Source organism: Drosophila mojavensis, unplaced genomic scaffold (assembly GCF_018153725.1).
Source record: "Drosophila mojavensis isolate 15081-1352.22 unplaced genomic scaffold, ASM1815372v1 contig_108, whole genome shotgun sequence".
In the NCBI taxonomy this organism is placed as follows: Eukaryota; Metazoa; Arthropoda; class Insecta; order Diptera; family Drosophilidae; genus Drosophila; species Drosophila mojavensis.
This window is the reverse complement of record NW_025318636.1, coordinates 1,758,859-1,903,037: the sequence shown is the minus strand read 5'-3', so window position 1 is coordinate 1,903,037 and position 144,179 is coordinate 1,758,859. Positions and strand designations below refer to the sequence as shown.

General features: G+C 37.6%; 4 protein-coding genes and 2 long non-coding RNA genes across 9 annotated transcripts; 4 read left to right on the top strand and 2 right to left on the bottom strand.

Annotated features, from left to right (window-relative positions):
- The first annotated feature begins 11,491 nt into the window (after positions 1-11,491).
- On the top strand, positions 11,492-20,941 carry LOC6578227 (mitochondrial chaperone BCS1). The gene is made up of 2 exons (XM_002004106.4): positions 11,492-11,624; positions 19,582-20,941. The coding sequence occupies exon 2, from the start codon at positions 19,582-19,584 to the stop codon at positions 20,848-20,850; it is 1,269 nt and encodes a 422-aa protein (XP_002004142.1). The 5' UTR covers positions 11,492-11,624; the 3' UTR covers positions 20,851-20,941.
- Positions 15,347-24,982, bottom strand: LOC116803878. 2 transcript variants are annotated; one of them, XR_004363891.2, is made up of 3 exons: positions 24,879-24,982; positions 21,321-21,566; positions 15,347-15,534 (listed from the first exon to the last, which is right to left on the bottom strand). It is a non-coding gene; the product is annotated as an uncharacterized LOC116803878 (long non-coding RNA). The 2 variants fall into 2 exon arrangements; XR_004363890.2 differs by lacking the exon at positions 21,321-21,566.
- Positions 24,983-69,462: 44,480 nt separating this feature from the next.
- On the bottom strand, positions 69,463-119,603 carry LOC6578224 (CCR4-NOT transcription complex subunit 4). Of its 2 annotated transcripts, XM_002004103.4 has the most exons (17): positions 119,413-119,602; positions 107,632-107,799; positions 107,461-107,574; positions 106,724-106,873; positions 106,576-106,662; positions 106,307-106,525; positions 106,131-106,251; positions 105,176-106,066; positions 101,892-102,050; positions 101,767-101,802; positions 99,720-99,923; positions 97,668-97,949; positions 97,548-97,609; positions 75,078-75,156; positions 70,166-70,567; positions 69,782-69,934; positions 69,463-69,724 (listed from the first exon to the last, which is right to left on the bottom strand). In XM_002004103.4, exons 2-17 carry the CDS (start codon positions 107,737-107,739, stop codon positions 69,579-69,581), a joined length of 3,213 nt encoding a protein of 1,070 aa, XP_002004139.2. In that variant the 5' UTR covers positions 107,740-107,799; positions 119,413-119,602; the 3' UTR covers positions 69,463-69,578. The 2 variants fall into 2 exon arrangements, with proteins under 2 accessions (XP_002004139.2, XP_015021594.1); XM_015166108.3 differs by lacking the exons at positions 69,463-69,724; positions 69,782-69,934; positions 75,078-75,156 and having other exon boundaries at positions 70,451-70,567; positions 119,413-119,603.
- Positions 80,060-85,698, top strand: LOC122757501. Its single transcript, XM_044009799.1, has 2 exons — positions 80,060-83,728; positions 83,807-85,698. The coding sequence occupies exons 1-2, from the start codon at positions 80,111-80,113 to the stop codon at positions 85,307-85,309; spliced, it is 5,121 nt and encodes a 1,706-aa protein (XP_043865734.1). The 5' UTR covers positions 80,060-80,110; the 3' UTR covers positions 85,310-85,698.
- Positions 90,394-96,885, top strand: LOC116803990. Its single transcript, XR_004364039.2, has 2 exons — positions 90,394-91,181; positions 95,735-96,885. It is a non-coding gene; the product is annotated as an uncharacterized LOC116803990 (long non-coding RNA).
- A 17,116-nt stretch (positions 119,604-136,719) lies between the features above and the next one.
- On the top strand, positions 136,720-143,769 carry LOC122757191. Of its 2 annotated transcripts, none has more exons than XM_044008705.1 (2): positions 136,720-137,064; positions 142,131-143,769. In XM_044008705.1, exon 2 carries the CDS (start codon positions 142,338-142,340, stop codon positions 143,373-143,375), a length of 1,038 nt encoding a protein of 345 aa, XP_043864640.1. In that variant the 5' UTR covers positions 136,720-137,064; positions 142,131-142,337; the 3' UTR covers positions 143,376-143,769. The 2 variants fall into 2 exon arrangements, with proteins under 2 accessions (XP_043864640.1, XP_043864620.1); XM_044008685.1 differs by having other exon boundaries at positions 141,997-143,769.
- Positions 143,770-144,179: the final 410 nt, after the last annotated feature.

Below are 144,179 nucleotides of genomic sequence, written 5' to 3'. Positions count from 1 at the left end.
GCGCGCCGACAGAGGCCCCACTGTGCGCCGTGGCAATGCTGCGCTTACCTTAAATCAAACACAAATATTGCAAAATACATTCTAATAATATGTTATGGGCATTACCTTCTTGGAGGAAGCGATCCATTTTGTTTAAAAATGTAATATAATAATAGTGTTAGATTAACTAAACTTTCTGCGGTCAAGATGAATAAAGCGCCAACATTGATTGCAGTGATGTAAGAAAAAATATCGACGACACTATCGATAAGCATCGCATTATTTGACCATCGATATTTCGATAGCTCGATTGTGCCCTAAATTCGATAGTTTCGATAGTGACATCGATTGTTCTCCACCTCTAATGTGTACGCATAACTTTTAGAAGTACTTGTATGCCTGTGTGCCTTTACATGTGCGTGTGTGTATGTGTTTGTATGTATGCATGGGAGATGAACATTGGCGTGTGCCTCCCTCAACTCAGAATGGTGTGAACGATTTTGGGTTTACCTGATTAATCCCAGTGGGCAAAATGGGATGTGTTTTTTTAACCCTTGCACTTGTGCATACATATGCCGGTCAATTTGACACCTTTTTAAAAAGATGAATACGTAAATAGGTCAAATTGATCATTTTTACAAAAATTTGGATTAATCAGGTACCACATTTTTAAACAAGTAAGAAAGCTCTAGTCGAGACTACTCGACTACGAGATCCCTGAACTCTTGGAGTAATAGCTATTATAATAATTTTTCGCGTCTTTCAGCTTACACAAGAAACACGCACACACACACACACACACACACACACACACACACGCACGCACGCACGCACACACAGGCATACATACACAGACATACATACACAGACATACATACACACACACAAACACACACACACATACACAAACATTTACATACATATACACACACAAGCATAAACACGCATGGGCGGCAGTGAGCGCTTACTATGAGAACTTAATTGCTTAATAACTTTTTGTGGACGTACGATCTTCATGAAACTTTCAGATTATGATTATAACATGGATATGCATGTAATTGCTAAAGCAAAAGTCTCTAGTATTTGAAATACGCTTTTTACAAAAGTGATGGTGATGGGGTGAATTTAAGGGTGGGGGTAAATTTTAACAAAAACCGAAATTGTATAAACTGCATATAAGCATACATTAAAAATTTGGAGACTCTAGCAATAAAGGTTTAGAAGATATAATTTTATAACTGGTTTTCGATAAGGTTTTTTATCGATAAAAAAAGATCGGGATGAGTTATCGATTTTTAATGATAAACTTGATATGCGCGCTGTAATTACGGACATTTTAAAAAAAATTTGAAGTCTCTAGCTCTTATATCTTCGGAAATCGACGCGTTCATACATACGGACAGACGGACGGACGGACAGACGGACAGACGGACAGGGCCAAATCAACTCAGCTCGTCGCCCTGATCAAGAATATATATGTACTTTGTGGGGTCTGCCACGCCTCCTTCTGCCTGTTACATACATTTCAACAAAACCATTATACCCTGATTTCCCATTGAAAATGGGTTCAGGGTATAAAAACATTCAGGTACCACATTTTTAAAAAACATTCATTCTGATAGGTAAACCCACGATCATTGAATCAAAACAGGTACTTAAACATAAGCGCGCCTCTTCAATCAAAGCCCAAAATCGTTCACACCATTCTAAGTGGTAGGCACACGCCACACACGCACATGTAAAGGCACAGAGGCATACAAATGCTTCTACAAGTGATATCCTATAATTTGTTAGCATTACGTCGCCTGCGTACACCCAATCGAACATAGATATGTATGTAAGTGTGAGCACTCCACAAGAACAAATGCAAATGCTGGGCTTTAAATTTGTTACAGGCAGCAAGACCCTCACACACAGGCATACAAATAGTCATAGTACATGTAGCAAGGAAGAGTGTGTGCGTGCACGCTCGTCGCGAAAACATTTTCATTATGAGCACCAACTCTATCATACCCTTCCCACAAATAATCATGAAAACGCAAATATTTTGTAGGAGCTTGGCAAACGGTTCGAAAAGTTAGGTATACTCTTTACACAGAAGGGAAGGCATGGGTTCTCGCTGCGAAGAAATTTCAATTTTTGTGAGCTGCTGCTTGTGCTCACATGCATACATACATATACACATTTAAAAGAGAGCAGAGAGAGAGAGAGAGAGAGAGAGAGAGAGAGCAAGAAGAAATTAAGCATAGTGACTTTTTATACCCTGAACCCATTGAAAATGGGAAATCAGGTTATAATGGTTTTGTGAAAAAGTATGTAACGGGCAGAAGGAGGCGTGGCAGACCCCACAAAGTATGTATATTCTTGATCAGGGCGACGAGCTGAGTCGATTTGGCCCTGTCCGTCTGTCTGTCCGTCCGTCCGTCCGTCCGTATGTATGAACGCGTCCATCTCAGAAGATATAAGAGCTAGAGACTTGAAATTTTTTTCCTAGGTCCGTGTATATCACGCGCATATCAAGTTTTTCTTTTTATATCGATAACTACTCCCGATATTTTATTATCGATTAAAAACCTTATCGAAAGCTAGTTATTTAATTATATCTCCTACACCTTTAGAGCTAGAGCTTGCAAATTTTAAATGTAGACTTATATGTATTTTATATAATTTCGATTTTTATTGTTATTTACCCCCCACCCTTATATCCACCCCCTCACCCTCACCTTTGTACAAGGCGTATTTCAAGTACTAGAGACTTGTGCTTTGGAATGTACATACATTTTCACCATATAATTACGCCCTGAAAGTTTCATTAAGATTGTACGTCTAAAAATTAAATTATTCAACAAATAAATTCTTATAATGTTGCCCACACTACCGCGCAGCCCAAGCGCAGTCGCTGATTACTGCGCAAGTATCCCTATCCAAAAACACTCAAAGATTTGAGATCTTTCCTCGGACTCTCTAGCTACTATAGAAGGTTCATAAGAGATTTCGCTAAGTTGTTTAAGAGGGGAGGATGGACGAGTGTCCAAAAGTTCAAAAAAACTAATTAATCTCAATCAATAAGCCATTGATTCCTTTGATAAAATCAAAAACGCTCTAGTATCCAATGAAGTAATTTTACAATACCCAGACTTTAATAAGGAATTTCAATTAACAACAGACGCATCCAATTATGCAATTGGAGCAGTCTTATCTCAGAATAAACGACCCATATGCTTCCTTTCAAGAACATTGTCAAAATCTGAAGAAAATTATGCCACTAATGAAAAAGAAATGTTGGCGATTATTTGGGCACTAAAAGCCCTCAAAAATTACCTTTACGGTAAGGCAAAAATAAAAATATACACAGACCATCAACCACTTACACATTCGCTTAGCAGTTGGAATGGCAACGCTCGAATCAAACGATGGAAAACGTATCTAGAAGAGTTTGATTATGAACTCCTTTATAAACCAGGCAGGGATAACACAGTAGCAGACGCATTGTCAAGAATACCCATAGTAAACCAAATCAATTCAGTAACATCCACTCAGCATAGCGCAGAAAGTTCAAGTCATAACCTAATACCTAGTATGGAGGTCCCGATAAACGTATTCAAGAATCAAATATTCTTAAACAAAGCAAACACAGACGACTATGAATTCCGAATTCCTTTCCCAACTTTCCATAGACACCTAATAACTAGACAAGAGCTCACGGAAAATAACCTAGTTCAGATATTAAACAAGTAAGAGGACTCTAGTCGAGACTGCTCGACTAGGAGATACCCTAAACCCTCTAATCTGATATTCACTCTGCACTTCTTTTCGGCACACATACATACACACGCACGTATTAGAACGCGCTCTGCTAACTGCGCAGTAAGCAGCGACTGCGCTTGGGCTGCGCTGTAGTGTGGGCAACATTATAAGAATTTCTTTGTTGAATAATTTAATTTCTAGACGTACAATCTTAATGAAACTTTCAGAACATAATCATAATGTTCAAATGTATGTACATTCCAAGCACAAGTCTCTAGTACTTAAAATACGTCTTTTACAAAGGTGAGGGTGAGGGGGTGGATATAAGGGAGGGGGGAAAATTACAACAAAAATCGAAATTATATAAAATATATATAAGTCTACATTTAAAATTTGGAAGCTCTAGCTCTAAAGGTGTAGGAGATATAAGTAAATAACTAGCATTCGATAAGGTTTTTGATCGATAATAAAATATCGGGAGTAGTTATCGATATTTAAAGAAAAACTTGATATGCGCGTGATATACACGGACCTAGGAAAAAAAATTTCAAGTCTCTAGCTCTTATATCTTCTGAAATCGACGCGTTCATACATACGGACGGACGGACGGACGGACGGACAGACAGACGGACAGGGCCAAATCGACTTAGCTCGTCGCCCTGATCATATACTTTGCGGGGTCTGCCACGCCTCCTTCTGCCTGTTACATACTTTTAACAAAACCATTATACCCTGATTTCCCATTTTCAATGGGTTTAGGGTATAACAAGTAATAATAAACTCACAGTTAGAACAAAGATTAAATAAGTTGACCACAGTTACCAATACCCTTACAAACAATATACGGAAAGACGATAGATTCACACATGATATAGCGGAAAGTTTACAGAACCAAGTTAGATTGATCAAAGAGGAGGTTATTAATATAAAATATGCCATACAATGGGCAAAAGTTAACGTAATAAACTCATTTTTACTAAAAAAGGCAGAAATAGATGAAATACAGAGAATCTTCAAAGCTGGTAGAATGCCTTCATTGTCTGTAGAAGAAATGCTAGAATATTCAGACGTGGCCATATTTCACAATACTACTACTTTGTTTTATGTAATAAAAATACCTAACGTAGAAGAAACTGATTATGAAAACCTAATTGTGAAACCAGTCGTAAGAAATAACGTTATCATAAATATAGAGTATAAACAAATATTGTCTCGCAAAAATGTAATGTTTGGAATTATAAAAAATTGTAAAAAATATAATAACATTAAGATTTGTTCAAAAAATAACATTGTCAACATTAGCAATAGTACATGTTTGCCTAGGCTCCTCAATGGAGAAAAGTCGCTGTGTGAGTTCAGTAACGCCGAACATGTGGAACCCATCGAAGAAGTGGCCAACGGTCTTCTGATCCTCAATAACTTTGATGGAATGGTGACATCGGCGACAACAAGTACATGGTTAAATGGCACCTATGTCATTCGCTTACCAACGAGTCCATTTCAATTGGCAACCGGACTTTCAACAACCTAGAGAGCAGCACACTGAGAGTCGGCTCCTCGATAATCCAGATGACACCAGAAGAATCGAGACGACTCCAAATTCTATCACTAAAGGCTTTGCAGGCATTACACATCAACAATACCCAAAGACTAGAAGACCTAAAACTTACGACACATGCAATATCATCCATAATATTGGTTTGCATAGTCGTGATAATCATTGTCATTGCCTTCCTCTACACAAAGAGGGCGAAAAAAATTACGTTACTATTGGACAATAGCCAAGTAAAGAAAGTAACAGAGGCACCAAGACGAACCATAGAAAACATACAGTTCAACGACATTCCCTTCTTTTAATGATCGCTTGAGGACAAGCTCAAATCAAAGGGGGAAGAGTTAACAACAAAAATATTCTTCAAGTTAAAAACAAAAATATTCTACATTGCAACAAAACCCAATGGGAATTGTTGCAACGCAAATAAAACGTAACAAGCTGATCAGACCAATAAGCCAAAACTGCTGACACAACGTCTAGCGGACTTCCTGCACACGCCAACCAGAGCTCCAGCAATTCTAAGAAGAATTGCACAACGGTTCAACAACACCACGAGTGACGCCGCTGCCAACGTCGTTGACTGAACCACAGCTCAGCTAGGGATAGAATTGATTTAAGTAATTTAGTTGCAAATTTGTTCTTGAATAAAACGGACTGCATTTAAGCAGTAAAATAACAAAACATCTTTTTTTACCGTTTAAATAAAGAAAGAACTCAACTTATATAAGTAAATATAATTAAATGATCTTAAGAGAATGCATATTGTTCTAGTTTTATGTTGGACTGAAACATTATTAATTTTTTTAAATGAAATAAACAACAAACATTTTTTGCAATGGGAAAACCCTTATTTATTCTATATATAATAAGTCAGTTATTATTTTATTATAATTTGAATTTCCAGACGATTTATTTGTTATGGTATTTATAGTGGTATTTTGTAAAATATGAAATAGTATTTTATAGTATATTTTTGAGTCCAAATTGGTATTTTTCGTTTGGTCCGGCGCGGTCACCCTGCCCAAATTGAAAAAACCCTGAACCAAAATATAAAAATTGCTAATTTTGTAATAAAATTGGTAAATTGCTAAAAAAAAATATTTAAAATTGCTAGATTTGTGGCCAATAGCATTAAAAAAAAAGTTGCAAATTTTTTAAAAAGTTGCTAGATCTAGCGACTAAATTGCTAAACTGGCAGCCCTGCATCTCGGTAGAGCGCATGAAGCGAAATGAATAGCCGAGCAAATACGAAGTGGTCTGGGAGATAACTCCCGAAAAAAAGTGTGCAAAACGCTTTACACTTCTTTTTCGGTCTATATGTTCTCTGATTAATGAGGGAAAACATGGGTTCTTGTCAGTGATGTCATTTTTTTCTGAGCAAAAAAAGCTGGATCAAGGAAAAAAAAAGCTGAAAAAAGCTCGCTTCAAGAGAAAAAGGTTGACAAAAAAGCTGATTTTAATTACATATGTATATGAATACCAAACTATAGGTATTTTAATTAAACATAAATCATATCCTTGACAAATAGACAAAGCGCTGCCTCCTGCTCAATTGTCTTTGTGGGCAATTGAACAAAAGATAATTTGTTTTTTTGCACATAGTCCTCCATTCAGCCTGCGTGCTTTTTTGTAGCCGCATGCGCTTGCAAATCACTTAATTTGGCAGTTATTGTGCATTTGCAATAACTGCAATACGCCCTTGTTGCGTCTGTGGGGTCCTTCCTTAGCCAATCCTTGAATTCTGTGGCCCGTAGCCACACATCTCGCACTTTTTGCTTATAAACTTCCTTCGGTATGATTTACTACGCAAACGAATTTCACAATGTTAGAGAAGATAACGCGCCAATATCGGTATGAATTTTTAAGAGAAGGTTAGTCGATTAAAGTAAATATCTTTACTTTATGTAAAACTAGCTGGCCCGGCAAACGTTGCATTGCCCTATCCATTATTTCTAGGTAAAAAATTGTTGAAAGCTATGTTGTTCAGGTTGGGATACACTCTGATTAATTTATTAATCGGATTTTCATTCAAGCACCTTGTGGTAAACGACATTCTTCGTTTTTTGGTCAGGTGCAAGAACAAATAATGCGGATGGTTTGCCAACACGTGAGCAAGCCACGTACAATTGACCATGAGAAAAACACGCATTTTCTAGATTGAGGCCACAAATAGTCAAAGATTGGCCCTGTGATTTGTTGATCGTAAAAATTGTATTTTAGAACCCCTAATAGGTTTACGACTTTTACAGCCACTCTCTACTAAATTAAGAGTGATAACTTTTTTGTGTACCAAAAGCAAACAGAATGAAATGTATATAAAGTTAAAATGAAAACAATGATTTTACCATTCAATGGATTAATCATTTTGATATTAAAGTGATATCCATCGTCTCCTTGCCAAAACATCAGCGGGTATTGTAAAGCGTCATAAGAACGGTGCGTTTCAGATATTCTTTGTAGTTGCCCAGTACTGCGTCGTGTAAGCACAATATCGCATGCTTCCAAGCTTTCACAAACAACCTGGATTGCCACTTCATCGATTGTTGGAGCATTAAATCTGCGTTCATGTCTTCCAGCTGGTCTTTTATCTGCTCTGATTACTGCTTTATAGTCATCTCTTGGCATGCACTCTAAAGCAGTCTTGAACAGATTGACCAATGCATGATGTTCGTGAAGCATTTGCTGCAAATCTTGGAGAATTGCTCTTTTCATAGCTGTGTTGATTTCTTGACGCCGGTCAAGTTGTTCTTCCATATTGCCCATGAAGTATATTTGCAAGAATTAGTGCTGTGCATCTTCAATAGGTTGCAATGATCCAATGCGATGGCAAATCTGGCCTTGAATCTTTAAATTCAAAGCCATAGTTATAGTTAGATTTACAAACATCTATACAGAAATCTAACAAACTACATCATTCCAAATTTTTTTTTTTTTTTTACAATCCTAGAAAATAAAATTTTTAACGTATTACCTTAAATGTCGGATTATATCCGTCTCCAATAATTTCCACCCCAAATGTCATTTGGAAACAGGCATTGTATTTTTAAGGGTTCGCTAGAAAATGTCGTGATTCTAGTGTTTCGCCATAAAGCAGGGAACGCAATAGCTCTAGTGGCGGGACCACTAATAGCAATAATTTACAATCATAGAAAATAAAATTTTTAACGTAAATTACCTTAAATGTCGGATTATATCCGTCTCCAATAATTTCCACCCCAAATGTCATTTGGAAACAGGCATTGTATTTTTGAGTGTTCGCTAGAAAATGTCGTGATTCTAGTGTATCGCCATAAAGCAGGGAACGCAATGGCTCTGGTGGCGGGACCACTAACAGCAATGTCACTTTACCACTAAGGCAGCACAAACCGGGCGTTTCACCAGCAAACTTCAATGGGCCACAATGCTGGTAAACAACGTCCATTGGACCAATGCAAACTAACTTTTTTTATGGACGTACGATCTTCATGAAACTTTCAGATTATGATTATGACATGGATATGCATGTAATTGCCAAAGCACAAGTCTCTAGTATTTGAAATACGCTTTTTACAGAAGTGATGGTGAGGGGGTGAATTTAAGGGTGGGGGGTAAATTTTAACAAAAACTGAAATTGTATAAATTGCATATAGGCATACATTAAAAATTTGGAGCAATAATCTAGCAATAAAGGTGTAGAAGATATAATTTTATAACTGGTTTTCGATAATGTTTTTTATCGATAAAAAAAGATCGGGATGAGTTATCGATTTTTAATGATAAACTTGATATGCGCGCTGTAATTACGAACATTTTAAAAAAAATTTGAAGTCTCTAGCTCTTATATCTTCGGAAATCGACGCGTTCAAACATACGGACAGACGGACAGACAGACGGACAGGGCCAAATCAACTCAGCTCGTCGCCCTGATCAAGAATATATATACTTTGTGGGGTCTGCCACGCCTCCTTCTGCCTGTTACATACAACATACAAAACCATTATACCCTGATTTCCCATTGAAAATGGGTTCAGGGTATAAAAAGCCAAATCTGACGGCAAAAAAGCGGAAATGACATTACTTGTTACGTATTTGAGAGACCAGAGAGCATTGAGAGAGAGAGAGGGAGCAAGGGAAACATTCAGCGTAGAGGGATCTTTTTAATTTTAAAGAATTGACCTTCAAAATTCACAAAAAATTTTTCCCATCTAATTGGAGTATTAGCAACTAAGGAATAAACTAATCTTCTTAATATTTCACCATAAATTTTTGGACTTTATGCCGCTTATCACGGAAAATCGCCCATTGCGCAGTGGCGTAATTTAATAAATGTGCTCTTATACGGTCAAAAACAACGCCAAGAGCATTGCTGTCATAATTTTTCGAGCAAATAGAGCCAGATTGGCAAAAAAAAAGAAGCTAAAAGAAGCTAAATTCAAGAAAGAATAAGCCAAAATAAAAGCTGGGTTTAAAAAACACTATTCTTTATTAAATTCATTTATGATCATTCATTTGTTTTTAATTGTTTGATTCCTTTAACTATAGACAAGGAATCTCCACTTTCAAGAGAAATATTAAAATCAGGAATGTCGAAATCATCACTCCACTCTCAACAGAGATATTTAATAACGACACCTAAACACCATTAACGTTGAAATTATAGATATACATGCAAATACATATGTATAAGTTAAGCGCTCCCACATTAGAGTACTAGTGATTAGGGACGCTGTGTTGGGTTCTTGTGAATATATAACAACTTTGTGTTCAATGAAATAATATATTTCATATAATTTGGAACAATAGGTCTGAACTCTCTCTAGTCCGAATATAAACTGAACTAAATCTGTTCAACTGGTTAGGTTCTCCCCTTGAATGTTTGACTGGACTCTCCAGCCTCCTTAGATTGTCGAAAGTCTTAACTTATATATTATAAAACTCAATCTTTTAAAGAGAGGTCAGGTGCTTAATAAATAATTGTTATTTACTAGAGCTTGCAAATGAGAGTTGATCGTTTTTTCGTTTATTCTCTTCCTCGCATCATAACCAAAAAAATTGTGCAAACACGTCTCGCTCTGAGCGTCACTCTCTGTTTTCTTTAGCATCTGTTTCGCTCAGATGCAATGCAATAACTCATTCGTGTGACGCTCTCCCATGAGTGTCGCGTAAAACTAACACGATTTTCCCTCACACAAAGCCTCTCAGCAAAAAACACTTTGACTAAAAAACTCAGCAGAAAATGTTTTTGCCTTCGTGTGCATGTAAATACACGCATACATACATACAAAAAGAACGCAGCAATCGCGCGTGATTACCCATACAAACGCAACTTACCGTTGCTTCATTTAACTCAAGCAAACGATCAGTGTTTAACTTGAGGAAACGAAAACAGAAACAACTGTCTCCCTCAGAGCGCGAGAGAGCTAAGCCAGACGCGACAAAAACAGTTTCTGTCTGAGTTTTTTTGACTGTGTCAGTGAAAGACACTTTTTTGCAGACAACGAAAAAGTGTTAACAGTTATTTGCGAGCTATGTTATTTACCGACCCGCTTTGTCACTTTTTTTGTCCAAAGCCAAAATAAATTTAACGTTTCCAATCTTATTTCTAAGAACCTCAAGAAAATGAGGAGCCAACGCATGTTTAATTATGTTGTACATTTAGTACGGCGTAGACTAAATCGCTAAACGCTCATGCTGTCGCATAATTTTGTTTGGCAGAGAATACCTAGGTTGTTGATGGGAGCAATTAATGTGTGATTTGCCACATAGAGGTATCTCTTGCACAAAGTGCTATCTCTTGCTCTGTGGTTTTTGTTGGAGTTTGCCCAAAATCAATTTTTACTTTCTGTATCCATCCAATTCGTGCACATTTGTTTTCTTTGTTAACAAACAAGACCTGTAGCTCATACCACGAAATGATTTCGATAGATTGTATGATATAAAATCATGTATCGATAGTTGTATTCATGATTTTTAGTGTTGACAGAGATAAAAACAAAATAAATCAAAATAAATAAATGAAAATTAAATAAAGCTAAAATAGAGCTAAATTAATTTTTTAAAGCCAGAATTCCCGCAGGCCGCCGTTTTCGAATTTTTCCCGCAATGGAACTTCAAATAAAGCCAGATCTGACGGGAAAAAAGCTTAAATGCCAGGGCTGTCATTAACCATTTTGTCGATATATCGATACTGAGAAACCATATCGATGTTTTTTCAAAATTCGAAAATATCGTCTATAACGATACTGATCCGATCATTTTGAAGCACTATTACTTAATCGTGGACATGCGTACATTTGAAGATAAATAATAAATTTAATGAATAATATTACATAGTATCTGCCAGATACTATCTGGCCCTAACAAGGTAATTAAATATTAGTTAAATGTGAAATATGATATGTGCATATCCATACGTACATACATATGACTTTATGAACTGCAAAGGAAAGGAACATCCTGGTTTATTATACACTGGGCAGAAATAAATTTATATATCATAAAGTATTTTGTTTTAAAATTTCAACTTTTTAGTTAACTAGACTAAAGGGAAAAAAATTACATGCAGTCGGCTATTAATTATTTATTTGTCGTGCTAAGTCACTAAGTAACATACATACATAAGTGAAAATTTGTACGACCTCTTGCTATGTTGGTAAAAATAAAACAAAACTAATGTCGCTGACACAGTGATTATGTTCATATGTAATCTTCAAATAGGTACCGTTCGCTCAAAATCGTACAGCCCGTGTTTTTGGAAAAATTTTTTAAACTAATAGTAGTAAAGTGTGTTTTAGTAATTCGTTGGGCCCCCTTTGCTTTTTTGAGTGCCTCAATCCTTTTTGGCATCGAATCAACCAACTTTTTGCAGGTTTCGGCACTGATTTTATTTCGAATTTTTTGCTCAAGGATATGCCAAAGATGTTCGATAAAGCGCCCATGTCTTGGCATTCAAGGAGGTATGGGATCGTTGTCTGCATAGAGCTTAAAAGTAGACCGAATCCCGAATTTTTCGGCACGTGGTATTAAATTCGACTTAAGGATGTTTTTATATCCATATTGGTTCAAAGTTCCATCGATAAAAGCCAAATTACCGACTCCACTTGGCGACATACACCTCATACCATTACTGACCCACCGCTATGTTTCACAGTTGGACGCAAATTGGCTACATTCATCTCTTTATTTGGCTTTCTTCACACAGTGTGCTTGCCATCAGATGCAAAGATGTTGGATTTCGACTCATCTGAAAAAATAACGTCATATCAAAACTCCCTCGACTTAGATTGGTACTCCTTCGCAAAGTGTACGTGCTTCTGCCGGTTTCTCTTATTTATGTATGGCTTGTTGCGAGCAATTCGGCCATGATAACCGTTGCTACGAAGTACCCGTCTAACTGTTGAATCACTGATGTCCTTTTGTAAATATATTTTTAGCTCGTTCTTTATTTTTGAGGCGGGTTTGAAAGGATTGTTTTTTATTTGTCGTATTATCCACCTTTCATCATTTGCTGTCAGCTGCCTATTCGATTGAGCTCGGACTTTATTCAAAACTGCATTACCTTTTTTGTTCCCTTTAATGATGTACTGTATAGTGCTTCGAGGTCTGTTAAGTATATCTGATATTTCAGCATAGCTTTATCCATTATTATGATGAAAAATCGCGAGTTTCCACTCCTCACGGGATGTTTGGTTCATTTAAAAAAAAATTTACTCCAAATCTATGTAAAACATCAGCAAATCACGCATACATACATGTATAAATTTCTTAGCTACCCGCTTCAAATGCCTATTCGCCACACCCCAAGGCGTGGATTGTCGTGGCTCGAACACCGCTGAAAACTTTTAATGGTTATACTCATTCACGAAAGTGAATCAGTATATTGGTTTTGTGCAATGTCCGTCTTGCTGTCCGTCCGTCTGTCCGTATGAACGCAATCTATTTCGGCGCTATTGAAGCTAGAGACTTGAAATTTGGAACACATACTCCTGTATATCTCCGATTTATAAAGTGTTAAAATTTTCCCGATCCGCCCACTAGGGGCGTGGCAAATCGGAAAATGCATTTTCCGATATACCAGAAATCATGTTTGTTGAAGAGCTAGAAAGCTGAAATTTGGTATGTAGGTCCGCGTTGACCACCCAAGATCACGAGCTATGGCGGATATATCTGCGCCCATTGGGGGCGTGGCAAATCGGATAAAACTGTATCTCCTAAAGTTGTAAACCTAGAATGCTGAAATTTTGCACGTCAGCTAATGGTATGATTCTATAAAGTCTGAAGATAAAATTATAAGTTTATGCCCAGTGGGGACGTGGCAAATCGGAGCTGAAGATATAGTGATTTTTTAAATTCTCCTATATTTTGGACACTATTGATGGCAGAGACCTCAAATTTTGTATATATACTCGGACTGATCACCCAAGACCAAAAAGTTTTGTCGGATATATGTCCGCCCACAGGGGGCGTGGCAAACCACAAAAGTTTATATCTCCTAAAGTATAATAGCTAGAAGCTTTAAATTTAGATAGTTGAGTTACTGGTAGCCTCCTCAATCGATTCCCCAAAAATAATTTTTACGCCTCTTTAGGGGCGTGGCATATCGAAAAATACCCTGTAATTTTCACATTTTTTGAGGTTAAGCATTCAAACTTTGCAGTTAGGGTACCGTTATCTCTTTCTAAAAACTGACCAAAAATGAGGTGTCTACGCCCAGTAGGGGCGTGGCAAATCGGAAAAACCTGTATATTCTACAGTATTAGAGCGAAACTTAACTACTAAATTGTTGATGGGATGTGAATGAGTATTCCGCAGTCGGTAACGCCCGACTGCAACGTTCTTACTTGTTTTAAATGTGAAAATGACATGCCACGCCCCTAAAGAGGCGCAAAAGGGTTACCAGTAACTCACGCCCCCTGCAGGCGGAGATATATTCATCATAGCTCTTTGGACTTGGGTAGTCAACCCGCGTGTATACAGGTATCGTTCGTACGTTCCAGAAGAATTGCGCGTTATATAATTCCGCGTTATTTAAAAATAGTCTTCATATAAATTTGGGGATTATGTTCCAATAGGTTTTTTTTTATACCCTGAACCCATTTTCAATGGGAAATCAGGATATAATGGTTTTGTTGAAATGTATGTAACAGGCAGAAGGCGTGGCAGACCCCACAAAGTATATATATTCTTGATCAGGGCGACGAGCTCAGTTGATTTGGCCCTGTCCGTCTGTCTGTCCGCCTGTCCGTATGTATGAACGCGTCGATTTCAGAAGATATAAGAGCTAGAGACTTCAATTTTTTTTTTAATGTCCGTAATTACAGCGCGGATATCAAGTTTATCATTAAAAATCGATAACTCATCCCGATTTTTATCGATAAAAAACCTTATCGAAAACCAGTTATAAAATTATATCTTCTACACCTTTATTGCTAGAGTCTCCAAATTTTTAATGTATGCTTACATGCAATTTATACAATTTCGGTTTTTGTTAAAATTAACCCCCCACCTCTAAATTCACCCCCTCACCCTCACTTTTGTAAAAAGCGTATTTCAAACACTAGAAACTTGTGCTTTGGCAATTACATGCATATTCATGTTATAATCATAATCTGAAAGTTTCATAAAGATCGTACGTCCATAAAAAAAGTTATTAAACAATTAAGTTCTCATAGTAAGCGCACACTGCGGCCCATGCGTGTTTATGCGTGGGTGCTTGTGTGTGTATGTGTTTGTGTATGTGTGTGTATCTGTTTGTGTATGTGTGTGCGTGTTTCTTGTGAAAGCTGAAAGACGCGAAAAATTATTAAAATATTTATTGTTCCAAGGGTTCAGGGGATCTCGTAGTCGAGCAGTCTCGACTAGAGCTTTCTTACTTGTTTTTTTTTTTTAATAAAATACATACATACAAAATAACAGATGCACATATATTTCAACTCAATACTAAAGTTCAGACTTTCTTATACAGTTAAAAACACAATATATGAATAATAATAAGACATATGTATGTAAATACATATTTAAAAATTCAAAAAACAAAATTTAAATAGTTATGACCACACTAAAAAATTTAAAACAAACTAAAACAAATTAAAGGTTTATTAAAAACTTTATTGTTATTCTTCAAACTGCATTTGGTAAATAATCTGTTTCACTGTCTTCAAATATCTTTGCACGTGGGCGTTTTGGGGGACCAATAGCATCATCAGAAGGTATTTCTTCAACATAGTTTTCGCTATTGGATAATGGTTCTTCTACTGGTTTTATAATTACAAAATCTGCAAATAAAATGCAAATTAGGGTTACCAGATTTTATAATTATGAATTTTCCCCTTTGCGTTATATAAGCCTAAATTTCGCGTTGTACTGAAACCTAATTTTTCCAAATCGCGTTATATCGAAACCGCGTTGTATAAGACCGCGTTATACAAGGGATGCCTGTATACCAAATTTTAGGTCGCTAGCATCGATAGTGCCTAAAATATTGCAGAATTTAAAAAATCCCTATATCTTTTGGTCCGATTTTCCACGCCCCTGTGGGCGGAGACATATAATTTTTCATCAATCTTTATAGAATCGTAACATTAGTTTACAGTTTTATCTGATTTGCCACACCCCCAATGGGCGTAGGTATATCCACCATAGCTTGGTCTTGGGTGGTCAACACGAATTTATATACCAAATTTCAGCTTTCTAGCTTTCTTCAACTAATATGAATTCCTAGTGGGAGGATCTGGAAAACTAACATTAAATCGGAGATATACACGAGTCTCTAGTTTCAATAGGGGCGAAATAAATTACGTTCATACGGACAGACGGACAGACAGACTGACGGACGGACAAGACGGACTTTGTACAGACCAATATACTCATTTCACTTTCGTGATATGTTAACGAAAACATTCGCTATGCGTACCAACGCTTTCATACCCTTTCTACAAATGGCGAAAAAACGAAGGGCAATGTAATTTTGTTATACAATATCTGTATATGTATAATTAATATTAGAAACATTATTTTATTTATATTGTCAGGTTTAGTTAGAAAGTTAATGTCATAAAACCGCTAACGTTCAGAATGAGAATGGCAAACCCTTTCAAGAGTTCGGTAAACTCTCTAAAGGGAGAGGGAGAGTAATACGTTCTTTTCGCTTGAGCGCTCGTAGCGCACTGATCTTGGCGTGAGACTTTTTTCTCTTCTCGAGCCTCAAGCAACGGAGCCGAGCAAATACGAAGGGTTGACACGAAGATAAATACATGCAACAACTCGAATGACTCGACGCCTGTATGCTTTGCTTAACTTTTGTATTCCCCTTTAGGTCTTATTCATTCTCACTCATTCTACTGAAGGCAGTGAGAACTCCTATGCGAAATTTTGCATGTCCCATGTTTTATGACAAATGTTTTATGTCCCTCACTCAGTCTCAATTCGAGTGAACTCTATTTTGCTATGTTATGAGTGTGGCCTTGCAGGCCTCTAATATGTAGTCCACAACGCTCGTACCTTAGAAGGCTTGGTTGGAGATGAAACAGTGTATACTTCGGTTTGTGATTTATTTAATTTTGGAGTATCGGCCATCGTTACATACTCTGTCGATTGCTCGTTATGATTCTTGAAAACATTTGAATTCAATTATATATGATTGGCTGAATAACTATTCAGATGCTTTATATGTACACTGCGCGTCATCAGGTTAGCGCCCCTTTACACTCAATCTCAAAGCTGAATAAAAGCTAAACCATCAGAGCTTCATCTTTAAATTTGTTTGTATTATACTTCATATATTTCTCTTTAAAATAAAAAAAAAAACAATGGCTACTGTAATTTAACGAAAATTTGGTCATCAGATTAGCGCCCCCTGCGTTAAATTCAATTTACTTAAGTTAATGACCAAAAATAACACTTGTATTTTAAGCTATTATTATTTTTAAGTAATATTAGTAGTGCGTAGTGCCGTTTTTTGTTTGAACTTACTTCAAAAATTCGATTAGTAATGGAATTATAAAGTTGTTCAATATTATTCAAGGACATGGCTGACCAAGCGTGTTCAGTACCTTCGATTAACTCTGTCTTTGTACTATAATGCTTTCCGGACTCATATACTTTTCTGACCAACCATCCCCAGACGTTTCCAATGATATTAAGGTCGACTGAGTATAGTGGCCACTCCATGAGATCAATTTTTTGCCCCTGAATCCAGGACTTCACAGATCGGGCGGTCTGAATTGGAGCATTATCATGCTGGAAAATCTAATGCCAGTTTTCAGACAGGTTATAGAAATGCGGAACAGCAGTTTTAAACACGGTGTTATAGTCCTGTGCGTTCATGCGCGATGTCAAAAATTGAAGCTTGCATATATAATAATTATAGCCATCAGTTCCTTCCAAATTCAATTTTTCTCATAAGAAAAGACAACATGCTGCCATTGATTAGACCACGTCATGCTCGGCCGGGCAAAATTAATGCGTATTTCTTTTCTCAACATATCGACTGGTGTATTTTTTTTTTATTTCTGTATCTTTAAGTATTAACTTTCTTAATTACTCTTTGGACCGTTGATAAGCTCGTCCTAACACCGATTTTACCCCTAATCTTGGTGGTCGATTCGTGGGAATTCGAAGCTTCCCGAACTAATTCTCTTCTATTTCCTTGTGAAATCACTTGATTATTACCGCTTATATAGTTTTTTCCATAGTTTTCCCTATTTGTAAGCAAATTGGCAATTAGTTTTCTGTTTTTTCCTGTTTTTTCAGCAATTTTATGGTAGCATAGTCCACATTTAAATAAGCCTCAATCTTTGATTTTCAACCAAAGATAAAGCTGTTTCTTTACCCATACTATAAATATATTGAATACTTTGAGCTTCACAAAAAATTTGGTGAGTCTAATTGCCAAAATCAGCTAGATAATTACAATTGCGCTTGGGGGCGCTAATCTGATGACGTAAAATAAGTGCACGCATTCTTTGCGAAAATAAAGAAGAATAGAAAATAAAACATAGCGGGTTTTCACTCGCGTTTTTTTTTTTGGTATGAGAGACATCTCATATGATGATAATGCAATCAAAACAAAAACAAGTACGAACGTTGCACTCGGGCGTTACCGACTGCGGAATACTCATTCACATCCCATCAACAATTTAGTAGTTAAGTTTCTCTCTAATACTGTAGAATATACAGGTTTTTCTGATTTTCCACGCCCCTACTGGGCGCAGAAACTTCATTTTTGGTCAGTTCTTAGAACGTGATAACGGTACCCTAACTGCAAAGTTTGAATGCTTACGTTAAAAAATGTGAAAATTACAGGGTATTTTTCGATATGCCACGCCCCTAAAGAGGCGTAAAAATTATTTTTGGGTCATCGATAGAGGAGGTTACTGGTAACTTAATTATCTAAATTTAAATAGCTTCTAGCTATTGTACTTTAGGTGATATAAACTTTAGCGGTTCGTCACGCCCCCTATGAGCGGACATATATCCGAAAAAGCTTTTTGGTCTTGGGTGATCAGCCCGAGTATAAATACAAAACTTGAGGTCTCTGGCATCAATAGTGTAAAAAATAGAGCAGAATTTAAAATATCACTATATCTTCAGGTCCGACTTGCCACGCCCCTGATGGGCGTAGACTTATAATTTATAGAATCATAACATTAGCTGACGTGCAAAATTTCAGCATTCTAGGTTTACAACTTTAGGAGATACAGTTTTATCCGATTTGCCACGCCCCCAATGGGCGGAGATAGCCATAGCTCATGATGTTGGGTGGTCGACGCGGACCTAGCTCTAGCTAGCTCTTCAACTAACATGATTTCTGGTATATCGGAAAATGCATTTTCCGATTTTCCACGCCCCTAGTGGGCGGAAAATTTTAACACTTTATGAATCGGAGATATACACGAGTATGTGTTCCGAATTTCAAGTCTCTAGCTTCAATAGCGCCGAAATAGATTGCGTTCATACGGACAGACGGACAGCAAGACGTATATTGCACAAAACCAATATACTGATTCACTTTCGTGAATGAGTATAACTAAGAAGTTGTGTGCAATAAGCACAGAGAAAAACGTTAAGGAAATTAGTGTAAGGGGGGCGCTAACCTGATGACGCGTAGTGTATGTATGTATTTTAGCCTTAATTCAGTATATTAGGTATGATTGATGTGTATGCTAGGTTATCCGTTAGGGTGTCGATAGGGGATCAATGTCACCAACAACCGCCTCATCTACATTTTATAATCTGTTCTATCTTACTAAACTAATATTAAAAAAAAATAAATATCCAAATAATAATAATATATATACAAATAATATATTTTTTCGTTTAAGATGACCTTGACGGAATTAATTTCTAATCTTTCGACAAACCCATATTTCGGCGCCGGATTTGGTTTATTTGGAGTTGGTGCAAGCGCAGCAATACTTAGAAAAGGTTTACAAGGAGCCGTAGTGTTATTTCGCCGACACTTAATGATTACGTTAGAAGTACCATGTAGAGATAAATCTTACCAATGGCTACTAAAATGGATAACCATCAGAGGTGCTAAAAAAACACAGCATTTAAGTGTAGAAACATCTTTTTTACAAAATGATAATGGTCAGGTCAAAACAAGTTACGAGTTCATACCTAGTATAGGCAAACATTTATTTCAATATAAAAATAATTGGATTCAAGTTGAGAGGACACGAGAACAACAAACGTTAGATTTACACATGGGCGTGCCTTGGGAAACGGTAACGTTGACAGCGTTTGGTAATAATAAAAAAATATATTTTGATATCTTAGAAGAAGCTCGTGAACTAGCTTTACAGGCTACTGAGGGAAAAACACTGATGTACACAGCAATAGGTTCTGAGTGGAGACCCTTTGGACAACCAAGAAGACGTAGACCTACATCTTCAGTGGTATTGGATTTTGGGATATCTGAAAAAATTATTGCTGATTGCAATGATTTTATTCGAAATTCATTATGGTATACACATAGAGGAATCCCTTACCGTAGAGGTTATCTTTTATATGGACCTCCAGGTTGTGGTAAATCAAGCTTTATTACTGCGTTAGCGGGGGAGTTAGAATATGGAATATGTTTACTTAATTTATCAGAAAGGGGACTTACTGATGATCGATTAAATCATCTTTTAAATGTTGCTCCTGAGCAAACAATAATTTTACTTGAAGACATTGATGCTGCATTTGTTTCTCGGGAATCTACACTGCAACAAAAATCTGCGTATGATGGTTTGAACAGAATAACGTTTAGTGGATTGCTGAATTGCTTAGATGGTGTAGCATCAACTGAAGCTCGGATTGTTTTTATGACAACAAATTATCTAGATCGCTTAGACCCCGCGTTGATTCGTCCTGGTCGAATTGATATAAAGGAGTACATAGGATATTGCAGTCAATATCAGCTTGAAGAAATGTTTAAAAAATTTTTTGGGGATACTGAAGTTTTAAATTCTGTGATTTTTGCAAAAAAAGTTATCGCCTCATCTCGATCAGTTAGTCCAGCTCAAATCCAAGGTTTTTTCATGAAACATAAATCTTCACCACCCCAACACGTAATAGATTGTTGTCATGACATTTGGGAAGATTAGATTATAAGTTATAGTAGTAAAAGGAAATGTAATTGTATTTAAATTGATTGTCAAGCGGACAACATAATAATAAACAATAATATATATTAAAGCTAAAAATATAAATTAATGTATGGTCCATGAATATTGGGTCTAGCCACCAGCGAGCCAATTTTTCGACGAAAATTCAATTTTTTCATGGAAAGTAAACCTTTTTTAATTAAAAGACTTGAATATTATATACTTTGACTAAGACGAATCAAAAAAATTTAATTGTTTTGATGCATCCGTGAAATTTTGCCAGCCCGCGGGAAAATTTTTGTTTACTTGCGAGCGTGACAAAATTTTTGTGGTTTAACCAATTTTCACTAAAATTATGGAAAAGATACACCATGGTATGAATATGTGTATTAAAAAGATTTTGCTCATGTTTGTTAATGTGTTTTTTGTGTGCGTTCATTTGTGCTGTCCAAAAGTAGAAAAAAGCTAACCTGCTAGTCCGTCTGTAATTTTGTGCCAAGTTGTGCCAAAAGTAATTTTGTGTTATTATAGTGGAAGGTGTATATAAACTAATCCATAAAAGCTCTTTTGCTCCTTTTTGCTCCGTTGTGTAAAATCCCTAATATTGTAGCTGTAGTTGAGTTCACTTATGAGCAGTTGCTTGAGATCTACATGCAAAACAATCGTAGTGCATCTGCCGTTTCGAGTTGGATCTATGATGAGCTGAAAGAATTTGACTTAAATATGGAGAAAAGGATGAAATTAACACTAAAGTGAGAAGCTTTCACATTTACATACAAAACAAGTAAGAAAACTCTAGTCGAGAGTGCTCGACTAGATACTACCCTGAACCCAACAAATAAAAATGGCCATTTAGTATGGCTGAAATTTGAATTTCGATGTATTTAAAAATATAAATAAAATACCAAACTCATTTAATAAAATATAAAAATATTTTGAAACAATTAAAAAAAAGTTAACATCAGTTGCACCGATCGGGATTCGAACCACGACTTCTCGATCGAGCGTCATGCAGCTAACACACTAGGCCACCTCACTCCTGCTAGTGGCGTTGGCAAAACTCAAATAGATTCACTGCTGCAGCGCCATCTACCAAAACTAAACGAAACTAACTGCTGATGTGATTCTAAGAATCTGCTAGAATAACCAAACTATTAAAAACGCACATAAAGTATAGTTAAAATTTCAATTTCGGTGTATTTAGAAATATAAATTAAATAGAAAACTCATGTATGAAAATATAAAAATATTTTGAAACAATTAAAAAAAATTAACATCAGTTGCATCGATCGGGATTCGAACCGCGACTTCTCGATCAATAAAATATAAATTAAATAGAAAACTCATGTATGAAAATATAAAAATATTTTGAAACAATTAAAAAAAATTAACATCAGTTGCATCGATCGGGATTCGAACCGCGACTTCTCGATCAAGCGTCATGCAGCTAACACACTAGGCCACCCGACTCCTGCTAGTGGCGCAGGCAAAACTCAAATAGGTTCACTGCTGCTGCGCCATCAACCAAAACTAAACGAAACTAACAGCTGATGTGATTCAACGAATATTTCTAGAAGAAGTTTGAATGTATGTGTGCACACGCATACGATGCTGTTGTAGCTGCTGCACGTGCGATTGTTAATTGGCCAAATATTTGATTATTATACTCATTCACGAAAGTGAATCAGTATATTGGTTTTGTGCAATGTCCGTCTTGCTGTCCGTCCGTCTGTCCGTCCGTCCGTCTGTCCGTATGAACGCAATCTATTTCGGCGCTATTGAAGCTAGAGACTTGAAATTTGGAACACATACTCGTGTATATCTCCGATTTATAAAGTGTTAAAATTTTCCCGATCCGCCCACTAGGGGCGTGGCAAATCGGAAAATGCATTTTCCGATATACCAGAAATTATGTTAGTTAAAGAGCTAGAAAGCTGAAATTTGGTATGTAGGTCCGCGTTGACCACCCAAGATCACGAGCTATGGCGGATATATCTACGCCCAGTTGGGGCGTGGCAAATCGGAAAAACCTGTATATTCTACAGTATTAGAGCGAAACTTAGCTACTAAATTGTTGATGGGATGTGAATGAGTATTCCGCAGTCGGTAACGCCCGACTGCAACGTTCTTACTTGTTTTTTATTAATTTTTGACTGAACGGAATTTAATGAAACTTTCAGCATATGATCTACATATTATATTGAATATTTGAGAAATTAAAAAAAAAAAAAATCATTCACAATTAACTATAGTGGCACCTGATTTGAACTTGAATGTTTTTACTCGATAAAAACATAACGGGATGATTTATCGAATTATAAAAGCAAACTCGACGTCCACGCTGTATATACGGTCATTTTAAAAAAAAATTCAAATCTCTAGCTCTTATATCTTCGGAAATCGACGCGTTCAAACATACGGACAGACGGACAGACAGACAGACGGACAGGGCCAAATCGACTCAGCTCGTCGCCCTGATCAAGAATATATATACTTTGTGGAGTCTGCCACGCCTCCTTCTGCCTGTTACATACATTTCAACAAAACCATTATACCCTGATTTCCCATTTTCAATGGGTTCAGGGTATAAAAACTTGGTAAAATGCAATAGAAATATGCCCAGATTTAAAGCAAAGCATACCAAATGGCTACTGTCCAAAATGGCTATAACAGTAAGCTCATTGATGTCTTCAAATTCAAAGCCGCCAACATCAAGACCGGTTGGACGCCCACCCGTTGAATATGTTAACGCCGGGCCTCGTCAGAGTGACCCCAATAAGGCTAGAAAAACTCTGTTTACTCAGAAAAATGACTCGGTTTCACTAACGGAGGATGAAGCTTTAGCATATTTGCTTGAAAATTCATTGACTAAAAGTCAATACAACAGCTTTCGTGAGCTTAGCATTTCCCGATCTTGCGAACTTTTTCCTGCTTACAACAAAGTGAGAGAAGCTAAGTCAAGATGTAGACATTTTGATATTAATGTAACCCAGTCAGTAGGTGAATTCCCGCTGCAAAGTCTTCTAGACCACACTAGTTTCCGTATAATTCAAATGCAAAAAGATTTATTTGAGCAGCTTGGCAATACTTTAAGTCTGACCCTTATTGCAAGCTATGAGCAACACTCTCTTAGATGTGATTCATTGCTTTCCGACGACTCGTTTTTTGCAACAACTAAAAATGGCAAGTGAGAGATGAAAATGGAAAAAACGAAATGGCGAAACAAAAAAAGACGATTCAGATGCAGATGTGGAAAGCTATGGGTCTACATGTGGATAAACCTAAGCAGAATGGCAATCAAAATACTAACGACGGCAATACAACAAGGAGGGCGTTTGCACAACCTAAGCTACTGCTGAAATCTTAGGTCTTGATGAATTTCTCATTGCATGTTTTAAGAATATTTTAATTTCTATTTCTTGCCACCTACCAATTGATCCAACAAAATTTAAAAAATATTGTCAGAAAACCATAACACTATATATGTCCTTATATCCATGTTTTCCAATGTTGGCAACAGTCCATAAAGTGTTAATTCATGGATACCAAATAATAGAAGCATCAATCCTTCCATTAGGTGTTCTTGGCGAGAACGCCTCAGAGGCTCGCAACAAATATTATAAGAGTGACAGTTGGTTACATGCTCGAAAGAGTACACGGCAGAACAATATGACAGCAATGGATTCCTCAGATCCTCTTGTGTCGAGCATCTATCTGACAAAAAGATTGGGTCAGCAAAACAAACCACCCCTACCAGCAGACGTAATCCACCTTTTGGAATCACCAAACTCGCCATATTTTTTGTAGCATGGGCAATAATAATAATGTTCCCGTTCTTGATGCTGAAAATCCGTTTTCAATAGAAATTGATATAGAAGACGACTTTTAGGAACATTTTTATATGTAAAATACTTATGGTATACTTATATTTTACTATTTATACTTTGCTTATTAATATTAAGTTTAATTGTTAAAAAATGAATTAAAAACATTTGTTGAATTTAACGAGTGCTAGCATTATTAATTACCGTACAAGTATCAATAAGAGGAAACCAATCTCATATGGGCGGCTAGGGAAGGCGTGGTCAGATTAGTCTGAAACGTAGATATATTTTTATGTGTATCGACACTATCATATTTTCGTCGAAAAATCGGCTCGCTGGCCCACAGTGCAGTGCCTGAATCCATATACAATTTTGCAAATTTAGGGCTAGTATTTAAACTATTACAAAAATTAATTAAATAATTAAATCGCAGCGCTCTGACTTTGTCGTGCCATATTTTGACTGTCCGAACTTGTAGATTCGGAGCCAAGCAAATACGAAGTTACCAATCCCTTTTGGTTATCTTTCCTGCGTAGAAAAAATTTACTCTGCTCGGGGCTGCCAACTTAGCCTTTTACTGGCCAGATCTGGCCTTTTTAAACTGCCAATTGCAGGAAAAATTGTAATCTAGCTGCTGCACAGTTGGCGAAATGGCTGATTTAGCTCCGATTAATTCAAATTTAAAGCAAATCTACGTGCCAATTTCGTTTTTGATAGACTAAAAACATTAATCGCTTCGATTTTCTCTTAATATTCGCACAGCTGTGAAGCTTAGAAGACAACATATGTTTCATTGGCTTTTGCTATCAGCTTTCCCGCGAATTCAGGTTGAATCTACAATCTACATTTAGATGACTAACTAAAGTAACAAGTGCACTTCCCATTACTTTTATAGGTATTTTTATACCCTGAACCCATTGAAAATGGGAAATCAGGGTATAATGGTTTTGTTAAAAGTATGTAACAGGCAAAAGGAGGCGTGGCAGACTCCACAAAGTATATATATTCTTGATCAGGGCGACGAGCTGAGTCGATTTGGCCCTGTCCGTCTGTCTGTCTGTCCGTCTGTCCGTATGTTTGAACGCGTCGATTTCAGAAGATATAAGAGCTAGAGACTTGAAATTTTTTTTCCTAGGTCCGTGTATATCACGCGCATATCAAGTTTTTTTTTTATATATCGATAACTACTCCCGATATTTTATTATCGATCAAAAACCTAATCGAAAGCTAGTTATTTAATTATATCTCCTACACCTTTAGAGCTAGAGCTTGCAAATTTTAAATGTAGACTTATATGTATTTTATATAATTTCGATTTTTGTTGTAATTTACCCCCACCCCTATATCCACCCCCTCACCCACACCTTTGTAAAAGGCGTATTTCAAGTACTAGAGACGTGTGCTTTGGAATGTACATACATGATTACGCCCTGAAAGTTTCATTAAGATTGTACGTCTAGAAATGAAATTATTCAACAAATAAATTCGTATAATGTTGCCCACACTACAGCGCAGCCCAAGCGCAGTCGCTGCTAACTGCGCAGTTAGCAGAGCGCGTTCTAATACGTGCGTGTGTATGTATGTGTGTCGAAAAGAAGTGCAGACTAATTAGAATATCAGTTTAGAGGGTTCAGGGTATCTCCTAGTCGAGCAGTCTCGACTAGAGTCTTCTTACTTGTTTTAATTGCATTAGTTTTATGACATCTAAAAGATGCACCCTTTAAAATGAGTCTATTTGGCCCGTATATGTATGTATGTATGTACTTATGCTTCTTATTAAAAAGGTAAATTTCACCTGTATATGTGCAGGTGCAAGGGATCGAAAATCGCTGGCTTTAAAATTGCTACAGGCAGCAAGAGCCTCGCACACAGGCATACAAATGCTCATAGTACATGTAGCAAGGGATACTGCGTGCGTACGCGTTCGTCGCGAAAGCATTTTCATTATGAGCACCAACGCTTTCATACCCTTCCCTCAAATAATAACGAAAACGCAAATATTTTGTAGGAGCATGGCAAACGGTTTGAAAAGTTCGGTATACTCTTCACACAGAAGGGAAGGCATGGGTTCTTGCTGCGACGAAATTTCAATTTTCGTGAGCTGCTGCTTGTGCTCACATGCATACATACATATACACATTCGAGAGAGCAGAGAGCATCGAGAGAGAGAGAGAGCAAGGGAAACATTGAGCATAGAGGGATCTTTTGTTCAAAATTTGACCATCTCGGTCGAGCGCATGAAGCGAAATGATTGTGCGTTCGTATTTTTTCGTAGCTCGAACCTAAAAGTAAGGAGCCGAGCGAGTCCAAAGCTGTCTGGGGTGTTAAAGCCTCAAAAAAAAGCATGCAAAAAGCTTTCCACTAGTTGTCTAGTCTATGTGTTCTCTGGTTAGTGGTCATAGGCAAGACGCGTCGGCTTTGGTGGTGACATCTCGAGGGGAGTAGAGATGGTAACTCTTCCAAGAATCCAAGAATATTTGTAGCAAATAAATAATAGCTAACATTTAATATCGGTATACAATTTAGTATATTTTATGCTAAAGCTCTGTTTAACTGTTTGGCAACGTTAATTAATATAAATCTGTTGCATCCACAACCGATCAACTGGAAAAACAACCAACCAACTGGGTAAATATGAACACGATTCGCATTCACAAAAAAAGGACAGATTTCCGGATAGAGGATGTTTGATATTTTTTCCGGACGAAGCCCTTAAAAACAGTACAGATCTGTCCGGAAAAAAGAAAAATTGGCATCGCTGATTCTGATAGGCAAACTCACGACCATTGAAATAATATCAGCTACTTAAATATAAGCGCGCCTCTTCAATTAAAACGATTTTGGGTTTTAATTGAAGAGGCGCGCTTATATTCACACCATTCTAAGTTGTGGTAGGCACACGCCACACACGCACATGTAAAGGCACAGAGGCATACAAATGCTTCTACAAGTGATATCCTATAATTTGTTAGCATTACGTCACCTGCGTACACCCAATCGAACATAGATATGTATGTAAGTGTGAGCACTCCACAAGACCAAATGCAAATGCTGGGCTTTAAAATTGCTACAGGCAGCAAGAGCCTCGCACACAGGCATACAAATGGTCATAGTACATGTAGCAAGGAAGAGTGTGTGCGTGCACGCTCGTCGCGAAAGCAACTCTATCATACCCTTCCCACAAATAATCATGAAAACGTAAATATTTTGTAGGAGCTTGGCAAACGGTTCGAAAAGTTAGGTATACTCTTTACACAGAAGGGAAGGCATGGGTTCTCGCTGCGAAGAAATTTCAATTTTTGTGAGCTGCTGCTTGTGCTCACATGCCTACATACATATACACATTTGAGAGAGCAGAGAGAGAGAGAGAGAGCAAGAAGAAATTAAGCATAGTGACTTTTTTTGTTCAATATTTGACCATCTTGGTGGAGCGCATGAAGCGAAATGAGTGCTTTCGTATATTTTCGTAGTCCGAACCTAAAAGTGAAGAGCCGAGCAAATACGAAGTGGTATGGGAAATAGCTCCCGAAAAAAAGTGTTCAAACACTACTTGTCTAGTCTATGTGTTCCCTGGTTAATATGTTATGAAAAAATTTGATAATAACTATAATTAGCATTGGGTATGTATCCTTTAAACTTTAATAATTGCTGATAATAGGTTTGGCATCGAAAAAAATTATTATTATTATATGAGTGACGTCTTCACTTTTTTGCCATTCTTCAATAAGAGCTTTTTTTAGGTCGTTTTTTTTATTACCCGTTTTGAGATGCGCCTATCCAATTATTTGCACAAGCGTTCAATTCTATTTAGGTCTGGAGATAGTGGTGGGTGCGGTAACACATGGGCGGTATTATACGCCAGCCATATTTTGACGAAATGGGCAGAATGCTTGGGGTCATTGTCAATGTTAAATGTGAACTGAAATGTGAAAAGGTTATCACTCAAAATATTTAGATATAAATGTTTGTCCACTATACCGTCTACAAATACCAATTCGCGCACACCTGCAGCAGATATGCAACCCCAGACCATCACCCCACAAACAACCATGCTTAACGCTCGGCGTAATATTGTTTTTGTGAAACGAGGTATTCGGCATTCTCTAAGCAGTTTAACGCCCATCCGATCGCTTGGAGCGCTGCACGTTGATTTGAATAGAAAATCGGTCTTTCCATTATCTCTCCAGATTATGCATAAAATTTGCCTTGATCATGCAAATGCAGGATAATTTTCCTCTAAGCTATCGATGTCTCTTTTAGCTTAGGTGCCATTATTAAGAAAAGTACAAAAGTATGCTCAATTCTTACAAAATTTTCTATATCAAAATTCAAATTTGCGAAACTTTAAATAAAGAAACATAACATACACTCCCCGAAATTCAATAAAAGGCACCATGTTTTTCTGGATTTTTTTGAGTATTATTCATGGTGGTATATATATTCTTTTTAAATCGCATATTTTTATTTGTTATATGTTATACACAACAATCTTTTTATATATTTTGTAAACAAGAAACTTATAATCTAAGAAAAACGAAAATTTAAAAAAATAAAGCGCGAAATTCAATTAAAGGCACTTTGACTTAACATATAAAAAAATCGAAAACAAACTTAATTAAAACCCGTAAATATAAATTAATAATGTGTCCATCCCCCAGATTTGTGAATTACTTCAAAAATTCGATCTGGCATCGAATTAATAGTTTTTATACCCTGAGCCCATTTCAAATGTATGTAACAGGCAGAGGGAGGCGTGGCAGACCCCATAAAGTATATATATTCTTGATCAGGGCGACGAGCTGAGTCGATTTAGCTCTGTCCGTCTGTCCGTCCGTCCGTCTGTCCGCCTGTCCGTATGAACGCAATCTATTCCGGCGCTATTGAAGCTAGAGACTTGAAATTTGGAACACATACTCGTGTATATCTCCGATTTATAAAGTGTTTTCCCGATCCGCCCACTAGGGGCGTGGCAAATCGGAAAATGCATTTTCCGATATACCAGAAATCATGTTAGTTGAAGAGCTAGAAAGCTGAAATTTGGTACGTATGTCCGCGTCGACCACCCAAGCTATGGCGGATATATCTCCGCCCATTGGGGGCGTGGCAAATCGGATAAAACTGTATCTCCTAAAGTTATAAACCTAGAATGCTGAAATGCATGTAAGCTGATGTTTTAATTCTATGAAGTTGGGTGAAAAAATTATATATTTACGCCCACTAGGGGCGTGGCAAATTGCACCTGAAGATACAGTAATTTTTCGAATTCTGCTCTATTTTGGACACTATTGATGCCAGACTTCAAATTTTGTATATATACTCGGGCTGATCACCCAAGAATAAAAAGCTTTGTCGGATATATGTCCGCCCACAGGGGGCGTGGCAAACCGCAAAAGTTGATATCTCCTAAAGTATAATACCTAGAAGCTTCAAATTTAGAGAGTTAAGTTACCAGTAACCTCTTCTATCGATGACCCAAAAATAATTTTTACGCCTCTTTAGGGGCGTGCCATATCGAAAAATACCCTGTAATTTTCACATTTTTTGAGGGTAAGCATTCAAACTTTGCAGTTAGTGTACCGTTGTCACGTTCTAAGAAGTGACCAAAAATGAGGTGTCTGCGCCCAGTAGGGGCGTGGAAAATCAGAAAAACCTGTATATTCTACAGTATTAGAGAGAAACTTAACTACTAAATTGTTAATGGGATGTGAATGAGTATTCTGCAGTCGGTAACGCCCGAGTGCAACGTTCGTACTTGTTTATGTATACTTATATGCATTATACAATTTCGGTTTTTGTCACCCTTATTCTAATTCATCCCCTCACCATCACATTTGTAAAAAGCGTATTTCAAATACTTGTGCTTTGACAAATACTCGTATATCCATGTTATAATCATAATCTGAAAGTTTCATGAAGAAAGTACATCCACAAGAAAAGTTATTGAACAATTAGGTTCCTATAGTAAACCACCACTGCAGCCAATGCGTGCGTGCGTATCTATGTGTGTGTGTGTGTGTGTGTGTATGATGTGTGTGTATATGTGTGTGTATGCCTGTGTGTGTATGCTTGTGTGTGTATGCTTGTGTGTGTATGCTTGTGTGTGTATGCTTGTGTGTGTATGCGTGTGTGTGTGTGTGTGTGTGCGTGTGTGTGTCTTGTGTAAGCAAAAAGACACGAAAAATGATTGAAACAGCTATTGCTCGAAGGGTTCAGGGGAACTCGTAGTTGGGCAATCTCGACTACAGCTTGCTTACTTGTTATACCCTGAACCCATTTTCAATGGGAAATCAGGGTATAATGGTTTTGTTGAAATGTATGTAACAGGCAGAAGGAGGCGTGGCAGACCCCACAAAGTATATATATTCTTGATCAGGGCGATGAGCTCAGTTGATTTGGCCCTGTCCGTCTGTCTGTCCGTCCGTCTGATCGTCTGTCCGTCCGTCCGTCCGTCCGTCTGTCCGTCTGTCCGTATGTATGAACGCGTCGATTTCAGAAGATATAAGAGCTAGAGACTTCAACTTTTTTTTTAAATGTCCGTATTTACAGCGCGGATATCGAGTTTATCATTAAAAATCGATAACTCATCCCGATCTTACCAGTTATAAAATTATATCTTCTAATTTTTAATGTATGCTTATATGCAATTTATGCAATTTCGGTTTTTATTAAAATTTATCCCCCACCTCTATGTCCACCCCCTCACCATCACTTTTGTAAAAAGCGTATTTCAAATACTAGAGACTTGTGCTTTGGCAAATACATGCATATCCATGTTGTGATCATAGTCTGAAAGTTTTATGAAGATCGTATGTCCACAAAAAATATTATTAAACAATTAAGTTCTCATAGTAAGCGCACACTGCAGCCCATGCGTGGTTATGCGTGGGTGATTGCGTGTGTATGTGTTTGTGTGTGTGTGTATGTGTGTATGCGTTTGTGTGTGTATGCGTGTGGCTTGTGTAAGCTGAAAAAGCGAAAAATTATTGAAATAGCTATTAGTCCAAAGGTTCAGGGGATCTCGTAGTCAAGCAGTCTCGACTAGAGCTTTCTTACTTGTTTTTAGCCTGTTCTTTAAACGAACAACCGGTAACCTAAATGCAAAATTTGAATTCTTACGCTCAAAAAATGTGAAAATTACAGGGTATTTTTCGATACGCCCCTAAAGAGGCTTAAAAATTATTTTTGGTGCATCGGTAGAGGAGGCTACCAGTAACTTAACTATCCAAATTTGAAGCTTCTAGGTCTTAAACTGTAGGAGATATAAACTTTTGCGGCCCCCTATAGGCGGACATATATCTACCATAGCTCGTTGGACGTGGGTGGTCAACCCGCGTATATATACCAAATTTCAGGTCTCTAGCATCAATAGTTCCTAAAATATAGCAGAATTCGAAAAATTACTATATCTTCAGGTGCAATTTGCCACGCCCCTAGTGGGCGTAAATATATAATTTCACCCAACTTCATAGAATTAAAACATCAGCTTACATACAAAATTTCAGCATTCTAGGTTTATAACTTTAGGAGATACAGTTTTATCCGATTTGCCACGCCCCTAATGGGCGGAGATATATCCGCCACAGCTTGTGATCTTGGGTGGTCGGCGCGGACCTACATACCAAATTTCAGCTTTCTAGCTCTTCAACTAACATGATTTCTGGTATATCGGAAAATGCATTTTCCGATTTGCCACGCCCCTAGTGGGCGGATTGGAATAATTTTAACACTTTATAAATCGGAGATATACACGAGTATGTGTTCCAAATTTCAAATCTCTAGCTTCAATAGCGCCGAAATAGATTGCGTTCATACGGACAGACGGACAGCAAGACGGACATTGCATAAAACCAATATACTCATTTCACTTTCGTAAATGAGTCTAACAAGTAAGAACGTTGCAGGCGGGCGTTATCGACTGCGGAATACTCATTCACATCCCATCAACAATTTAGTAGTTAAGTTTCGCCCAAATACTGTAGAATATACAGGTTTTTTCGATTTGCCACGCCCGAACTGGGCGTAGACAACTCATTTCTGGTCAGTTTTTAGAACGAGATAACGGTACCCTAACAGCAAAGTTTGAATGCTTACGTTAAAAATAAGTGAAAATTACAGGGTATTTTTCGATATGCCACGCCCCTAAAGAGGCGTAAAAATAATTTTTGGGTCATCGATAGAAGAGGTTACGGGTAACTTAACTCTCTAAATTTGAAGCTTCTAGGTATTATACTTTAGGAGATATCAACTTTTGCGGTTTGCCACGCCCCCTGTGGGCGGACATATATCCGACAAAGCTTTTTGGTCTTGGGTGAGCTCTCTGGCATCAATAGTGTCCAAAATATAGCAAAATATAAAAAATCACTATATCTTCAGGTCCGATTTGGCACGCCCCTAATGGGCGTAGACTTATAATTTTAGACTTTAGACTTTATAGAATCATAACATTAGCTGACGTGCACAATTTCAGCATTCTAGGCTTACAACTTTTGGAGATACAGTTTTATCCGATTTGCCACGCCCCCAATGGGCGTAGATATATTTAATTATATCTCCTACACCTTTAGAGCTAGAGCTTCCAAATTTTAAATGTAGACTTATATGTATTTTATATAATTTCGATTTTTGTTGTAATTTACCCCCCACCCCTATATCCACCCCCTCACCTACACCTTTGTAAAAGGCGTATTTCAAGTACTAGAGACGTGTGCTTTGGAATGTACATACATGATTACGCCCTGAAAGTTTCATTAAGATTGTACGTCTAGAAATTAAATTATTCAACAAATAAATTCGTATAATGTTGCCCACACTACAGCGCAGCCCAAGCGCAGTCGCTGCTAACTGCGCAGTTAGCAGAGCGCGTTCTAATACGTGCGTGTGTATGTATGTGTGTCGAAAAGAAGTGCAGACTGATTAGAATATTAGATTAGAGGGTTCAGGGTATCTCGTAGTCGAGCAGTCTCGACTAGAGTCTTCTTACTTGTTTTTTTTTTTTTTTTAATCATAGAAAATACAATTTTTAACGTAAATTACCTTAAATGTCTGATTATATCCGTCTCCAATAATTTCTGCCCCAAATGAAGTCAGGCTTGTATTTTTGAGTGATCGCTAGAAAATGTCGTGATTCTAGTGTTTCGCCATAAAGCAGGGAACGCAATGGCTCTGGTGGCGGGACCAATGTCACTTTACCACTAAGGCAGCACAAACCGGGCGTTTCACCAGCAAACTTCAATGCGCCGCAATGCTGGCAAACAACGTCCATTGGACCAATGCAAACTAAACGATTCAAGCTGTAGTCAATGGTGCAATCATATCGAAAGGCTGCTTGATTCAAATCAATCCTTGAACCATTTCTTATTGCCGTTTCACGGGCTGCCTCTCTTTGAGCAGCACCGCAAGCGGCGCCTTTCTCGGGCGATTTCTCGTTCTTCGTCAGATAATTGACTCGCGATATTCCATTGCCTAATTGCATCATGGTTCCGCCGGGAAATATTTGATCTTCTAGGACGCGGCATTTTTATTAATAGTAATACTGAATATGCCTTCGCACAAAACCACATAAAATAATCGAGAAATATAAATATAAATAATTTACACAAATTTATATTTGAGACAAACAAATACCTGAACTTTCGAGATATTTAGCTTCTGTACGTACGCGTATTATTTTTATCAAATGTGCTTTTCTTCATGAATAGTCAGGTTCGCCTGAGGCTGTGCCGTAGACTGACTGACTACATTTGTTTATTTACTTCTATACTATTGTATAATATGAGAGCAGGATCGAAAACTGTCACTGTTATCAAGCCTACTGAGTATCAATGGAAATTTGAATCTTTAGGGAAAAAATCGCGTTTTTCAAGTATTCGTCAAATTTTTTCAGTATTCTTAAGATCTACTATCCTACTCGTAGCCGAGACAAATCCATCAAATCAAAAACCATGAAAATTGGTCCTGCAGATCTCGAGTTATAAGTGGAGGAGCACTTTTACACAACTCTCTTTTATATATATAGATATTGACAAAACTAGAGTCAACTAAAATTAAAATAGCCTATAAAAAGTACAACACATTATAACAATAGTATCGCTAACCCGATGGGGGTATTTTATTTGCCAGTCCGGCCAGCTATGCGCACTTCACAGCCAAATGTGGTCAGTGATACTATTGAAACTATGAAAAGACAGTGTTAAATTGAAAAACTTAAAATTAGATATTAAGAGAACTTAACTATTTATTTACTTAAAGATATTGACATAACGATAGTCAACTAAAAATTAAAAAGCCTAAATTAATTACAGAATCAATGACAATAGTATCACCAACCCGAAGGGGTTATTTTATTTGCCAGTCCGGCCGGCTATGCCCACGTCTCACAGCCAAATGTGGTCAGTGATACTATTGAGACTATGAAAAGAAAGTGTTAGAGTGAAACTTAAAATATTAAGTACTTTTTAATTCAGTGCTTATGCCTGGGCACTGCGGGTGATATCCCTAAGATAAGCTAATAGTAAAGATTTTAATTTAGGAAGAGAGAGCTCTAAGGAAAATACGTGATAATATTTATTATATATTATATAAATTTTGACAAAGAACATGAAACGCACTATGCAAAGAATAATCCATTAATCCATTGGTTAAAGATGGAAGGTTAATGACCACATGATAAGACGGTAATCGTACATTCCTGTCCCTTCTAAGATCTCTTAAGGCAATAAGAAGAAATTGTTTTTGGACCGATTCGATACGATCCAGATACAGTTTATGCTGCGGAGACCATACAACTGAGCAATACTCTAAGATAGGACGCACAAGCGAAATAAATCATTGCTTGGTGATAAAAGGATCATTAAATTCTTTAGACCAACGTTTAATAAAGCCAAGCACACTTTTGGATTCATTGATGATGGTAGAAATATGAAGATTAACATTTAATTTACAGCATAGGTCGCAAATAACTGTTAACACTTTTTCGATGTCTGCAAAAAAGTGTCTTTCACTGACACAGTCAAAAAAAACTCAGACAGAAACTGTTTTTGTCGCGTCTGGCTTAGCTCTCTCGCGCTCTGAGGGAGACAGTTGTTTCTGTTTTCGTTTCCTCAAGTCAAACACTGATCGTTTGCTTGAGTTAAATGAAGTAACGGTAAGTTGCGTTTGTATGGGTAATCGCGACACTCATGTGAGAGCGTCACACGAATGAGTCATCGCATTGCGTCTGAGCGAAACAGGTGCTAAAGAAAACAGAGAGTGACGCTCAGAGTGAGACGTGTCTGCACAATTTTTTTTGGATATGATGCGAGGAAGAGAATAAACGAAAAAACGCTCAACTCTCATTTGCAAGCTCTGGTTTACAGTCAAAGAACACACCAAGATCTTTGACTGTAAAGATGCGTTGTAAGGAGATGTCACTAATTTTATAATCAACAATTAGAGGAACGGTAAGTCGTTAAGGTCATTGTCATACACTTTGAGCAATTAAGATCTAACTGGTTCAGCACACACCAAAGTTGAAATGCATTAAGGTCATTTTGAAGGTGAAGATGTCCATTTGCACTGGAGTACGAAAGCAAAGTTTTACATCATCGGCATACATAAATATAGTAGAACAAGAGATACAGCTAGGAAGGTCATTTATAACAAGTAAGAAAGCTATAGTCGAGACTGCTCGCTTCTTTCAGCTTACACAAGACACACGCATACACACACAAACGCATACACACATACACACACATACATACACACGCAATCACCCACGCATAACCACGCATGGGCTGCAGTGTGCGCTTTAATAACTTTTTTTGTGGATATACGATCTTCAACTTTCAACTTTCAGACTATGATTACAACATGGATATGCATGTATTTGCCAAAGCACAAGTCTCTAGTATTTGAAATACGCTTTTTACAAAAGTGATGGTGAGGGGGTGGACATAGAGGTGGGGGGTAAATTTTAATAAAAACCGAAATTGCATAAATTGCATATAAGCATACATTAAAAATTTGGAGACTAGCAATAAAGGTGTAGAAGATATAATTTTATAACTGCTTTTCGATAAGGTTTTTTATCGATAAAAAAAGATCGGGATGAGCTATCGATTTTTAATGATAAACTCGATATCCGCGCTGTAAATACGGACATTTAAAAAAAAAGTTGAAGTCTCCAGCTCTTATATCTTTTGAAATCGACGCGTTCATACATACGGACAGACGGACAGACGGACGGACAGACAGACGGACAGGGCCAAATCGACTCAGCTCGTCACCCTGATCAAAAATATATATACTTTGTGGGATCTGCCACGCCTCCTTCTGCCTGTTACATACATTTCAACAAAACCATTATACCCTGATTTCCCATTGAAAATGGGTTCAGGGTATAAAAAGGGAAAAGAACAATGGACCCAAATGGCTACCCTGAGGTACACCAGACGAAACAAAGATAAGTTTAGAAGTAGCTGATCTCAGCAAGACTCTTTGGGTTCTACCCTTTAAATAGGACGAAATCCAAGACACAAGTCTAGGTGAAAATCCTAGCGTTCAAGCTTTAGAATTAGTATCTGATGATGTACTGAGTCAAATGCTTTACTGAAGTCAGTATAAATAACATCAGCTTGCATTTTTTTAGAAAAACTGTCATTAACAAGCGATTTTGAACAAAACCGTGTTGAGATGGTTGAATAATCGATTTGCAAAAATGCTGCAAGGCTGATGTTATAATTTTCTCAAATAATTTCGGAATAGCAGATAATTTCGCAATGCCTCTATAGTTGGAAATATCAGATCTTCCACCTTTTTATACCCTGAACCCATTTTCAATGGGAAATCAGGGTATAATGGTTTTGTTGAAATGTATGTAACAGGCAGAAGGAGGCGTGGCAGACCCCACAAAGTATATATATTCTTGATCAGGGCGACGAGCTGAGTTGATTTGGCCCTGTCCGTCTGTCTGTCCGTCTGTCCGTCCGTCCGTCTGTCCGTCTGTCCGTATGTATGAACGCGTCGATTTCAGAAGTTATAAGAGCTAGAGACTTCAAATTTTGTTTAAAATGTTCGTAATTACAGCGCGCATATCAAGTTTATCATTAAATATCGATAACTCATCCCGATCTTTTTTTATCGATAAAAAACCTTATCGAAAACCAGTTATAAAATTATATCTTCTACACCTTTATTGCTAGAGTCTCCAAATTTTTAATGTATGCCTATATGCAATTTATACAATTTCGATTTTTGTTAAAATTTACCCCCCACCCTTAAATTCACCCCCTCACCATCACTTCTGTAAAAAGCGTATTTCAAATACTAGAGACTTGTGCTTTGGCAATTACATGCATATCCATGTCATAATCATAATCTGAAAGTTTCATGAACATCGTACGTCCACAAAAATGTTATTAAGCAATTAAGTTCTCATAGTAAGCGCTCACTGCCGCCCATGCGTGTTTATGCTTGTGTGTGTATATGTATGTAATTGTTTGTGTATGTGTGTGTGTGTGTATGTGTGTGTGTGTATGTGTGTATGTATGTGTGTTTATGTATGCCTGTGTGTGCGTGCGTGCGTATGTGTGTGTGTGCGTGTTTCTTGTGTAAGCTGAAAGACGCGAACAATTATTGAAATAGCTATTACTCCAAGGGTTCAGGGGATCTCGTAGTCGAGTAGTCTCGACTAGAGCTTTCTTACTTGTTTATATAGGGGAATGATGAAAGATTCTTTTCAAATTTTAGGGAATACGGAAGTATCTAAAGACAAGTTAAACAATTTTAGTAATTGTGACTGAAGAGAAACACTGCACTCTTAAATCACACAACTAGGAATGTTATCGGCACCAGGAGAGAAAGATGATTTCAACGTCCTTATGGCTGCAGCCAGAGAGGCTGCAGTAACTTTAGGAGTATTAATACACCCATATTCAGGAAGTGAATATGGATATGAGTTGCTGTAAAGATCAGCAGAAGAATAAGTGGATTGAAAAAATCTGCAAATAAATCAGAGGAGTCCTGGTCATTGCAAGTTTTACACCACCAAGGACAAATGAGGACAGCAAACCAGTAGATTTACGCTTCATGTTTACAAATGATTAAAACTGTTTAGGATCTCGTGCAAACTGATGTTTGCAACGTATAAGAGGATTCTCATAACAACTAGAATTTAAAAGAATGAAATTAGACTTGGCTATGGAATATTTAAACCAATCAACAGCTAAGCCAGACTTTTTATAATTTTTAAAACATTTAGTTTTAATGTTTCTTAAGTTCGAAAGTGTCTTAGTTAACCACGGAGGATTATTTGAAATAGCCGAAATATGATTGAGAGGGACACAAAGATCAACAAGTAAGAACGTTGCAGTCGGGCGATACCGATTGCAGAAGACTCATTCACAGCCCAAACGCTGTCAACCAGAGTATATAGTGCAATTTTCAAGTCTAGTGCGCTGCAAAAAACACGGCATGATGCCATTAAAATTGGAAAATCATCGATAGCTATTGCATTCAAATTACATACATATATAATTTATACAATTTTGATTTTTATTATATATTTATATCCATACATTGGATACCAGCTTCAAGCTAACAGCAGATCAGCGCGATTTTCCTATCCTTGTGCACACACTCATCGTCTATTCTATGCGTACAGACAGAAGCGCGCCTTTTCTCACATTCTTAGAATTTCGATTGATTTCTGGACTTTCTAGCCGTTACTGTAGTTTTGTCTGATGACGTTCTCTTATTAAGCTATTCTATTTTAGCAACTGATTGCTCGAGCAAAGCAGTGGCGCGGGTGCTAAGGGCGACGCAAGTAATGTTAGAGTTGGGGAGGTTCGAACCTCTAATATGTTATTATTTTTTTTTTTTTTTCATACATATTTCGTTTTTTATAAGATAGATATTTTATTGGGAAGGTGCGAGCTTGACTGAATGGCACTTAATACTTTTCTTTTTCTTAGTCGAATAATTTTATAAGTTTAAATTTGTTTCTTCTTAAATAGCCCTCAAATACATATACGCAAATACATACATATGTATATATAATTATATATGTAAGCCTGCACGCATAGCATCAAGCATTCCAGCCTTATACTCGCGCTCATTTGTATGTGTGTATGTATGTACACATAAATGCGTGCTCTAGCATATTCTAAGAATCCCGTTGCGTTTGATTTGTCTTTGCATTGTTTTTGAATTTCCAGCCGCTACACTGGCTTTTCTTTGCTATGTGGCGTCATAACAATAATGTGATTTCGTTTTAACTACTGTTGATCGAAACGACGCGGTGGTGCTGTAGGCTGAAGCGCCGACGATCTTTATTTTAGCTAATAGCTATTTTTACAAACATGCTGTTTGGGTTGGGTGCGAGTTCAAATCTCGCTGAAAACACTTTTTTGTAAATTGCAAATTTTTGTTATTTTAGCTTTTTTATATTTTATTAATTTTATAAAAATGTTTCCTTTCGTGCTATCCATGCCTATTAAGCCTACTTATGTGTACATATACATAAATAGATGGCTGACGCATATAAATGTCGCAATTCGGGCACTGTAAATGCCGATTGCCACGCCCCTAGTGGCCGTAGACTCCTCAATTTTAGCCAGTTCTTAGAACGAGCAACCGGTTACCTAAATGCAAAATTTGAATTCTTACGCTCAAAAAATGTGAAAATTACAGGGCATTTTTCGATATGCCACGCCCCTAAAGAGGCTTAAAAATTATTTTTGAGGCATCGATAGAAGAGGCCACCAGTAACTTAACTATCCAAATTTGTAGCTTCTAGCTCTTAAACTGTAGGAGATATAAACTTTTGCGGTTTGCCACGCCCCCTATAGGCGGACATATATCTACCATAGCTCGTTGGACGTGGGTGGTCAACCCGCGTATATATACAAAATTTCAGGTCACTAGCATCAATAGTGCCTAAAATATAGCAGAATTCGAAAAATCACTATATCTTCAGGTCCGATTTGCCACGCCCCTAGTGGGCGTAGATATATAATTTTTTCACCTATCTTCATAGAATTAAAACATCAGCTTACATACAAAATTTCAGCATTCTAGGTTTATAACTTTAGGAGATACAGTTTTATCCGATTTGCCACGCCCCTAATGGGCGGAGATATATCCGTCATAGTTTGTGTTCTTGGGTGGTCGGCGCGGACCTACATACCAAATTTCAGCTTTCTAGCTCTTCAACAAACATGATTTCTGGTATATCGGAAAATGCATTTTCCGATTTGCCACGCCCCTAGTGGGCGGATCGGGAAAATTTGAACACTTTATAAATCGGAGATATACACGAGTATGTGTTCCGAATTTCAAGTCTCTAGCTTCAATAGCGCCGAAATAGATTGCGTTCATACGGACAGACGGACAGACGGACGGACAGCAAGACGGACATTGCACAAAACCAATATACTCATTTCACTTTCGTGAATGAGTCTAAAAAGCCTATACAAAGTACACGATATAATTTCAATAGTACCACCAACCCGATGGGGGTATTTTATTTGCCAGTCCGGCCGGCTATGCCCACGTCTCACAGCCAAATATGGTCAGTGATACTATTGAAGCTATGAAAAGAAAGTGTTAGTAAGAAAGCTTAAAAAAATAAAATATTAAAATGTAGGTTATAAACAATAACTAGCATAATTAAAATAATTCTTAAAATAATAATAAAAAATAAAATAATAATAATAATAATAAAAAAATAAAATAAATAAATAAATAAAATGAAAGGAGTTAAAAAAACAATAATAAAAAAAAAAGAATAAAATAAGAAGATAAAGTATAGAAAAAGAAAAAGGACGGTAATAAAAGAAGTTGCAAGAAAAGTTAATAAAAAGAATAAGAAATAATAACAAGTAAGAAGGCTCCAGTCGAGACGGCTCGACTAGGAGATACCCTGAACCCTCTAAGCTGATACTCTAGTTATTCTGCACTTCTTTTATGCACACATACATACACATGCATCCACACGCACGCATAAGCCTGCACTCTGCTAACTGCGCAGTAAGCAGCGACTGCGCTTGGGCTGCGCTGCAGTGTGGGCAATATTATGAGAATTTATTTGTTGAATAATTTCTTTTGTAGACATATGATCTTAATGAAACTTTCTGAGCGTAATCATATGGTAAATATGTGTATACATTCCAAAGCACAAGTCTCTAGTACTTGAAATGCGTTTTTTACAAATTGGGGGTGAAGGGGGCATGGTATCCAAAATGTGAAAATAACAAAATCTTTGTATCGATTAACTTTATATACAACACGAATTTGAAGACTCCAGGTCTAAAAGTGTTCAAATTAGGCTGAAAAAACAATGTCGATTTTTCGATTATTCTCGATAAAAAAGTTATCGGATGAGTTATCGAAAAAAAAAGCAAACTTGTACTGCCTATGGTATACACGAGTATGCATGCCAAATTTCAGCTCTCTAGCTCTAATATCTTCTGAGATCCTTTTGCTCATACGGACGGACGGACGGACGGACGGACGGACGGACGGACGGACGGACGGACGGACGGACGGACGGACGGACGGACGGACAGACGGACAGGGCTATATCGACTCAGCTCGTCGTCCTGATCAAGAATATATATACTTTATGGGGTCTGCGATGATTCCTTCTGCCTGTTACATACTTTTCACAAAACCATTATACCCTGATTTCCCATTTTCAATGGGTTCAGGGTATAAAAAGAAAAGAATAAGGGAAGAGCCAAAAATAGAGTATAAGAATAGAATTGAGAAATCACTAACACAACATTAGCAGCAAAAACGTATGCCAATGCTTATGCCTGGGCATTGTGAGTGATTTCCTTAAGATAAGCTGATAGTAAACTTTTTATTTTAGGAGGAGAGAGCTCTAAGGAAAAAACGTGATAATATTTATTAAAATTAACACAAAGAACATGAAACGCACTGTGCAAAGAATAATCCCTAGTGCACACAGGTAAATGAAGCGGACGATAGTGTCTAGTTGCTCGGGACGGAACCGAAAAATTTAGACGACCCAACAAAGAGGACGAATCAATATCACCACTAATCAATTTATGCAGAAAAACAATTCCTAAAATTGTTCTGCGATTGGTTAGCGATGGAAGATCAATTAGCTGGAGCCTACTATGATAAGACGGTAATCGTAAATTACTGTCCCATCTAAGGTCTCTTAAGGCAAAGAGGAGAAACTGTTTTTGGACCGATTCGATACGATCCTGATACAGTTTATGTTGCGGAGACCATACGACAGAGCAATACTCTAGGATAGGACGCACAAGCGAAGTGAATAAGCGCTTGGTAGTAAAAGGATCTTTAAATTCCTTAGACCAACGTTTAATAAAGCCAAGCACACTTTTGGCTTCATTAATGATGGTAGAAATATGCCGCACACCAAAGTTGAAATGCATTTAGGTCATCTTGAAGGTGAAGATGTCCATTTGCCCTGGAGTATGGAAGGCAAAGTTTTACATCATCAGCATACATAAATATAGTGGAATACGAGATACAACTAGGAAGGTCATTTATAAAAAGGGAAAAGAGCAATGGGCCCAAATGGCTACCCTGAGGTACATCAGACGAAACAAAGATAAGTTTAGACATAGCTGTTCTCAGCAAGACTCTTTGGGTTCTACCCGTTAAATAGGATGAAATCCAAGAGACAAGACTGGGTGAAAATCCTAAACGTTCAAGCTTAAGAATTAGTATGTGATGAACTGAGTCAAATGCTTTACTGAAGTCCGTATAAATAACATCGGTTTGCATTTTTTTGGAAAAGCTGTCATTAACAAGCCAAGTGAACTCAAGTAAATTAGAGGACGTGGATCGATTTTGAACAAACCCATGTTGAGATGGTTGAATAATCGATTTGCAAAAGTGCTGCAAGGCCGATGTTATGATTTTCTCAAATAACTTCGGAATAGCAGATAATTTCGCGATGCCTCTATAATTGGAAATATCAGATCTTCCACCTTTTTTATATAAGGGAATGATGAAAGATTCTTTCCAAATTGAAGGGAACACAGAAGTATCCAAGGACAAGTTAAACAATTTTAGTAATTGTGATGAAGAGAAACACTGAACTCTTTAATCACACAATTAGGAATATTATCAGCACCAGGAGAGAAAGATGATTTCAATGTCCTAATGGCTGCAGCCAGAGAGACTGCAGAAACTTTAGGAGTATTTATAGACCCATATTCAGGAAGTGAATTTGGATATGAGTTGCTGTAGAGATCAGCAGAAGAATAAGTGGATTGGAAAAAATCAGCAAATAGATCAGAGGAATCCTGATCATTGCATGTTTTTTCACCTCCAAGGACAAATGAGGACGGCAAACCAGAGGATTTTCGCTTCGAGTTGACAAATGAGAAAAATTGTTTGGGATCTCGAGTAAACTGACGTTTGCAACGTGTAAGATAATTCTCATAACAGCTAGAATTTAAAAGATTGAAGTTTGACTTGGCAATGGAATATTTGGACCAGTCAACACTAGAACCAGACTTTTTTGTAATTTTTAAAACATTTGGTTTTAATGTTTCTCAAGTTCGAAAGAGTTTTGGTGAGCCAAGGTGGCTTATTTGAAACTGGCGAAATACGGCGGAGAGGGACACAAACATCCAGAATAGAGTTTAAGGTAGAATAAAAAAACGATGATGCTAAATTAATATCAACCGACTCATATAAAATAGACCAGTCTGTTGAATTAATTAGTTCGTTAAGCAAAACGAAATTGCATTTACGATAACAGCGACTAAGTTTAGAAGGCATTGGAGTAGTAGAGGGAGGATTATCGATAGTTAATAAAACCTCTAAAGTGGGGTGATATATATCCTCAGGTAAGGAGAAAGGAGTTGATCTCGCGACATTAATGAGCGAATCATGATTAACAAACACAAGATCAAGAGTGCGATTAAGATGGTTTGAAATAGAGTTCATCTGAAACATAGACAGGTTAAACAATTCATCAAAAAGATAGTGATCAATTGTCGGAATAAAGTAATTTGCATTACAAGTTGAAGACCAAGAAGTGTTCGGAATATTAAAATCACCCAACACAAGAAGACAATCTCTATCATATACATGTTCATGAACTTGTTTAATACAATTTATGTGGTGAGCATAAACTTGTACATCAGAAGAGGGAGGGATATAAGAACATGTGATGTATAATGAGCACGATGGGAGAGTTAATTTAACCGCTATAATCTCCACAACATGAAGGGACAAAAAGGTAAGCAATTCAGAGTGTATAATGGACTTAACCGCAATTAACACCCCACCACCTCTGCGCGACGAACGGTCGAGTCTATAAATAGTGAAATTACTTGAAAGAATTTCACTATTATGAATATTATTACTTAGCCATGTTTCAGTGAAAGCGATAATATCATATTGTACACTGAAACTATGCAAGAAAAGACTTTTAAGTTTTGAGTTTAAGCCACGTACATTTTGATAAATCAGGGACAGCTGAGAAGAGGTTTGTAAGTAATTTAGTTTTTTGGTACAACGTTTGATGAAGATTGCACCGAAGGTAAATTTACTGAAATAGGCATCGATCTGTTACGATTTTTGGGTTTAAATTCATGAACAACTACATGAGGTGGCCAGAAATTAGGGTCACAAAGGGTTTTAAAGTATTCTACAGGCACATTGATTTTGAACGAAGCAATTTCACGCGGTGTCGAGTCTATAAATAGTGAAATTACTTGAAAGAATTTCACTATTATGAATATTATTACTTAGCCATGTTTCAGTGAAAGCGATAATATCATATTGTACACTGAAACTATGCAAGAAAAGACTTTTAAGTTTTGAGTTTAAGCCACGTACATTTTGATAAATCAGGGACAGCTGAGAAGAGGTTTGTAAGTAATTTAGTTTTTTGGTACAACGTTTGATGAAGATTGCACCGAAGGTAAATTTACTGAAATAGGCATCGATCTGTTACGATTTTTGGGTTTAAATTCATGAACAACTACATGAGGTGGCCAGAAATTAGGGTCACAAAGGGTTTTAAAGTATTCTACAGGCACATTGATTTTGAACAAAGCAATTTCACGCGGTGTCGCGAAACTAAACTTCGGTATAAAAACATTAGCCGGAATCTTATTTGAGATAAAAGCCGATACTGCCTCAATGGTAGTGTCAGATGAAAGCCTAGATAAGAAAACTTGCTTTCTAGGAGAGACAACAGATAAGGTAATGCTAGGAGAGGCTGACTTATTGTCACTCTTTGTTTGAGCAACAATAGAAGTAGCATCCAAATTTGGGACAGGGGCTTGAGATTCAATAGAAGCCTCAATAGGAGAAACAGATATGGGACAAGGTGAAGGAGGATCTAGAGAATTGGGAGCCGATGACAAAACAGAAGCGCAAGGTGAGGGAGGAGCAAGCGAATTAGGTGACGGTACTATTACAGAAGGAGTTACCGACAACAATGGAGTCTCCAATTGAGAGAGAGGAGTTTCAAAGCTGTACTGATTTAAGATTTCCTTAGCAGCAGCCATGTCACTGGTCAACTGCATAGAAATCTTCTTCAGTTTTAAAAATTGAGCCCTCACAGCACTATACATTTTAGAAAAGTTTATTTGTTTTTCCAAGCAAATCGGACAAGACCAGCGTATGCCTCCACAACCAGCTTTAGTAGTAGACATAATCTTGTCATATTCACGCCCAGTAAGACCTGCACACTTAGTATGCATCATGTTATCACACAGCCAGCAACTTATAAATTGCGCTTGTGCAGAATCAACTGTTTGCCTGAAAGTGCAAGCTTTTTTGCAGCAACTCATATTGGCAATTGGGATAGATCACAAAATTACTGAAATGTAAACAGAAATGTAAAAAACCAAGAGAGGTATAAATGTGTTGAGAGCGAGTCCAACAACAAACAGCCGTTACAGAGCGCAACGAAAATATATGTTGAGAGAACGAGTCAACAACAAAAACAGCCGTTACAGAGCAGATCAAAAGTCCTCAACGAGAGAGTATACTTGCACACCACAAAAATCAAAGATTCAAGAGAGGCAAATACAACAACCGTAGATACCCAGTGGCGGAAATGCCCATTATTTTGTCCATTACTCATGGATTACTTGTCGCCTGTGTGCATGAAAAGATCGATTACAAGCTGCCTTACTTTTTTAAGGAATGGCCGCTTTTTCTCCCGGGTGCATGAAATTATTGAATTCGGCTCTCCATTACCCATGCGTATACTTTTTAAATATTGTAATGTAGAAATTCCGCAACCTGAAGAAAACGCCTTATACATTTTCAAAATCGCTTATGGGTTAGTAATGTGCGTACATTACAACACAATATACCTGCAACCCATTTTCCCACTATATAAAATGGCTTACTTCTTAATGCAATGTAATAGGAGAAATAATTGATTACTAATTGAAAGATAGAAATGCTTGAGTAATGCAGTATTTTTTGTTTTAATTTTTAAAAATTATTATTTATTATTTCTTAATATCTATAAATAAATGTATAGTCTTAAACTATGTATGTATTATTACTATTTTATTATATCTATCTACATATAAATCTAAAGCTATGTCTTATTATCTAGTTTGTCCTTATTATCGAACTTCTGCTTTGCCAGTCGACCTTTCTGGACCCGAAAGCAGTTTCTTATTGTACTTATATAGGTCTTCTTAGTGGACCCTTCGGTTTTTATAGCATCTGTAAATTAAACAATATTATTTTTTTTGTCATTAAAAATACATGTAAGATGATGTATACATACCAGATACTTCCCTTTAAATTTACGTCCGCGCAGCTCAACAATAGCAGAAAAGTGACGCGCCGCGGCGGGTAAAACGAAAACAGAAATCATCACACATATGCATTTTTGAACTTGTATTTACACTCATTAACACTATACACACAAAAGGAATAGGCATAGACAAAAAACCAAACGAAAGAAGGCACGCATTCCATGCAAAAAACGGTAAAGTCCAAAACGAAATTCGGCGATTTCGTCGCGACGCAACGAAAGACGAAAATCGTTTGTTGGTTAGCGGGGAAGGGGCATACAGAAACGAAGTTGACAAGAGCTCGATTCTGTCGTATGAGTAGCACTTTTTATTTTGTACATTACAAATGCGCTGAAAAAAATGTTCATAGGTAATGCATTACTTTTTTTGTCGTATGTAATGCATTATTTCAACAGACCTCATTCAGGTCGTCGCCACTGGGAGTAAACACGTCTGTTAACTCTCACTGAGAACTCTCTTATGAGAGTTGATGTCAATTAACAGCGTTCTGTTAATAGTACAATCGTTGGCTCTCGTCACTTGCCTATCCTGGTATTGACACTTCTGTTCATATATACATACATATTCTCTACACACTTTATATACGAGCGGCACAGCTCTCATCCACCAATAAAGATTAGGAAATATACAATCTGATCTTTTGTACTTATTGAAGACGCCACCACTACAACAGTTTTAAATATCGATAACTTGCCCCGTTATTTTGTTATCGATTAAAACTATTATCGAAAACCAGTAATAAATTTATATCTCCTACATCTTTAAAGCTAGAGTCTCCTATTTTTTCATTTTAAATGGGAAATCAGGGTATAATGGTTTTGTTAAATGTATGTAACAGGCAGAAGGAGGCGTGGCAGACCCCATAAAGTATATATATTCTTGATCAGGGTGACGAGCTGAGTTGATTTAGCCCTGTCCGTCTGTCCATCTCTCCGTCTGTCCGTATGTTTGAACGCGTCGATCTCAGAAGAGCTAAGAGCTAGAGACTTTAAATATCGAGTTTGGCTTTAATTATCGATAAACTGCCCCGTTATTTTGTTATCGATTTAAAACCTTATCGAAAACCAGTAAGAAATTTATATCTCCTACATCTTTTAAGCTAAAGTCTCCAAATTTTTTATGTATACTTATATGCATTTTATACAATTTCGATTTGTGTCAAAATTTACCCCTCACCCCCTCACCCTCACATTTGTAAAAGGCGTATTTCAAATACTGCTTTGGCATATACATACATATCTATGATATAATCATAATCTAAAAGTTTCATGAAGAAACTACATCCACAAGAAAAGTTATTGAACAATTAAGTTCCCTTAGTAAGCCACTGCAGCCAATGCGTGTTTATGCGTGCGTCCGTATCTGTGTGTGTGTGTGTGTGTGTGTGTGTGTGTGTGTGTGTGTGTGTGTGTGTGTGTATGATGTGTGTGTATATGCCTGTGTGTGTAAGCGTGTGTTTGTGTGTGTGTGCGTGTGTGTGTCTTGTGTAAGCAGAAAGACGCGAAAAATGATTGAAACAGCTATTGCTCGAAGGGTTCAGGGGATCTCGTAGTCGGCACTCTCGACTAGAGCTTTCTTACTTGTTATGTATACTTATATGGATATTATACATTTTCGGTTTTTGTCAAAATTTACCCCCCACCTCTAATTCATCCCCTTACCATCACATTTGTAAAAGGCTTATTTCAATAATTAGGGACTTCGGCAAATACATGCATATCTATGTTATTTATATTCATAATATGAAAGTTTCATGAAGATACTCCATGCAGAAGAAAAGTTGTTAAACAATGAAGTTCCCATAGTAAGCTCACACTGCTGCCAATGCGTGTTTAAGCGTGCGTACGTATGTCTGTGGGTGTGCGTGTATGTGTGCATATGCATATGCATTGTTAATATATACTTCTTCATCATCCTTCAATCTCAATCTTTGTTTGTAAAAATTATTTGTGGGCATCGGTTCGGTTTCTAGTCCGAATATATCGCCGTATTGTTTACACAAGGTTGTTAATTGCGTATGGAATTGTGGCGGAAAGTTTTTTGAAAGTTGTTCTAAGACGGATTTTTCTCTATTTTCTAAATTTGTTTTAAATGAAAATGATTCGTACTCTAAATTATTTATATTGATTAACTGATCTTTATTTGTTGTATTAAGTATTCTTATGAATGAATACTCTAAATTATTTATATTGATTAACTGATCTTTATTTGTTGTATTAAGTATTCTTATGAATGCATTTTGCGTTTTGCTATGTAGATACCATGCTGAATTTCTTAGTTTGGAATAAATACACTGTCTTCTACTGAGGTTATTTGGATCTTTTGGATAACTTGTGATCTTGCTGGGAGAAATCGGGAATTATTGCCAGACCCCACAAAGTATATATATTTTTTATCAGGGCGACGAGCGGAGTCGATTTTTCCCTGTCCGTCTGTCTGTCCGTCTGAATGCGTCGATTTCAGAAGATATAAGCGCTAAAAACTTCAATTTTTTTTAAATGTCCGTATTCACAGCGCGGATATCGAGTTTATCACTAAAAATCGATAACTCATCCCGTTTTTTATCGATAAAAACCCTTATCGAAAACCAATTATAAAACAAGTAAGAAAACTCTAGTCGAGAGTGCTCGACTAGATACTACCCTGAACCCAACAAATAAAAATGCCCATTTAGTATGTCTGAAATTTCAATTTCGATGTATTTAAAAATATAAATAAAATACCAAACTCATTTAATAAAATATAAAAATATTTTGAAGCAATTAAAAAGTTAACATCAGTTGCACCGATCGGGATTTGAACCTCGACTTCTCGATCGATCGTCATGCAACTAACACACTACGCCACCTCACTTCTGCAAGTGGCGTTGGCAAAACTCAAATAGATTCACTGCTGCAGCGCCATCTACCAAAACTAAACGAAACTAACTGCTGATGTGATTCTAAGAATCTGCTAGAATAACCAAACTATTAAAAACGCACATTAAGTATGGTTAAAATTTCAATTTCGGTGTATTTAAAAATATAAATTAAATAGAAAACTCATTTATGAAAATATAAAAATATTTTGAAACAATTAAAAAAAATTAACATCAGCTGTACCGATCGGGATTCGAACCGCGACTTCTCGATCAAGCGTCATGCAGCTAACACACTACGCCACCTCACTTCTGCAAGTGGCGTTGGCAAAACTCAAATAGATTCACTGCTGCAGCGCCATCTACCAAAACTAAACGAAACTAACAGCTGATGTGATTCAAAGAATGTTTCTAGAAGAAGTTTGAATGTATGTGTGCACACGCATACTATGCTGTTGTAGCTGCTGCACGTGCGTTTGTTAATTGGCCAAATATTTGATTATTTTTTATTAATTTTTGACTGAACGGAATTTAATGAAACTTTCAGCATATGATCTACATATTATATTGAATATTTGAGAAATTTAAAAAAATGAAAAATCGTTCACAATTAGCTATAGTGGCATCCGACTTGAACTTGAATGTTTTTACTCGATAAAAACATAACGGGATGATTTATCGAATTTTAAAAGCAAACTCGACGTCCGCGCTGTATATACGGTCATTTTAAAAATTGGAAAAAAATTGAAGTCTCTAGCTCTTATATCTTCGGAAATCGACGCGTTCAAACATACGGACAGACGGACAGACGGACAGACAGACAGACGGACAGGGCCAAATCAACTGAGCTCATCGCCCTGATAAAGAATATATATACTTTGTGGGGTCTGTCACGCCTCCTTCTGCCTGTTACATACATTTCAACAAAACCATTATACCCTGATTTCCCATTGAAAATGGGTTCAGGGTATAATTATATCTACTACACCTTTATTGCTAGAGTCTCCAAATTTTTAATGTATGCTTATATGCTTACCCACCCACCCTTACGTGTTTAAAATACCAGAGACCTGTGCTTTGGCAAGTGCACGCATATTATTGTTATAATCACGATCTGAAAGTTTCTTGATGATCGTATGTCCACAAAAAAGTTATTAAACAATTAAGTTCTCATAGCACGCGCACACTGCAGGCCATGCGTGGTTATGCGTGGGTGCTTGTGTATGTGTGTGCGTGTGTGTGTGTGTGTATGTGTCTGTGTGTGTGTATGTGTTTGTGTATGTGTGTGTATGTGTGTGTGTGTGTGTGATGCGTGTGTGTGTGTGTATGCGTGTGCTTGCATGTATGTGTTTTTTTTATACTCATTCACGAAAGTGAATCAGTATATTGATTAAAGCTGAAATTTGGTTTGTAGGTCCGCGTTGACTACCCAAGATCACGAGCTATGACGGATATATCTCCGCCCATTGGGGGCGTGGCAAATCGGATAAAACTGTATCTCTTAAAGTTGTAAACCTAGAATGCTGAAATTTTGCACGTCATTTGATACTGATATTTCAATAATTATTTTCGCATGCACACACCCAGACATACGCCGCGACCGGCTCGTTAACCGTGACACCCTCGGTCCAGACGCGGAAGCGTGTCGTCCTCCGCGGTAGTCGCCGTCCTTTCTAGCTCCCGCTGTACTGCCTGGTCCACCTGTTCGTAAAGTGAAGTGCCAACCGGCTGGGATTGCCGGTGCCGACTCAAATGAAGGGGTGTTCGCTTCTTTCTCTGGCTCGTGTGGGCCCTGAGATATCGGCCAACAATTGGGCCTCATCTTCCGGTGGTCCTGGCGCGTTGTCCGGTTCCATCCGCGGCTCGTGTAGGCCTTTCGGGACCGCGGGCTCGCCATCCCACTCCGAGCTGGCTCCGATCTTGCCCGGGGGGGAGGCCTGATCGTGCTCATCGGGGTTGCGGTCGTGCTCGCCGAGGCTCTGATTGCCCTTGCGGGACAAATTGGACTCCCCTCCGTCCAAGGCAGCGGCCGCACCGTCCAGCGATTGGGCCTCACTTTCCCGTGGTTCTGGTATAATGCCCGTTCCCATCTGCGGCTCGTGCGGGCCGCTTTCGGAGCCGCGGGCTTGCAACGCTTCCCCGGGGGCCCCGATCGTGCCTTCGGGGGGTGCTCTGTGTCTGCCGAACGCAGGTGACGGCGGACACTCGCCGGCGTTCAGCCGTTTCCCGTTGTTCCTCTCTGCCGGGACGGTCGGTCAGCCTCCGCAACCTCTCCGCCACGCCCGCCAAGTCGACTTTCGGAACCTTGTTGTCGGGGCTCCCTGACGGAGGCTCCGCCTAACGCGGCGTCGGATTGAGGGACCCGTTCCGTCCTCCTCGTCGCTGGTCGCCGCCTCAAACCGTGTGACTCTCGCTCTCTGCTCCTCACCCTCACCCACGCAGCGTTCTCTGGGGCGGGCGGCACGATGGAGGGATTGCCACCCCGCCCCTACGACGGGGACTGCTCCTCTGTTGGCTCCGCCTATTTCGCGTTTCTCCCTCTTTCGACCACGGTGTCGGACTCGTCCCTCCTTCCTCGTCTTCGCCTCCGCTCTGGGGTGCTGGCGGCGGTGGGGGAGAGGGTGGTTCCTACACATATGGCGGGACTGGGGTATTCGGACATAGATGGTGGTGAAGTCCACTTTCATCACACAGGCCATCTCCTCTTCCTCCATCTCCTCTTCGCTGCTAATAACGATGATTTCGTTTTCTATTGTTGATAATCTGCAAACCCAAGCATTAAGTAATACGCTTCTTATGACAATGGTCTTCAAGCTACTAGTTAGTATCGCAACTTGTCACAAGGTACTACGGGTGAGTGAACAATGGGTTTGAGATTAGGAAAGGATGTTATTATCACTGAGGTGTGTCGCCGTCAGTGGAATTGCTAGCTAGCGTTATTTCGGGCAAAAACTCATCTCATGAGCTTTGGTGACCCCTGACGTATTGCGATATCATCGTTTTGACCCTGCAATTCGTCCTTTCTGTATGGTTTTCTTGTGGTGAGTATGGCGCCGCATATTGGAGTTCCACTCTTAAGGCTGTCATGAAGGTATTCCGAATTTGCTCAATATGCGCTCCCGGAAAGCCCCTTGCAGCAGAGTGGCGGCAGCCCTCTTGAGTGGCACCAACTCCACCCATGAAGTCCACACACAACACTGCCATAGGCTCCGCCTCTTGCCCCGTGAGCCGGCTGGCCATCGTTGCTCACCCTTGAATTTTTGACATATTTCGCAGCGCTTAATGTACTTGGCGTCATCTCGGAACATGCCTGCCCAATAGTACCTCTGCGCCAGTCTACTCGCCGTCTTTCTCACTCCTTGGTGTCCCGCAGTGGGCGCATCGTGGCATTCCTGAAGTACCGTGCTCCTTGATGAGGTAAGAGCGCCGCCACCTGCGCCGAGGACCCCTCTACGCGACCCCATGCCCTCGTTACCACCGGAGAGACAGCCACCTTGGTTCGTGGCCGAACAGGTGAGAAAGTGGGGCATGAGGTATGGACGGACCCTCTAGGATTTGTAGAGGTAGTGAAAGAGCGGTCCATAACGTACGCACAGAGCTCGATCGACTGCCAAAACAAGGCGGCGAAGTGGCTCCAAACCAGTAGCTTGAGAGACATACCCTAGGCCGAGTTCAAAAGAGAATTTTTAGACTTTTTCCTGTCGCTACAATATTTCGAGCGCCTGGAAAACCAAATACGGACTCGTTATCAGCGACAAGAAGAAAGGTTTAAGGATTACTTGATCGAGCTCAAGCTGTTGATGCGAGGTACAGCGCGGCGCAAGAGCTACACAGGATATATGCATCGCCGCCCCCGAATGTAGATTGTACGTTAGGTAGCACGAGTTCACGACGTTAGCACAACTGACTCCAAGGCCAAAAAAGGAGCTGGAAGAAGAAATCTGTGGCGAGCCATTCGAGGGACGGGTCCAGCTGATAGTCGGCCTGGAAACTCGTTCCGTGTGCAAGCGCCGGAGCCGCGAGTTGAGTCCGACGCACAGTTGGACCTTTGCTCATTTTGCGTTACAAAAATCATATCTTTTGAACCAAGCAAGGTATTTCGAAAATTTAAAAAGCATTCAACAGAGAATTCTTCAAGCTTGGGCTGAGTTAATACACAAGGTGATGTGTTAAAAGGTGGCTTCACATTTCTACCTCAAATATGAAAAATGTGATATTGGACAAAAATTACACATTTTTGTATGAAAAAGTGAACTTTTTGATTGAAAATCATTTTATTAAATCTTTTCTTAACTCCTTGACCTCGTCATATACTCTTTCGCAATAACAAGTGTTTGTTGACAATATTACACATTAAGTAGAAACAAAAAGGGACAGCAACGGAAACTTTAACAATTACAAAAAACCCAAGCCCTTTCAGCAATGGTTTTGCCGTCGGCATTTCTACCTACTGCATGCAAATTTGACCTATTTTAGTGCATTTTGTGCGTTTTTATGCCAATTTTGGGATAGTTTTTTTGCGATTATAAACACATGTAGCAGATTATAGCAGCCAATTTTTATGAATCTTGTAGAGGATACATTTCTTAACACGTGTATTTAAACCTGAGTTTGAATATTGCAGAATATGGAATAAATTCAATCCACTTGAGGTAAAAACAAGTAAGAACGTTGCAGTCGGGCGTTACCGACTGCGGAATACTCATTCATATCCCATCAACAATATAGTAGTTTAGTTTCGCTCTAATAGTGTAGAATATACACGTTTTTCCGATTTGCCACGCCCCTACTGAGCGCAGACACCTCATTTTTGTTCAGTCCTCAAAACGTGATAACGGTACACTAACTGCAAAGTTTGAATAATTACCCTCAAAAAATGTGAAAATTACAGGGTATTTTTCGATATGCCACGCCCCTAAAGAGACGTAAAAATTATTTTTGGGTCATCGATAGAGGAGGTTACTGTTAACTTAACTATCTAAATTTGAAGCTTCTAGGTATTATAATTTAGGAGATATCAACTTTTGCGGTTTGCCACGCGCCCTGTGGGCGGACATATATCCGACAAAACTTTTTGGTCTTGGGTGACTAGCCCGAGTATATATACAAAATTTAAGGTCTCTGGCATCAATAGTGTCTAAAATATAGCAGAATTTAAGAAATCCCTATATCTTCAGGTCCGATTTGCCACGCCCCTAATGAGAGTAGACCTATAATTTTGTCTTTAGACTTTATAGAATTACAACATTAGCTGACAAGCAAAATTTCAGCATTCTAGGCTTACAACTTTAGGAGATACAGTTTTATCCGATTTGCCACGCCCCCAATGGGCGGAGATATATCCGCCATAGCTCGTGATCTTGGGTAGTCAACGCGGACCTACATAACAAATTTCAGCTTTCTAGCTCTTCAACTAACATGATTTCTGGTATATCGGAAAATGCATTTTCCGATTTGCCACGCCCCTAGTGGGCGGATTGGGAAAATTTTAAAACTTTATGAATCGGAGATATACACGAGTATGTGTTCCAAATTTCAAGTCTCTAGCTTCAATAGTGCTGAAATAGATTGCGTTCATACGGACAGACGGACAGCAAGACGGATATTGCACAAAACCAATATACTGATTCACTTTCGTGAATGAGTATAAAAAGACAAAATTTGGACGTTACCTAGAATGAATCCATCTCCTAAACTAATAAACAGAATGACATAATTCTTCCTTTATTTTGTCGGGATTAAACCAATCTTTCCAACGATACCAAGAAATCAACAATCCGTACATTATATTTGCATATGGTCACAAAGTGCAACTTTTTTTTACAAGATTTCGATATTTTGGTTCCGTTTGCAAATTTATTCAACTTTGATGGGCCATAACTACCCTTAAACTCACATATTTTCAAAAATCTTTTGGAATCCGTCCTATAGTTAATTTCCAATCGAGTGACATCCAAAAGCGGTGATTATGAATTTACTTATTTTGGCCACGCTCTTTCGGGATGCCGGATTTGGTTTCGATCCGCGCCGGATGTGAGCAGGTTGGACATTTCGCGAGGGAATGTCGACGATGATGCATAAAAGGGAGGATCACACAAGAGTGTTGCCTCTAGACGGATGCGGGAAACGGACAAAGGCGCCCTCACATGGAGCGGAGTGGCGCCAATTTACACCAGAAGAGGGAAGCGGATACTCGTTAAGGGTAAAATAAGGGAAGATCGTCGCGGCGGTGAGGATTGGATGCCGCCACAATCGACACCGGGGTCACGCGCAGCTTCATGGGTGAAGACTGTGTGCGCCGAAAGGCGGTTCAAGGAGAGTCACAGGAGGTACGGTCACGAATAAGGTCGTGAGGTGGTCGTGAGTCTCGCGGAGAAGGTAGTGCAGATGACGGTGCTCATTATGCCGATTATGTTGGATCACGTCATATTGGGAATGGATTTTCTGTGCGCTGTGCGGGCGACGCTACGTTGTGGCGACACGGAGCTAACGATGAGGACAGAAGAAACGTCGAAAGAGAGCAGCCACTCTGGGGACGAGCAACCGCTCGCTCGGCGGGCCGAGCCCCGAGGCCCGGAGAAGCGAAAAGCTCGGGCAGACGCAGGATCGCAAAGGGCACCGGACATCTGCGCGAGGGCTAACAGGAAGGGAGACGAGCGGCTCGAAGGAAAACCGGAAGAGCATCCCCGATACAGGAGACAGTGGGTCCGGAAGAAGAAGATGACGAGGGGCCTTCCCCCAGCTGTCCGCAGGACTTGGAACCCAACTTGAAGGGGTTTCTGGAGACCGAGCTGGCACTCTTCGAGAAGATCGAGGGGGGGGGTACTACCCGAAGGACCCGGCCATGCAGAAGGTAATCAACGAGCAGGTCGACGAATTACTCAGAGTCAGAGCCATTGAGCCATCGAGGAACCCGCACAGTGCGCCCATAGCTTGGTCAAGAAGAAGACTGGAGAATTTCGCATGCGTGTGGATTACCGGCAGCTCAACGCCCACTCTATACCGGACGCCTACCCTGTTCCTAGGATTAAGCACATCCTAAAAAGGTTGCTGCAAGACCGTTTCATATACACGCTTGACCACAAAAGTGGTTATTGGCAGTTCCCGATGACGGCGGACAGCAGAGAGTGTACGGCATTCACCGTTCCGGGAAGAGGTTTGTTCCAGTGGCGGGTAATGCCCTTTGGTGAGCGCTGGATACGATTAACGAACACGAGATGGAACCCCACGCGTTCGCCTACTTAGACGACATAGTAGTATCCGGAGCTACAAAGGAAGAGCATTCGGACAATTTGAGGCAGGATTTCCAGTGACTAAGAGCGGCTAACCGTGAAGTTTCTTCCGGGAAAAATTAGCTTATCTAGGTCACGTCATAAGTGGAGAGGGGATCTGCACCGACCCCGCGAAGGTCGAGGCAATACGAGACTTGCCGGCTCCAAAGGTACATATGAATCTACATAAAAATTTGGTGACTCCAGCTTCAAGGATGTAGGAGATATAAATTTATAACTGGTTTTCGATAACGTTTTTAATCGATAAACAAATAACGGGATGAGTTATCGATACTTGAAGCAAAACTCGATATGCGCGTGCTATACATGGACCAAGGAAAAAATTTTCAAGTCTCTAGCTCTTATATCTTCTGAGATCGACGCGTTCAAACATACGGACGGACGGGCAGACGGACAGGGCTAAATCGACTCGGCTCATCGATGCCTGTTACATACATTTAACAAAACCATTATACCCTGATTTCCCATTTTCAATGGGTTCAGGGTATAATAAAAAAAATAAATAAAAGTTAAAGTGGACGGTGGCCCAAGTATTTAATAAAATAAAATAGAATAAAATAGAATAAAATAAAATATTATCGCCAAATTGAATGTAGTGGCCGACGCACTTTCCCGGCAACCTCGCTTTCAAAAGTGAATCGAGGATGCGGAGGAAGATCAAGGAAGATCCAGAGAAATTTATGGATTAGGTCGAGGAGAATGGCCAGCTATATTGAAATCTGAGCCACCGAACGGATGAGAAGGATCGTATCCCCTGGAAGTTGTGAGTCACTGTTAGTCAGAGGAGTAGGGTACTGCAAGAGTACCTTGATGCTCACACAGCAGGGCATCAATGAGTGAGGAAGATGACACCGAGAATGACGCAGAGATACTACTGCTATGTTCCGAGATGCAACCAGATATATGAGGTGTAGCGAAGTGTGTCAGAAGCTTAAGAACGAATAATAAAAGCCGGCAGGGCAGATGCTGGCCAGACAGGTAGCAGAGCTAATTGAGGTTTCGTGCCTCGGTCTAAGAGTGAGAACACTTTGTTACTAGTGTGGGTGGAGCTAGTGCCGCTGAGGAGAGCCACCGCCGCTCTACTGCAGATGACGCATCTTGAGCCGATTCGGGGTACCCAGTTGTATGCAGGAGTTTCAGGTCGGTTATGGAGTCCCTGGGGGTGAAGCTGCAGTTTACAGCTCCATATTCCACCATAAAGACCATGATGGCGCAATACATCGAGGACTACCAAAGTTAGTGGGATGAACTGCTGCCCGAGATATCGCTAGCGGTCAATTCCAGCGTGGCGGATTCCAAGAGGTTCACGCTCTACGACGAGGTCGCGCCTGGCTCAGCAACAAGACGAATCGACCCATCAGCGAGGGATGAAAGGATGAAAGAGATCTTCGAAGTGGTCCGCAACAATCTAAAAAGGCCTTGAAGGATCAGAGCAGCTACTACAACCTGCGTCGTTGTGAGTGGAAGCCGATTCATTTCCCCCAATGTGGTCCGCCACGCCCGGACAGCCGAGCGGAAAAGGACGGTGGCTAATCTCTCGCAACTGCCGGCCGATTACCTGCGTCGTACCTGCGAGGTTACTCAGCCTCAACAACTTTGAGCCATGTCCCCCTACCCTTCTGAGTCCCCCACTAATAACGATACTAACGAATTAATTTGAGAACTACCATAGCCACAAGAAAGCGCACGAGGAACGGTCACTAATATTCTAATTTACAGAAGCACGAAATGGAAGAGGTGATCATCATAAGCAGAGACGACGAGCTCGAAGACACGGAGGAGTCGCTGGCTGGTTCAACGCGCGTGGACGATGCGAGCAGCGACGACATGGAGTCATTCCCCCACGGACGATCGCGAGAGCGGCACGAAGACCCGAGGATGATTTTGGAGTACTACCGCACACAGGAGGATCAGCAGCGGACCAACTCCCTCCACACAGTGCACCAGTCCACCGTGAATGTCGTCGAGAGATTGGAAGCAGCTGTTATGATGATGCGACTAGAGTATATGATGGTGTACGTAGAAGTGGCCGGGGGCAGAAAACGCCGCCGTACGTGGAGAGGGGTGCGGCGATGGCAAAGAGCACTGCCCCTCTGTCCCTAACCCTACCCCCAGAAACCGTGGCACGGACGGAGGTTGGTGGGCGAACGGCGAACGGAGGTCTGTGAACGAGGAGAGACGACAACAGGGCGACGCGCTAGGAGGCAGCGCCTAGTCGCAGATAACGGGAGACAGAGCCGACGCCGCTGCGTCACGCAGATGCCAGCCCCGGAGAAGGTCATCGGGACATTTCCCTGCGGGTGACGATGTAGTATACACCAGGGGCGGTGGAGAATCGGCGGCGGATGGCTGACCCTATCCCCAGGTCAGAGCATCCAGGCGAACGGGAAAAGATGATGGGACGCATACGCTGCCGCCCGAACATTATGAAAGGACCAGTTCCCGGCGAACTCGCCAACCGGAGGATGAGAATGAACTGCACGGGACCGCCGCCAGCTAGCCACATCAACGAACAACGGACGTTTCCGAGCGGGCGTCCAGGAACCCATCCGAGTTGGCCGAGAAACTGACGATGCGGGGGTCAATTTATTCTTTGTGGAAACGCCTTAAAGTCAGCTGATCTGCTGCTATATTAATAGCGTGTGAGTTGTCAATCAACCCAGAAAAGTATCAAAGTTTTTGTAAAGACTTTTTTCTCTATAAATTAAGGAACTTAAAAAAAAAAATCTGAAATTATATACTCTTAAAAAGGGGGCGAAAAAAATGACGTGGCTTAATTGAAAAGAAAAAAATCCAAAATTCAAGTAAAATATTAGAAATGTAATGAAAACAAGTAAGAACGTTGCAGTCGGGCGATACCGATTGCAGAATACTCATTCACATCCCAAACGCTGTGAGCCAGAGTGCAATTTTCAAGTCTAGAGCGCAAAAAACAAAAAAGGGCATGATCCCATTAAAATTGCAAAATCATCGATAGCTATTGCTATCATCATTGCATCATTGCATTCAAATTACATACATATATAATTTATACAATTTTGATTTTTATTAAATACTAGTTGTCCCGGCGAACTTCGTACCGCCTAACAGTCTCTATATATATAAAACAAAGTAGAGTTTGTTACAAAACTTATAATTCGAGATCTGCTGCACCAATTTTCATGGTTTTTGATTTGTTGGATTTTTCTCTGCCCCGAATTGGAAACAGGTATTGTATTTTTGAGTGCTCGCTAGAAAAGTAAGGAACGCAATGGCTCTGGTGGCGGGACCACTAATGGCAATGTCACTTTACCACTAAGGCAGCACAAACCGGGCGTTTCACCAGCAAACTTCAATGCGCCACAATGCTGGCAAGCAACGTCCATTGGACCAATGCAAACTAAACGATTCAAGCTATAGTCAATGGTGCAATCATATCGAAACGCTTCTCGATTCAAATCAATCCTTGAACCATTTCTTATTGTCATTTCACGGGCTGCCTCTCTTTGAGAAGCACGAATTAAGGCCCTTCTTTGCTGGGTACTAACGCGGAGCCTTTCTCGGGCGATTTCTCGCTCTTCGTCAGATAATTGACTCGCGATATTCCGTTGCCTAATTGCATTATGGGTCCGCCGGAAAAGATTAGATCTTCTAGGACGCGGCATTTTTATTAATAGTAATACTGCCCTCACACAAAACCATATAAAACAATCGAGAAATATAAATATAAATAATTTACACAAATTTATGTTTGAGACAAACAAATACCTGAACATTCGAGATATTTAGCTTTTGTACGCACGCGCACAATTATTATTTATAAAGTTTAAAAGTCCGAAAATATAAAAAGCCAAAAATACACTTTTTAATAATTAACTTTTTTTTTTTTAAATTTCGAATTTTGAATTTTTTATTTATATATATATATATATATATATATAGATTCATAGCCATATATTTGATACCGGCTTCAAGCTAACAGCAGATCAGCGCGATTTCCCTATACATGTGCACACACTCATCGTCTATTCTATGCGTACAGACAGAAACGCACCTTTTCTCACATTCTTAGAATTTCGATAGATTTCTGGATTTTCTAGCCGTTACTGTAGTTTTGTCTGATGACGCTCTCTAATTAAGCTATTCTATTTTAGAAACTGGCTGATCAAGCTATGCAGTAGCGCTTGTGGTAAAGGCGACGCAAGTAATGTTAAAGTAGGGGAGGTTCGAAACCCCTTCGATGTTATTTTATTTTTTCATACATATTTCGTTTTTTTTAAATAGATATTTTATTGGGAAGGTGCGAACTTGAATGAATGGCACTTAATACTTTTCTTTTTCTTAGTCGAATAATTTAAAGTTTAAATTTGTTTCTTCTTAAATAGCCCTCAAATGCATATACGCATATACATACATATGTATTAAGAGGAGCAATATTGTTATGCACGTATCAATGTATATGAACGTACGTAGTTGCCGTACGCTTATATGCATATACGTGCATATACATGTTGCTCCACACAGCGACGCGGGTACTGTTGGAGCGACCCTCGCGACTGGAAAGGGGTCAAGACTATAGTCGGCCTCTTTCGCTCCTACAGATTCGGCAATGGGCGAGCGTCGCACGCACGTCGATCATCGAGGACCGTTAGCCGAGGTGCCGTTCGAGCCGGGTGATAGTAGTGGACACTTTCACTCGAGGGGCACCAACCGTACTTCGGCCAATGGGAGGCTGCTACGCAATTTTTCACCCAGATCACGCCACTTTACCGTTTTTATGGCAGAAAGGCCCCGCTCCAGAGCCGAACAGGCCCCGTTACCACCCGAAGTAGGGCCTGTGGCTGGGCTATAAAAAGTGATTATAAAGAGTGAAAGTCAGAGTGACAAGAGTGCCGAAGTGAAATAGTAAAGTGAAAGTCAACGCGAGTGGCAGATCAGGACTCCCAGGACATCATAGGAACAGCAAAGACATCGTGGGAACAGCAAAGACATCCAGTGAGAATCCTTGCGACGACTAAAGAGCTTAAGCGAGGCCTGCATATCTGAGTAAGTTCACGTAGCCGTGCGTAAGAGAAGTGTTGTGAGTGAAACGAAGCTAGTGTTGTGCTGTGAGCAAGTGGAATAGTAGGAGAGATCTGTATAGCCGAGCGAACCGCCGGAGTTTACAGACCCAAATCCTGGCGTTTCCGAATCGTTCCAGTGAAACTAGCATGTTTTAGCACATCACTCTCCCAGCCGGAGTGCGTTGAACCAGCACTCAGTCGGTGTCCCTTGCTAAGCCGAACCAGCATAGAATCATAAAATAAGTGACGTGTAAATTTACCAGCTTATATTCAAGAAAATATACTTTACGCTATAAACTATAAATCACAAGTGACTAATTAATATCGCAAGGGCTTCAACAAATAAATTTGTTGGCACGAATCCACAGCCAGCTGAAACTAGCCCAGCTTAGACTCGGGATAAACCGAAGATTCGTTACAGTATGTATGTAAATATGTATATATAAGTCTGCATGTATAGCATCAACCATTCCAGCCTTATACACGCGCTCATTTGTATGTGTGTACATATTCTCGTTGCGATTGATTTGTCTTTGCATTGTTTTTTGAATTTCCAGCCGCTTTACTGGCTTCTCATTGCTATATGGCTTCATAACAATAATGTAATTTCGTTTTAACTAAGGTTGTTCGAAACGACGCGGGGGTGCTGTAGGCAGAAGCGCCGGCGTTCTTTATTTTAGTTTTTTTGACAAACATGCTATTTGGCTTGGGTGCGAGTTCAAATCCCTCGGAAAACTCTTTTTTGTAAATTGCAAATTCTGGGTTTTTTAGCTTTTTATATATTTTTTACATTTTATAAAAATGTTTCTTTACGTATTTTTAATATCTATTAAGCTTATTTATACTATGTTTTTGAATGGAAAATAAAAAAAAAGGATTAAAAATTAAGACAAAAAATTGTTATCGTTGAGAAAATGAATAACAATATGAACGAAAGTGTGGAAAATATTATTTCTCTTGTGGTAAGTGGTCAAATTTGTTGATTTTATTAAAAAATTTTGCCAAAAACTAGCCGGAATCTATAAAAATTCCAAATAGGTCATTCACGGGCAGAATATTGAGAAACTTAAAAGAGCCGAGGTCCCCGCGAAATAAAATTCTCCATAAGGAAGCTAATTATGAAGAAGCTGGCAGTCAAGAACAGATAAAATTTGCTTCGGATCTTGCAAGATAAGAGCAACACACTATTTGCTATCTTTTCTGAGCCTTATATAAATGCTCTGCTTCGTATCATAACTGAAAAGCTTGTGCATTCGCGATCTCGCTCTGAGCGACACTCTTTATTTTCTTTAGAAAATCTGTTTCGGTCAGACGCATTGCAATGACTCATTCGTGTGACGCTCTCAAATGAGTGTCGCGTAAAGACTAATACGATTTTCCCTCACACAAAGACTCTCAGCAAAAGACAGTTTGACTAAAAAACTCAACAGAAATTATCTTTGTCTTCGTGTGCATGTAAATACATGCATACATACATACAAAAAGAACGCAACAATCACTCGTGATTACCCATACAAACGAAACTGACAGTTTGCTTCATTTAACTCAAGCAAACGATCAGTGTTTGACGCATCAGAAGCTCGGAACAAAATTTAAACAAATATAAAAAGTTTTCATGTCCGAAAGAGCAGCAGATTAAACAACATTACGGATGTTTTTCAGAGGGTATTAGACTAATCTGATCAACTCTTGTTGTCTTTGTCTTCAAAAAAGGCAAAACTTTTCAAAATAATAAAATTTGCAAGTGTAGTGATTGGTTGCTGTGATTAAGCGTCCGTCAATCGCGCCTCAGTAAAGATAGGACGACAGACTGGTCTATTTTATATGAGTCGGTTGATATTAATTTGGCAGCATCGTTTTTTTATTCTACCTTAAACTCTATTCTGGATGTTTGTGTCCCTCTCTGCTGTAATTCGCTAGTTTCAAATAAGCCACCATGGTTTTTACCAAGACTCTTTCGAACTTGAGAAACATTAAAACTAAATGTTTTAAAAATTATAAAAAGTCTGGTTCTAGTGTTGACTGGTCCAAATATTCCATTGCCTAGTCAAACTTCAATCTTTTAAATTCTAGCTGTTATGAGAATTATCTCATACGTTGCAAACGTCAGTTTGTTCGTGATCCCAAACAATTTTACTCTTTTGTAAACTTGAAGCGTAAATCTTCAGGTTCGCCGTCCTCATTTGTCCTTGGTGCTGAAAAAACTTGCAATGACCAGGATTCCTCTGATCTATTTGCTGATTTTTTCCAATCCACTTATTCTTCTGCTGATCTCTACAGCAACTCATATCCAAATTCACTTCCTGAATATGGGTCTATAAATACTCCTAAAGTTTCTGCAGTCTCTCTGGCTGCAGCCATTAGGACATTGAAATCATCTTTCTCTCCCGGTGCCGATAATATTCCTAGTTGTGTGATTAAAGAGTGCAGTGTTTCTCTTCAGTCTCAATTACTAAAATTGTTTAAGTATCCAAGGACAAGTACTTCTGTGTTCCCTTCAATCTGGAAAGAATCTTTCATTATTCCCTTATATAAAAAAGGTGGAAGATCTGATATTTCCAATTATAGAGGCATTGCGAAATTATCTGCTATTCCGAAGATATTTGAGAAAATCATAACATCGGCCTTGCAGCATTTTTGCAAATCGATTATTCAACCATCTCAACATGGTTTTGTTCAAAATCGATCAACGTCCTCTAATTTACTTTAGTTTACTTCGCTTGTTAATGACAGTTTTTCTAAAAAAAATGCAAACTGATGTTATTTATACTGACTTCAGTAAAGCATTTGACTCAGTACATCATCACATACTAATTCTTAAGCTTGAACGCTTAGGATTTTCACCGAGACTTGTGTCTTGGATTTCATCCTATTTAATGGGTAGAACCCAAAGAGTCTTGCTGAGAACAGCTATGTCTAAACTTATCTTTGTTTCGTCTGATGTACCTCAGGGTAGCCATTTGGGTCCATAGCTTTTTTCCCTTCCTAGTTGTATCTCGTATTCTACTATATTTATGTATGCTGATGATGTAAAACTTTGCCTTCCATACTCCAGTGCAAATGGACATCATCACCTTCAAGATGACCTAAATGCATTTCAACTTTGGTGTGTGGCAAACCAGCTGGACTCAAAGTGTATGACAATGACCTTAAGTCGTACCGTTCCTCTAAATGTTGATTATAAAATTAGTGCTTTTTGACTGTAAACTTAACTTTAATCTTCATATTTCTACCATCATTAATGAAGCCAAAAGTGTGCTTGGCTTTATTAAACGTTGGTCTAAGGAATTTAAAGATCCTTTTACTACCAAGCGCTTATTCACTTCGCTTGTGCGTCCTATCTTAGAGTATTGCTCTGTTGTATGCTGTCTCCGCAGCATAAACTGTATCAGGATCGTATCGAATCGGTCCAAAAACAGTTTCTTCTCTTTGCCTTAAGAGACCTTAGATGGGACAGTAATTTACGATTACCGTCTTATCATAGTAGGCGGCTCCAGCTTGTTGATCTTCCATCGCTAACCAATCGCAGAACAATTTTTCTGCATAAATTGATTAGTGGTGATATTGATTCGTCCTCTTTGTTGGGTCGTCTAAATTTTTCGGTTCCGTCCCGAGCAACTAGACACTATCGTCCGCTTCATTTACCTGTGTGCACTAGGGATTATTCTTTACACAGTGCGTTTCATGTTCTTTGTGTTAATTTTAATAAATATTATCACGTTTTTTCCTTAGAGCTCTCTCTTTCTAAAATAAAAAGTTTACTTCTAGCTTATCTTAGGGAAATCACTCACAATGCCCAGGCATTATCATTGGTATACATTTTCGTTGCCAATGGTGTGTAGTGATTTCTCAATTCTATCCTATATTCTATTTTGGCTCTTCCCTTACTCTTTTCTTTTGATTATTTCTTATTCTTTGTATTAACTTTTCTTGCAACTTCTTTTAATACCTTCCTTTTTCTTTTTCTATACTAAATTCTTTTTATTTTATTTTTTCCTTTTTTTTTATTAATTTTTTTTGTTAAGAATTATTTTAATTATTATGTTAGATATAGTTAATAAATCTACATTTAATATTTTTTTAAAGTTTTCTTACTAACACATTCTTTTTATAGCTTCATTAGTATCACTGACCATATTTGGGTGTGAGACGTGGGCATAGCTGGCCAGACTGGCAAATAAAATACCCCCATCGGGTCGGAGTACTATTGAAATTATATCCTGTACTTTGTTTAGGCTTTTTTTAATTTAAATTGACTCTCGTTTTTGTCAATAGCTTTAAGAAAATAAATAAATAAATAAATAAGCGAAACCGGAAATTCAAAAGGAAGACGAATATAAACATGATCTAGACAATTTGAATATCGAATTAGGTGAAAAATATTAAGATTATTGATGTTAATTTTCTAAAAATGGTTTAAGTGAAAAAGAAAAATATTTTTTTTTTTTGGCATTTTTTTACAAATAATTTTACAGGGTATAACAGAATTGTCATACACTTTTACATTTTTGTATTATACTATGACTTATTTTAATAATTTTTATCTAACAAGTAAGAAAACTCTAGTCGAGACTGCTCGACTAGGATATACCCTGAACCCTCTGATCTGATATTCTAATCATTCTGCTCTTCTTTACGGCACACATACTTACACACGCACGTATTAGAACGCGCTCTGCTAACTGTGCAGTAAGCAGTGACTGCGCTTGGCAGCGCTGCAGTGTGGGCAACATTATAAGAATTTATTTGTTGAATAATTTAGTTCCTAGACGTACAATCTTAATGAAACTTTCAAAACGTAATCATATGGGGAAAATGTATGTACTTTCTAAAGCACAAGTCTCTAGTACTTGAAATACGCCTTTTACGAAGGTGATGGTGAGGGGGTAGAAATAGGAGTGGGGGGTAAATTTTAACAAAAATCGAAATTATATAAAAAACATTTAAATAACTAGCTTTCGATAAGAGTTTTGATCGATAATAAAATATCGGGAGTAGTTATCGATATTTAGAGAACTCGATATGCGCGTGATTTACACGGACCTAGGAAAAAAAGTTTCAAGTCTCTAGCTCTTATATCTTCTGAGATCGACGCGTTCATACATACGGACGGACGGACAGACAGAGACGGACAGGGCCAAATCGACTCATCTCGTCGCCCTGATCAAGAATATATATACTTTGTGGGGTCTGCCACGCCTCCTTCTGCCTGTTACATACTTTTAACAAAACCATTATACCCTGATTTCCCATTTTCAATGGGTTCAGGGTATAAAAATATGTGCTGTAAGCTTTATGTTGAATATTAGTAAAAATTATGTCTAAAGAACTCATGATTGAATTATTAAGTAACAAGGTGGCGGGGAGAAGGCGTGGTCTAATCGTAGAGAAAAAAATTCGAAATTCTAAATTAATCTTTCTTAGGTGTATGTAAAATTTCAACCTCCTAGCTCTATTTTTAGAATTAATGCCAAAATTTCGGGCTTTTTATACCCTGAACCCATTGAAAATGGAAAATCAGGGTATAATGGTTTTGTGAAAAAGTATGTAACGGGCAGAAGGAGTCATCGCACTTGATCAGCACGACGAGCTGAGTCGATATAGCCCTGTCCGTCTGTCCGTCCATCCGTCCGTCCATATGAGTGCGTCGATCTCAGAACTTATAAGAACTAGAGACCTGAAATTTGGCATGCATACGCGTGTATACCATACGCAGTACGAGTTTGCTTTTTTTTCGATAACTCATCCGATAACTTTTTTATCGAGAATAATCGAAAATTTGATTTTGTTTTTTCAGCTTAATTTGAACACTTTTAGACCTGGAGTCTTCAAATTTGCGTTGTATATAATGTTAATAGATACAAAGATTTTGTAATTTACAGATTTTGGATACCACGCCCCCAATTTGTAAAAAAACGCATTTCAAGTACTAGAGACTTGTGCTCTGGAATGTACACACATTTTTACCATATGATTACGCTCTGAAAGTTTAATTTAGATCGTATGTCTACAAAAGAAAATATTTAACAAATAAATTCTCATAATATTGCTCACACTGCAGCGCAGCCCAAGCGCAGTCGCTGCTTACTGCGCAGTTAACAGAGCGTGTTGTTATACGCGCGTCTGGATGCATGTGTATGTATGTGTGCATAGAAGAAGTGCAGAATGATTAGAATATCAGCTTGGAGGGTTCAGGGTATCTCCTAGTCGAGCAGTCTCGACCGGAGCCTTCTTACTTGTTTCCTATAGTGCAGTGTAGGCTTACTAAGGGAACTTAATTGTTTGAAAACTGGATAGACTATCTTCATCAAACTTTTATATCGTGATTATAACATTGAAATGAATACATTTGCCAAAGCTCAAGTCTCTATTTGACATACTCCTTTAAACAATTTATGGGAGAGGGGATCGACATAAGGGTGGGGGAGGGTTTTTTGGTGTTTTGAATTATAACAAAAATCGAACTTCTGTTAAGTACATATGAATCTACATTTAAAATGTTTCGATTCTAAATCTTTATTGATAATTTTCGATGTTTTTAGTCGATCAGAAAATAAGGGGACAAGTTATCAATTTTGGAGAAAAACTTGAAAAAATTTCAAGTCTCTAGTTTTTATATCTTTTTAGATCGACTCATTCAAACATACGGAAAGACGGACGGACGGATAGAGCTAAATAGACTCAGCTGATTAAGAATACATATATATACTGAATAAATATACTGCCACGCCCCTTACATATATTTAACATAACCATTATACCTTGATTTTCCATTCTACCTTGATTTTCAATGGGTTCAGGGTATAAAAAGCATAAATATTGAAATAAAAAGTCCGATGTGCTTTAATTTGTATATTCGATTTTTTACAATGTATGAATTACAATAGTGTATTAAAAGTAGTACAGGTAAACCAATCAATAATTAGAAGAAAGATTTAAACAAATTGTCGGTTTTTCAAGAACTCCAGCATACCCTGAACATTTGCATTCACCTGTGTTTGAGATGTGGACTGCCCATTGATAATATTGCTGGTCATGCTCATACCAGGAATCACTTGTTGGGATTGATTGCTGAACACTCCTATACAACAAATAATTATAATAAAAGCTAAAAAATAATTACGCATCCTTATTTTACCTTGTCCATTTTGCTGTTGATTTTGAGCCAAATGTTGCAGAAATATATCTTGCTGTGGATGGTGAGGCATTTGAGCTTGATGGGGAAAGGATGAGTACTGTCTAAATGACAAAATAGCAGGGTCCATTGCAGTCCAGTCACTGCTACTATATCCTAGATGGAAAAGATGTTAGGATATTTTAAATATTATTTTAATTTTTTTCATATTTTAATATCTGTATATGGGGAAAACGTTAATTTTCAATATAGTAGGCCAACTATATAATAAGTAATATTTATATTTAAAATATTTATTTATTCAAATTGTTAAAGTGGCTCTTATGATGTTAAACACAAAATTTTCAAATTGCTTTCTATTCATTTAATAAATTTCTGTTTATTTACCCTTATTATGGATGTTAGCTTGGGCAATTTGGTGCTGTAAATGGGAGTCATTTATCGGCGCTGCTTGGGGTTGTTGTAATGTTGCCAAATGCGAGCTCCAGTTGGTTGCCAGTGGATGTTGTTCGACTTGCGCAGTGCTATTTCCAACCGAGCTGCTTGGCATATTAATAAAGGGAAAAATTTTACTCGAGTGTACTTTGTTTGCACCGTCAAATCCTAATGAATTCATATGATTAAATCCAGGTGGCGGCATTCGGGTGCGTTGCATGTTATCAAGAATTTGATGAGGAAGTTGTGTTTGCTGTTGTAACTTTGGTCCAATTCCATTAATATTCTGTTGAACTACTTCATTTTCCATAAGTTCAGCAAATCCCTTTTGTGTTTCAATAAACGGATCGAAACCTATAATAATAACACAATAAATTATAAAAAATAAGAAAACTTCAGAGATATTTGTCGACGACATCGAATTCATACGTAGTCACATTTGTATATTTATGCACGTATAGAAAAACTTTTGACGCTTTAATGTTTTGTTTAGCTTATTTGTAACTTAATTATTTGAATTAGATATTCTACTACTGCTCTCTTATTTGTCAGTTTGTTAACTCAATTCCATACGAGCCATACTTGTAACAGACCTTAAATAAAAAAAATTCGGTAAAATTTGGAGCTACTATTAAAAAAATATTAAAATAAAACATCTATTAAACACAAACAAAACTAAATGCACTATTCGGCGACTGTACTACTAAGGATATTTATAAAAAAGATTTAATAAGCTTACACACTTACCCTACTATGGGAATATTTCTAAAACAAACTCGCATGGTCGAGTCATACATGACGTACCAAAAATAAATCTATAGATCTTGTAGGTTCTGGAGATCGACATGGCTATATCGACTGAGCTCAGCGCCCCGAACAAAAATATGTATATTTTATGCCTTCTGCCTTCAACTTATTACTTATACTTATTAAGAACAACTAAAAAGTTTAAGTCATAAAGAAGTGAAGAAAGTGAAAAAGTCTAATCACATTTAATACATACACTGTGCGTCATCAGGTTAGCGCCCCCCCCTTACATTCATTTTCTTTTAGGTTTTTTTTGTTTGCCTATTGCACGAAACTTCTTAGTTTTTGTTTTGATTTCATTATCATCATATAAGATGTCTCTCATACAAAAAAAAATAAAACGCAAGTGAAAACCCGTTATGTTTTATTTTCTATTCTTCTTCACTTTCGCAAAGAATGCGTGCACTTGTTTTGCGTCATCAGATTAGCGCCCCCAAATGCAATTGTAATTATCTTGCTTATTTTGGAAATTACACTCACCACATTTCTTGTTAAGCTCAAAGTACTCAATATATTTATAGTATGGGTAAAGAAAAAATTTTATCTCTGGTTAAAATATTTAAAGATTGAGGCAAACTTTGAATCTGGACTATGCTACCATAGAATTGGTGAAAAGACACTAAAAAACAGAAAACCAAAAGGCAATTTTCTTCAAAATAAGAAAACTATATAGGCGGTAATAATCAAGTGATTTCACGGCACTTACAAGCTTAAATTTTGGACATCGCGCATGAATGCATAGGACTATAACACCGTGTTTAAAATTGCTGTTCTGCATTTCTATAACCTGTCTGAAAAGCGGCATTAGATTTTCCAGCATGACAATGCTCCAATTCAGGCCACCCGATCCCTGAAGTCCTGGATTCAGAGCCAAAAAATTTATCTCATGGAGTCGTCATCATACTCACTCGACCTTAATATCATTGAAAACGTCTGGGGATGGTCGTTCAGGAAAGTGTATGAGTCCGGAAAACGTTATAGTACAAAGACATAGTTAATCGAAGGTATTGAACACGCATGGTCAACCATATCCTTGAATTATAGTGAACAACTTTATAATTCCATTCCTAATCGAATTCTTGAAGTAATTTTAAAGAAAGGCGGCACTACGCACTACTAATATTACTTAAGAGTAATAATAGCTTAAAATACAGGTGTTATTTTTGGTCGTTAATTTAAATAAATTGAATTTACCGCAGTGAACGCTAATCTGATGACCAAATTTTTGTTACATTTTCTTTGTACATTTAAAAAAAAAAATTTTTTTAAATGATTCCCTATTGTTACAGTAGCCATTTTTTAAATTTTTATTTTAAAGAGAAATAGATGTAGTAGTAACAAGTAAGAACGTTGCAGTCGGGCGTTACCGACTGCGGAATACTCATTCATATCCCATCAACAATTTAGTAGTTAAGTTTCGCTCTAATACTGTAGAAAATACAGTTTTTTCAGTGTTTAAAAAACTACGAACAGTTTTCGCAGTTCTGTTATTGCTTGAACTGTTGCTGCGAGCATTTTCGACACTCGCAGTCGCAGAAAGAGCAAAAACATTTTTTGATCAGCAGTGCAGCGCTTCGGGAATTAACAGCTTCGACAGTTTTGAGAATGCTAGAACTGTTGCTGCAAGCATTTTCGACAGTCGCAGTCGCAGCTAGAGAAAAACTGTCGACTGCCGAACAGCAAAAACTGTGGAAGCTGTCTGTGCTGTGCTGTGCTGTTCGGCAGTCGACAGTTTTTCTCTAGCTGCGACTGCGACTGTCGCCAGTGAACGCAGTTCGAAGCCCTGCGCTGCTGATCTATAATTGTTTTTTGCTTTTGCTGCGACTGCGACTGTCGAAAATGCTCGCAGCAACAGTTCAAGCAATAACGGAACTGCGAAAACTGTTAGCTGCAGAAGCACAGCACAGACAAAATTTTACGACTGTTGCTGCTGTGACTGTCAGCTTTTCAAACACTGGTTTTTTTCCGATTTGCCACGCCACGTAGACACCTCATTTTTGGTCAGTTTTTAGTACGAGGTTGCAAGTTTGAATGCTTACGTTAAAAAAATGCGAAAATTACAGGGTATTTTCGATATGCCACGCCCCTAAAGAGGCGTAAAAATTATTTTTGGGTCATCGATAGAGGAGGTTACTGTTAACTTAATTATCTAAATTTAAATAGCTTCTAGCTATTATACTTTGGGAGATATAAACTTAAGCGGTTTGTCACGCCCCCTATGGGCGGACATATATCCGACAAAGCTTTTTGGTCTTGGGTGATCAGCTCGAGTATATATACAAAATTTGCGGTCTCTGGCATCAATATACGTGACGAGCAAAACTGTAACACGAATTCAATGTTGCAACTTCAACGGTCTGTAATTTCGCTTCTACTCGATGGATGTTTGAGATCTTAATTTTATTTTGTTAGTATGATATTTGGCTGTCTTACCTAAAAATTTGAAATCATTTAGTTGGCTAGAATAATTATAAAAAATAAAAATGTAAAGAGAGTCAAATGCTGCACCCTGGTCATTTTTCAGCAAATATATTTATTAATAATTATTTAATAATAAATGCATAGCTATTTTGACTTTTTTTTGGTCATTAATGTCATCTGCTCACTTTTGGTTTAAGGGAGAATAAACAAAGATTGTGCTAGAACTCTTGGTTTTAATCGATGGAATAACATTTCGGCATAGTACCTGATCACTTTACAACAAATTTGGGAGAATTAGGTGAACATATGGGTTTTACTACTGAAAAATGCAGAACAATGACTCAAAGAACACGTCTAATTTGGTCATCAAGTGGACAATATGGCAAGGATTCAAGTCCCTGAAGTGTCCTCAATACTCGTCAGACATGAATATCATTGAAATTATATGGAGTCATTTGAAATTGCAGCCTGCAAATTATGGGTGGCTCCAAGTGGAATGAAAGAGCCGTGGGAGAGGAACAAGGACATTTGGCGCGCGATCCTTCCTAAAATGGTGCGAGGGTATACAACATTGATAGCAAATGGCATTAATGAACTAAAAAAATGACAAGGGCCATGTATTCATTATTAAAAAATTATTAATAAATATATTTGTTGAAAAATGACCAGGGTGCAAAACTGTAACATTTGACTTTCATTACATTTATACTTCTTATAATTATTCCAGCCAACCGAATGATTTCAAATTTTCAGGCAATACAGCTAAATATCATATTAACAAAATAAAATTAAGATCTCAAACATCCATAGAGTAGAAGCAAAAATACAGACCCTTGAAGTTGCAACATTGAATTCGTGTTACAGTTTTGCTCATCACTGTATATCAACAAAATATAGCAGAATTTAAAAAATCACTATATCTTCAGGTCCGATTTGCTACGTCCCTTATTGGCGTAGACATATAATTTTGTCTTTAGACTTTATAGAATCATAACATTAGCTGACGTGCAAAATCTAGGCATTCTAGTTTTACAACTTTAGGAGATACAGTTTTATCCGATTTGTCACGCCCCCAATGGGCGGAGATATATCCGTCATAGCTCGTGATCTTGGGTGGTCGATGCGGATCTACATTCCAAATTTCAGCTTTTTAGCTCTTCAATTAATATGAGTTCTGGCATATCGGAAAATGCATTTCACTTTCATGAATGAGTATACAAATTGACATTAAAGATGAAGCTCTGATGGTTTAGCTTTTATTTAGCTTTTAGGTTGAGTGTAAAGGGGGGCGATAACCTGATGACGCGCAGTGTGTGTATCTACCTACATCTAATATTTATTCCGATAATTTTATAAACTGAAAATTATTTTTCGACAAATTATTGAGCATTAATAAAATTTGTTGAAGTATTTTTGGAATAAATTATTGAATATATCTCCGACTTTGTTGGTGACCATTCCTCGTAATATTTCGCAAACATATTAAAAACTATTCCTTTAAATTTCATATATATTAAAAAATAAATAAATAAAATAAAAAAATAATAAAAAATCGTTTCGCAACCTTATTATATTCTGTATGTACAATATCGTTTTATGTGCATGAAATGTAAAGGAAATATAGTTAAAATGTTACCTAGGTCATCATCCACTAATGAGTTTTGTGAGAAACGATTTTGGGGTGAGTGCACGTTTTGTGGTTGGTTTGTCGTAGACTGGAAATAAAATATTATACTATTATTATTATTATATTTTAATATATTTTAAAATAATTACTATCAAAACAAAACAAAAATTTATAAAACCTTAGTCGAGACTTCTCGACTACGAGATTTCCCGAACCCTTCGAGATACTTATATTTCTTCGCTTCTTTTCTGGACACATCAAACAGCATATGCATATATGGGGGTGCATTTTAATTATAACCAGTAAGAGTGCTATAGTCGAGACTGCTCCGCTCGGAGATCCCTTAAATCCTGCATAGAACTGATATCATTCTGAAGTCCATTTTAAGCACACATACGAACTCAGCAATAGACACACTAAATATAAGGTTTGAAGATATGCACGAGTCTAAGAATAAAGAAACTAAACATCATCATAGTAAAGTTTATTCGTTCAATTATTGTTGATATAACAGAAATGGTCTTTAGCTTCAGTCAATATTCTAAGAGTTTAAGAATTCTTTCAAAACGGAGCTGACACTGCACGTGTACATCATTTTATATGGTCACCGTGACAGGATCTTCCTTTATTGAAGACCTTACGTCAATCTTATTACCATAAGTTTGTGGAACCAATATGTTAACAACGAAAGTTAACCTGAACAGGCAGCAACCATTGTTGAGACAGGAGGACCACTGCGTTAGTCAAGTACGGATAATAAGAAATATATGGGCAGCAAAAATTATCAAAAATTCATTATATTTACCAACGAGATGTGTTTAGTTTCTAGTAAATCGTCTTAAGCAATATATAAAACAATGAAATTATAAAAGGTAATATAATAAACAAGTAAGAAAGCTCTAGTCGAGACTGCTCGACTACGACATCCCCTGAACGCTTCAAGCAATAGATATTTCAATCATTTTTCGTGTCTTTCTGCTTACACTAGACACACGCACACACACAAACACACACATGCATACATACACACATACACACATACATATGCGCGTGCTATACACGGACCTAGGAAAAAAAATTCAAGTCTCTAGCTCTTATATCTTCTGAGATCCACGCGTTCAAACATATGGACGGACGGACAGACGGACAGAGCTAAATCGACTTAGCTCGTCACCCTGATCAAGAATATATACACTTTGTGGGGTCTGCCACGCCTCCTTCTGTAACATAAATTTCAACAAAACCATTATACCCTGATTTCCCATTGAAAAGGGGTTCTTCTGCTCATTTTTACCATATGATTACGCTCTAAAAGTTTCATTAAGATTGTATGTCTACAAAAGAAATTATTCAACAAATAAATTCTCATAATATTGCTCACACTGCAGCGCAGTCCAAGCGCAGTCGCTGCTTACTGCGCAGTTAGCAGAGCGCGTTGTTATACGCGCGTCTGGATGCATGTGTATGTCACAAGTCAGGAGAGACTATTTCGAGTATTTTTCGAATTTTGAAAAAAAGTCAAAGTGTAATTAAAATTTTTTTGGATAACCCCGAAGAATAAGAATCAAGAAGACGTACTGGGTGAAAACCGTTACTAATTGCGCACACTAAACGCAAAATTATTAAGAAAGCCAGCAATAGCTCGACCGCTTGTACAGCTTTGGCCGCACATGTGGCCGAATCTATGTCAGCGATGAGTGTTTGGCGAGTACTTAAGAGCTCAGGAATCATAAAGAGATCTAAACTGACCAAACCACCCAAGTTGCTAAGTCGCCACAAGGTTGCTCGACTTGGTTTTGCCGAAGGACATACTGCGACCGATCTGACATACGCCCGTTTGTATAATCGTCTTTCGGCTTACAGTATATTTATAAATTGTTACCCTAACAGGTCATATTTTCTGATGGGAAGAAGTTTAACCTGGATGGTCCTGATGGGTTTGATACTTTTTAGCATGATTTGAGGAAGGATACTATGTTTTTTTCAAGGACAGACTTTGGAGGTGGCTCAGTCATGATTTGGGGTACATTTTTTTCATTTGGTACCTGGGAATTAAAGTTTGTAACGAACCGAATGAACAGTGAAGAGTATATTCAGGCTATGGATAGTAGTCTCATTCCATATTCAAGGGAATTACGTGAGAAACCAATGGTTTTCTAACAGGATAATGCCAGAATCCATGTGAGCAGACGTACAAAAGAGTGTTTGGAGGAATGTCATGTTGATGTCCTTGACTGGCCAGCATGTTTTTCGGATCTCAACCCGATAAAAATGTCTGGGGTAATCTTGCAAGACGTGTGTATGCCAAAAATCGCCAGTTGGAGACAGTTGGATACCTTAAAACGCAAATTCTAAATGAATGACAAAGTTTCGAAAAGGACCTTTTATTAAATTTAGTGGTTTCAATGAGGAAGAGAGTTTTCGAGTTAACTAAGGCAAATGGAGGCCGGACTAAGTATTAACATTAGTTTTTCCATCAATCAACGAATTCTGATTTTTTTTACCAAAATATGAATATGGGCTATAATTTTGATACAGCAAATGGTGCTGTTTTTCTTTGTTTTTTTACATCTTTTTAAGAAATCATTATTAAATCGTAAATTTTAAGTGAAAAAGTTTTTTGCCATTCATAATTGAAGTATTGAACTTCTCATTTTTGAGGATTTTGAGGAAATATGCCATTTGGGAAAAATTTTCAGCAGATTCGTTTCAGTGGATTAAAAGTGGGCTATAATTATGATAAGCACTGTATATAGTAAAAATATTGAGAAAAACTTCAACGTACTTTTTTTTTTAAATTCAATAATCAAAAATAAACCTCGATTTTGCTAAACAAAATTATTGGCACACAAAAAAATTAAAATTAAAAACATAAAAATGTTATGAAAAAATTTGATAATAACTATAAATAGCATTGGGTATGTATCCTTTAAACTTTAATAATGGCTATAATAGGTTTGACATCAAAAAAAATTATTTTTGAGTGACGTCTTCACTAATTTTTTGCCATTCTTCAATAAAAGCTTGTTTTAGGTCAGCTTGTTTTGTTATTACCCGTTTTGAGATGCGCCTATCCAATTCTTCCCACAAGCGTTCAATTCTATTTAGGTCTGGAGATAGTGATGGGTGCGGTAACACATGGGCGGTATTATACGCCAGCCATATTTTGACGATGTGGGCAGAAATGCTTGGGGTCATTGTCATGTTAAAATGTGAACGAGCTTGGCAGTTGTAGCTTTTCAGAATTTTTTTAATGGTTATCACTCAAAATATTTAGATACAAATGTTTGTCCACTATACCGTATACAAATACCGTCTACACCTACAGCAGATATACAACTCCAGACCATCACCCCAAAACCACCATACTTAACGCTTGACGTAATATTGTTATTGTGAAACGAAGTATTCGGCATTCTCTAAGCAGTTTAACGCCCATCCGATCGAAATATATTGAATTTCCACTCATCACTGAAGAAGACTTGACTTCAATAAGGTGGCTTGCTAAAATAGTCCTTAGCGTAGTCCAAACGCTTCTTTTTTTGTTTTGTTTGTTTTTTTTTTGTTATTTAATTTTTTTAAAATATACGATGAAGTTTTTCGGAATATTTTTTTTGTATAATTTAAAAAATTCCCTATTCTATTTGGTTAATTTTTTGTTTCATTAAAAAAAAGTTTCAAAATACTTGAAAAATTGCTATAAAGTTTAAAAACCTTACTGTGCCAATAATTTAGTTCTTCACTGTATATACATATTTACATATATACATATTGTTGAGAAACCATTTGTCATTTTTTTGCACATTTATCATTTTTTAGCATATTTGTCATTTTTTAGCATAATTTGTAGCTTTCATTATTATCGGCGAATGAAGAGCCGCATCGAGATCAGTTATCGGTTAAGTCGATTAACTTATGTTAGTATTCAGTAAGCAAACGAACGGACAAGTTGAGCGTACCAGCAATTGGCTGTTATAGTTCATATAAAATAAAGAAATGTTTAATTATTCATCATAAATTTGGTCCTTCGAGCCGGAGCCGTTGGGCATTGCTATTGAATGCTCACTTGGAGTTGTTGGAAACAGCACGCACTATTGGAAAAGTGACGTGTTTTGTCTTGTATTGTATTTGCTGCTGGAGACGCAGCATTTGCAAATTCTTGAAATTACGTATCGATATTTGGCATCATACGTAATAAACAGCACGCACTATTGGAAAAGTGACGTGTTTTGTCTTGTATTGTATTTGCTGCTGGAGACGCAGCATTTGCAAATTCTTGAAATTACGTATCGATATTTGGCATCATACGTAATAAACAGCACGCACTATTGGAAAAGTGACGTGTTTTGTCTTGTCGTGTTTTTGCTGCTGGAGACGCAGCAATTGCAAATTCTTGGAATTACGTATCGATATTTGGCATCATACGTAATACGCAATACGCACTATTGGAAAAGTGACGTGTTTTGTCTTGTCGTGTTTTTGCTGCTGGAGACGCAGCAATTGCAAATTCTTGGAATTACGTATCGATATTTGGCATCATACGTAATAAACAGCACGCACTATTGGAAAAGTGACGTGTTTTGTCTTGTATTGTATTTGCTGCTGGAGACGCAGCATTTGCAAATTCTTGAAATTACGTATCGATATTTGGCATCATACGTAATAGACAGCACGCACTATTGGAAAAGTGACGTGTTTTGTCTTGTCGTGTTTTTGCTGCTGGAGACGCAGCAATTGCAAATTCTTGGAATTACGTATCGATATTTGGCATCATACGTAATACGCAATACGCACTATTGGAAAAGTGACGTGTTTTGTCTTGTCGTGTTTTTGCTGCTGGAGACGCAGCAATTGCAAATTCTTGGAATTACGTATCGATATTTGGCATCATACGTAATACGCAGTACGCACTATTGGAAAGCGCGGTGATTTGTCGTAATGGTTTGTTCGGCTGCTAGAGACGCAGCAATTTCATCACATTAATTTAATACCTGGCTATTCTGGACAACTTGGATTGACTGCTGGCAACGCAGCAAGCTACAATGGAAAATCTACGGACTTTACTGGGAGCCAGAGGTAGATTGAAGGCAACAATTACTCGTATTTCTGGATATGCGGAGCATCCACCTGAGGGCTGCACCTTCTACGATATTGATACAAAATTGGACACGCTGGTTCAAGTTTGGAAGCAGTTTGTCAACCTTGGTGACGAACTTTATAAATATGAAGATGTGCAGGGATATGTCGATCCAGCAAGTGACAACAATGTATATGAGGAGCGCTTTGAACGAGCTTGTGCTCTTCTTAAGACACTGCACGCTGAGTACAAACCCCACAAACTGGAAGAAGCCAATACCACATCTAATGTACATGGGGAAGTAGATAATTCGCCCATCCAAGGCATTTTACAACAAATACAGCAACAGTCTCATATACAAATACAACAATTACAGCAACAGTCTCAGATGCAAATGCAACAAATGCAGCAGATGCAAATGGAGACTATGGAGGCCTTAATGCAACGACTGCTACCACGGCAGGTGGATAACGAGTCACCGTCAGGCTCACAGCAAGGCGCAGGACCATCAGTGAAGGATTGGGAACTGCCACGGATTCATATCACACCATTTGATGGAGATTATAAAGAATGGCACGCATTTAAGGGTCTATTCGACAGTGCCGTTCACAGCAAGACAACGTTGACGAATATCCAGAAGTATCATCACTTAAAATCTTGTTTAAAAGGAGAAGCTGCGAAACTTATTCAGCATCTGCCCTTAGCCGATGCCAACTATGAAGTAGCTTGGAATTCATTAGTTGACCGGTACGAGAAGCCTCGCTATTTGGTAAACGTGTTGTTGCATACATTTACTGGACTGCCCAAGGTTGCGGATCAAAACCCAGCATCGCTTCGATCGCTAACAAACGAAGCTGGTACCGTAATTCGGGCATTAGACGCCTCTGGACTAACGGATCGGGATTGTTGGCTGATTTACTTGCTCATGGCAAAGGTTGATGACACCACACGTCGTGAATGGTACGAAAAGAGTCAAGATATAGCAAATCCTACGATAACGCAGTTGCTCAAGTTCCTGGATGCACGTTGTGATCGGCTGGAGCTCAGTCAATCTGCAACTACGACAAGCAGCAAGCCTAGACAGGACAGAGGTACCAGGAACGCACATGCGCTACTCGCCACTTCAGAGCGCTGTGCAAAGTGCAACAAGGAACACGCATTGATGGCATGTACACAATTTTTGGATTTATCTATTCAGCAGCGATATGCCTTTGCAAAGTCCAAACACATGTGCTTTAATTGTTTGAGACTTGGCCATGGAGTGAGCGCTTGCACATCGAAGTCATCTTGTAAGCATTGCAAGCGCCGACATCACTCACTCTTGCACTTCGACCAACGTAACACTAAGGACAAAGATGACCCACAGCAACATCAGCAGGATGATTCAAATGAGGCACCAGGTGCTAGCACAGTAGTAGCACTGACGAACGCCGTTAATACTTCAAAAGGTGGCAAGGGTGCAAATATGAGAAGTACACTGCCAACGGCTCAGGTGTATGTGCGCAATTCTCGAGGACAAGACGTTGTTTGCCGCATATTGTTGGACTGCGGCTCGGAGTTGTCCTACGTTTCGGAACGGTGTATCCAGACATTGGGTCTGGCCCGTTCACACTCTCGCATCTCTATATCTGGAATATCATCAATCAAGGCAGAAACAACAAGAGGGCTCTGTTCACTACACATCAAGTCGCGAGTGTCAGATGCATCTCTTGTGGTCAAGGCACACGTGCTTGGAAACATTACTTCGACACTGATGAGAGAAACTATAAATGCAGCAGACCTCTCTATGTTTAGCGGCCACACCCTGGCAGACGCCGCATTTAATACCAACGCTTCAATCGACATTTTGCTTGGCAACGATCACATTTGGACGGTTCTTACTGGAGATAAGTTGTGTAATCTTCAGGGGAACACAATTGCTATTGATTCAATATTTGGATGGATCATCACATCAGTGGCAGGAGCGTGTACAACTACAACTACGTCACTCCTAGCTACCATGGACATCAACACATTGTTGCAACGGTTTTGGGAACTGGAAGAACTTCCATCGTTCACGTCTGCCAATAAAGAAGATGAGTTATTGGAGACTCATTTCGTCCAAACACACTCCCGTAATGCCGAAGGGAGATACATCGTCGAGCTACCATTTAAGCAAGGAAACCCAGAGTTTGCAGACACCTATCATGGAGCCAAGTCTCGCTTCTTGGCAGTTGAACGTCGTTTAATGAGGGATGCAGTTTTACGATCGAAGTATGTGCAATTTATGAGGGAGTACATACAACTGGATCACATGAAAGAGGTGGATGCAGAAGAAGACGCCACTTCGAAAAAGGTTTTCTACATGCCGCACCATCCAGTGCTAGGTGCAAAGCTGCGTGTGGTATTTGATGGCTCATTTCAAGACCAAGATGGTCGGTCTCTAAACGATGCGCTTCATATTGGTCCATGTATACAACGCAATCTCTTCAACGTATGCATGAGGTTTCGAATGCACAAGTTTGTATTTTCGGCTGATATTGTGAAGATGTTTAGACAAATTTTGGTTGCATCTAAACATCAGGACTTTCAACGAATATTATGGAGAGAACATCCATCAGCACCATTGAAACACTTCAAACTCTGCACAGTTACATACGGGACTGCGTCTGCGCCATTCCTCGCAGTCCGGGTGTTAGAACAACTTGCCAAGGACCACGAGCATGAGTTTCCTAGAGCAGCTAAGATATTACTTGAGGATTTCTACGTGGACGATGTATTAACAGGAGCCATGACAGAGGAAGAACTTATAAACATTCAAACTGAGCTGGTTGCACTCATGTCACGTGCGCAATTGGAATTGGGAAAATGGATCTCAAATAGCACACGTCTATGCACCGCGCAAGGTGATAGAGGCAACATGTCAACAGCAACATCTAAGGTATTAGGACTACATTGGGATCCTGGAGAAGACAACCTTGCATACAACATTGTATTATCGGAGACTGCAAGCTGTACAAAGCGACAAGTGCTATCCGATGTAGCACACATTTTTGATCCTCTGGGCATTTTGGCACCAGTGGTAGTCCAATTCAAGATTCTACTGCAAGAACTTTGGTTGCTTGATTTGGATTGGGACTCTGAACTTCCGATGAAACAGGCGCACTCTTGGCAGATATATCGCAAGGACATTTCGTCGCTACAACAGCTCAAGATACCTCGCTTCATAGACAGTCACATGGATCACATCGAGTTACATGCATTCTCAGACGCTTCGCTTAAGGCATACTCTGCGGTCGTCTACAGCAGAGTTGAGTATAGTGACGGCTCTATAGGAGTATATCTTGTTGCTGCTAAGACTCGCGTCGCACCTTTAAAACTAGCAACGCTGCCACGCCTCGAGCTGTGTGGAACTCTACTGCTGACTAGACTTGTTAAGGCAATTCAAGCTAGTTTGGGCAAGAAGGAAGTGAAGGTATATGCATGGTGCGATTCTACAATCGTATTGTCCTGGCTGTCAAATCAACCCTGTAAATTGAAGATGTTCGTAGCCAATCGTACGGCAGAAATACTTGAGACAATCCCACGGGACGCTTGGAGGCATGTGAGTACCAAGGAAAATCCTGCAGATTGTGCATCCCGAGGAATGCTCGCCGGTGACCTTCTTAAATTTGACTTATGGTGGAAGGGACCGTCCTGGCTACATGATTCCCAGGAGTGTTTGGAGATGCTTCGACGATCAAAATTCTGCTGTTCTATCGTGCCGCCAGCAGCAGAAGCGGAATTCAAGGCCAATATTCTGACGGTAACGGAGGACATGGCATCGTCCCCCTTTGATGCTTTACTTACTAGAGTATCATCATGGCTGCGACTGATTCGAATCATCGCATACGTCCGGCGCTTTGTACATCGCGTCCGATCAAGAAACTCACTTCATTCAGCAGCCTTGACATTCCACGAAATTGACGCAGCACGAAAGTTTTGTCTAGGGCAAGCACAAAACGCATTTGTTGTTGATCGGCAGCGCTTGTTGAAGAAGCAACCGCTGCAGCACCGTTCCAAGTTGAGCAAGCTAGCTCCATTTGTTGACCAGGATGGCCTTATTCGAGTTGGAGGACGCTTAGAAAACTCTTACCTATCTAGAGATGCCAAACACCCAATTGTACTACCTAACCATCATCGACTAGTTGAGCTGTTACTGAAGCATGAGCATCAGTTCAACCTTCATCCTGGAGTTTCGGCAATGTTTGCTATAATTCGTCAGAAGTACTGGATACTTGGATCCAGAAACCTCATCCGACGAATCACGCATGAATGTCTAAACTGTTTCAAGCAGCGTCATCATACTACACAACAGCTTATGGCTAACTTACCTGCCACTCGCGTGCGGCAGGCCTTTACATTCGAGCACATTGGAGTCGATTATGCTGGACCTATCTTGCTAAAGGTACACAAGGGACGCAACCCGCGTAAAGAGAAGGGCTACATTTGTCTCTTTGTATGCATGGTGACATCAGCACTTCATCTAGAATTGGCAACTGACCTAAGCACAGACACCTTTCTGGCAGCCCTCAGACGTTTTATGGCCCGCCGTGGGAAGCCTGCCGAAATGTATAGCGACAATGGACGTAACTTCGTCGGTGCTAAGCGCACATTAAATGAGATGTCACAACTTCATACTTCACGCGAGCATAATGAAGTGGTAGCGAGGAAATTGGCGGAGCAAAGCATCAAGTGGAATTTCATCCCACCATATACTCCACATTGGGGTGGAAAATGGGAGTCTGCTGTACGTTCCGTGAAGCTACACTTGCGACGAGTGATCGGAAATACAGTGATTACATTTGAACAGATGCGCACTCTGCTTACACAAATAGAAGCAGTCGTGAACTCCCGTCCATTATGCGCAACTTCGGACACAGAAATTGGATTCTTGTCACCAGCACATTTTCTGATCGGACGGACGTACACTGCAGTTCCAGATGGGAGCTACGCAGAGGTACCAACCAATCGCTTGGGATATTGGCAACATACTCAGGCAATGCTTCAAGGATTTTGGAAGCGTTGGCAGCAGGAATACTTAACGGCATTGCAGCAACGACCCAAATGGTCTACCAAGATGCCTAACATATCCCTTGGAGACATTGTACTCATCAAGGATTCGCATACGCTTCCAGCAACATAGAACTTAGGACGCGTAATCGAAGTGTACCCAGGAGAGGATGGATTAGTACGGGCAGTTAAACTCAAGGTCGTTTCTGGAGAGATTATACGACCAATCACGAAGATAGCAGCTCTACCACATTCTGAAACGGAGTTTCAGGGGGGGCCGGGATGTTGAGAAACCATTTGTCATTTTTTTGCACATTTATCATTTTTTAGCATATTTGTCATTTTTTAGCATAATTTGTAGCTTTCATTATTATCGGCGAATGAAGAGCCGCATCGAGATCAATTATCGGTTAAGTCGATTAACTTATGTTAGTATTCAGTAAGCAAACGAACGGACAAGTTGAGCGTACCAGCAATTGGCTGTTATAGTTCATATAAAATAAAGAAATGTTTAATTATTCATCACATATGTATATGCGTATATGTACATATTTGAGGGCTATTTAAGAAGAGACAAATTATAAAATATCTATTTAATAAAAAATGAACCTCACCTACTCTAACATATCTTGCGTCGCGTTTAGCTAAAATACAATAGCTTAAGAGAGCGTCATCAGACGAAACCACAGTAACGGCTAGAAATTTCAGAAATCAATCGAAAATCTAAGAATGTGCGAAAAAGCACGCTTCTGTCTTTACGCAGAGAATAGACGATGTGTGTGTGTGCACATGTATAGGAAAGTCGCGCTGATCTGCTGCTAGCTTGAAGCCGGTATCCAATATATGTATATAAATAAATAATAAAAATTAAAATTGTATAAATGATATATGTAATTTGAAGATCCTAGTAGCAATGATGCAATGATGATAGCAATAGCTATCGATGATTTTCCAATTTTAATGAGACTTACAAATTGCACTATATACTCTGGTTGACAGCGTTTGGGCTGTGAATGAGTACTCTGCAATCGGTATCGCCCGACTGCAACGTTCTTGTTATTACTTCTTTTGTTTTTTGTTATTTCCATTTGTTAATGGAAACATATTGTTATTTTTTTTTACTTACTAATATAGTTTATAGTCTAATTTACCTATTTTCGTTAAAAAAAAAAAATTGAATATGCATATTCTTATAGTTTGTATTTCGCTTCAAAGTACAAAATTAAAATTTTTTCCCTGTGTGTAAACACTTTCTTGCCAATCTGTATATATAAATTGATAAAGATGACTTTTAGAAACATATTTATGCAAAATGCTTATCGTAATTTTGAATGCTTTGTTATTATACCCTGAACCCATTGAAAATGTTAAAAGTAACAAGAAGAAGGAATCATCGAAGACCCCATAAAGTATATATATTCTTGATCAGGGCGACGAGCTGAGTCGTTATAGCCCTGTCCGTCTGTATGAGCAAGCCGATCTTAGAAGATATAATGTATACCATAGGCAGTACAAGTTTATCTTAATTTTTCGATAACTCATCCGATAACTTTTTTATCGAGAATATTCGAAAAATTTACTTTGCTCAGCCTATTTTGAACACTTTTAGACCTTTTAGCCCAAGCGCTGTCGCTGCTAACTGCGTAAAAAAGCCTAGCTTTAAAATAAAAAAAAAAAATTGTCGAAAAATCGGCTCGTTGCCCAATTTGCCTTGTGCGACGGTTATCGGGAAAGAAAGTCGAATCGCCATTTACGACCACGAAATTAGTGGAATGCTTTCAATATACTGGTCATATATTTGTTAGCACAAGCAACATTGCAACAGTTTGAGGCTATGCGTGAAGGCGTGATCAATTATTTAATCCAGATACAAGGAGAATCCTTCTATCAAGGGCAACGGCCCTTGCCCCAAGAAAGTTAATTGTATCTCGTGTGGAGTAAAAAAGCGTTCATTAACTATGCAAAAGAGCGCACGAGGGAATATTGATCGTTGTATGAATATTTTTGGTACAAATATTTTACTATACAATGGAGGACAAAAGTATTTTGACAACGCATTTTCAATGGGAAATCGGGGTATAATGGTTTTGTTGAAATGTATGTAACAGGCAGAAGGAGGCGTGGGTTACCCCACAAAGTATATATATTCTTGATCAGGGCGACGAGCTGAGTTGATTTGGCTCTATCCGTCTGTCTGTCCGTCCGTCTGTCCGTATGTATGAACGCGTCGATTTCAGAAGATATAAGAGATAGAGACTTCAAATTTTTTTTTAAAATGTCCGTAATTACAGCGCGCATATCAAGTTTATCATTAAAAATCGATATCATCCCGATCTTTTCTTATCGATAAAAAACCTTATCGAAAACCAGTTATAAAATTAAATCTTCTAAACCTTTATTGCTAGAGTCTCCAAATTTTTAATGTATGCTTATATGCAATTTATACAATTTCGGTTTTTGTTAAAATTTCCCCCCCACCCTTAAATTCACCCCCTCACCATCACTTTTGAAAAAGCGTATTTCAAATACTAGCCCATGCGTATTTATGCTTGTGTGTGTATGTGTATGTAAATGTTTGTGTATGTGTATGTGTGTGTGTATGTGTGTGTGTGTATGTGTGTGTATGTATGTGTGTGTATGTATGCCTGTGCGTGTGTGCGTGCGTGCGTGCGTGAGTGCGTGCGTGCGTGTGGGTGTGTGTGCGTGTTTCTTGTGTAAGCTGAAAGACGCGAAAAATTATTGAAATAGCTATTACTCCAAGGGTTCAGGAGATCTAGTAGTCGAGTAGTCTCGACTAGAGCTTTCTTACTTGTTACAATATATTTTTCAGAGCGAGCAAACATAACAAGTAAGAACGTTGCAGTCGGGCGTTACCGACTGCGGAATACTCATTCACATCCCATCAACAATTTAGTAGTTAAGTTTCGCTCTAATACTGTAGAAGATACAGGTTTTTCCGATTTGCCACGCCCCTACTGGGCGTAGACACCTCATTTTTGGTCAGTTTCTAGAACGAGATAACAGTACCCTAACTGCAAAGTTTGAATGCTTACTCTAAAAAAAGTGAAAATTACAGGGTATTTTTCGATATGCCACGCCCCTAAAGAGGCGTAAAAATTATTTTTTGGGGAATCGATAAACGAGGCTACCAGTAACTCAGCTATCCAAATTTGAAGCTTCTAGCTATTATACTTTAGGAGACATAAATTTTTGCCACGCCCCCTGTGGGCGGACATATATCCTACAAAGTTTTTTGGTCTTGGGTGATCAGCCCGACTATATATAAAAAATTTGAGATCTCTGGCATCAATAGTGTTCGAAAAATCACTATATCTTCAGGTCCGATTTGCCACGCCCCTAATGGGCGTAGACTTATAATTTTTTAGACTATATAGAATCATAACATTAGCTGACATGCAAAATTTCAGCATTCTAGGTTTACAACTTTAGGAGATACAGTTTTATCCGATTTGCCACGCCCCCAATGGGCGGAGATATATCCGCCATAGCTCGTGATCTTGGGTGGTCGACGCGGACCTACATACCAAATTTCAGCTTTCTAGCTCTTTAACTAACATGATTTCTGGTATATCGGAAAATGCATTTTCCGATTTGCCACGCCCCTAGTGGGCGGATTGGGAAAATTTTAACACTTTCGGAGATATACACGAGTAAGTGCTCCAAATTTCAAGTCTCTAGTTTCAATAGCGCCGAAATAGATTGCGTTCATACGGACAGACGGACGGACGGACAGACGGACATTGCACAAAACCAATATACTGACATAAATTTTTCACTTTCGTGAATGAGTATAAAAAGCTATAAGTGCCTAAAATATTGCAGTGATAATTTAACTCATTATTTTTTTATAATTATTTGCATGGCAGATTGTCATTCTTTGGCTGGACAAAAGTATTTTGACATTCCTTTTCAAATTCATTTTCGGTAATTTGTTTGGATTAAAAAATAAATATTTTTTATTTATTAAGTTATGTTTGGTGTCCTCTTTAATAATAGCCATTATTTGATCATAGCTTTCGGTAAATTATGGGCAAATCATTAAAAAACTAGTCGCGAACGAAGAATAATGGAGGTATTGGAAAACCTTACAACCTTATAAAATGCACCTCTATGAGCAATTTACAACTAAATTAACAAAAAATAAAAAACTGATTCACTCAAACAACAAGGCCAGATCGGAAAGATCATTCAAAAAAACCTGAAGAAGGCCGCATCATATTGACAAATCTTAAAGAAAATGTGCGGATTTTCCTAAAAGTCAAACTCAAAAATAATCATAAATTATCAATAAGCAGAAAAACTATCACAAGTCGGCGAAAGAAGGCCATTTTTTCTACGTTATAGATCTTCCAATACCCTTAATATCACTATAAAATAAACTAAAAAGGTATCGATTTCCTAAAACTTCATAGGCAAGCCGCAATTCTTCTGGGGAAAAGTATTATGGATGGACGATAGTTCCTTTGAGTATCCTGGATAAAAAAAAACAACTATTTTTAGCAGGTTGCCAAAGAATATTCGCAAAAAAAGAGGCCTATGTACCAACGTGGTGAAGAATCGGTAATGCTCTGGGGGTTCGCATGTGTCAATAACCTCTCCAATTTGATATTAGTTAATGAAAAAATGAAGAAGAAGAAAATCATGTATACTGCAGAAGGACAGTGCTCCATGCCACAAGGTCCATATTATAACTGAATTTTCTGGGAATATTGAAGTCAATACATATGATTGGCCACCTCAGCGCTCTGATCTCCATATTATAGAGAATGTGTAGGCTTACGCAAAAGTAAAACGTAGATTAGACTTATCAAGAACGCCCAGGGAGACGGATTGCTGAGGTTTGAGGACTTTAGCAGGGTTTTTCAATAAAAACAGTACAAAACTTGGTTAGATCGCTCCCTAGACGCTTGCAGATGCTAAAGGAGGGTTTAATTCTTATTAATATTTTAGTTACTTAATGGTAATAAGTTTTTGTCTCACTTTATTAAATAACTATTAATGTCAAAATATTTTTGTCCACCCAAATAATGATAATCCGCCATGCAAATAATTATAGAAAAATATAGAAATAAGCTGTTAGAGTTTTTGCAATGCGTTGTCAAAATATTTTTGTGCTCCATAGTATAAGTTAACGACAGACCCTACAAAAGGGCATTGCACCGGCCCAATTATACCACAGCTCCAGTGCATGCACTTTTGACACGTGCGCTTTGTCAGCAAAATACAACAGAAACGCAACCGCAACCGTGGGAGCCTATCGTCAGCAATAATAATAAGATCAATGCACTTGGCCAAAACACATTCTGGTCAACGTGTGCATTTCCGCCACGAGCGCCGAGTCAGCGCACCGATCAGCACCACCGTGAGAGCCATCGTGTCACAAGACACCTATCAGCAACAACAGCAGTGACCACGGCGGCAGCGACGCCAATAGCAGCAGCGGCAGCTTTCATATAAATAGTACTTGTATAATTATTCTTAAGTTTAGTTCTAATCCAACTCCGAAAGTGAATAAATGTTTTTTTAATCCAAAAACCGCTTTCGAATATTTAATTGGCGCCCGAGCAGGGACCCGCGATCGTTATCTTAGAAAGTTACGCGTCGAAAAACATAGTACCAACTATTGTTCGCGAGAGTACCTATAACGAAATATAGCTACTAGTGAACGCGACGAACATCCTTAGTGCCTAATCCGCAGCTATCGAAACGTTAGTATCTAATCCGTAGCTAACGGGAGCATTCGAACGATCCGTAATAGTGCTTAATCCGCAGCTACGCCGTGTTCATGAAAGAGTGACTCTACGTAAACGAGGTACGGTCGTGGGTCAAAAACATTGTTGCCACCCTATAAGTGTCCGCCCGTAGGGTACCGCGTAAACAGTGTGCGTCGCAGGATCTTTAATAACAGACACACCACTAATACTGGACGAAAGCGAGCAATCCGGACCATCATCGCGGGAGTCAACGATGCTAAAAATTATATTGTAAGCATAGTGAATAAGATTTATAAACAAGAAATATTGAACTTTAACACTTAGTATTTAAGAAAACTCTAAAGTAGTAGAGCGACGTCTAGTTGCCCGGTATAGCGTATGGCCCGTGAAGCCATACAATGATAGTCAGGAAGATCACTGCGTTGATCGCGTAGGAATTTACTAACATCAATCAAGATTACAAGAACTTTTTCTGAAAACAAACCACCATCATTTTCCGATTCGATAAAAATTCTTTAAATCTGTCCGTGACCATTGACGAACTAACGACCGCATTCTCTAAAATAAACATGCCACCACCAGAAAATACACTCCCATCCACCAGTACAGGTGCCACAAAACCAACTTACTTGACCGAACCAATTGAGAGTACGATAGAGAGATACCTTAGGAAGATATTGTCTGAGAAAGGTGACGAGTTACTTAATCCAGGTACAAGATCAGACGATTCTCCCAGAACATATGGGACGAATCAACGAGTTAGACAAGTTACCAGACGTTGTAAGAGTTTTAAAAGACTTTTCTGGGAATAGAGCAGAATTCACTTCATGGCGAAAAAGTGTAGACAGGATATTTGAGGCCTACTCTACTGTACAGAGAACACCAAAGCACTATGGTATCTTAATGGTAGTAAGAAGTAAAGTAGTTGGCCAAGCCGATGCTGTATTAGAAGCGTATAATACCCCCCTAAATTGGAAAGCCATATCCCAATGTCTCACTGATCATTTTGCAGATCGCAGAGATCTTAAGACACTGGAATACCAACTCTATACTCTTAGGCAGAATGGGCGATCAATAGACGAATTTTTCCAAGCCGTTTATTATCATCTGTCTCTAATATTGAATCAGATGAACAACCATGATTCATCTGCAGAAACCGTAAGAGCTATTACCAAGATTTATAGGGACAAAGCGTTAGATACGTTTATCAGAGGTCTCAACGCAGACATACCAAGGTTATTAGCCATCAAAGAGCCAACCGACCTTAAACATGCCCTTCACTTGTGCCGACTGATTGAGAACCAGTCGATTAGAAATAAAAAAATCCAACCAACTTCAATCCGGACCTGTACTATCCACCAAAGCCTAAGTTTAACCCCCAGAATTCAGGTTTCATTCCAAGACCCATACACCAACAACCACTACAGTTCTTTAACGCACCACCAAGACCAATAGCTCCAAAGCCACAACCGGCTCCACAACCAATGGAAGTCGACTCGTCTACCAGAACCAGGAATGTGAATTATATGAATAGGCTAAATTATAACCAATTTGCTGGGAAAAGACCCTTATCTTCTAGGGCAGAAAACCCATCCAAACAACAGCGACAATTTCACATCAATACTGGGGAAACCCAAGTGCAGAACGTAGATGATGAGGCTAACGCTTACGCAAATGCATATGCAAACACATACGCCGCCAAAGCTTATGCCGAGGCATACGAGCAGTGTATGAGTGAACAGGCTTACTATGCTGCTGCAGAGGAGCAAGGTATCGTCGAAACACCATACGAGAATGAAGCACCACAGACAACCAGATTTAAGTAGAAATTTCTGACATGTCTGACGTTAATTTTTTAGCTTAAATCGTTCCTCGTTACCTTACTTCCAATGCAAAACGAGGGACGGACAGGTACTGAACTTCCTCATTGATACTGGTTCCAACCAGAATTACATACAGTCTTCCCTAATAACCAACGCAAAAAAGAAGAAAGAAGCTTTTTTCGCTAATTCTATAGGCGGAAAAATAGCCATAACCCATCACATATTTCTGAATCTTTTTAACCTCAACACAACAATTAGATTTTTCGTATTGCCCACTCTAAAAACTTTTCATGGTATTCTAGGTAATGATACAATGAAATAACTCAATGTTGTTATTGATGTCAGGAATGATATCCTAATAGTAAATGGCAGTAATAAATTTCGTATTAAGCACAAGCAGTTAACAATATAAAGGTCCGAACAAATCATATGTCCGATAGCCAGAAAAAGATAATAGATCGACTAATTCAAGAAACTAAACCGGAGCAAAAATTAACTTACACGACTTAAGTAGTAGGAGAGATCCGAACCAATACCGATACTCCGGTTTACAGCAGGCATTACCCATATCCTATTGCTCTAAAGCAAGAAGTCGAAAAGCAGATATCAGAAATGCTTGACGACGGAGTCATTAGACCCTCTAGATCACCGTATAACGCTCCAGTATGGATCGTACCAAAGAAATCTGATGCCTCAGGAAAAAAGAAATACCGACTAGTAATTGATTATCGCAAGCTAAATTTGGTCACAATCTCCGACCGATACCCTATGCCAGAAATACGGGACATCATAGCCCACTTAGGGGACAATAAATTCTTCACGGTCCTCGACCTCAAAAGTGGTTTCCACCAAATTCCTTTGAAGGAGACAGACATAGAAAAGACAGCATTTTCTGTTAACGGAGGGAAGTACGAATTTACAAGAGTACCTTTTGGTCTCAAGAATTCCCCTTCAATATTCCAAAGATGATATTCTAAGGGATCATGTTGGAAAAATCTGCTATGTCTACATTGATGACATCATTGTTTTCAGCAAAACTGAAAACGAACATGCTCATCACCTAATACAAGTCTTCACGACTTTACTTAACGCTAATATGAAAATCCATATGGACAAGTGTGAATTTTTAAAAAAATAAGTGAATTTCCTAGGATTCACCATTTCAGACAGTGGCGTTAAGACAAATCCAGAAAAGGTTGAAGCGATTTCCAGATTCCCCATACCCAAAACTCTTAAAGAACTACGATCGTTCTTAGGCCTCTCTGGCTACTACCGCAGATTCATAAAAGATTATGCAAAACTAGCTAAACCCCTTACCACTCACCTCAGAGGTGAAGATGGTCGTATATCAGCAAAAGCATCAAATAAAGTACAGATAAAGTTAGATCACAAGGCAATAGAAGCATTCAACAAAATAAAGCAAACTCTTTGTTCTAATGACGTAATTTTAAAATAATCAAACTTCTCTAAAGAATTCCACCTAACAACCGATGCTTCGAATTACGCAATCGGTGCAGTCCTTGAACAGGAAGGTAGACCCATTACTTTTATATCACGAACATTGTCAAAAACAGAGGAGAACTATGCAACAAACGAAAAGGAAATGCTAGCCATAGTTTGGGCATTGCAAACCCTTCGAATTTACTTGTATGGAACCGCCAAAGTTATTATATTCACAGACCACCAACCAATAACCTTTGCTCTTAGTAATAAGAATCACAACGGAAAATTAAAACGTTGGAAGAGTTACTTAGAAGAGTTCAATTACGAGTTAAAGTATAAGCCAGGTACCACTAACGTAGTAGCAGACGCTTTATCAAGGAACCCAATAAACGAAGTCAATAGTACAGAAACCACAGTTATGAGTGATGAAAGTTCGTCACACAATCTCATCCCCACAATAGAAACACCTATTAACGTTTTCAAGAATCAGCTATTCATAGTAATCGGCGAAAAGCACGATTATAAATTCGAAATTCCCTTCCCTACATACCATAGGCATACAGTAACACAGCCCCACTTCACCGAAGACGAATTAATTGACATTTTTAAGAAACGACTTGACCCAAGACTTATTAACGGCCTTTTTACTCCAGAACATATAATGGACAAAATACAGGCATTCTACCCACTTCACTTTTCCAATTATAAAATACGATACACCTAAGAAAGGTAGAAGACATTACGAGCGTCGATGAACAGTATAAAATTATAACACAAGAGCATAGATGAGCACACAGAAATGCATCAGAAAATAAAGCCCAAATTCTCGAAAAATTTTTTTTCCTACAACTACACAAAAAAGTGCAGAGAGTCAAAATATGATAGACACCCTCCACATCCAGCAATTCAAGCAACACCAATTCCCAAATTTCCAGGCGAAATCATTCATATAGATATTTATATAACAGAAAATAAGACTATTTTAACTAATTCTCAAAATACGTTCAAGTTAAGATTTTAAATTCAAGAGCTGCAGAGGATATAAAAATCCCATTAAGAGAAATCCTAATTGCATTCGGTATGCCCAGAACTGTAGTAATCGACAACGAGCGAGCTTTAAATTCAGCCTCTATAAAGTTTTTGCTGCAAGACCAACTAGGTATCGAAGTTTATACTACCCCTCCCTAGTTTATACTACCCTAGCAGTACAAGAATATGACGCCTCTTACCATTCAGTTACTAAAAGAAAACCAATAGAGATATTTTTTGGCCCTACAGCTCAGGATAACCCAGAAAAAACAGAAGAGAATAGGAAAATAATATCCAACAAACTACTAGACAAAGAAAAATATGACTTAAATTACCACAATAAAGAGAGACAGGAAACCAAAACTTACGAACAAGGGGAGATAGTCTATGTAAAAATAAACAAGCGCCTAGGTTCAAAACTCACACCCAAATACAAAAAAGAAACTGTAGCAGAAAACAGAAATTCAACCATTAGAACAGCTTCAGGGAAAATTATACACAAAAATAACATTCGAACGTAACTTACAGGATATTCGCACCGCTATGTCTGGGTATAACCACAATCCTCGACTACTCACACTCTCAGTTAATTCCGATAAAGACAGGAACTTCGGCAATGCAGAACGGAACTTTCAAAATTATTCACGTATTTGACATTTCAGAATATGAAAAAATCTTCGGAACTTTCGAAGAAACCCTTAACAATATAAGACGATTTAACTAATTTAATTCATGCCATAGACTGGGCAAAAACAAATACAATAAACTCAATAATATTGTCAGAATCCGAAGTCAAAATAATAGAGCAGATACTAGAAAGAGAAAAAATCATTTTCTTAAATGCAGAAGAATTGTTAGAATTTAGCCAAATAAAAATCGCAAGTAATGGAAAAAATATACTCTATATAATCAACATACCTTTAATCTTAAATGAAGTTTGTACAACCATGTTAATTAAGCCAATTAAAAGAAAAAATTATATCAATGAAATAAAATTCGAAAATATTGTAAAATGCGAAAATGCAATCTATGCTATAAGAGACTCATGCGAGTCGCATAATGAAAAAACAATTTGTAATAAAAATAAGTTAGTCGATTTAAGAAATTATACTTGTACTATGCCACTATTAAAAAGCCAACCTCCAAACTGCCGTGCTATCAACAATCAACACGTACCCAATCACGAACAGCTGTTTGTCGGAACAATATTGCTCAACGATGCTCAAGTTTTCTATATTGCGACCGAAGACGTCCGCATCTAAGAGGGGAAGAGTTAACGACAGACCCTATAAAAGGGCATTGCACCGGTCCAATTATATCACGGCTCCAGTGCATGCACTTTTGACACGTGCGCTTTGTCAGCAAAATACAACAGCAACGCAACCGCAACCGTGGGACCTATCGTCAGCAATAATAATAAGATCAATACACTTGGCCAAAACACATTCTGGTCAACGTGTGCATTTCCGCCACGAGCGCCGAGTCAGCGCACCGATCAGCACCACCGTGAGAGCCATCGTGTCACAAGACACCTATCAGCAGCAACAGCAGTGACCACGGCGGCAGCGACGCCAATAGCAGCAGCGACAGCTTTCATATAAATAGTACTTGTATAATTATTCTTAAGTTTAGTTCTAATCCAACTCCGAAGGTGAATAAATGTTTTTTTAATCCAAAAACCGCTTTCGAATATTTAATTTATATATTAACATGATAATATTGAAATTTAACTGATTTTAATGTAGTTTTTTATTAATTTGGTTCAGTGTAGTATATAGTTCAGTCTTGACTAGAGTTTTCTTTTTCTCTCCTCTTTATTCTAAGAAATGAAGTTTCAATTATTATGAAACGATTGAGCGCTTGGTGTGCCATGGATGCTATGGAAAAGGAAATCTTTGCGGATATTGGAAATCGTATGCGAATATTATGAGATTTTCGCATAAGATTTCTAGCATCTACACAGATTTCCATTTCCATAGCGTTCATGGCACAGCAAGCACACAATTGATTTCATAGTAATTGAAAGAAGAGAGAATGCAGAGAAAATTGTGGAAAAAAGATCTAACCGTTCTTGCGGATTTTGTCATCGCACGCAGCACAATTAAATTGTACGATCTCTTTTTAGGAAATAAACTAAATACATTGATATACAATTGAATGAATTATATTTTAAAGATAAGATACAATGTCATAAGTGAATTATAGCAAATGCTAGAGCCAACTGAACACAAAATATAAAATGTGTTTCCTGGTGTACAAAGATTTTTTCTGGCAAGTGTTATTCTTCAATTTATGTCATTCAATATTTTCTGATTTCTTACGCATGATATTTAGTACTCACTGTTTTTTCAAAATTTGCCATGAACCTCTGTTTCTGTAATTGCGCTTGTTGGCTTAAAATACCTTCAATTAAAAATTTAATTATTTACATTATCATACGTCAATACAAAATAATATTTACCATTGTCAAAAACTGAAGTGTTCGGTCGGTTGTTTTCCAAAAATAAAGCTAATCGATGAGAATCCACATTACTTATTTGAGATTGTCCATTAATGTACTGTTGGTGAATCTGTTGCTGACTTTTGTGAAAGTCGAAAAACTTTGACATATTTCCACCAAAAATGTTATTTACATTCAAGGAATTTTCATCGGGCTGCTGTGTGATATGCTGTGGATGTATGGGTACAAGTGTTTGCGTTCTATTTGCTTCAACATCATTAGCATAGTATTGTCTTGGGAAATCTTAGAAAAAGAAAAAATTATATTTTGTGATGTTATGAAATGTGAGTCATATTACCATTCACTTTATAATGCTTTACTTATGTATGTAAGTGGTTCAATTCATATCCAGTAACATACAAAATATTTTTGGTATACAATAAAAGTGAGTGATAAACTCTCAATTTAATACTGCTCGACTACGAGAGCCCCTGAGCTAAAAGAGCTGATACTACAATAATTCTACGCTTCTTGAATGCATTATTTTATACAGACATCTACACGCACACATAAAGACGTGCTCAGCTAATTCCGCACTTAACAGCGACTGTCTTTGGACTGCAGTTTGGTGCTACATATATTATTAGAGCTTACTTTTGGAATAAATTCTCTTGTAGGAAGACTATCATCATCTTCATAAGAAAAACGTGGTAATAACGTTGAAGGGTGTCAATCTGCTAGAGCACAAGTCTCCCGTATTTGAAATTAATTTTTTATACATTTAGAGAGAAGTGATTTATGGATCGGATGTGATATATAAAAAATGATATTTAACAAGAAGACTAGTCGAGACTGCTCGACTAGGATATACCCTGAACCCTCTAATCTGATATTCTAATCACTCTGCTCTTCTTTTCGGCACACATACTTACACACGCACGTATTAAAACGCGCTCTGCTAACTACGCAGTAAGCAGTGACTGCGCTTGGCAGCGCTGCAGTGTGGGCAACATTATAAGAATTTATTTGTTGAATAATTTAGTTTCTAGACGTAAAATCTTAATGAAACTTTCAAAACGTAATCATATGGGGAAAATGTATGTACATTCAAAAGCACAAGTCTTTAGTACTTGAAATACGCCTTTTACAGAGGTGAGGGTGAGGTGGTTAATATAGGGGTGGGGGTAAATTACAACAAAAATCGAAATTATATAAAATACATATAATTCTACATATACAATTTGGAAGCTTTAGCTCTAAAGGTGTAAGAGATATAATTAAATAACTAGCTTTCGATAAGGTTTTTGATCGATAATAAAATATCGGAAGTAGTTATCGATATATAGAGAAAAGCTCGATATGCGCGTGATATACACGGACCTAGGGAAAAAATTTCATTTCTCTAGCTTTTATATCTTCTGAGATCGACGCGTTCATACATACAGACGTACGGACGGACGGACGGACAGACAGATGGACAGGGGCAAATCGACTTAGCTCGTCGCCCTGATCAAGAATATATATACTTTGTGGGGTCTGCCACGCCTCCTTCTGCCTGTTACATACTTTTAACAAAACCATTATACCCTGATTTCCCATTTTCAATGGGTTCAGGGTATAAAAAGAAAGCTCAAGTCGAGACTAATCAACTATGAGATGCCCTAATAAAACAGATATATAGAAACAGATATTTCAATAATTCTTCGCGTCTTACTGCTTACATAACAAATAGCACATATATACATATACGCATATACACTTATGGACTAAGGCCACAGTGGCTTATTACTTGTTTAATCTTCTCTTATGGATTAACTTGCAGATCTTGATAATATTTGATTAAGGGCACTGGCACAAGTCTCTAGTATTCGAAATATGCCTTTTACAAACTTATTTGTGAGGGTAAGTTATAACAAAAATCGGAATTTTATAAAATAAATATGAATCTTCAATTAAAATTTGGATAGTTTAACTTTAAAGATGGGTTTTAGCCGATAAAGTGGCTTTCGATTTTCAGGTCTCTGATATAATATATCTACTGAGATAGACGCGATTATAGATAGTCACACCTACCAGTTTGTGTAGTTTGTGGAATTCCATTATTTAATAAATTACATCGCTTTTGCAACTCGTGAATACGTAGAAATTCTTCTTGCTGTTTTAGTACTTGTTGGTGATGATGTTGCTGTTGCATTTGAAGTTGTTGTTGCTGGAGGACTTGTTCTTCTACTTGTCGGTTGTTCCGCAACATTAAGTTTTTAAAAGCTTCTTCCCATTCTGAAAACAGATATTTTATCCATAAACAATATTATATTTTTCAGAATCTTGAATAAAATCTAAAACGTAAGCAACGATAAAACTTTTCAAAAATAATCCTTCGACACTTTATAGCCTTTATGTAGAGAGAGCATTTAAAAAACGAAAAATATTTAAATCGGCAGACAATAAAACATATTAATTGTTTCTACCTAGACTCCATAAGATGTTTAAAAATACTTAAGTCAATATATCGTTCGTCTGCTTATGCTTCGCCAAATAAACTGGCCAAGTAGAACATAACGAAACGCAGAAATCCGAATTGGGAAGTCCAAAAGTTAAAAGTTGTTCGATTTTGTAAAACATAGATATACATATGTACGGGTATTGGATGCAGTCATTTTGCAATAAAAAGCATAGTTTGACGCATCCTTGCATTTGTAAATAGTACTTGCTGCTCATAGGCTCCTACTCGATGTATTCCAAAAACGAAACAAGTAAGAACGTTTCAGTCGGGCGTTACCGACTGCGGAATTCTTATTCACATCCCATCAACAATTTAGTAGTTAAGTTTCGCTCTAATACTGTAGAATATACAGGTTTTTTTCGATTTGCCACGCCCCTACTGGGCGTAGACTCCTCATTTTTGGCCAGTTCTTAGAACGAGCAACCAGTAACCTAAATGGAAAATTTGAATTCTTACGCTCAAAAAATGTGAAAATTACAGGGTATTTTTCGATTAATTCGATTAATTTTATTAATTTATTAACTCAGCTATCCAAATTTGATCTAGCTCAAACTGTAGGAGATATCAACTTTTGCGGTTTGCCACGCCCCCTATGGGCGGACATATACCTACCATAGCTCATTGGACTTGGGAGGTCAACCCGCGTATATATACCAAATTTCAGGTCTCTAGCATCAATAGTGCCCAAAATATAGCAGAATTCGAAAAATCACCTTATCTTCAGGTCCGATTTCACACGCCCGAATAAGGCATAGATATAATATTTCCACCCATCTTTATTAAATCGAAACATCAGCTCACGTGCAAAATTTCAGCATTCTAGAGTTACAACTTTAGGAGATACAGTTTTATCCGATTTGCCACGCCCCCAATGGGCGGAGATATATCCGCCATAGCTCGTTATCTTGGGTGGTCGACACGGACCTACATACCAAATTTCAGCCTTCTAGCTCTTCAACTAACTTGGGTGGTCGACGCGGATCTACATACCAAACTTCAGCTTTCTAGCTCTTCAACTAACATGATTTCTGGTATATCGGAAATGCGGTTTCCGATTTACCACGCCTCTAGTGGGCGGATCGGGAAAATTTTAACACTATAAATCGGAGATATACACGAGTATGTGTTCCAAATTTCAAGTCTCTAGCTTCAATAGCGCCGAAATAGACTGCGTTCATACGGACAGACGGACAGCAAGACCGACATTGCACAAAACCAATATACTCATTTCACTTTCGTGAATGAGTATAAAAATCTCTGAAGCCTTCGAGCAAATGCAATTTCACACACACAGGCTTTCGCTTAAGCACGTATGAGCTGCAAATTCGAAATTCTATAAAGTACATATGAATCTACATATAAAATTTAGCTAGCTCTAATGTTATTGTCGATATAAAAATAACGGGATGAGTAACCGATTTTTAGAGATAAACTCGATATCCGCGCTATATATACGGACGGACAGCCAGACGGACAGGGATAAATTGACTGATCAAGAATATATATACTTTATGAGCTCTTCCACGCCTCCTTCTGACTGTTACATACATTTCAACCAAACCATTATATCCTGATTTCCCGTTTTCAATGGGTTCAAGGTATACAAATTATAATTACCATTTGTGTTGACAGCATTTTGGTATCCATCAATACCTTATTGATTTAATACGCCAAGTGGAACATAGAAGAAAATGAAATCATAACATAAAAATTTTTTTAAAAATATATTATTACTATTTTACCATTGAGCAAATCTGGCAAATGGGAATTTGTTACGCTGTTTTGCGACTGTCTTACATCCCCATCCTCTTTATTCCTCAACAGCACCGATTGTTGCAATGTAGGAGACGACGAGAAAAAGCTGTTGCTATCATCAAACATGTTAAGCTTAAACATGGCATCTGAAATAAAAAATAAAATTATGGAGTTAGACAGTTACAACCCATTATTCAATTGAAAATTGATTGTCAACAGTTGCGTTTTAAATTCTTGTTGATTTTTGTTTTTTCTTTTTCATTACGTTTTATTTGTAATCAGAAAAGAAACATTACATGCCCACATATGAAGCAAGCGCGCATAGATTGCAAGGGAGCTTACTATAGATGAACTATCTTCATAAACCTGTCATAATTCAAATGTATTTGCCAAAGCACCAGTCCCAATTATGTGCAAATATCACATATAATTATAATTCTTAAGAGCGACGACAAGTAAAGAGAAGAACGGATAAACAAACAGACAGATAGGGCTATATCTATTCAGCTCGTCGTTCTGATAAAATTATATAAATATATGTTATTTATAGGGTTTGCCATCGGTTTCTGCATGTTACATACATTTAACAAAACCGTTATACATCACGTAGGGTGTAAACGCAAGCCATATGGCCTGTGTCGAGTCTACAGACACATAGACAGCATGACGGTCTGGCTTTAAAGCTTAAATCTAAAAGTGCGGAACGGTTCATCTTCGCTTTCCAGGTCTCTTATCCATAATTAAGAAAACATTTTCACGAATCTTTTGATTATGACTCGGCATATAGAAAACTTTACTCGTTCTAAGCATTGTATTAAATTTATATGTCTACGCTCAAGGGCATTGTGGCTAAAAGGGAAAATAAACAAGTAGGAAAGCTCTAGATCCCCTGAACCCTACGAGCAATAGCTATTTCAATAATTTTTCGCGTCTTTCTGTTTACACAAGAAAGACGCACACACACACACACACACGCACACAGACACATACAACCACACATACACACATAAGCACCCACGGATAAACACGCATGGGCTGCAGTGTGCGCTTATCATGAGATAATTGTTTAATAACTTTTTTTGTGGACATACGATCTTCATGAAACTTGAGAATCGTAATTATAACTATAATATGCGTGCACTTGCCACAGAACAAGTCTCTAGTATTTGAAATACGCTTTTTACAAATATGTGGGTGAGGGGGTATATATAGGCGTGGGGAGTACATTTTAACAAAAACCGAAATTGTATAAAATGCATATCACTATACATATACAATTTGGAGACTGTAGCTCTAAAGATGTAGGAGATATAATTTTATAACTGATTTTCGATAAGTTTTTTTATCGATAAAAAAAGATCGGGATGAGTTATCGAATTTTAATGAAAAACTCGATATCCGTGCTGTAAATACGGACATTTAAAAAAAAATCAAGTCTCTAGCTCTTATATCTTCTGAAATCGACGCGTTCATACATAGGGACAGACGGACGAACAGACAGACGGACAGGGCCAAATCGACTCAGCTCGTCACCCTGATCAAGAATATATATACTTTATGGGGTCTACCACGCCTCCTTCTGCCTGTTACATACATTTCAACAAAACCATTATACCCTGATTTCCCATTGAAAATGGGTTCATGATATAAAAACTAAAAAATTATTTATATCTACATTTCTGATTAAAACGAGTTTTGTTGATATTGATATTGCATTGTCCATCACATAATCAAAGACAATAAAAAGTAAGAAGTCGAGACTGCTCGAGACTAGTCGAGACTCTCGACTAGCAGATACCCTGAACCCTCCAAGCTAATTTCGAAACATTATGCACTTCTTTTATGCACACATAAATACACTTGCATCCACACGCACGTATAATCACGCGCTTTGCTGACTGCGTAGTTAGCAGCGACTGCGCCTAGGCTGCGCTGCAGTGTGGGCAATATTATGAGAATTATTAGTTGAATAATTTCTCTTGTAGTAGAATTATCTTTATGAAGAAGGGGCAAAGGGGGCGTGGTATCCAAAATATGTAAATTACAAAATCTTTGTATTCATCAAATATATATACACAGTAAATCTGAAGTATCCAGGTCTAAAAGTGTTCAAATTAGGCTGAAAAAACAAAATCAATTTTTTGATTACTCTCGATAAAAAACTTTTAAAAAACAAGTAAGCAGACTCTAGTCGAGACTGCTCGACTAGGAGATACCCTGAACCCTCTAATCTGATATTCTAATCAGTCTGCACTTCTTTTCGACACACATACATACACACACACGTATTAGAATGCGCTCTGCTAACTGCGCTTGGGCTGCGCTGTAGTGTAGGTAACATTATAAGAATTTATTTGTTGAATAATTTTATTTCTATACGTACAATCTTAATGAAAGTTTCAGGGCGTAATTATATGGTGAAAATGTATGTACATTCCAAAGCACATGTCTCTAGTACTTGAAATACGCCTTTTACAAAGGTGAGGGTGAGGGGGTGGATATAGGGGTGGGGCGTAAATTACAACAAAAATCGAAATTATATAAAATACATATAAGTCTACATTTAAAATTTGCAAGCTCTAGCTCTAAAAGTGTAGGAGATATAATTAAAAAACTAGCTTTCGATAAGGTTTTTGATCGATAATAAAATATCGGGAGTAGTTATCGATATATAAAGAAAAACTTGATATGCGCGTGATATACACGGACCTAGGAAAAAAATTTCAAGTCTCTAGCTCTTATATCTTCTGAAATCGACGCGTTCATACATACGGACGGACGGACGGACAGACAGACGGACAGGGCCAAATCAACTCAGCTCGTCGCCCTGATCAAGAATATATATACTTTGTGGGGTCTGCCACTCCTCCTTTTGCCTGTTACATACTTTTAACAAAACCATTATACCCTGATTTCCCATTTTCAATGGGTTCAGGGTATAAAAAGTTATTTGAAGAGTTATGGCAAAAATATAATAAATTGGACTGTGTATGGTATACACGAGTATGCATACAAAATTTCAGCTCTCTAGCTCGTTTAACTTCCGATATCTAGGCGTTCATACGGACGGACGTACGGGGCTATATCGACTCAGGTCGTCGCCCAGATCAAGAATTTATATACTTTATGGAGTCCTAGAGTTTCTTCTGTCTGTTACATACTTTTCACAAAAACAGTATACCCTGATTTCCCAATTTCAATGGGTTCAGGGTATAAAAAAACATTCCACCTTACAAAAGTATAACAAATTTAGTTAATAAAAATAACATACCCGATTCTTCCTTTGTGGAGTCGATTCTTCCGATATTTAATGTTCCTATATCATCTTGGATTTCTGATTGAGTTATTTCATCTCTTTTTTTAGTATTTGGTTCGCACGCTTTATGTACGTTTGCTGTGTTTGTTGTTGACAAAATATCAGAGTTTGCCAATTCTATATTGCTATTGATCATATCAGTATGGGTTGCGTTACTATTACATCGTACATTCTTTACATTGCCAGGCGAACTTTGTTCACTTGTACTGCTTTCAGACAAGTGATCATCACTATTTTCACTGCTAGAACTAAGCGACCGATGTACATTAGATGCTGGCCGACTTGAGAGTGAGAATATATTGCTTTCATTGCGATTGGTTACTTCTTTGCTGGAATTCGGCCCTTCGTCAGAATGATCCAACTGTTGATTTACTTCAGCCGAAGTCTTTTGGATTTCTTCTTTCATTTCTTTTTGGTCTCTTGAAAGTGAGGCACGATTTAATGATACTTTTTCTTTGTTACGTTCAGATTTTGGTCGATTCCTAACAGAATCTAATTCTATTTTTGTAGAAGTACTGACTAATTCCTCAGCTGGAGCTGTTATAGTTATAGAGCTGGAATCACCCCTGGTATCAGGTATAAAGTTCTCTTTGTTAGATGTATTAGCATTAGGGAACACATGATTTTTGTTTTTAGTTTTATTTTTATCATGACGACCTTTGTCGTTCCGTGACTTTTCCTTTCTACTTTTTCCGTTCATATTAGAGGCTGTTCCTAAGGTTTCTTTGTTATTAATTGGAGAAACTGATAAACTTGGCCAAGCTTCTTTCTGCTGTGCATTTCCTAAAGTTGAACTATTTGCAACAGACGATGTCGAAGATGATAATGATGACATCGTACCCGAAGCTGTATAGAAACATTGTTACTCTTTTTTTGAGGTGCTCTATATTTTTATAAAAAAAAGTTTTACCGTTTACTTTTGAGGCACCGCTACCAACTACACTTGCACCATTACCGGTCACCCCAGAAGTGGCAATTAAGGCATCATGCAGTCGTTTTTCATACTCTTGATGTTTTCCTTGATGCATTTCCTTAAAATTTGAATAATGATGTAATATATAATACATTTTAAATACGATATTTTACCTCCTTAGTAAAACTAGCTTCTGAGTCACCCAACTCATGTAAATACATACAATCGCATTTGGGACATTGTTGGTTCTTCATAAAATGGCTGCAATATTTTGTTGTTCCGAGACTGGTTTTTATTAGACGCCCATCTATCATTATATTGTTTACACTTTGTATAGCTCGCAATGCATCTGCATTGTGTACATATGTGACATAAGCCGACGCTGACGGACCCTTTAAATATTACGATTAGCTAAACATTTTTAAAATAGCGAAATATTTACCTGTACTCCAGCGTAAGTTGTACTTGGGTTTATAACAACTTTATGAATTTTTCCATATTTTCCAAAATATTCGTGCTTTTTCAAAATCTGTTACATAAAATCGTAAATTGAAAGAAAATGTATATAAATCGTTTACTTATACACTTACGTCAGCGTCAGCTAGTCGAGGCGGCAACCCAACAACAAATACCAAATTTTTTTGAACCACACGAACATTAGCTAGGTGTTTCCGGTTTTCAGTTATTTTTTGTTTTCGTTGTTGATCTCTTTGACGCTTTTGAGATTTGAATGCAATCATCTAACATTATTAAGGAAAATTGTATTAATATATTATGAAAATAATTTATTTCATTTCCTTTGAATGTACGAAATAAACCAACTGAATTCATCAGCAGCACATTGGTATTTTACAGCATACAATACGGTAGTATCCATATAAATACTAATTAATAAATGACACTGAGTAGTAAAACGTATACAACCTAATAAAATCAGCAAATACAAGAATGTGACAAAACAAAAACACTATTATTTATGGTGTTAGCTATAGACTTTAAATTTAACAAATATTCTCGTATAAACTATTAATTATTAAATACATATATCTATGCTTATCGGACATGAAGTTCTGTCAAGTATACGAAAAAAATCGGCATATTCTTTTCTAAAAATGATGTACTAGCGACTTAAATTGGATATATGTATATATTCATGAAGATACGTATACAAAAATTTAAAATATTTATAAAAAAAAATTTAAAAAAAAAGACGAAAAAAGAGAAAATTATGTTACTCTTCTTGTAATAAATTCTACAAACGTGTTGAGGCCGTAAAGTAAAAAATATACAGTCGATAGTAATATCGATGTTGTTATAATATACTTACTTCCTCTTGAGTAAGCGGTTTAAAATCAGCAGGATTTTCTGGGTATTCTTTTCGACATGCTGGACACAGTTTGTTTTCGTCTGTACGAATTCTGTGCCAACAGAATCTACAAATCTGTAAATTATATAAGACATATACTTGCAATAAAATTTCTATCTCCATTAAACTTACTTGGTATCCACACGTGCATGGGAAAAAAGTCAAATCATCAACCTCTAGCGGTTCCATACACAATGGGCACTCAATAGTGTCGTCATTACTGTTTGCTAAGCCGTTCATTATTTTATCAAATATGTTCTACAAATTTTACTGGTGTCGCAACAAAATGATATCCTATTCCTGTATGGAAATATTCATGTTTCGTTAAGTATATTTGATTCAGTCAAGGAAAAAATTCAACATACACCAATTTTTCGGGCTTTGTAGCATTAAAGCGAGTAAGAACGTTGCAGTCGGGCGTCACCGACTGCGGAATACTCAATTTAGTAAGTTTAAGTTTCGCTCTAATACTGTAGATTTTCCCGATTTTCCACGCTCCCACAGGGCGTAAACACATCATTTTTGTCGGTTGTTAGAATGAGCTAACGGTACCCTAACTGTAAAATTTGAATGCTTACGCTTAAAAAGTGTGAAAATTACAGGCCCTTTTTCGATATGTCACGCCCCTAAAAAGGCGTAAAAATTATTTTTGAGTCATCGATAGAGTTTTATCCGATTTGCCACGCCCCCAATGGGCGGAGATATATCCGACATAGCTCGTGATCTTGGGTGGTCGACGCGGATCTACGTTCCAAATTTCAGGTTTCTAGCTCTTCAACTAATATGATTTCTGGCATATCGGAAAATGCATTTTCCGATTGCCATGCCCTAGGTGGGCGGATCGGGAAAATTTTAACACTATAAAGCGGAGATATACACGATTATGTGTTCATAATTTCAAGTATCTAGCTTCAATAGTGCTGAAATAAACTGCGTTCATACGGACAGACGGACGGACAGCAAGACGGACATTGCACAAAACCAATATACTAATTCACTTTCGTGAATGAGTATAAAAAGTGAATATGCCATTATTTAAGGTCTTAATGGATAAGTTTATTCGCAGAAAAAAAATGAATTAATTATTCCTTCAGAATCACACCCTCAATTGCTATATACACTTGCCAGAACTATGCGTACAGGCCTAATGTGCGAATTAGAGAGAGAATAAATATGATAAACAATAGTATTATTATCAATATTATATTTTTTAATGAAAAACAGAAAATAACACACATTTATCAACAATTTTTTTAAAATATAATATTGAACCGTTTTTTTTTTATTTAAAATAAGAAAAAAACATCAAATCAATTTCCATATTATAAAAATATAATTATATTTAAGTAGAAAAGGATAATGTGTCCTGTACTCTTAAATTTAAAAAATGTTAAACACAACACTTTTGTATGCAGTAAATTGATTCAAAATAAAGTGCCCCATATAAGTGGCTCACAGCTTATTTGACCCAACGTAAAATAAAAATTTCATCAGCTCATTACTTTTTACCCAATACAAATTTTTGAAAAATTCAAACGTGGAATTGTTATTTCAATATTAAATTAATGGAAAGCATAACCTTTTTATTGATATTTAAAAAAACACAGTAAGAAAATAACGAAAACTAAAAGAAGTCATAAATTCAATGTCACAGCTTATTTGACCCACTTTTTTTTAAGAACAGGTATATTCGCGTAAAATGGAAATTTAAGGTACTATTTCAGTTTTTGTTTTGATTATTGAATTCGCAATGTGAAGCTGAAGTATTTTTACCATTCAAAGTGAGATTTTTTGAAGGAAACACGTGTTTGCAAAAATGGGAAAGCGCACAACAATACAGCAGCGGGAATTGGAGCTACACCACTTTTAAAATGGAATTTTGCGGCGAAAAATTGCAGAGTTCGTTAATTTACCCGAATCTACAGTAATCAACATAATTATTTATTTATTTATTGTTATCAAGAAATTAATTCTAAATAACAATTTGTTAAGCTAGAGCGACAAAGGCTTTCAGGCATTATTTACATTATATAAATTATTTACTTTATATACATTGCTTACATTCTATATTTATTTACATATATATATATGTATATATATATATATATATTGAGTGATATTCATTACGTGTTGGCATTGGAGTTGTGGGTGTTTTGTTGTCAAGGTGTCGCTATTGAAAAATGGGCAGGTAGGAGCAGGTGTTTTATTGAATATGTATTCGTGAGTCAGTTTTGTGTGTCCTAGTCTGAATCTTGTATATTTTTTTACGTGTTTCCTATCTGTTTTCGTTGGAAAATGTGAAATCATTTTATTGATGAAACAACATAATAAACCTATTTGTTTTTGAAAACAGAGTGGTTAATAAGGGCTGCCAACAAAATTTTCAATGAGACCGATGAGTGATACATTGTGCGCCAAATGAAGGAAATCCCCAAGCTATCCGCTCCAAAACTGGCTAGTCAGATGGAGCAACAGCTGGGGAAGTCGTGTGGTGCAGAAGCGATTCGTTGTATACTCCGAGACCATGATTTACATGGTAGAATTGCTCGCAAGAAGCCTTTCATTAGTAAGAAAAATAAGGAAAGCCGGCTCTGACTCGCTAAAGAGTACATTAACAAGGACACCAGCTACTGGAACAGTCATTTTCGCTGACGAGTCCAAGTTTAACATATTTGGTTTGGATGGGAGGCCCTACGTCTTGCGAGAAGCGAATACCGAGCTGCATGAGAAGCACCTGAAACCCACAGTAAAGCATGATGGAAGGTCTGTGAGGTTTTGGGCCTGTGTGTCTGTCTCTGGAGTTGGAAAACTAGCTTTTATTGAAAGCACCATGGATAAAATTATGTTTTTAAGCATTTTAACACAAAATCTTATCCAAAGTGCTGAATATCTTGCCCTGAAAGAGGACTTTACATTTTATCAGGAGAACGACCCAAAGCACACATCGGGTGTTGTTCAGTCTTGGCTGGTATGGAACTGGCCGCATAACCTCAAACCTCCCCGGATCTTAATGTAAATGTAATGTAATCAAAATTTGTGGGTTATTTTAGATACTAGTATCAGGTCTCGAAATGTTTCTAACAAAAAATATTTAAAAACAACATTAGTCGAGGAAAATCCTGTCCGGGGGAAAATCCTGTCCGAAACAACAAAAAAATTGGTGGCTTCAATGCCGGGAAGACTTAAGGCTGTATTAGATCAATAAGGGGGTTATGCAAAATAGTAAGTGTAAAAAAACTAGCCATAATTTTGAAATTACTGTTAAAATTAACTACTGGGTCAAATAAGCTGTGACATTGAGTTTATGACTTCTTTTAGTTAGTGTTATTTTCATACTGTGTTTTTTTAAAATATCAATAAAAAAGTTATGCTTTCCATTAATTTAATATTGAAATAACAATTCTACGTTTGAATTTTTCAAAAATTTGTATTGGGTAAAAAGTAATGAGCTGATGAAATTTTTATTTTACGTTGGGTCAAATAAGCTGTGAGCCACTGTAAATAAATAAATAAATATTAAAGAGACTTGAAATTTTGTTTTCGAGGTCCGTGTATATCACGCCCATATCGAGCCTTTCTCTAAATATCGATAGCTACTCCCGATATTTTATTATCGATTAGAAACCTTATCGAAAGCTAGTTATTTAATTATATCTCCTACACCTTTAGAGCTAGAGCTTCCAAATTTTAAGTGTAGATTAAATGTGTAGTATAAATGTATTTATTAAGCAATTAAGTTACCATAGTAAGCCAACACTGCAACTAATGCGTGTTTATGCGTGCGTGCGGATGTCTGTGTGTGTACATGTATGACGCTACAAGAGGCGTGGAAAACTGCAAAATTTATATCCCCTACAGTTCAACAGCTAGAAGCTTCGAATTAGTATAGTTGAGTTACTGGTGTTATCGATGCTCCAAAAATAAATATTACACCTCTTTAGGGGAGTGGAATATAGAACAAGTAAGAAACCTCAGAGGTGTAATGGAAGCTAATGCTGGGCATACCAATATATTAGCCAATTCCACACCGATCTTAGAGAGATACATATCTCATAATATTAATGTTTGCATTTTGCAAAGAATTTATAGACAGCTAATATTAGCTGATTGTCTTTTGTTTTGAATTATTTTGTATAATTTGGTTACTATTCTTAATATTTTTGTTATTTATTTTCATTAAGAATATATGAAACAAAAATAATGTAAAAAAAAATCTGAGAAAAAGTGCATTTCCTAATAAAATATGATGTTAAAGTTGAATTTGTACGACTTTTTTTTTGTGTTGCAAACAATACTGTACTCTACTGGACATACTGTATGTATATACATGTACATGTACATGTATGTATGTTGAGTGACATAGAAGCCAAACCAAAAAAGAGTACGTTGCTCCAGGCTCCAGGTAGAATATTCAGCCGATTAAAAAAGAATTGATGGAGTGGGAGTGTATGTGTGTGTGACTAAATAAGTTGTTAAAATCGCATACAGACTCAAAAATTGTCATACACGTAGACGTTTTTCGCCTATGACGCACTCACTTTTCGTTTTTTCATTTTTGTACCCTGAACCCATTGAACTGAACCCCAAAATTTGAAATCAAGGTATAATGGTTTTGTTGTATATAAAGTATATATATTCTTGATCAGGGCGACGAGATTAGTCGACTTGGCCCTGTCCGTCCGTCCGTATGTATGAACGCGTCAATCTTGCTTCAAAAATCGATAACTTTCCCCGTTATTTTGTTATCGATTATAAACATGATCGGAAACCAGTAGTCAATTTATATCTGCTACAACTTTCAGGGCGTGATCATATGGTTAAAATGTGTGTACATTCCAAAGCACAAGTCTCTAGTACTTGAAATGCGATCAAAAAGTTATTGGAAGAGTTATCAAAAAAATATGATAAACTTGTACTGCGTATGGTACACACTAGTATGCATGCCAAATTTAAGTTCTCTAGCTCTTATAACTCTATTCGAGACTGCTCGACTACGAGATCCCCTGAACCCTTGGAGTAATAGCTATTTCAATAATTTTTCGCGTCTTTCAGCTTGCACAAGAAACACGCACACACACACACATATACACACACGCAGGCATACATACACACACACACATACACAAACATTTACACCCACATACACACACAAGCATAAACACGCATGGGCGCAGTGTGCGCTTACTATGAGAACTTAATTGTTTAATAACTTTTTTTATGGACATACGATATTCATGAAAATTTCAGATTATGATTATAACATGGATATGCATGTATTTGCTAAAGCGCAAGTCTCTAGTATTTGAAATACGCCTTTTACAAAAGTGAGGGTGAGGGGTGGACATAGAGGTGGGGGTAAATTTTAACAAAAACCGAAATTGCATAAATTGCATATAAGCATACATTAAAAATTTGGAGACTCTAGCAATAAAATGTAGAAGATATAATTTTATAACTGGTTTTCGATAAGGGTTTTTATCGATAAAAAATCGGGATGAGTTATCGATTTTTAATGATAAACTCGATATGCGCGCTGTAATTACGGACATTTAAAAAAAAAGTTTTAAAAAATTGAATTCTCTAGCTCTTATATCTTCTGAAATCGACGCGTTCATACATACGGACAGACAGACGGATAGGGCCAAATTGACTCAGCTCGTCACCCTGATCAAGAATATACATATGTACTTTGTGGGGTCACCCACGCCTCCTTCTGCCTGTTACATACATTTCAACAAAACCCTTATACCCTGATTTCTCATTGAAAATGGGTTCAGGGTATAAAAATAGCTCTATGAATGCCAAATGTTATGCAGTTTACCTTTTCCGTTCTCTTTCTGCTAATCATAATGCATGCAATATGACCCATAAATATTCACAGCTACAGCTGCCAATCATATAATATGACCATTGCAGGCAGAACCTTTTTTTCTAAGGCTGCAAAATGCTGCAATGTTTTAAAAATTTGATTGCTAAGAACATAAACTCTAAACGTACTGTGTTGACGTTGAAATAAAGTAAAGCTTTGCAAAAATAGGAGCAAGGGCGTGTCGCTCATCAAGTCCAGAAATAAGAAATAGGTGCACAAGTCAAGGGAAGTCTGACGACCCGTTTTATGGATAGATAAAAGCTTCATCGACTAAAGCTCACGTCGAAAACAAATTTATTTGCCAGAATGAAAAATGCTCGTAGAGGAAAAAACCATGATAGAGGTTCTGTCATGCATTCCTATCACTAACGTAATGAAATAGGGTCAATATTTGCGTATCTTAAATGATCATGCCTTTCCTTCAGACGATAGTTATATCAGGAGTAACAGGACAATGCTCTTTATCATGATAGCTTGGGTGATATTTAGTATTGTTAAGGATATAAGTATTACTCCTTTGATCAGGCTCGCTCTAAATTTATAATTAAAGACAGTAACATTAATATTCGGTTTTATTATTTTTCAATCTCAGACGCCCATGAAATTAAAAAATTGTAAATGCTAAATTGTAGATTGAAGAATTACCTTTCCGATTAGGTATATATCAATATAGTATATTTCATATAACTAACAAAAATTGTACATAAACCGAAAAAACCCAAAATTTGGCGTTACTTACACATTCGGTTTTTTCTTTAACAACTGATCAAATTCGAGTTCTATTAAAAACGTTTCACATTTAACATTTGGTATGATATTCACTATATTCTATAATGTCCCTTAGATGTTTTTGTGCAAAGGCTTCAGTTTTTTTTTGTGTCCATGGAGCCGATTTTGGCCCACTCTTCCTGTAGCCATATCTTTAGGTAAGATATTGAAGATATCGATGTTTTGTGACCTTTTTGGGTAACTGACTCGATTTTGTGGGCTTTTGCCTAACTCCATTGTCCTAGAACAGCTTAAATGTGTCTGAAATACCCATTTTTTTTTAGTTATATTAAATATACTATATTGATATATCCCTCATCGGAAAGGTAATTCCGCAATCTACAATTTAGCATTTGAAATTTTTTAATTTCAACTAATATTACTTTTTTTATGGGCGGTTGAAATTAAAAAATAAAAGAACTGACCAAAATTTGAATGAAGCCTAAAGATATATGCTGCATTTGAATAAATTTGTCTCCATTCCTTTGCTTTTCTTTAGTTCAAACTTGTTTTTCTAAGTATTACATTTTCCTTTATTTTTATACCTTGAACCCATTGAAAATGGGAAATCAGGGTATAATGGTTTTGTTAAAAGTATGTAACAGGCAGAAGGAGGCGTGGCAGACCCCACAAAGTATATATATTCTTGATCAGGGCGACGAGCTAAGTCGATTTGGCCCTGTCCGTCTGTCTGTCCGTCCGTCCGTATGTATGAACGCGTCGATTTCAGAAGATATAAGAGCTAGAGACTTGAAATTTTTTCCTAGGTCAGTGTATATCACGCGCATATCAAGTTTTTCTTTATATATCGATAACTCCCGATATTTTATTATCGATCAAAAACCTTATCGAAAGCTAGTTATTTAATTATATCTCCTACACCTTTAGAGCTAGAGCTTGCAAATTTTAAATGTAGACTTATATGTATTTTATATAATTTCGATTTTTGTTGTAATTTACGCCCCACCCCTATATCCACCCCCTCACCCTCACCTTTGTAAAAGGCGTATTTCAAGTACTAGAGACATGTGCTTTAGAATGTACATACATTTTCACCATATAATTACGCCCTGAAACTTTCATTAAGATTGTACGTATAGAAATTAAATTATTCAACAAATAAATTCTTATAATGTTACCTACACTACAGCGCAGCCCAAGCGCAGTTAGTAGAGCGCATTCTAATACGTGTGTGTGTATATATGTGTGTCGAAAAGAAGTGCAAACTGATTAGAATATCAGATTAGAGGGTTCAAGGTATCTCCTAGTCGAGCAGTCTCGACTAGAGTCTTCTTACTTGTTATACCCTGAACCCATTGAAAATGGGAAATCAGGGTATAATGGTTTTGTTAAATGTATGTAACAGGCAAAAGAAGGTGTGGCAGACCCCATAAAGTATATATATTCTTGATCAGGACGACGAGCTGAGTCGATATAGCCCTGTCCGGCCGTATGTTTGAACGCGTCGATCTCAGAAGATATAAGAGCTAGAGACTTGAATTTTGATCAGGACGACGAGCTGAGTCGATATAGCCCTGTCCGGCCGTATGTTTGAACGCGTCGATCTCAGAAGATATAAGAGCTAGAGACTGGAATTTTTTTTCCTAGGTCCGTGTATAGCACGCGCATATCGAGTTTTGCTTTAAATATCGATAACTTTCCCCGTTATGTTGTTATCGATTAAAAAAATTATCAAAAACCAGTAATAAATTTATATCTCCTACATCTTTCAAAGTAGTCTACAAAATTTATATGTATACTTATATACACTTTTGTCAAATTTCGCCCCCCACTCCTAGTTCACCCCCTCACCATCACCTTTGTAAAAGGCGTATTTCAAGTACTAGAGACTTGTGCCTTGGCAAATACATGTAAATGCATTTTCCGATATACCATAAATCACGTTTGTTGAAGAGCTAGAAAGCTGAAATTTGGTATGTAGGTCCGCGTCGACCACCCAAGATCACGAGCTATGGCGGATATATCTCCGCCCATTGGGGGCGTGGCAAAATAAACCTAGAATGCTGAAATTTTGCACGTAAGCTGATGTTTTAATTCTATAAAGATGGGTGGAAAAATTATATATCTACGCCTACTAGGGGCATGGCAAATCGGACCTGAAGATATAGTGATTTTTCGAATTCGGCTATAATTTGGACACTATTGATGCTAGAGACCTGAAATTTGGTATATATACGCGGGTTGACCACCCACGTCCAACGAGCTATGGTAGATATATGTCCGCCCATGGGGGCGTGGCAAACCGCAAAAGTTTATATCTCCTTCAGTTTAAGAGCTAGAAGCTTCAAATTTGGATAGTTTAGTTACTGGTAGCCTCCTCTATCGATGCCCCAAAAATAATTTTTACGCCTCTTTAGGGGCGTGGCATATCGAAAAATATCCTGTAATTTTCACATTTTTTGAGCGTAAGAATTCAAATTTTGCATTTAGGTTACCGGTTGCTCGTTTAAAGAACTGACCAAAAAGGAGGAGTCTACGGCCACTAGGGGCGTGGCAATCGGCATTTATAGTGCCCGTATTGCGTCATTTATATGCGTCAGCTATCTGTTTATGTATGTGTACACATAAATAGGCTTAATAGACATTAATATCACGGAAGGAAACATTTTTATAAAATTAATAAAATATAAAAAAGCTAAAATAACAAAAAATTTGCAATTTACAAAAACGAGTTTTCCACGGGATTTGAACTCGCACCCAAGCCGAATAGCATGTTCATGTCAAAATATCTAAAATAAAGATCGCCGGCGCTTCAGCCTACAGCACTACCGCATCAGTTAAAACAAAATCACATTATTGTTATGACGCCACATAGTAAAGAAAATCTAGTGTAGCGGCTGGAAATTTAAAAAAATGCAAAGACAAATCAATCGCAACTAGATTCTTAGAATATGCTAGAGTACGCATTTATGTATACATACATACACACATACAAATGAGCGCGTGTATGAGGCTGAAATGCTTGATGCTATTCGTGCAGACTTACAAATATACATATATACATATGTATGTATTTGAGGGCGTATATGTATTTAAGAAGAAACAAATTTAAACTTATAAAATTAGTCGGCTAAGAAAAAGAAAAGGATTAAGTGCCATTCATTCAAGCTCGCACCTTCCCAATAAAATATCTATTTTATAAAAAACGAAATATGTATGAAAAAAAAAAATAGCATCGAAGAGGTTCGAACCTCCTACTCTAACATTACTTGCGTCGCCCTTTGCACCCGCACCACTGCTTTGCTTGACCAGCTAGTTGCTAAAATAGAATAGCTTATTAAGAGAGCGTCATCAGACAAAACTACAGTAACGGCTAAAAAGTCCAGAAATCAATCGAAATTCTAAGAATGTGAGAAAAGGCGCGCTTCTGTCTGCACGCATAGAATAGACGATGAGTGTGTGCCCATGTATAGGAAAATAAATATACATATATTATTAAAAGTCAAAATTCTATAAATTATATATGTATGTAATTTGAATGCAATAATGCAATGATCATAGCAATAGCTATCGATGATTTTCCAATTTTAATGGGATCATGCCCTGTTTTTTGTTGCGCACTACACTTGAAAATTGCACTATATACTCTGGTTGACAGCGTTTGGGCTGTGAATGAGTCTTCTTCAATCGGTATCGCCCGACTGCAGCGTTCTTACTTGTTTTTGTTTTGATTTGATTATCATCATATGAGATGTCTCTCATAACAAAACAAGTAAGAAAATGTCGCTTTACATTGATACGCTGCTGTGCCTGGGTCAGCGCCTTGTGGCTCTCTGCATTTCGCTGCTTGCCGCCACCGCCGCCGCTATCCGAGTAAGCCGAGCAACTGGATTCTGTTACATTGGTGTAGGTAGCAATATCTTACTACGGCACTTGCACCGTATTTAAAACTGCTGTTCCGCATTTCTAAAACCTGTCTAAAAACAGGCATTAGATTTTCCAGGAAGATAATTCTCCAATGCAGACCGCCCGATCCGTGAAGTCTTGGATTCAGGGCCAAAAAGTTGACCTCACGGAGTGGTCACCATACTCACTCGACCTTAATATCATTGAAAACGTCTGGGGATGGTCGGTCAGGAAAGTGTATGAGTCCGGAAAGCGTTATAGTACAAAGACAGAGTTAATCGAAGGTATTGAACACGCATGGTCAACCATATCCTTGAATTATAGTGAACAACTTTATAATTCCATTCCTAATCGAATTCTTGAAGTAATTTTAAAGAAAGGCGGCACTACGCACTACTAATATTACTTAAGAGTAATAATAACTTAATATACAGGTGTTATTTTTGGTCAACATAAATAAATTGAATTTATCGCAGGGAGCGCTCATCTGTTGACCAAATTTTTTTATTTTAAAGAGAAATATATGTAGTACATTAAAAAAAATATTTAAAGATGGAGCTCTGATGGTTTAGATTTTATTTAGCATTGAGATTGAGTGTCTGATGATGCACAGTGTATATACCATTCCCTGAATTTAAATTTAATAAATATCTTTGTAAATTTCTGTGAAAAAATATTTGGCTGCATATGTTAGTTTCTACAACAACGCCGTTAAAACGTTTTTCTCATAGTACGCGAAAATTTTTTTCATCAAAATAATTATGCCGAATAGTGTATGTACGTACTCCTATTACTGCTTCTGTCTTTTACATTTTTTTACCCATTTTAAATTGTGATTAATATTAATATTTAATTAATTGAATATTAATATTTAATAAACCAATTTTGTTCAAAGACTAAACAGTATTTTGCTTACTGCAAACTTATTTATTTATATAGAAATTAAAAAAATAACATTTTTAGTAACCCTACTACTATTGGCTCTGAAGTGTTGCCACCTTTTCGATATTTCATTTTGCAAATGTATTATAAACTATTATTTAAAAGGGAAAATTTCGCAATTGCATTATTTTTTATTATATTAAAACAATCGCGACATATGTATATATATACATATATATGTATATACATATATATATTACAAAAATTTCAAGGCACAATTTTTTTAAGTCACCCAAATACATGTACATCCCTACACACACTTTAATTTGAATTCGATATACATACATGGATATGTACATATGTATGTAGTTATGCATAGAAAGCACGTATGCGATTATAATAGTATTTTGGACAGTACAAAATGAAAAAAGTTTATACATGTAAGATGGCACAATTTAATGGCATATGTACATAAAGGCGTACACAGAAAGTAATAAAAAATATATATATATATGTTTTATACATACACAAATATTATAGTACTTTGAACACGTATATATGTACAAAGGGATGTGTAGGTCGCAGTCGTAATATGTTCAGCTAGATAAAACCATATTGTACTTATGATACCGTTTTTATTTTGATGAAAACTAGTCTGAGTACTAGCCTTCCGAAAGAAACGAATAGACAAAAAAAGACAGACTGATAATGAATAAAAGGAAATGGTAAATATATAACAAAAATATCGAGTACATCTATCGATAGCTTTTCAGTTAAGATGTATCCACAGTCGAATTTGTAACACGAACATGTTGGACGAGCTCAGTGTTGCAAAATCAGCTTTTACCCCGTCAAATCTGGCTTTTTTCAAAATTCAATTGCAGGAAAAATTCGGAAACAGCAGCGGTAATTGGAATTAAAAAAAAAAAGAAAATAATTTGCTTTATTATGTACAGACACTAACCAGAGAACACATAGACTAGACAACTAGTGGAAAGCTTTTTGCACGCTTTTTCTGAGGCTTTAACACCCCATACAGCTTTGGATTCGCTCGGCTCCTTACTTTTAGGTTCAAGCTACGAAAAAATACGAACGCAAAATCATTTCGCTTCATGCGCTCGACCGAGATGGTCGACTGTTGAACAAAAGATCCCTCTGCGCTGAATGTTTCCCTTGCTCTCTCTCTCTCACGATGCTCTCTGCTCTCTCGAATGTGTATATGTATGTATGCATGTGAGCACAAGCAGCAGCTCACGAAAATTGAAATTTTGTCGCAGCAAGAACACATGCCTTCCCTTCTGTGTGAAGAGTATACCGAACTTTTCAAGCCGTTTACCATGCTCGTGAAGAATGTTTGCGTTTTCGTTATTATTTGTGGGAAGGGTATGAAAGCGTTGGTGCTCATAATGAAAATGCTTTCGCGACGAGCGTGCACGCACACACTCTCCCATGCTACATGTACTATGAGCATTTGTATGCCTGTGTGCGAGGCTCTTGCTGCCTGTAGCAATTTTAAAGCCCAGCATTTGCATTTGGTTGATCTTGTGAACTGCTCACACTTACATACATATGTTTGATTGTGTGTACGCAGGGGCCGCGATGCTCACAAATGATGGGGTAATCATTGTAGAAGCATTTGAGCATTTCAGTGCCTTTATATGAATGTGCGTATGTTTGTGTATGTTTATGTATGTAGCATTGACGTGTGCCTACGACAACTTAGAATTGTGTGAACGATTTTGGGTTTTAATTGAAGAGGTGCGCTTATATTTAAGTACCTGATTTTATGTCAGTGATCGTGGGTTTGCCTATCATAAATTTTTTTTTTCAAAAATGTAGTACCTGATTAATCCCAGTGTGCAAAATGGGATGCGATTTTCGAACCCATGCACTTGTGCAAGTTAAGTTCTTTCTTTATTTAAACGGTAAAAAAAGATGTTTTCTTATTTTACTGCTTAAATGCAGTCCGTTTTATTCAAGAACAAATTTGCAACTAAATTACTTAAATCAATTCTATCCCTAGCTGAGCTGTGGTTCAGTCGACGACGTTGGCAGCGGCGTCGCTCGTGGTGTTGTTGAACCGTTGTGCAATTCTTCTTAGAATTGCTGGAGCTCTGGTTGGCGTGTGCAGGAAGTCCGCTAGACGTTGTGTCAGCAGTTTTGGCTTATTGGTCTGATCAGCTTGTTACGTTTTATTTGCGTTGCAACAATTCCCATTGGGTTTTGTTGCAATGTAGAATATTTTTGTTTTTAACTTGAAGAATATATTTGTTGTTAACTTATGCGTATGCACCCTTTCAAAAAGGGTCAATTTGACCTGTATGCGGATTAATATTTCATAAAAAAAGGTCCAATTGACCTGCATATGTGTGCAAGTTAACAACAAAAATATTCTTCAAGTTAAAAACAAAAATATTCTACATTGCAACAAAACCCAATGGGAATTGTTGCAACGCAAATAAAACGTAACAAGCTGATCAGACCAATAAGCCAAAACTGCTGACACAACGTCTAGCGGACTTCCTGCACACGCCAACCAGAGCTCCAGCAATTCTAAGAAGAATTGCACAACGGTTCAACAACATCACGAGCGACGCCGCTGCCAACGTCGTCGACTGAACCACAGCTCAGCTAGGGATAGAATTGATTTAAGTAATTTAGTTGCAAATTTGTTCTTGAATAAAACGGACTGCATTTAAGCAGTAAAATATAAAAACATCTTTTTTTACCGTTTAAATAAAGAAAGAACTTAACTGGCGCCCGAGCAGGGACCGGCTTCGCGCGCAATACAGCAAAACGTTTAGTACGTGCGTGATACTGCAAGTTAAAAGCAGAGTCGGTTTAAATAAAACGAAAATTCGATCGCGTTACAACACAGCAAAACGCCTGTTCGAGCGCGACCGAAAAATCACTAAAGCAACTCACGTCGCGTAACTTCGACGTTCAGTGAAATGCGTTAAAGGTAGTCTGGAACGTGATCGTTCGATTGCCCATCGGTGGACGGTAATCCTGTACGGTCCGCCCACAGGATACTTCAACGGAGTCTGGTCGCAGGATCCCCAGTAAGAACAGTCAAAAAGGTTGAAATCCGGATCAGCAGTGAAGACCGCCACATCATCATTATTGTAAGTTAGAAATATAAGAATACGAAACTAACAAAACTAAAGCGAACAAGTGTAATACAATATAAGAAAATTTAAGAAAAATCAAAATTAAATAATTGTAATAAAATATAAGAAAAATTTTTTGAGAAAAATAAAAGTTAAACAAGTTTAAGAAAATTTAAGAAAAATTTTGAGAAAAATTAAGAGAAAAAATAAAATATTAAGAAAACACAAAAAATAAAAAAGCGTAAAGCGATCAAATTTAAAGTGACTACAATAGTAGTATAAAATAACCCAACTTTGCGATTCCCAAGGGACACTCCAAAATAAAAGGAAAAACCAGCCACTGGTCTTAATATAAAATAAAAATAAAAAATTTAAATTTAATTTAAAAAAAAAAAATGTATAATAAAAATTTATTTATAGAAATTAAGTTGTACTAATGAAATTTATAAACTAACACTAACATCAATAAATTCAATCATAAATCCACCTGTAAACATAAAACAATGGATCAAAGCCACAATAAAAGGCAGTTAATAACGTATGGCTAACGAGAATAATTTGATTAGGCCCCCAGTGTTAGTCGAGCAACCCCAAGTAGGTGCACATATTATCAATAGACAGCAACAATGACATATAGACCGTCAGAACGAACATTTACAGAACAGAGGCATGGCGAATAACGCAGAACAGTTGATTGCAGCCACTGTCGCTCAAATTTTGACAAAACAACTTCCGACGCTAGTGAGACAAATAGTTAACCCTTCCAGGGAACTCAATGACGTGGACGATCAGACCATAAATGACAATCAAAATTTGAACGACCTTAACAGAGTACCAGACATTGTCAAAAGTCTTAGGGAATTTTCCGGCAATAAAATCGAATTTAGCTCATGGAAAAAGAGTGTGGATCGCATACTCTCCATATATGCAAGCCGAGTTGGATCACCAATGTACTATGGCATTTTGCATACCGTGAGATATAAGATCATCGGCCAAGCCGACGCGGCCCTCGAATCGTACAATGTACCCCTTAATTGGAATGCCATCTCCAAGTGTCTCACACTGCACTATGCAGATAAAAGAGATATAAATACATTAGAATACGAGATGACTATGTTAATACAGGGCAACAACCAGACAGTAGAACAGTTTTATCAGGTTGTCTACAACCAGCTGACTTTAATACTGAACAAGGTAGGATGTATGGAACTCAATAGAGAGAGAAAAAGCATTAGACACTTTCATCAGAGGTTTGAGAGGAGACTTGCCACGTATTCTTAGCATAAAGGAACCAGCAGACCTTCCCTCAGCCCTCCATTTATGTTTGAAATTAGAAAATCAGAACTATAGAACAAACATAGCTTTCAATAAAAGCCATCAAACAGGTCACAAAAGCGTAGCCCGAAACGCAACACCACCCATGTTACCAACGCGTATGGTTCAATACGCACAAAATCCCCCTCAGATGATGAGAACTGTACCAATTGGTTTCAGAGCTCAAGTGCCAATGCAACATGCATGGCCAAATACCATGAATCAGGGACACCAATACCATACACAACAATATTACCAAACGCAACCTCATCAGACAAACGTACCGCCCCGACCATTAGCACACAAACCACAGCCACGCCCCGAACCAATGGACGTTGACAAAAGCATCCATACACGGATGGTAAATCACATGAACAGGCCAAATTTTGAACCAGGGAAAAGGCCCCCACCAATAGCAAATACAACAGATAAAAGACAAAGAAATTTTAATATTCAAACGGGAGAGGAATATCCCGACAATGACTACCACAACGCTTCCATAAGTATGGAAGAATACGGACAGACCATCGAAAGCTACGAACAACAGACCGAACACGAACAATCACTTCAAGAGTACGCACAACAAATTGAACAAGATGACGACGAACAAGAGAGCCCCACTGAACATGATAACATCAATTTTTTAGAATAACTAGCTCTTCGCTTCCTTACATAGAAAGTAACAGTCTTGTTGTATCACTCAGCGCGAGAGGTCGTACCGTAATCTGAGTCATCCGATTATCTTTTCACTTCTTCGTTTAAAACGTACGGTACTTTAAGCTAAAAATAGCGCGTGCTTATCTGTTTCTTGCATAGCAACAACCAAAAACAATCATTAAACGTCGTAATTTGTCATTTGGCGGTGCTACTGCACCTGCCAACGGTAAAATGCCTCGCACGAAAGATAAAACTTCGCCGCGTAAACACACTGAAAACAATTTTTCAAACTATTTTCGTCCACTGCAGACTCTTGAAAACGAAAATATCAATGAAAATATCAATGAACCAGAGCCTGAGGCTAGTGTAAAATTACCACCAATCACAGTCATCAAACAAACAGTGCAGTTTGTCCATAATTTGCTTTCAAAAAACAAAATCAGCGATTATTATGTCAAATCTATTTCAATTGGGCATAAAATATACGTAAAATCTGAATCTGACTTTAACCTGCTATGCATTAAGCTAAAGGAAAACAGTTGTGAATTTTTCTCTTACGAGACAAGAGATACTAAGCCATTCAAGGCAGTTCTCTCTGGACTAGACAAGCAGTCCAATGATGAAGTAAAAACCATGCTCTTGAATCTTGGTCTCAGCTGCACTGATGTTAAGTTAATTGAAAAAACTACAAGAAACGGTTATAAACTGATATTGTATGTTGTTTACTTCTCTCCAAAGAGTATAACTATAAGACAGTTAAGGAATGATTATCCACACATAAACCACACTAAAGTACGTTGGGAGTATAAAACCAAAACCCACAATAAATTGACGCAATGCTACTATGGGTATTGTTGATGAATGTATGTGAATGAGGGGATTCCCATTTATGAAAATATTGTTTGTTGGTTTTTGTGGAGAATGTATGCGTCACTATTTATTTGTATTAAATTAGAACACAGCTATGATTTGCTAAAATTGTATTGATTAAGGTTGATGTAATATGTACATGTGATGTGTCGCGCTGAAGCTTAAGAAGTGTCTATATGTATTCTTATTACTAATGATGGTAATTGAGAGATCATGTTTTATCGATAGTATCGATCGAGAATTATTGTGATGCCAGATCGCCACACTACAATTGCCAACTATATGGTCATGGTGCTAATCAATGCGCAATTAAGACATCCTGCGCTCACTGTGCTGGCCATCATCTAACGACCGTCTGCCCTGACAAGACTGCAACAAAGAGTGCAAACTGCAAAGGAAACCACCCGTCTACAGATGTTAACTGCCCTTGCCGGCTCTCCTACCAGTCGCTATTACAAAAGCGTTCCAAATATAACAAAAGCAACTCAAACCAAAACAATTATGCTCCCCCATCAACGCCTAGGGCTGCTGCTGTATCCAACACCATCCAGAGTGTGCCCCAAACTACATCTCTGAGCTATAGCCAAGTCGTCACAAATGGTACAAACAACTCCACCAACCATGATCTTTTCACATTTGAGGAAATTACTACTCTTACTAGGGAATTGATAAACAAACTTAGTCTTTGTAAAACTAAAAGCGATCAATTTAATATTATTACTGAACTAGCTCTTAAATATGTGTACAAATAGTCAACCAAACGCTCTTAATATCATGGCATGGAACTCACGTGCCGTTTTCAATAAACGTCTAGAACTTATTAACTTTTTGAACAATTTACAAATCAATAATACTTCCAATGTTAATGTACGGATCTGAAATATGGAACTGCTCGGCAGTAACTCATTTGAAAAAACTCCAAGTTGCCCAAAATAAAATTTTAAAAATGATCCTCAACCTACCACGATATCACAGAACCACATCTCTACATAAAATAGCTGATATTAAAATGATTGATGAGCACATCAGTCACTCTAAAACCAAATTTACAATTAAAAAATCTCAGATAGCTCAGGTGTTGAGCTAATAGGGCCTTTTCCTTACTATTTATATATAGTTAATGCCTTAAGTGCCTTCTTTTGTAGTTTTAAGATAGTACCTAAGTTGCATTTAAAGGTTTTTTGTTTTCCTCCATTTTCCTTTATATTCTAAATTTATTAACAACTTATTTCTAACCATGTAAATAAAATATCTCAGCTGATCAGACATAAATTTAGTCTAAACTCTGTAAATAAAACAATAAGCTAGCTCTAAGCTAATATAATATTATGGAAATAAAGCAATGAAAAAAAAAAAAAAAAAAAAAAAAAAAAAACATAGAATGTAAGATAAAAAGCGGAGAGATACTTAAAATACTAATAGACACAGGTTCAAACAGAAACTACATACAGCCACTCTCTGGTTAGTGATACAGCCCAAACTAGTTTCTAACCCGATTCCCAATCAAAAGCCTTTCGAAGCCGTAACAGTCGGCGGAAATATAAAAATAACTCACCATAAAATCGCTAATCTCTTTGACAGACAAGATATCCAAGTAAAATTTTTCCTATTGCCTACGTTAAAAGCATTTGACGCAATTCTGGGCAACGACAGCCTTAAAGAACTAGACGCTGTAATCCATAGCAGCAAGAATAAATTAATAATTAAAGATACCATATTTATACCCCTTAGACAGAAAAAAATCGAGGCAGTTAACACTGTCATACCACGGACAGATCACATGACTATCGAACAGAAACAAAGATTAAAACAGTTAGTTACGAAATACCCCAATTTATTTGCCACCCCAAACGAAAAATTAACCTACACAACCAATGTAAAAGCAGAAATTCGAACCAAGACAGATTCACCCATATATTCTAAATTTTACCAATTCCCAATGTCTTTAAAAGACGAAGTCCATAAACAAATACGAGAACTTTTAGAGAACGGAATAATTCGCCCGTCCCGATCACCCTACAATTCACCCGTGTGGATTGTTCCCAAAAAAAATGGATGCTTCCCAAGAAAAAAAGTATAGAATGGTTATTGATTACAGAAAGCTTAATAAAGAAACAATAGCAGACAAGTACCCTATTCCAGAAATAAACGAAGTACTAGCACAACTTGGGAATAATAAAATTTTTTCAGTGCTTGACTTAAAAAGTGGTTTCCACCAAATTCCATTAAAAGAAGCAGATATTGAAAAGACCGCCTTCTCCGTAAACAACGGAAAATACGAGTTTACACGACTCCTTTTCGGTCTGAAAAACGCACCTTCTATTTTTCTAAGGGCGTTAGATGACATTCTTCGTGATCATATCGGCAAGATATGATTCATATACATAGATGACATTATCATATTTAGCAAAGATAATGAAACACATGCAGAAAATCTTGGCACAATTTTTCGAACTCTTCAAGAAGCTAACATGAAATGTCAGTTAGACAAATGCGAGTTCTTTAAAGACAAAGTAGAATTTCTCGGCTTTGTCATCTCAGATAAAGGCGTCGAGACTAACCCAGACAAAATAGCAACCATAGCCAAGTATCCCTATCCAAAAACACTTAAAGATTTGAGATCTTTCCTCGGAGTCTCTAGCTACTATAGAAGGTTCATAAGAGATTTCGCTAAGTTGGCAAAACCACTTAGCTCTCTTTTAAGAGGGGAGGATGGACGAGTGTCCAAAAGCCAGTCTTCAAAAAAACTAGTTAATCTCAATCAAGAAGCCATTGATTCCTTTGATAAAATCAAAAACGCTCTAATATCCAATGAAGTCATTTTACAATACCCAGACTTTAATAGGGAATTTCAATTAATAACAGACGCATCCAATTATGCAATTGGAGCAGTCTTATCTCAGAATAAACGACCCATATGCTTCTTTTCAAGAACATTGTCAAAATCTGAAGAAAATTATGCCACTAATGAAAAAGAAATGTTGGTGATTATTTGGGCACTAAAAGCCTTCAAAAATTACCTTTACGGTAAGGCAAAAGTAACAAGTAAGAAAACTCTAGTCGAGAGTGCTCGACTAGATACTACCCTGAACCCAACATATAAAAATGCCCATTTAGTATGGCTGAAATTTAAATTTCGATGTATTTAAAAATATAAATAAAATACTAAACTCATTTAATAAAATATAAAAATATTTTGAAACAATTAAAAAAGTTAACATCAGTTGCATCGATCGGGATTCGAACCACGTATTCTCGATCGAGCGTCATGCAGCTAACACACTAGGCCACCTCACTCATGCTAGTGGTGTTGGCAAAACTCAAATAGATTCACTGCTGCAGCGCCATCTATCAAAACTAAACGAAACTAACTGCTGATGTGATTCTAAGAATCTGCTAGAATAACCAAACTATTAAAAACGCACATAAAGTATAGTTAAAATTTCAATTTCGGTGTATTTAAAAATATAAATTACATAGAAAACTCATTTATGAAAATATAAAAATATTTTAAAACAATTAAAAAAAATTTAACATCAGTTGCATCGATCGGGATTCGAACCGCGGCTTCTCGATCGAGCGTCATGCAGCTAACACACTAGGCCACTTCACTCCTGCTAGTGGCGCTGGCAAAACTCAAATAGATTCACTGCTGCTGCGCCATCTACCAAAACTAAACGAAACTAACAGCTGATGTGATTCAACGAATGTTTCTAGAAGAAGTTTGAATGTATGTGTGCACACGCATACGATGCTGTTGTAGCTGCTGCACGTGCGTTTGTTAATTGGCCAAATATTTGATTATTTTTTTATTAATTTTTGACTGAACGGAATTTAATGAATCTTTCAGCATATGATCTACATATTATATTGAATATTTGAGAAATTTAAAAAAAAGAAAAATCATTCACAATTAGCTATAGTGGCATCTGATTTGAACTTGAATGTTTTTACTCGATAAAAACATAACGAGATGATTTATCGAATTTTAAAAGCAAACTCGACATCCGCGCTGTATATACAGTCATTTTAAAAAAAATTCAAGTCTCTAGCTCTTATATCTTCGGAAATCGACGCGTTCAAACATACGGACAGACGGACAGACAGACAGACGGACAGGGCCAAATCAACTCAGCTCGTCGCCCTGATCAAGAATATATATACTTTGTGGGGTCTGCCACGCCTCCTTCTGCCTGTTACATACATTTCAACAAAACCATTATACCCTGATTTCCCATTTTCAATGGGTTCAGGGTATAAAAATATACACAGACCATCAACCACTTACACATTCGCTTAGCAGTTGGAATGGCAACGCTCGAATCAAACGGTGGAAAACGTACCTAGAAGAGTTTGATTATGAACTCCTTTATAAACCAGGCAGGGATAACACAGTAGCAGGCGCATTGTCAAGAATACCCATAGTAAACCAAATCAATTCAGTAACATCCACTCAGCATAGCGCAGATGTTCAAGTCATAACCTAATACCTAGTATGGAGATCCCGATAAACGTATTCAAGAATCAAATATTCTTAAACAAAGCAAAACACAGACGACTATAAATTCCAAATTCCTTTCCCAACGTTCCATAGACACCTAAAAACTAGACAAGAGCTCACAGAAAATAACTTAGTTCAGATATTAAAAAAGTATTTAAACCCTTCTGTAATTAACGGAATAATAACGTCAGAAGAAATCATGAACCAAATTCAACAAATTTACCCCAAACACTTTAGGACTTGACTAACGAAACAGAGCAGGCCGAACATATACTAAAAATACACAATAGAGCTCACCGCAACGCAATAGAAAATAAAAAACAATTATCAGAAACCCATTACTTCCCTAAAATGAAACAGAAAATAGCGGCATTAGTCAAACAATGTCAAGTTTGTAAAGAAGAAAAATACGACAGACAACCAAACAACCCTAAACTAAATGAAACACCCATACCTCAATATCCTGGACATATAATTCATGTAGACATATACACGACAGGCAAAAACTTAGTCCTGACAGCAATAGATAAATTTTCGAAACTAGCCCAAGGACGCATCATCAAATCTAGAGCAATAGAGGACATAAAAAAACCAATTCACGACATTTTATTTTATTATGGAGTTCCGAAATTCGTGGTCATAGATAACGAAAAATCTCTGAATTCAGCATCCATAACATTCATGATGCGAGATCAATTAGGGATTGAACTTTATAACACTCCACCTTATAAAAGCACAGTCAACGGCCAAGTCGAACGATTTCACTCTACGCTTTCAGACATCATGAGATGTAACAAAAGAAAACAAGAATATAAAACCTTTCAAGAATTAATTGACAAATCAATATACGACTATAACTACACCATTCATTCAACGACTAACAGACGACCACTAGATTTGTTTTTTTGGCAGAAACCTAACGACGAACCCAGAACAATTTGAAAAATCTAGACAAGACAACATTGACAGACTTAGACAGAAACAAACGATGGACTTACAGAACCACAATAAAAGACGCAACGAAATACGTACCTACACACCAGAACAAGAAATATACGTCAAGATCAACAATAGACTAGGAACTAAATTGTCTCCCAGATATAAAAAAGAAACAGTAAAAGAGGACAGAAACACAACAGTACTAACCTCAACAAATAGAGTCATACATAAAAGTAATATAAAAAACGTTTGGCATTTATAGACTACTACTTTGTTTTATGTAATAAAAATACCTAACGTAGAAGAAACTGATTATGAAAACCTAATTGTGAAACCAGTCGTAAGAAATAACGTTATCATAAATATAGAGTATAAACAAATATTGTCTCGCAAAAATGTAATGTTTGGAATTATAAAAAATTGTTAAAAATATAATAACATTAAGATTTGTTCAAAAAATAACATTGTCAACATTAGCAATAGTACATGTTTGCCTAGGCTCCTCAATGGAGAAAAGTCGCTGTGTGAGTTCAGTAACGCCGAACATGTGGAACCCATCGAAGAATTGGCCACCGGTCTTCTGATCCTCAACAACTTTGATGGAATGGTGACATCGACGACAACAAGTACATGGTTAAATGGCACCTATGTCATTCGCTTTACCAACGAGTCCATTTCAATTGGCAACCGGACTTTTAACAACCTAGAGAGCAGCACACTGAGAGTCGGCTCCTCGATAATCCAGATGACATCAGAAGAATCGAGACGACTCCAAACTCTATTACTAAAGGCTTTGCAGGTATTACACATCAACAATAGCCAACGACTAGAACACCTAAAACTCACGACACATGCAATATCATCCATAATATTGGTCTGCATAGTCGTGATAATCATTGTCATTGCCTTCCTCTACACAAAGAGGGCGAAAAAAATTACGTTACTATTGGACAATAGCCAAGTAAAGAAAGTAACAGAGGCACCAAGACGAACCATAGAAAACATACAGTTCAACGACATTCCCTTCTTTTAATGATCGCTTGAGGACAAGCTCAAATCAAAGGGGGAAGAGTTAACTACAAATATATTCTTCAAGTTAAAAACAAAAATATTCTACATTGCAACAAAACCCAATGGGAATTGTTGCAACGCAAATAAAACGTAACAAGCTGATCAGACCAATAAGCCAAAACTGCTGAGTCAATGTCTAGCGTACTTCCTGCACACGCCAACCAGAGCTCCAGCAATTCTAAGAAGAATTGCACAACGGTTCAACAACACCACGAGCGACGCCGCTGCCAACGTCGTCGACTGAACCACAGCTCAGCTAGGGATAGAATTGATTTAAGTAATTTAGTTGCAAATTTGTTCTTGAATAAAACGGACTGCATTTAAGCAGTAAAATATCAAAACATCTTTTTTTACCGTTTAAATAAAGAAAGAACTTAACTTATACAAGCCAAATTGTCCCTTTTTAAAAAGATGCATACGTTTGATGTCGTAACCGTTAATAATAAAAAATTAACAAAATGTTAATATGTTGTATATATATTTATTCAAATGTATTATTGTCGAATCATTTTTAATTTGTTTTTACTTAAATTACTAGTTTTACTAACTATGCTATCTGTAAGCCATTTACAATTTGTTCTTATTAAAATTAATACAAACTGATTAAGCAGAAATTTTCGATGGTCAAAGCAAGGGTGAGTTGGGGAAAACCATTCATTATGTGAGATTGACTTAGCTGTAGCGTGCATGCAGTGCAAAACTATTTTTTCTTTAACTTTCGCTATAAAGGGATTTTTGTCGAAAATTTTCTTGAATATTTCAACGTTTTATTAGCTCATAAAAATGGTCAGAAGGGGCTTTCAACTTAAGATATTGGTTAATATAATGGAAGTTTTTATTGAGTATCAAATACTCTGATGAACATTGCATTTCATCTGCTGGTTTTAAAAGATTCGCACAAGTTTGGCAATCAGTTTTTTGTAGTAATTTGTAGAGAAGATATCCAGCAAAATATCGTAATGCATTTTCATTAAAAACATTTTGAATATTTGCAATGGTTGCATCTAATGACAATTCAACTTCAACCTCTGGATCTAAGGGTTCTTGTTCTACAGATGAATTCGTGGCAAACTGCTCATCAAATACTGATAGGTTAGATCCGCTATCCTTTATTTTATTAGATAACATGAGATCTTCATCTGGAATACAATTTCCAGAAATAGAAGTAGATGTCAAAATTTTCATAGAAAGCATTTTAGATATAATAGTAATAAATTCAACAAGTAAGAAGACTCTAGTCGAGACTGCTCGACTAGGAGATACCCTGAACCCTCCAATCTGATATTCTAATCACTGTGCACTTCTTTTCGGCACACATACATACACACGCACGTATTAGAACTCGGTCTGGTAACTGCGCAGTAAGCAGCGACTGCGCTTAGGCTGCGCTGCAATGTAGGCAACATTATAAGAATTTAAATTCCAAAGCACAAGTATCTAGTATTTGAAATACGCCTTTTACAAAGGTTAGGTGAGGGGGTAGAAATAGGAGTGCGGGGTAAATTTGAACAAAAATCTAAATTGTATAAAATATATATAAGTCTATATTTAAAATTTGGAAGCTCTAGCTCTAAAGGTGTAGGAGATATAATTAAAAAACTAGCTTTCGATAAGGTTTTTGATCGATAATAAAATATCGAGAGTAATTATCGATATATTATTACGCGTGATGACGGACGGACGGACGGACGGACAGACAGACGGACAAGGCTAAATCGACTCTGCTCGTCGCCCTGATCAAGATTATATATACTTTATGGGGTCTGCCACGCCTCCTTCTGCCTGTTACATACATTTCAACAAAACCATTATACCCTGATTTCCCATTAAAAATGGGTTCAGGAAACATTGAGCAAGGGAAACATTGAGCATAGAGGGATCTTTTGTTCAAAATTTGACCATCTCGGTCGAGCGCATGAAGCGAAATGATTGTGCGTTCGTATTTTTTCGTAGCTTGAACCTAAAAGTAAGGAGCCGAGTGAATCCAAAGCTGTCTGGGGTGTTAAAGCCTCAGAAAAAGCGTGCAAAAAGCTTTCCACTAGTTGTCTACTCTATGTGTTCTCTGGTTAGTGTTAAAACCTTTATGTTTTATTAAAATTTGACGAAGTCACAGCGTGTTTCGTGATAGTTTATCAGGGGTAGGATGACTTTAGTTGCACAGTGTATGTAAATGTACGTACATTGTACCAAATGTCTAGCCTATCTGTGCTTTGGTTAGTAAACTAACCACAAAACACATAGACCGGAACGTAGTGTGGGATTTTCAATATGTACAGGTAGCAAGAGTTACGCACACAGGCCACAAAAGCTCCTACATGTAGCGAAGGACTGAAATTTTGTGAGTGCACGCCCGTCACGAAATCAGATTCTTTATGCACCTCAACGCTTTCATCCTTTTCCTAGAAATAATCATGATAGCGCTAACATGATGGTGATCTTCACTCAAAAGAAACGAGCTGGGATCCTCGCCAACAAATTTCAATTTTTGTGAGCTTCTATAATCTGAGAGCCCATAGAAAGAGACCATACAGAGAGGGAGAGAGATATTAAGGGAAACACAGCGCATAACCGTACTTCATATGGGAATGTGCTCATTTCTTGTCAGCGCTCGCAGCGTTGTTAAACAAAATTTTAGTAAATGTCTAGTTGATTGGTTAGTGATTCAGGGTAGAATCTGGTCGAGCACTCTCGACTCGTGTTTGCCAACTTATTTTTATACCCTGAACCCATTTTCAATGGGAGTATTGCTGTGTTGTATGGTCTCGCAGCATAAACTGTATCAGGATCGTATCGAATCGGTCCAAAAACAGTTTCTTCTCTTTGCCTTAAGAGACTTTAGATGGGACAGTAATTTACGATTACCGTCTTATCATAGTAGGCTCCAGCTTGTTGATCTTTCATCGCTAACCAATCGCAGAACAATTTTGGGAATTGTTTTTCTGCATAAATTGATTAGTGGTGATATTGATTCGTCCTCTTTGTGGGGTCGTCTAAATTTTTCGGCTCCCGAGCAACTAGACATCGTCCGATTGCTTCATTTACCTGTGTGCACTAGGGATTATTCTTTGCACAGTGCGTTTCATATTCTTTGCGTTAATTTTAATAAATATTATGACGTTTTTTTCTTAGAGCTCTCTCTTCCTAAAATAAAAATTTTACTTTTAGCTTATCTTAGGGAAATCACTCACAATGCCCAGGCATAAGCATTGGTATACATTTTCGTTGCCAATGTTGTGTAGTGATTTCTCAATTCTATCCTATATTCTATTTTGGCTCTTCCCTTAGTCTTTTCTTTTCAATATTTCTTATTCTTTGTATTAACTTTTCTTGCAACTTCTTTTAATACTTTCCTTTTTCTTTTGCTATACTAAATCTTTTTATACCCTGAACCCATTGAAAATGGGAAATCAGGGTATAATGGTTTTGTTAAAAGTATGTAACAGGCAGAAGGAGGCGTGGCAGACCCCACAAAGTATATATATTCTTGATCAGGGCGACAAGCTGAGTCGATTTGGCCCTGTCCGTCTGTCTTTCTGTCCGTCTGTCCGTCTGTCCGTATGTTTGAACGCGTCGATTTCCGAAGATATAAGAGCTAGAGACTTGAATTTTTTTTTTTAAATGACCGTATATACAGCGCGGACGTCGAGTTTGCTTTTATAATTCGATAAATCATCCCGTTATGTTTTTATCGAGTAAAAACATTCAAGTTCAAATCAGGTGCCACTATAGTTAATTGTGAATGATTTTTCTTTTTTTTAATTTCTCAAATATTCAATATAATATGTAGATCATATGCTGAAAGTTTCATTAAATTCCGTTCAGTCAAAAATTAATAAAAATATAATCAAATATTTGGCCAATTAACAAACGCACGTGCAGCAGCTACAACAGCATCATATGCGTGTGCACACATACATTCAAACTTCTTCTAGAAACATTCGTTGAATCACATCAGCTGTTAGTTTCGTTTAGTTTTGGTAGATGGCGCAGCAGCAGTGAATCTATTTGAGTTTTGCCAGCGCCACTAGCAGGAGTGAGGTGGCCTAGTGTGTTAGCTGCATGACGCTCGATCGAGAAGTCGCGGTTCGAATCCCGATCGATGCAACTGATGTTAATTTTTTTTAATTGTTTCAAAATATTTTTATATTTTCATAAATGAGTTTTCTATGTAATTTATATTTTTAAATACACCGAAATTGAAATTTTATGTGCGTTTTTAATAGTTTGGTTATTCTAGCAGATTCTTAGAATCACATCAGCAGTTAGTTTCGTTTAGTTTTGGTAGATGGCGCTGCAGCAGTGAATCTATTTGAGTTTTGCCAGCACCACTAGCATGAGTGAGGTGGCCTAGTGTGTTAGCTGCATGACGCTCGATCGAGAAGTCGTGGTTCGAATCCCGATCGATGCAACTGATGTTAACTTTTTTAATTGTTTCAAAATATTATTTGGTATTTTATTTATATTTTTAAATACATCGAAATTGAAATTTCAGCCATACTAAATGGGCATTTTTATTTGTTGGGTTCAGGGTAGTATCTAGTCGAGCACTCTCGACTAGAGTTTTCTTACTTGTTTTAAGTATAATTTTAATTATTATGTTAGATATAGTTAATAAATCTACATTTAATTTTTTTTTTTAAGTTTTCTTACTAACACATTCTTTTTATAGCTTCATTAGTATCACTGACCATATTAGGCTGTGAGACGTGGGCATAGCTGGCCAGACTGGCAAATGAAATACCCCCATCGGGTCGGTGTTACTATTGAAATATCCTGTACTTTGATTAGGCTTTTTTTAATTTAAATTGACTCTCGTTTTTGTCAATAGCTTTATGAAATAAATAAATAAATAAATAAATAATGGTTTTGTTGAAATGTATGTAACAGGCAGAAGGAGGCGTGGCAGACCCCACAAAGTATATAAGTTAACGACAGACCCTACAAAAGGGCATTGCACCGGCCCAATTATATCACGGCTCAAGTGCATGCACTTTCGACACGTGCGCTTTGTCAGCTGAATACAACAGCAACGCAACCGCAACCGTGGGAGCCTATCGACAGCAATATTAATAAGATCAATGCACTTGGCCAAAACACATTCTGGTCAACGTGCGCATTTCTGCCACGAGCGCCGAGTCAGCGCACCGATCAGCAACCACCGTGAGAGCCATCGTGTCACAAGACACCTATTCAGCAGCAACAGCAGTGACCACGGCGGCAGCGACGCCAATAGCAGCAGCGGCAGCTTTCATATAAATATTACTTGTATAATTATTCTTAAGTTAGTTCTAATCCAGCTCCGAAAGTAAATAAATGTTTTTTTAATACAAAAACCGTTTTCGAATATTTAATTGGCGCCCGAGCAGGGACCCGCGTTCGTTACCACAGAAAAGTTTACGCGTCGAAAAACATAGTACCAACTATTGTTCGCGAGAGCACCTATAACGAAATATAGCTGCTAGTGAACGCGACGAAAATCTTTAGTGCCTAATCCGCAGCCACATCGTGAACGAGTGACTCTAACTACGTAAACGTGGTACGTTCGTCGGTCAAAAAAACCATTGTTGCCACCCTATAAGTGTCCGTCCGTAGGGTACCGCGTAATCGGAGTGCGTCGCAGGATCTTCAGTAACGGATAAACCACTAGCACTGGAATCTGAGGGAAGAGAGAAATCCGGACCACCATCGCGGGAGTCAACAATGCTGAAAATTATCTTGTAAGCATAGTAAATAAGATTTGAAAACAAAAATAAAGAAACTAGAAAAGAAAAGAATTAAAACAAATCAAGAAATATTAGTAATTAAGAAAAGAAAAACAAGAATTAAACAACAAATATTAACACCTAGTAAGAAGAAATAACAAGAAATATTAAACATTAACACTTAATAATTAAGAAAAACTCTGAAATTGTACTACTGAGCGATAATTGCGTTGCTCGGTATAGCGTATAGCCCGTCAAGCTATACAATAATAGCCAGGAAGATCACTGCGTTGATCGCTTAGGAATTTACCATTTACTAACACAAAATCAAAATCCTGAGAACATTTTCTGAAAACAAACCACCATCATTTTCCGCTTCGATAAAAATTCTTTAAATCTGTCCGTGACCATTGACGAACTAACGACCGCATTCTCTAAGATAAACATGCCACCACCAGAAAATACACTCCCGTCCACCAGCACAGGTGCCACAAGGCAAACCTTTCTGACTGAACCAATTGAGAATACGATAGAGAGATACCTTAGGAAGATATTGTCCGAGAAAGGCGATGAGTTACTTAAAACAGGTACAACCGTTTCAGTTGAGCAAGATCAGACGATTCTACCAGAACATATGGGACGAATCAATGAGTTAGACAAGTTGCCAGACGTTGTAAGGGTTTTAAAAGACTTTTCCGGGAATAGAGCAGAATTCACTTCATGGCGCAAAAGCGTAGACAGGATATTCGAGGCATACTCTACCGTACAGGGAACACCAAAGCACTATGGTATCTTAATGGTAGTAAGAAGCAAAGTAGTTGGCGAAGCCGATGCTGTATTAGAAGCATATAACACACCACTAAATTGGAAGGCCATATCTCAATGTCTCACTGATCATTTTGCAGACCGTAGAGATCTTAAGACATTAGAGTACCAACTCTATACTCTTAAGCAAAATGGACGATCAATAGACGAATTTTATCAAGCCGTTTATTATCATCTGTCTTTAATCTTGAATCAGATAAACAACCATGATTCATCTGCAGAAACAGTAAGGGCCATTATCGAGATATATAGAGACAAAGCATTTAGATACATTTATCAGAGGTCTCAACGGAGACTTATCAAGATTGTTAGCCATCAAAGAACCAACCGACCTTAAACATGCCCTTCACTTGTGCCGACTGATTGAGAACCAGTCGATTAGAGATTCTGTTAGTCCCATTAGAGCCCCTTCGCTTCCTCCGAAGAACAATTATCAAAACAAAACTACTCAATCCCCGTTTCGATACAACAATCCACACGTCTTAAATCAAACCAACTTCAATCCGAACCTGTACTATCCACCAAAGCCTAAGTTTAACCCCCAGAATTCAGTTTTTCCACCAAGACCCATATACCAACAACAACAACAACAATTCTTTAACGCACCGCCAAGACCAATAGCCCCAAAGCCACAACCGGCTCCACAACCAATGGAAGTCGACTCTTCTATCAGAACTAGGAACGTGAATTATATGAATAGGCCAAATAATAGTCAATTTGCTGGGAAAAGACCCTTATCTTCTAGGGCAGAAAACCCATTCAAGCATCAGAGACAATTTCATATCAATACTGGGGAAACCCAAGTAGATGATGAGGCTAACGCTTACGCAGATGCATATGCGAATGCATACGCCGCCGAAGCTTATGCCGAGGCATACGAGCAATGTATGAGTGAACAGGCTTACTATGCTGCTACAGAGGAGCAAGGTATCGTCGAAGCACCATACGAGAACGAAGCAACTACAGACAACCAGACTCAGGTAGAAATTGCTGATGTCAATTTTTTAGCTTAAATCGTTCCTCGTTACCTTACTTCCAATGCAAAACGAGGGACGGACAGGTATTAAACTTCCTCATTGATACTGGTTCCAACCAGAATTACATACAGTCTTCCCTAGTAAACAACGCAAAAGAAAACAAAGAAGTTTTTTTCGCTAATTCTATAGGTGGAAAAATAGCCATAACCCATCATATCTTTTTGAATCTATTTAACCTAAAAACCCCAATCAGATTTTTCGTATTGCCCACGCTAAAAACTTTTCATGGCATTCTAGGCAACGATACAATGAAACAACTCAATGTTGTTATCGATGTCAGGAATGATATCCTTATAGTAAATGGCAGTAATAAATTCCGTATTAAGCAATTACCCGCACAAGCAGTTAACAATATAAAGGTCCGAACAAGTCATATGTCCGATAAACAGAAAAAGATAATAGATCGACTTATTTATGAAACTAAACCGTTATTTGCAGACCCAGAGCAAAAATTAACTTACACGACTAAAGTAGTAGGAGAGATCCGAACCAATACCGACACCCCAGTTTACAGCAGGCATTACCCATATCCTATTGCTCTAAAGCAAGAAGTCGAAAAGCAGATATCAGAAATGCTTGACGACGGAGTCATTAGACCCTCTAGATCACCGTATAACGCTCCAGTATGGATCGTACCAAAGAAATCTGATGCCTCAGGAAAAATGAAATACCGACTAGTAATCGATTATCGCAAGTTAAATTTGGTCACAATCTCCGACTGATACCCTATGCCAGAAATAGGGGACATCATAGCCCACTTAGGGGACAATAAATTCTTCACGGTCCTCGACCTCAAAAGTGGTTTCCACCAAATTCCTTTGAAGGAGACAGACATAGAAAAGACAGCATTTTCTGTCAACGGAGGGAAGTACGAATTTACAAGACTACCTTTTGGTCTCAAGAATTCCCCTTCAATATTCCAAAGAGCCTTAGATGATATCCTAAGGGATCATGTTGGAAAAATATGCTATGTCTACATTGATGACATCATTGTTTTCAGCAAAACTGAAAACGAGCATGCTCATCACCTAAAACAAGTCTTCACGACTTTACTTAACGCTAATATGAAAGTCCAAATGGACAAATGTGAATTTTTCAAAAAGGAAGTGAATTTCCTAGGATTCACTATTTCAGACAGTGGCGTTAAGACAAATCCAGAAAAGGTTGAAGCGATTTCTAGATTCCCCATACCCAAAAATCTTAGAGAACTACGATCGTTCATAGGCCTCTCCGGTTATTACCGCAGATTCATAAAAGATTATGCAAAATTAGCTAAGCCTCTTACCACTCATCTCAGAGGTGAAGATGGTCGTATATCAGCAAAAGCATCAGATAAAGTACAGATAAAGTTAGATAACAAGGCAATAGAAGCATTTAACAAAATAAAACAAACTCTTTGTTCTAATGACGTAATCCTAAATTATCCAAACTTCTCTAAAGAATTCCATCTAACAACCGATGCTTCAAACTACGCAATCGGTGCAGTCCTTGAACAGGAAGGTAGACCCATTACTTTTATATCACGAACATCATCAAAAACAGAGGAGAACTATGCAACTAATGAAAAGGAAATGCTAGCCATAGTTTGGGCATTGCAAAACGAATTTACTTGTATGGAACTGCCAAAGTTATTATATTCACAGACCACCAACCAATAACCTTTGCTCTGAGTAATAAAAATCACAACGGAAAATTGAAACGTTGGAAGAGTTACTTAGAAGAGTTCAACTACGAGTTAAAGTACAAGCCAGGAACCACTAACATAGTAGCAGACGCTTTATCAAGAAACCCAATAAACGAAATCAATAGTACAGAAACCACAGTTATGAGTGATGAAAGTTCGTCACACAATCTCATCCCTACAATAGAAACACCTATTAACGTTTTCAAGAATCAGTTATTCATAATAATCGGCGAAAAGCATGATTATAAATTCGAAATTCCCTTTCCTACATACCATAGGCATACAGTAACACAACCCCACTTTACCGAAGACGAATTAATCGATATTTTCAAGAAACGACTTGACCCAAGACTTATTAACGGTTTATTTACTCCAGAACATGTTATGGGCAAAATACAGGAATTCTATCCACTTCACTTTTCAAATTATAAAATACGATATACCCAAAGAAAGGTAGAAGACATTACAAGCGTCGATGAACAGAATAAAATTATAACGCAAGAACATAGACGAGCACACAGAAATGCATCAGAAAATAAAGCCCAAATTCTAGAAAAATTTTTCTTCCCACAACTACACAAAAAAGTTAAGGAAATTACAAAAGCATGCTTAACATGCAGAGAGTCAAAATATGATAGACACCCTCCACATCCCGCAATTCAAGCAACACCAATTCCCAAATTTCCAGGTGAAATCATTCATATAGATATTTATATAACAGAAAATAAAACTATTTTAACTAGCATTGATAAATTCTCAAAATACGTTCAAGTCAAGATTCTAAACTCAAGAGCAGCAGAAGACATAAAAATCCCGTTAAGAGAAATACTAATTTCATTCGGTATGCCCAAAACTGTAGTAATCGATAACGAACGAGCTTTAAATTCAGCCTTCATAAAGTTTTTGTTGCAAGACCAGCTAGGTATCGAAGTTTATACAACCCCTCCATATAACTCAACAAGTAACGGACAAATAGAGAGATTCCACTCCACTCTTTCAGAAATAATGACTTGCCTAAGAAAAGACAATAAAGATATGAGTTTCACAGATACACTCTTTAAAGCAGTACAAGAATATAACGCCTCCTACCATTCAGTTACTAAAAAAAAACCAATAGAGATATTTTTCGGCACAACAGTTCAGGATAACCCAGAAAAAACAGAAGAGAATAGGAAGATAATATCCAACAAGCTACTAGATAAACAAAAATATGATTTAAATTACCACAATAAAGAGATACAGGAAATTAAAACTTACGAACCAGGGGAGATAGTCTATGTAAAAATAAACAAGCGCCTAGGTTATACAAGAAAGAAACTGTAGCAGAAAACAGGAATTCAACCATTAGAACAGCTTCAGGGAAAATTATCCACAAAAATAACATTCGAACGTAATTTACAGGATATTCGCACCGCTATGTCTGGGTATAACCACAATCCTCGACTACTCACACTCTCAGTTGATTCCGATAAAGACAGGAACTTCAGCAATGCAGAACGGAACTTTCAAAATTATTCACGTATTTGACATTTCAGAATATGAAAAAATCTCCGGAACTTTCGAAGAAACCCTTAACAATATAAGCAGCATGGAAATGGCTGGCCGGTACACCGGACCATAGTGACCACGAGGTTTTAATTACAAAAATTAATGAGCAATTAGAAAATAATAATAAACAAGTAGTTATCAATAGAGTATTGCAAGATAGAATCAATGAAATAACACAAACCTCAAATAACATAATGAAAATTGTAAAAGATCATTCTAATATTCAAGAGGAAAAAATCACGTTTTTTAAATACAAACTCCAAATCTTTAAAGACGATTTAACTAATTTAATTCATGCCATAGACTGGGCAAAAACAAATACAATAAACTCAATAATATTGTCAGAATCCGAAGTCAAAATAATAGAGCAGATACTAGAAAGAGAAAAAATCATGTTCTTAAATGCAGAAGAATTGTTAGAATTTAGCCAAATAAAAATCGCAAGTAATGGAAAAAATATACTCTATATAATCAACATACCTTTAATCTCAAATGAAGTTTGTACAACCATGTTAATTAAGCCAATTAAAAAAAAAAATTATATCAATGAAATAAAATTCGAAAATATTGTAAAATGCGAAAATTCAATCTATGCTATAAGAGACTCATGTGAGTCGCATAATGAAAAAACAATTTGTAATAAAAATAAGTTAGTCGACTTAAGAAATGATACTTGTACTCTGTTACTATTAAAAAGCCAACCTCCAAACTGCCGTGCTATCAACAATCAACACGTACCCAACCACGAACAGCTGTTTGTCGGAACAATATTGCTCAACGATTTCAATGGATCAATCAAGATCGACGAAGAGGAAATAGAACTCCATGGTACCTTCCTGGTACAATTCGAAAACTCCACGATACGCATCGAAGATGACATATACGAATCAAAAGTAATGTCCTTCGCAGAAGCCACCCCACCGCTATTTCAAATCATGGCGAAAACAAACAAGATCGACGAAGTCCTTTCACTGCAAATGCTCAAGGAAATAAATCTAAACAACACAAGAAAATTAGAAACCCTAAAGAGCAGCAACGATATAAGAGCAACAATCAATATAACTCTCTCTGGAACTCTACTGATAATTATGGCCATAGTTGGATATTTGCTAAAACGAAAGACCCCAGCCACCACAGGCCAAGTCACAACACCCGAAGCAGAAAAGAGAGAAAATGCTCAAGTTTTCTATATTGCGACCGAGGACGTCCGCATCCAAGGGGGGAAGAGTTAACGACAGACCCTACAAAAGGGCATTGCACCGGCCCAATTATATCACGGCTCCAGTGCATGCACTTTCGACACGTGCGCTTTGTCAGCTGAATACAACAGCAACACAACCGCAACCGTGGGAGCCTATCGTCAGCAATATTAATAAGATCAATGCACTTGGCCAAAACACATTCTGGTCAACGTGCGCATTTCCGCCACGAGCGCCGAGTCAGCGCACCGATCAGCAACCACCGTGAGAGTTATCGTGTCACAAGACACCTATTCAGCAGCAACAGCAGTGACCACGGCGGCAGCGACGCCAATAGCAGCAGCGGCAGCTTTCATATAAATATTACTTGTATAATTATTCTTAAGTTAGTTCTAATCCAGCTCCGAAAGTAAATAAATGTTTTTTTAATACAAAAACCGCTTTCGAATATTTAATTTATATATTCCTGATCAGGGCGACGAGCTCAGTTGATTTGGCCCTGTCCGTCTGTTCGTCCGTCCGTCTGTCCGTATGTATGAACGCGTCGATTTCAGAAGATATAAGAGCTAGAGACTTCAAATTTTTTTAATGTCCGTAATTACAGCGCGCATATCAAGTTTATCATCCCGATCTTTTTTTATCGATAAAAAACCTTATCGAAAACCAGATATAAAATTATATCTCCTACATCTTTATTGCTAGAGTCTCAAAATTTTTTTGCAATTTATGCAATTTCGGTTTTTGTTAAAATTTACCCCCACCCCCATATCCACCCCCTCACCACCATGTTTGTAAAAAGCGTATTTCAAATGCTAGAGACTTGTGCTTTAGCAAATA

Excerpts from the sequence above, each read along its gene's own strand:
- LOC122757191 (XM_044008705.1), top strand. The coding sequence starts at position 142,338 with ATGAAAATTGTAAAAGATCATTCTAATATTCAAGAGGAAAAAATCACG.
- LOC6578227 (XM_002004106.4), top strand. The coding sequence starts at position 19,582 with ATGACCTTGACGGAATTAATTTCTAATCTTTCGACAAACCCATATTTC.
- LOC122757501 (XM_044009799.1), top strand. The coding sequence starts at position 80,111 with ATGGAAAATCTACGGACTTTACTGGGAGCCAGAGGTAGATTGAAGGCA. Across the intron at positions 83,729-83,806 it reads CACGGGACGCTTGGAGGCAT|TGGAAGGGACCGTCCTGGCT; the intron begins GTGAGTACCAAG and ends TTTGACTTATGG.
- LOC6578224 (XM_002004103.4), bottom strand. The coding sequence starts at position 107,739 with ATGAACGGCTTAGCAAACAGTAATGACGACACTATTGAGTGCCCATTG. Across the intron at positions 102,051-105,175 it reads CTCCACAAAGGAAGAATCGG|ATGCCATGTTTAAGCTTAAC; the intron begins GTATGTTATTTT and ends TTTTTATTTCAG. Across the intron at positions 69,725-69,781 it reads TCAACAGCAAAATGGACAAG|GAGTGTTCAGCAATCAATCC; the intron begins GTAAAATAAGGA and ends TTTGTTGTATAG.